Raw genomic sequence first — 144,179 nt, 5'->3', positions numbered from 1 at the left:
AGAAACAACTGAGCTTCTTTGATGGAAGAGGGGGACGGCCAATCCAGGATAGCTTGAATCTTATCTGAATCCATGGCAACACCTATTTGGTTAATGCAATATCCCAGGTATTTTACCTCTGTTCGGTCAAATTCACATTTTTCTGGCTTGCAGAATAAATGATGTTGTCTGAGTCTATCTAGGACTTGGAGTACATGTTTAGTGTGTTGTTCTGGGTGGATAGAGAATATTAAAATGTCGTCCAGATAAACAACCACTGTTTGATGTAGAAGATCGGAAAAAATAGAGTCCATGAAACTTTGAAAAATGGAGGGGGCATTGGTTAGTCCAAAAGGCATTACTCGGTATTCATAATGACCGAAAGGTGTTCTGAAGGCGGTTTTCCATTCATCACCTTCCTTTATCCTTAAAAGATGGTAGGCTCCTCTGAGATCCAACTTGGTGAATCTTTTTGCCCCTCTGACAGCTTCTAAGATGTCCTTAATAAGAGGTAACGGGTATCGATCCTTAGTAGTGATCTTGTTTAATCCTCTAAAATCAATACAGGGACACAAATCTTTCGTCTTCTTTGGTACAAAGAAGAGAGGAGCCCCTGCAGGTGAGGAGGAAGGGGCAATCAACCCACTCTGTATGTTCTCCTCTAGGTATTCCTTGAGGATCTGCTTCTCAGGTTCTGTTAGAGAGTACATTCGCCCAAAAGGAACCACAGCATCTGGTTCCAAAGGAATGGCACAATCGTATTCTCTATGGGGTGGCAGTTCAGGTCTGTCTGGTTTCTGGAATACATCGGCATATTCTAAATAATGTCTGGGTACTCCTTGTAGAACGTTAATAGAACATCCCACCTTAGAGGGTGCCATTAAGAGACTCTTTGGGGACCAACAGTCTCCTGCTAAGTAACAATGGTGTTGGCAGAAGTGAGAGGATAAAGAAATGGTTCTTGTTTCCCAGTTAATGTAAGGGTTATGCTGAGTTAGCCATGGAATTCCCAGGATCATAACATGATGTGGTGAAGAAATCAAATCAAAAGAAATGTTTTCTTGATGTTTCCCGAATTGGAGACCTAGGGTAGGGGTGGTATACTGTACTGGTCCCGAGGCCAAGAGTGATCCATCCACCGTGTGGAATTGTTCTGATACTTCCTTAGGTATTTGCAAAATCTGTCTTTCCCTGGCCCAGGTTTCATCTAGGTAGATACCACTGGCTCCACAGTCCAGCAAGGCCAGTGCCCTTTCTTCACGGCCGTCTGTTAAGTGGAGGATAACAGGTAAAAGGAAAAGAGCAGTTCATTCCTCCCTTGAGGAACAAATGGAAGGTATTTTGAAATATCCCGTCCTCACCCTTCTCACTGAGGACGGGAATTGGCGTTTCCCAAAGGCTTGGCTGGACGAACGGGACATGTACGAATTAGATGATCAGCAGCACCACAATACAGGCAAAGTCCTTTCCTTCGTCGGTTTTCCCGCTCACTAGGTGATAATGGCCCTCGTGCCATATCGATTTGCATAGGCTCTTCATCTGTAGCACTCTTTGTTTCAGAACGAGCCTCCTCGGAATGATGAGGAAGGGTGCGGGACGTCACCGAGTGTGATGGTAATCGACTCTTCTTTCTCTCCATCCTTCGCTCATTTAACCTATATTCTATTGTCAGGGTCTGATCCATTAATCCCTTAAGATTCTCTATTCTGGCAGAGTGCACCAGTTCGTCCTTAATGTCCTCTCTGAGACCCCTGCGAAACAGGGTCACCAAAGTACGCTCCACCCAGGAAGTCTCAGCTGCCAATTGTCTGAAACGAGTGATGTACTGTAAGACGTCCTGATTTCCTTGTTGAATATCGCAGAGAGCTTCTTCTGCTGAAGACTCAAGTCCAGGAAGCTCAAACATCTGCTTAAAGGCAGTGACAAAGCTGGAATAATTAGACAGGCTAGGGTCGTTGCTTGTCACCAAAGGGGTTGCCCATGCCAAGGCTGGGCCAGATAGGGCGCTAATCAAATACCCCACCTTGGTCTTATCTTGCATAAACTGTGAAGGACGGAATGCGAAATAGACCGTCAAGGCATCCAGGAACTCTCGTAATTTGTTAGGATCCCCGGAGAAGCGAGGAGTATTGGCGGAGACCGTAGGAACATCAGTGGTTCTAGAGGCGAAGGCTTGTCGGAAGACTGTGTTTTCGGTACGTAGCTGTTGGAGTTCTTGGGCCTGTTGTTGTATCGTCAGGAGCAGGGTTTGGCTTGTTGGTTCTGTACTCATCACGGGATTCTCCATGGTTCCGGACAGCAACTGGAGTTTTGGGCATTGCAATCTGTCACGATTCACCCTGAGCTTACCGTCGGTGTTGGAGAGAGGTGATGAGCGGCCCCGGTTCCTGCAAGTCCTGCTGTGGCCGAGGTAGGGGCGACCCCTTCCGGTAGCCACGGTGCTGTTTGACAACAGTAAGCCACTACAGTCCGTGCCCTCTAGAAGGAGTCCCAGAGGAAAAACCCCAAAAGGGTAAAAAAAAAAAACTCCAACAGGAACTCCCTGAAACAGATGGAGGACACAAGGAATTACGATTTGAGATTCTGGAATTCTGGAATTCTGGAGACTGAAGACAGGTCAAGAACGACTGGCGCCACAAGAGGAAACCAGCCGGAGCGTGACTACCACAGCAGGAGTGTTGCAACGCAATGAGAAGGAAGATAGATTCCCCTTATATACCCCTAGACAGGAAGTGGAAAACAGGAAGTAGTAATACCACCATCTTGGTTTGGGAAAAGGTCATAACTTAAAATAGAAAACATGCTCCTGAGAAAAGCGAAACAATGCATGCAGGTAAGAGAGGAAGTGAACAGCATGCTGGATAGGGGAAAAGCATGCATAAAAACTAGTCATGTGCAGGCATACGGCATTTGACTGTGTGACAGGTAAGTGGTGGAAAGGAGGGGGTCCCGGGAATCCAAGGAGCGCTATTTATATCTTTCGCGCTGAGCACGGCAAGGACCGTGACCCGATTCGGGGTCTCCGGTCCTGCCGCGCTTGCCATGGAACGTGCGGCTGGAGAAAAGGGCCGCGGCGGGTGCCGCGACCCTTGAACCGAGCCGCGGCTTCCCCCGCGGCCTGCCCGCTGGCTGCCGCGGTCTCCATGAGTTGCGCTGCAGCGGCCCGTGCTCGCGGCCGCGGCGCAACAGGAGGGCCTCCCCTTTATGGATGGAAAAGTTTAACCTACTTAATAGTGGGATGCTTCATCATCGTCTAGCCCAAACCTCTGGGTTGAGATAGTACTAACCGGCAGCCTTAACCATAGTCACAGGGGAAAATTGGCTCCTCCTGAGGCAGGGAGATCCCTATAAAGTGCCTGCTGGTCAGTAGGGTACCACTGTGCTAAAAAGATAAAACTACCTCAACATCTATCCAAAGAATTTCCTTTATTAGGAATGATGCTATATAGGGTTAAAACAAATGTAGCCCCTTCTATCCTGAGGGTGATCAATGTGTCTAACGGATCTATGATGGACCCCTACACCTTGTTTATTTTCTCAACATGTGTCAGCCTTCTGGGAGGTACCTGCCAGGAAATCTATTTCTCAAGGTGTTTGTCCTCCGGCCTTCTTCAGCACAAACCAACTTCAAAACCCTACTGTCTATAGCATGTCTGTTATATCTAGCATGCAATTGTGTGGCACGGTCATATATTTGATGTGCAAGGGGGACCTTAATCTGGATAGCTCGAAGATCCCCTTTCAATCTACTAAGGCCATTAAAGATGCAGAGGGGCAATATATTTATTTGGAAGGGACACTAGGTCCCAGATTCTCAAAGGTTTAGCAATTGGTTAATGTTACTTTGCTCACGCTAAACAAATGCTAAACTTTTTTGGGGAGTCACAAACTAATGCAAATTGGTATTTGTGTTGGTTTGTGTGGCAAAGTTACGAAATGAAAGTGAAATGCTGCTTTGCATTACTTTGCATTAAGGGGGCATTACATTGGTGGTACATGGGCATACCCATGCTAACACCCATGCTTTTTGATGCTAAACTCAATTCTCAACATCAGTGGAAAGGGTTTAGTGCTGAAAATTAATGCAGCTGAAAAGCAGATGATAAACGGAAGAATGTTTTAATTTCTCTGCATTTTTCTGACTTTGCATGTGTGCTGAACTGTACAGTACAAATACAAAGTAGGGAAATCATTTCTACTTGACTAGGTACATAATTTTGTACGAGAAACTTACCTTTCCTGTACAAAACCTATGCTAGACTCATGCACGCACCCTAGCACTATGGCACTAAGGTGTGTGCGTGGTGCACGACAGCTGAAACCAGTGCCAGAGCTAGGGAGAGGGGAGGAGAGTGCCATTTCTATGTGAACATGGCACTCTCTTGCTTCCTCCCTGTCACGCAACACAGCACAGCAACTTTGAATGCTGCGCTACATTGCCTGTGACCTCTCAGAATCTGGGCCCCAATGTCAATGCCCTCTGGCATGTCAATGTTTATGCACCCAACACAGATGATGGGGACATTCTAGGATCAGTACTCCGGGCCACACAGCTTTCACCAACCACTGAGATTATCCTGGCAGGCAAATTTGTGCATTAAATGGGGACATGGATAGAACTCCCCCTTCGGTTCGGAATTGAGTCCTGCACAACAGCAGCGTTACAACAGACACAGTACAACCTTGGGTTGATTGACATATGGCACCAGCTTAACCCTCACACATGCACATATTCCTGCTATACTCTGGCCACGGCAACCCACAGTCCACTAGATTATTTTTTCAAACAGACAATGGCAGCTTCTCGAGTCCATGATATATGTTGGAAATGGCACGTTCTGGTTGTCTGAAGTGAGGCACTAGACGGGCAGAACGTACCACTCCTGTCAGGGGTGGGTGATTCCACTCACTGCATAACCTGCTCTCACACTTGTGTAGCTTGGCACAGATAAATCAGGCTTATCACATGGACAACGTGCAAACCATTGGCATAGCACTACCACACAACAACTACACTGTACTTCATAAAAGAGACTTTACACGAGATGTATGTAAATAAAGTTTGTATTCAACACACACTTTAATTAACGCAACATTAACAGCATGTAAATCTGGGCATAGTCAAAATATGGAAATATAACTAGTTGAACTAGGTACAACTGTATTATTACAACATTAGCAGTACGTACACCTGAGGAAAATGATACTTTCCTCCCAGAATCCTCATGAGGTGTAACGACATTGGCAGCACAAGACCCACCCTAGCGATCACCCCAGTTCAATATCAATCAGTAAAGGATGCATTCCAGTTTCCAGTATAGCAGAAATGTGTACATGCAGAGAATCTCAGCACTTCTAAAATAGCTCTGCGGTCTAGGCCACACAGGTAAACTTTTAACCGTAATAGTAAACAACGTGCATGGCACCCTTGTTGTGCCATGTAGTCAATCCCAGGCAATTACTCCCACACACTTGCTCCGCACTGCTAAGTGGTGCCGCGGATATCAGGTAGACTGGTATCTACACACACACTCGCTTCAAGCACCCAATGTGGTGCTCTCACATTCGGCAGGTAAGTTGTCAATGAGTTCGTAGATCCCTCTTGGACCCAAACATTCCTCCACCCTCCAATCAATTCCCACCCCCAAGAGCTAGAGATGTACTAACCTTTCCTCAGGAACTAGGCTGCTTGTGGCTAATGGTAACACTTATTCAGAATCCCAAGGCAAAGAAGGGGAGAAGAAATAGAGAATGGTTAATCAGGCAACAGTCCGCAAGTGGAGGTTTGGCCATAACTCAGGAAGTTCACTCAGAGATCTCCACACCAGCCTTGCGAAGTGGGCCCTGGTCTGAAAAGAACGGGGGAGGGTCGCCTTGAGATACATGCTGTTCACAGTAGTGCCCAGCCAAGCCAGACACTCCAATCGACAAATAGTTATCAATGCCGGGCCTCCGGGGAAGTTAGGAACCAGGTCTGGGAGCAATGACTTAGGCCGCTCCAGGGGTCCCAGTTGAACATGAAGACTTATCATATCCACACCTTCCTGAAAAGAAGCACAACATCAGGTGTGCGATGACTTGAGATGCACCAGACAATTCCAATCACTCACGAAGAGATACCAATTATTGTGCCCTCCTGGTATGGGCACAACGTCTGGTGCGCAATGATTTGAGTTGCACCAGACAATTCTGATAACACACACAAAGTAACCAATAGGGTTCCTCTTTGGAATGAGGCACTATGACCCTCATTACAACATTGGCAGTATTGCCTACCGCCACGGTGACGGCGGGCAACATACCACCCCCATGGCTACCAGCCGTCTACTCGTATCATGACCGCCAACGGTATTCCGGCAGGATGCTGGCGGAACACCGCCGACAGTCATGGCGGCTGACGGTGGTAAGGCGGCGCAGCTGACAGCAGCACCGCCACACTAGCAAAACACCACTGACCGTATCATGAGCAATGATACGGCCTGGTGGTGTTTTGCTGATGGACGCTGCTGCTGACAGCAGCGCCACGGACCGTCTCCAGCCGGAGGACCCCCTGCAAGCAGGTAAATTGAGTTCTCCGACTGGAGGGGGGGTGTTGTGTGTATGTGGGGGAGGGGGTGTGTGTTTTGGTATGTGTGCATGCGGGTGTGTGTCGCGTAGGATGCATGTGTGAATGAGTGATTGTCCTGTCTGCCATGGGGCAGATGATGCAGATATTAATCTTTAGTGGGGCCAGGATCTGGCTCCAAGAGGCTAAGGGCAGATGATTAGTATAGGGAAAGGTGCAGAAGACATTGTGACGCGAAAGGTTAATTAGCTTGAGCAGTGTAGATGAGTGTGATGCCTGCTGAAACCCCCCGAACAACGTGGAAAAGTTTATGATATTATTTTCTAGCTTGTTTGTGTAGAAGACTCCATCTCAACCTTGAGAGCGAGAGTACAGGGAGAAGATGGAATGAAAACAAAGGCTGGGGAAGGGCAGAGCAGCCAAGTGCTGATATCATAGCTAGAAAATGCCAGAAAGAGATAGAATCCAAGCTTCGAGTTATTTAATCACTGAAGTGCGGGTGAGGGATTTGAAGCTCGCAGATGGGGTTGTGAAAGCTGCCATGGCCCAGCGTTGCCTCCCTGTTTTGCTGTTCCGAGACCGTGACGCTTGAGGGGGAGAGAGGTCCAAACAGGCGGTAGAGGGCTTCCCAGCATTTCGTGGACTAAGTTAAGTTCCACACAGGGATGAAAGGCCTTTGTTTCTCTGCTCTATTATTATGATTGATTAGTATGCTTGCACTGTGTTTATAATCTGAAGTATTCAGCTTGTTTATATTTTGTTTTCTGAACATTGTAGTGTGAGCCTGCTGCAATAATTGAAACATGCATTTTGGTGTGTAGTAAATCGAAGCTTATCTGCAGTATTCAACTTGTTTATATTTTGCTTCCTGAACATCGTAGTGTAATGCATTTTGGTATACAGTTAATCAAAGCTTATATCTGTCAATGAACTCTTTTGCTTATATATATGCATAGATGCTCTTTGTAGTGTACTCATATATAAATAGATGCTTTTCATTGCTATTCTTATTCTACTATTGTTGATGTGCTACATACATATATTCACCTGAAATTCTAGTAAAGCTAAATTGTATTCATAATTGGCGTGTGGTCCTTCATTGAGCGTCCTTATACCGAATAGGTGTCAACCAGTCACCTGGATAAAACATTTTGGTACCAGGAGTGGGGTATAAGTCAATAATGCCTCTTTGGGACATAAGAAAAATGGGGCAGAGAGCGGAAGGCGGCATGGGGCAGAAGCCAGATCCATTCCCGGGTGGTTAGCAACTGACCCGTTCTCTGGTTTGGCAGGACTCCTTAACCGGTGGGCAGCGCCGGTTTTATGGGAAGCATTAGATGAGAAAGTGACTCCTCTCTTAGTGGAAGATGCGGTGGAGAGTGTGAAACTAAGAGGGGCGAAGCTGGAGCTGAAAGCGGCAGGGCAAGTGGGATGGCTTTTCCTGTCTGCGCTCCGTATGGTATACAGGAAGACAAAACTGCGGGATGAGGTTGCAGCCTTGCAGGAAAGGCAGTTACTTATGAAAGAGACCATAGAAAGTGCAGTGAATCGGGGTGATCAAATGGAGGCAAGGTGCACCTCATTAGCAGTACGAGTAGCAAAACAGAAGAGTAGGCTAAAATGCCCTCAACTGTGCAATTGAGGGCACTGGTACACAAACAGAAGAGTAGGCAGAAGCCTAAAATGCCCTTAGCTGTGCAAGTGAGGGCACTGGTACGCAAACAGAAGAGTAGGCAGAAACCTAAAATACCCTCAACTGTACAAGTGAGGGCATTGGTACGCAAAGAAAATTGGGATCCATATACTTGGGATGGGACAGTCTCAGATAATGATGACTGGAATTGGGAGCATGAGGTGGAAGTATGTGTAACAGAACTAGGTGGAGTTGAAAGTGGAGAAGGACGTGCAGGTGAAATTGAAGGTGAAAGGGGAAGTGTAATGGAGGTTCGCCCACTCGTGCAAAATAAATCAAAGGGAGTGAATGGTGGGCTAATACAGAATTCTCGTTTGGTAAGAGATTATACACAGAGTGAGTTGTTGGAGATAACTCGTATGTTTAGGCAGATGCCTGCAGAGCCTTTGTTTAAATGGTTGGTGAGATTGTGGGACACTGGAGCAAAAGGTGCATTACAGAATCCTTTTATGTTAGGTCCCATCACAGAAGGAGACCCGTTTGAGCTGGAAATGAAAGTAAAGGATGATGTAGATGATGTAGTGATGTGGAGCCTATGGAAGAGGCAGGGAAAAAAGAAGGTGCCACAAGATTGGGCCTTAGTGGAAACAGAACGCATAACTGATGATCGGCTGGTCACCTTAAAAACATGGGTCCCTTTACTAGGTTGGACAAGAGAAGGAGGGGTTGGCAATAAAGTAGGCAGAGCGCAGGAGTTTGCCATCGTGAAGTGGAAATGGTATCTGCAGCAGAGGGCAAAACCGGGACCAGCAGGAGAGTCGAAGTTACAAGAAGATAAGCTAGGGGCAGTGGACTTGCAGGCAATGGTCCCTGCGCCAGAACCCTCTGAAATGGAATCCTTACCTTTTAAGACAGCCCCTCCTTTTGAACGACTCACTGAAGAAGAACAGCAAAATGCATGGTTCACGGATGGTACCGCCCGGTACTATCAAGGAAAAAGACAATGGCAAACAGTTGCATTCCAGCTTGCCACAGAAATGATGTTGCTGCGAGGAGGGGATAATGGATTAAGCCAGCTTGCAGAACTGCAGGGGGTAGCAGCAGTGATCGAATAAGCCCCAATCGGAGAGAAGACATGTGTGTAGACTGACAGTTGGGCCACTTACCAAGGACTAGGAAGCTTGGCCCCGACTTGGCGCAAGGATGGATGGAAAATTAAAGGCACCCCCATTTCGGGAGGCGAGCAGCTATGGGAAGAGATGTGGGAGAAAGGGCAAAAATGTCAAATCTATGTGGGACATGTGGATGCCCATTGCTCATCGGATACCTCACTTCATCTCTATTCAACAACACCGCAGATCAAATGGCCACAACATGAACGGTGGTCATCAAGGAGGAAGCTGAAGCTGCTTTAGCAAACAGGGCCCATGCAACATCCGGACATCTAGGAGAGAATAGCACCTATGCATGGGCACAGCAATGACAAATTCCAGTTACTAAAGAACAAGTGCAACAAGCAGTAAAAGAGTGCCCCACATACAACCTGCAAAAGAAGCCTAGCGGCCATGTCAGAAGTGGAACTGCAGCTGCTACGGTGTGACAATTGGACTATATCGGGCCGCTAGCAAAAGAAGGTGGAAAAAACTACGTATTGACCATGGTGGACACCTACTCTGGCCTTATGTTGGGTATGCCCTGTAAGTCTGCAGATCAAAAGTCCACTTAGCGAGGGCTAAACTACCTGATAAAACATTATGGGGCACCTGATGAGATCCAAACAGATAGGGGCACACACTTTTCAGGGAAAACAGTGCAGGGCTGGGTGCAGGAACAGGGAATTTGGTGGATTTTGCACCTTAGTTATTATCCACACGCTGCAGGCATGATTACGAGATATAACGGATTGGTGAAAGAACAGCTAAAAAAGTTTTCAGCACATGACAGACTTGCACAATTGATTTGTGAACATGTGTACACCCCCCACATTGAAGAAAGATCTGCCCCCCGATAACACCCAGAGAGGTGAGGGAGGATTTGGAAGCACAGGAAGAAAAGTATGGGTGAACCATCCAGGGAAAAAGCCAGAGGCAGGAGAGATATAGAGTCAAGGGGTGGGGAGTACGTATATTGTATTTTTTTAAAGAACTCTATTGTACCTGTATTTGTACCTGCAGTGAGACTTACCCCACGGTCATAAACGATGACATCTGCGTTGATGGTAGCAGAGAATGTCGTTACAGACCTTCATGTCACTTGTGCACCTCAAGCCGCTAAAGTAACTGATGACCAGGGAAATGTTTCACTTTGCAAACTGAAGGTACCTGGAGGCAAGTGGATGGCTGCCAAAGCTGTGACCTGGAAGGTAACTGGAAAGCAAATCCGACATGCCACCGGACTGAACGAGTTGCAGGGGACGCCAGCAACAGTACAGGCTTTGAGTTATATGCTAAACATGATATGTAAATATTGTGATACCAGGACATATGGTGGTTGTTACAATGAACAATGGAACCGAAGGAGTTCGATACTCCAAACCACCAGCCTTCATGTTTTATGTAACCGAAAGACGCATGGTTAGCAACTTAACCAATGTTTCTATAGTTCGATATAGAATAGGATGTAAGCGAGCTCTGCATGCAAGCATAATTAATCGTATTGTGTTACAGATAAATAGTGCCAAGGGGAATGTCTCAAAGTATGATCCATTATGTGCACCATGGACACCACAGTTATGGCCCTTGCCAAAGTTACGCATTAGAAGAGATCTAGGGTCCTTGATAGCTGGGGCCACCGGAATCGGGATAGGGGCCCTGAATTCTTTTGATGTTGAAGCCATTAGGAATAAGCTATCTTCTACAGGATATAGCACAGGAGAGGCCATAAAAATAACTTCTCAATAGGGGTCCACACACTCACAAGAAGTATGGAAAGTCCTGCTTGGGTTGTATCGCGATTGGCAATGGTAATATGTCACTTATGAATAATTCGGAAAAAAGCTTTTAAAACACACAAACAGTGACTAAGGGCATCCAGTGCATACTATGGCAAAGCATTGTTAATCAACAGTATGCAGACTTTAAAGCAGAATGGGGACAGCTTCAGGGTGAATATTGGAGACAACAATTGCATTTGCCTGAAGAAATATAAGTAAAGCCCATACAGTTTCACTGTGAGGAAGAAATGTGTTATGTTCTTTTTGATATAGCAAGAAGTGATCTTCCTCCTGACATATGGTGCCCCTTTATATTGCTCCCCGTAGTGATAGGTAAAGAATGGTGGATACATCACACTGACAAAAAGTGGATTGATTAAACAAATCACACTGTAGATCCCACTAGATGTGCAGATTGGTCTAAGGGGTGGGTATCTACCCACACTGGACGGGTGCTAGATCCATGTCTTCACACAATACTGGGAGAATGTGAATGGTTAACTTATCCTATTAAATGGCACAGACTTATATCAGATAGGGACAGAGAGCATATGTTATGTCACTAATCATCCCTTACTTATTAACAAATTTATACAAACCACCGGAGAGCAAGTAATGTGTATGTGCAATATTACCAGCATTATTGACATAAGCACTCACATCTTGTACCGACGACTAAGTTCACCATAACCACATTACAGACGCAAATGCATGCGCAGTTAGAGTGGAACATCTCGCTTGTTGTTAAGCTACCCAGATTAGAGGCAATCAGGCACTACACGCAGGTTACGTTTGCTAAATTTGATATGGCACCTAAATACACCAAGGATACAGCCATACTGATGACCATAAATGCTAAACAGCTTATGCACACTGCTTCATGCATCCAGCAAATAACTGAGCATCATTTGTATAACATCTTCTTAGGCTGGGCACTAGGAGCTATGAAGACGCTAAATATAGTATTACAACAGCTAATTTGGATATTGATTGTTTGTGTTACGCTTATGACTATACTATGTAGACTATATGTATGCACAAAACAGCTTTATACTAAGATGCAGGCGCTTAGAATAACGCTGACAAGTATTAGTAGCAACCTAGCGAGCGGAATGTCAAAGTAAATGATATCTGTTTCGCATGCATCGCGCTCCCCTAAGGGGTGGAGTGATCAGTATAGGGAAAGGTGCGGAAGACATTGTTACGCGAAGGGTTAATTAGCTTGAGCAGTGTAGATGAGCGTGATGCCAGCTGAAACCCCCGAACAACGTGGAAAAGTTCATGATATTATTTTCTAGCTTGTTTGTGTAGAAGACTCCGTCTCAACCTTGAGAGCGAGAGTGCAGGGAGAAGATGGAATGAAAACAAAGGCTGGGGAAGGGCAGAGCAGCCAAGTGCTGATAACATAGCTAGAAAATGCCAGAAAGAGTTGGAATCCAAGCTTCGAGTTATTTAAGCACTGAAGTGCGGGTGAGGGATTTGAAGCTCGGAGATGGGGTTGTGAAAGCTGCCATGGCCCAGCGCTGCCTCCCTGTTTTGCTGTTCAGAGACCGTGACGCTTGAGGGGGAGAGAGGTCCAACCAGGCGGTAGAGGGCTTCCCAGCATTTCGTGGACTAAGTTAAGTTCCACACAGGGATGAAAGGCCTTTGTTTCTCTGCTCTATTATTATGATTGATTAGTATGCTTGCACTGTGTTTATAATCTGAAGTATTCAACTTGTTTATATTTTGTTTTCTGAACATTGTAGTGTGAGCCTGCTGCAATAATTGAAACATGCATTTTGGTGTGTAGTAAATCAAAGCTTATCTGCAGTATTCAACTCGTTTATATTTTGCTTCCTGAACATCGTAGTGTGATGCATTTTGGTATACAGTAATCAAAGCTTATATCTGTCAATGAACTCTTTTGCTTATATATATGCATAGATGCTCTTTGTAGTGTACTCATATATAAATAGATGCTTTCAATTGCTATTCTTATTCTACTATTGTTGATGTGCTACATACATATATTCATGTGAAATTCTAGTAAAGCTAAATTGTATTCATAATTGGCGTGTGGTCCTTTATTGAGCGTCCTTATTGACTTATGCCAAATAGGTGTCAACCAGTCACCTGGATAAGACAGCAGATTTATGAAAAGTGTCATTGCATATAGTGCAGCACCACTTTTCTTGTGCCCCTTAGTGCCCCATTAACGCCACTGTTAGAAATGGGGTCTTTGGTTGGCAGTCAGGTAACCCCCTGTCCAAGCAAGGACCCTCACTCTAGTCAAGGTAAAGGAGAATCACCCTCAGGTAACCCCCGCTCACCCCTTGGGAGCTTGGCATGAGCAGACAGGCTTAACTTCAGAAGCAATCGGTCAAGCATTTGTACAAACATACACAGTAACCCAGTGAACCCACTACAAATTGACACAACACAGGTTTAGAACAATAGGTGATATTTATCTAAACAAAACAAGACAAAAATAATAAAAATCCAACATACAGAAGTCAAGTTATGAATTTTAAAAATAATTTGGGGCATATTTATACTCTGTTAGTGCCAGATTTGCGTCATTTTTTTTATGCAAATCTGGCGCATACTTAACTCCAAATTTATATTTTGGCGCTAGAAATGTCTAACACCAAAATATTGGAGTTAAAGTCATTTTTTGCCAGTGGAAAACTACCTTGCGTCAATGAGATGCACAGTAGGTGTTCCTGGGCAAAAAATGACTCTAGGGCCACACGCCTTATTTATCATCCTGTTCAAAAATCACACAAGGGAGGAAGGCAGGCCTTAAGGGACCTGTGGGCCTATTTCCATGGTGAAACACCATGGAAGAAGCCCAGAGGTGCCCTCCCCTGGCCCCAGGGACACCCCCACCCACACCAAAGGGAGAGCGGAATATCGGGGGCCCCATCCCAGGTAAGTATAGGTAAGCATAGGTAAGTATTTTGGTTCTTTTTTTAAAAAGTGCCAGAGAGGGGCCTAACTTGGGCCCTCCTCCATTACACTGTGCCCAGTGGCCATGCCCAGGGGGCTTAGGTCCCCTGGGCAGGGGCATTGGCCTGGGGACATGACTCCTGTCTTTACTTAGACAGGAGTCATGTCTATGGGGGTTGTGTGTCTAACAGTGGCGCTAGTCAGGTTAGAGTAATTATTTTGACTCTAACCTGACTAGTGGCATTCTTTCACGCACAACCTCCAGTTTTCCCTACGCCTCTCCTACCCGGTTAGCGTCATGTATCTTGACGCTAACCGGGCCTTAACGCCGTCTTGCACCATTCCTTAAATATGGTGCCTGGCTGGCGTCCTGGAATAGCACTAGCCGGCGCTATACTTTATGATGCAACCCTGCGCTAACACAGGTTTGCATCAAAAAGTATAATTCCGGCCCTAAGAGTCTTAGGGCCTGATTCTAACTTTGGAGGACGGTGTTAAACCGTCCCAAAAGTGGCGGATATACCACCTACCGTATTACGAGTTCCATAGGATATAATGGACTCGTAATACGGTAGGTGGTATATCCGCCACTTTTGGGACGGTTTAACACCGTCCTCCAAAGTTAGAATCAGGCCCTTAATCCTTAGAAAACCGTAAGAATATTGTTATTCCGCAAAAGAACCTGGGTAGCATCAAAATAAAGCTGCACGGGCGAGTGTGCATCTAAAAAGGCCAGCAATGGGATAATTTCTCACTTTCAAGCAAGACCATTTGGGTCAGCATGTGTCGTTTATTTCTCCTGCAAGAGAGCAATGCATTTATCCCGGACGGGCACCTCGGGTCCGGGCAGGCGTTGCATTGATTTTCAGCACCCAGCAATATTGTGTTGAAATCTGGTCGCACAGTGTCAAGAAACTACTCTGCGTGGGGGCTTGCGTCGGTAACAGCTGCCTCTGCGATTGTTGCTGTTTCTCCAGCTACGTTGCACCGATCTCCCAGCCCGATGAAGTTGGAGCATCTATTTTAGCCGCGAGGCCGGTGGCGTGCCATTTATCAGCCACGGAGCGGATGGTGCATTGAACGTTTTCCCGCACGCTGGTATTTGGATTTTGCTCCTTTTTCACCAGCTGCACCTTTCAAGGGCCCAGAGACAGGTTAGGGCACCACTTGGCAGGCAGGACTCTCAGCAGAAAGCCCAAGTGCTGGCAGAGAGAAGTTTTTGTTGTCCCTGAGACTTTAACAACAGGAGGTAAGCTCAGTTTAAGCCCTTGGAGATTCTTCACCAGTGTGAAGTCACACAAAAGTCAGTCTTTGTCCTCTCTCAGGCAGAAGCAGCTACTGCAGGCCAACCCAGCAAAGCACAGTCAGAGGCAAAGGGGCAATAATCCTCTTCCAGCACTCCAGCTCTCCAGCTCTTCTCCTTGGCAGAGGTTCCTCTTGGTTCCAGATGTAATCATGTTTCAGGGTTAGAGGGGGGCTCTTCTTATACCCCCTTTGAGCCTTTGAAGTAGGCCTACTTCAAAGAGAAGTCTCTGTTGTTTTCAAGATCCTCCCTTGCCCAGGCCAGGCCCCAGACACACACCAGGGGTTTGGAGACTGTATTGTGTGAGGGCAGGCACAGCTCTTTCAGGTGTAAGTGACCACTCCTCCCCTCCACTCAGCCCAGATGGCTCATCAGGATATGCAGGATACTCCCCAATTCCCTTTGTGTCACTGTATAGATGAGAGGTGTAAACAGCCCAACTGTCACACTGACCCAGACAGGGAATCCACAAACAGGCAGAGTCACAGAATGGTTTAAGCAAGAAAAAGCCTACTTGTAAAAGTGGCATTTTCAAACACACAATCTAGAAACCAACTTCACTAAAAGATGTATTTTTAAATTGTGAGTTCAGAGACCCTAAACTCCACATTTCTATCTGCTCCCAAAGTGAATATGCGCTTTAATGACTTTTAAAGGCAGTCCCCCATGTTAACCTATGAGAGAGATAGGCCTTGGAACAGTGAAACCCGAATTTGGCAGTATTTCACTGTTAGGACATGTAAAAAACATCAGTACATGTCTCACCTTTAACATACACTGCACCCTGCCCATGGGGCTACCTAGGGCCTACCGTAGGGGTGCCTTAAATGTATAAAAAGGGAAGGCCTTAGGCCTGGCAAAGTACACTTGCCAAGTCGAATTGGCAGTTAAAAACTGCACGCACAGACACTGCAGTGGCAGGTCTAAGCCATGTTTACAGGGCTACTAATGTTGGTGGCACAACCAGTGCTGCAGGCCCACTAGTAGCAGTTGAGTTACAGGCCCTGGGCAGTTCTAGTGCACTTTACTAGGGGCTTACTAGTAAATCAAATTTGCCAATCATGGATAAGCCAATATACACATATAATTTATACAGGGAACACTTACACTTTAGCACTGGTCAGCAGTGGTAAAATGTCCAGAGTAAACGAAAGAGCAAAAACAGAGTCCAGCACACAGAAGCAACCTGTGAAAGTAGAGGCAAATGTTAAGGGAGACCATGCCAATGATGGCAAGTCTACCAGCCACATGTGTGTGCCGTATTTAAAATATGGCGCACCATGATGATAGTTAGGGAACTAGCGTCATCATTTTTCATGCTAGTTCGGCGCTTGACAGAACTAGCGTCAAAAATGTTGACTCTAATCCTGCAAAGTACCTAGACTCCCATTAAAACCAATATGAGCCTCCTTTTAATGCCTCCTCTGAGCAAAGGTTAACAATTCTGGAAAAAATGACACAAAGAAATCTTTTAGACTTCTTTGCGACATTCTCCCCCCCAACGGGGGAACACCTCCTTGCCTACATTATGCCTGGTGCAGGTATAATTTGGCGCATGGGGTTACAAAGTGGCACAATACATGCATTGCACCACTTTGTAAATATGGTGCAGCATTTTGGGTCTTCCAACGCCACATTAGTGTAAAAAAATGATGCTAATGTGTCATTGGAATGGCACTAGGCTCTCTTAAATCTGGGTCCAAGTGTCAAAACCTCTCCCTCCAATCTATCCAGCCAGACCCTCAAATGGCAGAGCTCTGTCGTTCCAGTTGCCCAGGCTTTATAGCTGTCATTGGGAAATGCACGAATGTGTTTTCCCCCAGCCTCCAGAGGAATGAAGCTGAATTAAAAAAGGCACACAAAAGTAGTTTCAGAACATAGAAATGCCCACTTTTTAGACGTGACATTTCCAATGCAGTACTGACAAAGCCACCTTTACCATTGAAAAGGGTTTATCATTGTGAATCCAATGATAGTAAGCATTATGAGGCTGTTCCACTGCAGTGAACTATTGCAGCATGAATAAATTGTGAACTTTCCCCCATATTAACCTATGGGCAAAGCAGCTCTCAATGGTAGTGAAAATACAAATGGGTATTCTTCACTCCCTGGGCACATGCGCTCTGGCGTGCACACAAGCCTGCAAAGGGCAGGCTCGGCACAAGGTTTAAGAACACCACAAATTTGCAAGTGTACCCATACAGGCCTGCTGTGACAGACTCAGTATATATATGAAAACCTTACTGTGCAAGCCTGCACATACTCTTAAGCTATGCCAGGCTCAGTATATACATGAAAACGCCAAGGTGCAAGTGTGCACATCCTGGAAAGCTGGGCCAGACTTAGTATATTTATGAGAACACCTGTGTGAAAATGCACACATACTGGTAGGTGCCACTTGCTAAAATATGTAGGAAGGGCACGTACACTTTCCACTGTACTTACAGTGGGAAAGCATCCAGGGCCTTAAGGCCACCCCAAAAGGATCAGCAAAATCTTAGGGAAGAGCTTACTTCCTAGGCGGGGAAACACATGTGGGGGTTCTCCCCTACCAGCGCATGGGACACCCTTGTGTACCTGCCCCGCCTTCTGCCTACAACCTTTTTCACCCTCCATGGGGTGCTTTTTGATTAGATTGTAGTTGACTACATAGTCCATCCTGTCTATTAGGGATCGAAGAGGCCGTGAGGTTCATACGCAACAAGCCGTTAATGCAGTATTTGCTGACTATCTGCGTGAAGTCTATACGGAGCCACAGCTGCTGAGGGGGGATGAGGAGTTGTCAGATTATTTGGGCCAGCTCCCATTGATGTCCCTCTCCCAGGAAGACCGGAAGATACTAGGAGCCTAGATCAGTAAGCAGGAACTTATGTAGGCATTGAAAGCCATGGGAATGGCAAAGGTGCCAGCAGGCCTACCATCAGAATTTTCCAACTATCTTGTTAGATAAATTGGCTAAGATGTACGCTGAGGCCTATGCATGACAGGGACTTCCTCTGTCAATTAGTGAAGTCCTAGTCTCACTGATACCAAAGCCAAGCAAGGACCATCTAGAGGCAGAGTCATACCACCCCATATCGGTGTTGAACATGGACCTTAAACTCTTCAGTCATGTACTGGCATCCCTCTTTCTTCCGTATATCTTCTGCACCTGATCCATGAATATCAGTTGGGGTTCATTCCACATATGAACACCCTGCGTAACCTGTAGCAACTACCCCACGTTATGCATGCACCGAATGTGGAGGGGGGATGTTTTGCCCAAACCTTCTCAGATATTGAACAGGCTTTTGACCCCCTTAGTTGGGAGTACGTGTGGAGAGTACTTGAATGAGCAGGACTTGGTCCCCCCATAAACTGCGTCAAGGTGCTTTACACACACCCATGGGTGAGAGTCCGAATATGGCACTACGTCTCAGAGAAGATTGTTTTACAATGTGGCACCATGAAGTACTGGGTTTTTCAGAACCCAGTGGTGCCAGGGAACACACCCTAAGACTTCGAGTCCTTCCTGTTTCAGACTACAGAAACACAGAGTCTTCTTGGTGAAGTCAAAGATCTTGTTTATTGGCTGCAGCCAGTAACAGGTATCCTAGAAGTACAACACAGTGTATATTCTCAGGAGACTGCTCTCATTGCAAAGCTAACCTTCTCTTTTATACAGAATATTATTCTTTAGGCAAACATTCCTTATTTTACAGTTGACCATTCACATATTTTCACTACAAAGAAATAGCAGGGTTATGATGACAAGCCCATATTTCAGTTTGTCCAGCCCTCAATCAATTACCCGGCAAGGCTCAGTACTTTCATCAGATATCAACGGACCCCCAATATAAACAGGCACCTCCTCCTTGTAAAGCAAGTCATAAAGAAAGAAACAGGGACAGGTGTGTGTAAGATTAGGCATGGTTTGTGTGTGATGAAAGGTTTTATGATGTGTTGACCCTTGATACTAATCTCATTCGGCCACTGGGAAAGAAACTGGCCGAACAGGTTTGGCTTCAGGCAGTGGAGTCAGCTTGCCCAGGTCACAGAGGAGTCAGCAAAGATGTACGTGTCCTTCAGACTCGTTTTCAGCATTAGACATTGGCCTATGTGAGGGCAATCACAAAATGGCTGTCGTTTAAATGGAACACGAGGGTTCAGGACGGAAACTCTGATATTCGGGTGATTTCGTTACCCGAATATGAATACAATGCTTGTGCATACTATTCTAATCATTCTCGGTCTGCTAATACCAAAATCGTTGTGATACGATGATGTTTATAACACGGGTCCAGAATTTTCAGTACCACAGACCCTCCTTTTGCCCTTACATAGGCAATAACCTATACTCACGCTAATCTGAGTCCAGGTCTATATTCATAAAGTCGTTGAGATGTTGCTGTAGCATCATTCTATTACTTAGCTCGTCCCTTGATACAGGTTTCCTTACACACGATGTAGCACAGAGGCCACATATTGCAGGAGCACACTGTACACACAGACAGGACAGGAAAAGAATGGCTAAGATCATCCCAATGACTACCAGAGTCTTCCATCACCAGGCGGATATCAGCTCACAGAACCACCTCATCAATGACCAATCTCCTTTATCCACGTGAATAGACTCAGAGATCTTATGCAGTTTGGAAATGGCCTGGTAGACTGTCGGAGCGTTATCTGGGATGAAAACACAGCAACTTGATTGGATCACTTTATATACCCCACCTCGGTCTGCAAGTATGACGTCTAATGCGACCCTGTTCTGAAGAGTCATAAGGCGATCCGACTGGAGCTCAGCAGTCAAATTACTAAGGGCACCGGCGGTTTCAACTACTGTGGATTCAACCACCCTTGTCAATTGCCTTATGTTCCTGTTGTTAACCATAGGACCCCAAAACTGCAGAATACCCTTTACGAAATCTCCAAATTCTTGTCCTGTAGTGTCTTCTTTACTTATGACACCTCTAACTATCCTTGTTTTATGGTAATCTGCTGCGGCCGTGTAGGTGGGAGGTAACAGGAACGAAACAAAACATGCGCCTGAGAAGTCAGGGGGCAACCATGTATAGGCTCTATTATGGCAGATGAAATAGGTACCCTTAGCTGCTAAGAACGAAGGAGAAGTCTGAGATGCAAAAACATATGTTTCAGTGCAGATACTTTTCCCTAACTGAGCTCTGGGATTCTTGCCATTACCTTGCAGACATAGGTGACCCTGATGGGGTACAATCTAAATCGGGGAGGATCTCTTTGCTCGCTGGTTCCCACTCAGAGTAACTCCATATCCTGTTATGTTCCATCCAATATATGCTAGTGTCTCATCTCTAGGGATAGTCTCATAGGAAATATCTTCCCTAATCATATCTACTATACCCTTAGCTAGAGCACTATTCTTAGGATTATCTTTCACAGAACGTAGGGGGTTGGCTTCATACGCGTATATGAACACCGTTCTATATGCCCATACAGAACCATTATGGCTGAAAGGCAGGACCAGATAAGGGATACCTTTATCAGTTGTATGAGGCATAAGACCACACACCCAACAGTTAGTTGTGTTCAGTACTAATTGGTGTAGGTGTAGAAGCTGAATGAATGAATTGTTGACAAATTCTAATCTTCTGGCAGACTCGTGTTCAGGCAGGTGGTGAAAAGAATGCGAGGAAACAGTAGAAGGAGGTACGGGCTGTGTAATGGGTGCAAATGTCACTTGAAAAGAGAATAAAACATATCATATTAAAACCTCATTACACTAAGCAACATGAAAATGCATAATATCAAAAATCGTTTCTTTGTCATTATTATACACATTCTGGCTTTAAAGTCCATCTGTCTGGCAGTTCTCTCATTCTTGAAAAACTCCATCCTCTCTAATTGCTGCTCGTGGTGGTAGGGTGTTCTATGCTAGGGAATGCTTCTGTCAGTCCAGGGCAACTCCCTTAGACCGACCAGAACTGTTGACCTAACGTCTTCAGCTGCACTCCAAAGTCTTGGGCAACCACGACCCTACAGCTGAACCCGGATGGCGGTTCAAAAAGAAAAAAAAATAAAAATAAGAACGTTTCTCAGATGAGAGAGCCGCACTTTAAAAAAAAATAGCAAAGGAACGGGAAAAAAATTATTTGTCCTTAGTTCTTGGTCTCAAATTATAACGGCTTTTTCCAGGTACTGTGTGGTTCTGGAACAAGAGTTCAGGCTCTGTAGTGTTCAATCGAATTGACGGTGGCACAGCTTCTTGCAAATTATTGTCACTTTCTCGTTCAGAAATTGTTCCTTTTACACGTGCATCGCTAAAGGCAAAAAACGAGGCACAGTCTCAGTCTCAGAGTCAGCAATCCCCTCCTGGACCCACCGGTCGTACGGTAGAGGAAAAGGGACCCTCTTGCAGTGTACGCCGTGGATCCAGTTCTTTTTCCCTTCCACTCGAACAGCTGATCTTGTTGAGAGAAGGACGAGGTGGGGGCCGGTCCAACGGGGCTGGTCATTCTTTGTCCGCTGGAAGTTCTTGACCAGCACCCATGATCCAGGATCGATAAGATGTCCTGGAGCTTCAGAGACCTGAGGCAGAGTATTGTGAACCTGTTGGTGTAGAACACGCAATTTAGCCGTCAATTCATACAAATAATCAAGCAGTACAGGGTGTTCGATCTCACTGAATTTTGTTGGTCTTGGCACTCCCCATATGTTGGCCGGGCGGCCGAACACAATTTCATAGGGACTAAGTCCCACTCGCGAATGCACAGTCATTCTTGTTGATAGGAGTGCTAGAGGCAGAGCGTCAGGCCATTTAAGACCAGAGCTCGCTTGTATCTTTGCCAACTTCAGTTTTAGCGTGCCATTATAGCACTCTACTAGTCCAGCTGATTGGGGGTGATTTGCAGCGTGGAATTTTTGCTGGATACCTAGCCCCTCACATACTTTTTTCATCACTCGACCCACAAATTCACTCCCATTATCACTCCAGACCATTCTCGGCATTCCAAACCTAGGGAAGAATTCTTTGGCAAGGGCTTTAGCTGTGGATAAGGCAGTGTTGTCTTTTAAGGGATATGCTTCTACCCATCTTGAAAAAGCACAAACAACAACGAGTACGTATTTCAGATTGTTGCACCTTTCCATGTGGATGAAATCTAGCTGCAAAACCTCGAACGGATACGTTGGAGGTGCAAAATGACCAGCTGGAGTTGGGGTTCCCCTACCAGGATTGTATTTCAGACACACCATGCAATTCTTGACCACATTCTCTGCACATTTAGGAATTCCAGCATTTTGCCATACTGGAGCCAACAACTTACAAATCCCTTTCACACTGATATGAGCCATTCCATGAGCCATTGTCACCACTGCAAGCACATATGCATCGGGTAACAACCATCGCTGATGTTCTGACAAGTCAACCCAACAACCATTTTCATCCAATTTACCCGTACTTTCTTTCCACACACTCAACTCTTTCTCTGAAGCTTCAGCTTGAAGAGACTTCACACCCTCTATCGTATCTTCACATATTCCAATGTCACCAACCCATCTTGCGGGGCCTGCAACATACATTCGATTCATCACATCTTTTGCTGTTTCTTTTGCGATTTCGTCAGCAAATGCATTGCCACGACCGCCATCATCAGTAACCTTCTTGTGTGCACTGCATTTCACAATCGCAACCTGTAATGGCAAGGTCAGTGACTCAAGAAGCTCATTCACCAACTGACCATGCTGAATTTTAGCTCCATGCGAAGTCAGGAACCCACGTTCTTTCCACAATCGTCCAAAACTATGGGCCACACCAAACGCATACTGGCTGTTGGTATATATGGTCACTTTCATTCCTTTCGATAACACACACGCTCTCGTAAGTGCAATCAGCTCTGCTGCTTGAGCTGAATTATGTGGTATACATGCAGCTTCAACAATCGTATGCAAAGTTGTGACAGCATATGCTGCAGTCGTATCACCATTCGGAAGCTTGAAGCATGAACCATCCACCCATAAGGTACCATCACACTTTACAAGAGGAGTATCTTTAAGATCTACTCTCCCTTTCGTTTCTTCTTCTGTCCTAAGAAAACAATCATGTTGTTCAACATCATCTGTCTCTACTGAAATCGGCAATAACGTGGCTGGATTCAACGTATTGCACCTCTTTATGTGCACATGACTCGCTAACAGTGTCAACTCGTAACCTGGAAATCGAGCACTAGTTAAATTCTGTGTCTTGGTCCTGTTTAACAACGTGTCCACTGCATGTGGAACCATCACAATCAACATATTATTCATCACTAACCCAGCAGACTGTCGAATAGAAACAGCTGCGGCCGCTGTGGCTCTCAAGCAACTCGGCAATGCTTTAGCTACCGGATCCAAAGTTGACGAAAAATATGCGCTTGGGCGCTGCTTGTCTCCAAAAGACTGTGTCAGCACTGACAATGCACAACCCTCTTTCTCATGGACATACAGTGTAAAGGGCTTACTGTAGTCGGGGGTACCCAACACAGGAGCCAAACACAATGCATTACGCAATTCGGAAAAACTTTTCTGACAATCTTCAGACCACGGAATGGGGTTCAGTGTATCTTTATAGGTCAATGATACCAAAGGTTTGGCCAGCAAAGAAAAATTCGGTATCCATTGTCTGCAGTATGATGTAATGCCCAAGAAAGCACGTACTTCTCTCTGTGTCCTTGGCACACTCAATTTTGCAATTGCCTGAATTCTTTCTGAGGTCAGTTTCCTTCCCTCCTTCGATAAGAGATGACCTAAGTAGGTCACTTCTTGTCGACAATATTGCAGTTTTGAAAGGGACACTTTGTGATGTAAATCAGATAAATGACGCAACAACGACAAGGTGGCTTCTTTATAAATCTCTTCAGTATCTGTAGCGACTAGCAAATCATCGACGTACTGAATAAGGGTAGAGCCGTCAGGTAAAACAATTGCATCAAGCTGTGTTTTTAAAGCCTGACTATATATTGATGGACTTTCACAGTAGCCTTGTGGAGCGCGTTTGAAGCGGAAACTTCGGCCTCCTAAACTGAAGCCAAAAATATCCCTGCTATCCTCTGCAATCGGGATGCTGAAGAAAGCATTCTTTAAGTCAATCACCGAGAACCAGGTGGCGGAAGCTGGAATCATAGTCAATAGGGCAGTGATATTAGGAACAACTGGAAACTGTTGCACAACTATTTTATTTACTTCTCTAAGATCAATCACGAGCCTGTAAACAGGTGGCTTAGAGGGGTCAGTACGTTTCAAAACAGGCAAAACAGGACTATTACAAACGTTGCCTCTTGTCTCTTCAATTACATCTTTTTCAATTAAATCATAAATGATCGCTAGCAACGCTTTTTCCCCTTCACTAGAGATCTTGTATTGCTGAATGCGTGGTAATTTAACATTGGCTTTCAATGTCACAACATAAGGTGGTATTTCCAAAAGACCCACATCATTAGGACCAGTAGCCCAAATGATATCAGGAAGAAACGACAATTCGGTCGGATGTTTATCCTTCGACAAATACATTGGAGAGACCATTTTCCTACCCAGTGAAAGTTGTACTCCCGAAGGAGAACAATATAATGTTGCATACAATCTTTTCAACAAATCCAATCCTAACAAGTTTTCACCACAACCTGTCGTCAGAATAAGGGGTGCTTCCAATTCAGAAGGTCCAACAGGAAGGGACATAGGACTAGAAATCGGGTTCCTAACCGGGGCGCCAGAAAAACCTACTGAAACATTCATCTCGCCAGACAAAGGTGCGCCAGGGAGTTTTGAGTGCATAATAGAACTCTTTGTAGCACCAGTATCCAACAGAAAAGGCTCCGACACACCTGATGTAATCACCTTAACATAAGGTCCATTCTGATCCACTGGAACTAAAAAAAACTCCCTCTCTTCATCTATGGCTGTCCTAGCAATTATTACCTTCCAAGTTCTCATCTTCTGCATAGTAGTCGTCAGCATAGTACTGAGCCGTCCTAACAGACGCCTTATGTTGCTGGTCAAAACTATTCATTGAGTTTTGAGACGGAAAGGAAGGCGTGTTCTGGGGAAAACGTCCACGTCCTCTACCTCTAGGAGCTTGTTGAACACCTCGACCTCTTGCGCCAGAAGCACCATTCGTACGCTGTAACAAAATAGGACAACTATACTTGAAATGACCCTCTTCTTTACAATATGAACACTGATTGGGACCTACAGGAACACGTGGTTGAGAAAACTCGAACCTTTGCGAGTTTCTCTGGAACTGTTGAGGTTGCTGATAGTTACTCTGACCACCACGTGGCGGATACGCCAGTTGTAAAAGAACCTTCGTCTTTAATTCTTTAGTTTTCTTGTCTGCTCTATCCTTCTCATCTTTATCCCTATTTTCGTAGTACTGTGCAGTAGCCAATATTTGCGCTGAAGAGGAAACGGCCCAAGAACTCTCTGAATCCTTCAATTTCTTACACAGCTCGGCAAGCAAATTGTGCACAAACTTGTCGACGAACAACCGTTGACCACCTTCTGTACTCATATCTTGACCACTGTGGTCGATAAACGTTTCCTCAAACCTGGTGAAGAAATCAGACACTGTTTCATCTTTGTTCTGCTTACACGCAGACAATTTATCCCAATTCACACGCATCGCAGGCATTAAAGTCTTCATGTAAGCAATGATCCTAGCAGGCAGTTCTGCTACCAAAGGCTCAGGCTTGGCACCACCAACTTGTCTATCATTTGCACCACTAATATTAGCCCATGAGTCACCTAACTCTTGCGCATGATCTGTATGGCGAATCAATCCCCACAAAGGCTGTGGAACATTATTCCCAAATAACATGTCTATGTCGGCTAAATTCATAATGCATGAGTCTTCAGTCTGTGATAATTCCTTATAATACCCTGCAGGGTTTTTACGGGGATCAGGCAAAGTCTGCTTAAGGGCTAAAACTTCAGCTCGCTTCCACGGAACATGTACCCAAACACGCTGAAAATGAGCTGGGACAGCTTCAATTTGATTAGCAACATCAGCCGCACAGCGTCCTTCCATACCGGAGGGACTTCTCTCATTGGGTACTGTCGCACCTTTTTTTTAACAGAGGAGTCATGTTGGAACAATGACTGAGAAGGATCCTTATTACTAAAGGACAACAACGTCGCAACTGCTTTCTCAACATCGGGACCCACAATCGTGCCTTTTTCAAACTCAAACCGTACACGGCACAAATCAGGCGGATTTGTTTCCAAATCATTATCCTCCAATTCCTCACAAAGGAAAGCACACATTTTCTCAAAAACGTATCTTTGTTTCGGTGCTCCCCATTGACGGAAGACATCCATAACAGACTCTACATCGTATCTTAAAGGGTAAACAACCCATTTACGCGCCATACGGTCAAACATTTCTCTCTCTTGAGAATTAGGCAGTTGACTACGCGACTGTTTACGCTCCGAATCTGGGGTCACACCAGACGACCCAAAGAGAGGAAATATAAGGCTGGCAACAGTATCTGTCATTCTCTGTCGGACAGAAGGAGAAGTTGATGAAAGAACAGGAGGAAAAACAGAGGGAGGCAAGGCAGACGCAGAAGCAGACGCAGAGGCAGTATCAGGAAGAACACCAGAAGAGGCAGTCAATGTAGTACATAAAGTCGCAGGAGGTACAGATGAAGCAGGTAGCGAAGTCGGCGGCCCTTGAAGGGGCTGCGCCATAGTAGTAGGAGCCAACTGAAGAGGAGCTGGCGGTTGTGGAAGAACCTGAGGCACAATAACCGGAGGTTGCACAGCTAAAGGTTGCGGAGGTGCTGTAGCATTCTGCGCATAAGGGGGTGGCGAACTCAACAAGTGTGACATTAAAGGATCTTTCTCAAGTTCTTTTGCTGCATCTTACTGAAGAAGCGGAAAAACTGGATAACATTTATCGGTCACCATTTTACGTTGCCTGTGCAACTGCTCATTCATCTGTTCTTCTTCATCATCTTTAAACTGCATGGCAGCTTGCATTATCGAGATACCCTCTTCCCTCTTATTTCTCTTTGCTAATTTAATTTCCTTCTGTTTGGCTTCCTTACGCCATAGGCGGAAAGAGTCAAACATCGCCGGCCGGGCTTTCTTCTTGAAAAGTTTAACCTCCAGATTATTCAGAATCTCTGTGTCAAAACTACCATATTGGGGCCATTTCAACACTCCATCTTTCCTGGTGTATCGGATCCACACTTCATTATATGTGAGGGGGCCTATGCCATGTTTCACATATAGTTCATAGGTTGGAGTTCCAATCGGAGGAACCGGACACGAGTCCTCCAATCGGGAATCCCTATTATAACCAAGACAAAACAAATTTCCATGTCTGCTAAAACCAGGCATCTTCGCTCTCTAGTCTAGCGTCAAACTTCAAAGGATTATCGAATACGATAGCTTCGTGAATACACGAATCCCTCGGCTTTGGTACTTGCAAGTTCCAAATCAAAGATCCCAAGGGGATACCAAACTAAGAACCAAACTAAGGACTGGGAGACGCTCCACTTATACTTAACTGAGGTATCGATGATGTCACCAGAAGACTCGTTTATCGTTTCGCTCTACCAAATCATCAAGGGTCCAAAACAGGGCGATAGTCAGGGCAGCAGTCCTTCGTAGCCGTCGGGAAGCGGGGAACCTCGCAGCAAAGACTTTCGGACCACGTCGACATACAGGGGTCGATGAAGTGGCGGCCTCCCTCCAGAATTTTCACACGAAGCTCCTCACGAACCGGTGGCTTGGACTGGTACCGCTGAAATCGCCCCACGTTGGGCGCCAACTGAAGTACTGGGTTTTTCAGAACCCAGTGGTGCCAGGGAACACACCCTAAGACTTCGAGTCCTTCCTGTTTCAGACTACAGAAACACAGAGTCTTCTTGGTGAAGTCAAAGATCTTGTTTATTGGCTGCAGCCAGTAACAGGTATCCTAGAAGTACAACACAGTGTATATTCTCAGGAGACTGCTCTCATTGCAAAGCTAACCTTCTCTTTTATACAGAATATTATGCTTTCGGCAAACATTCCTTATTTTACAGTTGACCATTCACATATTTTCACTACAAAGAAATAGCAGGGTTATGATGACAAGCCCATATTTCAGTTTGTCCAGCCCTCAATCAATTACCCGGCAAGGCTCAGTACTTTCATCAGATATCAACGGACCCCCAATAAAACAGGCACCTCCTCCTTGTAAAGCAAGTCATAAAGAAAGAAACAGGGACAGGTGTGTGTAAGATTAGGCATGGTTTGTGTGTGATGAAAGGTTTTATGATGTGTTGACCCTTGATACTAATCTCATTCGGCCACTGGGAAAGAAACTGGCCGAACAGGTTTGGCTTCAGGCAGTGGAGTCAGCTTGCCCAGGTCACAGAGGAGTCAGCAAAGATGTACGTGTCCATCAGACTCGTTTTCAGCATTAGACATTGGCCTATGTGAGGGCAATCACAAAATGGCTGTCGTTTAAATGGAACACGAGGGTTCAGGACGGAAACTCTGATATTCGGGTGATTTTGTTACCCGAATATGAATACAATGCTTGTGCATACTATTCTAATCATTCTCGGTCTGCTGATACCAAAATCGTTGTGATACGACGATGTTTATAACACGGGTCCAGAATTTTCAGTACCACAACCAGACAGGGATGTCCTCCATCCCCCTTAATTTTTGCCATAGTGATGGAGCCGCTGGCATGTAGACTCTGACAGACCCTCAGGGGATGAGGATACCAGTAGGCGCTATGGAGCATATAGTTTCATCCAATTCGGATGACACTATGGGATACCTATAACAACCAAATACATCGGCCCGATTCTCCTGAACATAATGCAGGAATAATGGGAGTTCTCGGGACTCTGGGTTAACATGTCAAAGTCAGTTCTGTTTCCATTAGACTGCCTGGCGAATGGGCCATCGGAGAAAATGCTGGTGGCAGGCCTGCCCTGAAAGGTAGATAACGTCAGGCACGTGGGCATTTACATCACCCATCCAGCGAAGCAATTGTACAACCTTAACATAGAGAGGGTGATGGTGGGACTAAACCCCTCTATCCAGTTCAGGAGTACCCTACATTTATCACTAATGGAAAAGATTTTGCTTTTAAAAATGATGGAGCTGCCACACTGTTTAAAAGTTATACTGGGTGCCTTCTTTAAGATTCCCAGAGAAGTCTTCAGGGAGCTAGACAAACTGATACTGGAGCTCCTACAGCAGTGCAAAAGAAGTAAAGTAAGCCTACCCACACTCAGATGTGTGTTGGGAAAAGGGAGAGATTAGAAGTCCTGGACTTAGAATTGTACTATATAGCCACACAGTTGCATCATGCAGTACAGTGATTAGATAGTGAGCTAAATTGGGAAAGAACACTGATGGAGGGATCCCATGAGGGACACCAACTGGGAGAACTGCTGATGAGAGTTGCTCAAATAACCTACATTTAATCCAGCTTATGGGCAGTGTTAGAAATGAGGTCTTTGGTTGTCAGTCAGGTTACCCCCTGTCCAAGCAAGGACCCTCATTCTAGTAAGGGTAAGCCACACACAATTCAAATTATCCTGTGCCCACCCTCTGGTAGCTTGGCACTGAGCAGTCAGACTTAATTTAGAAGGCAATGGGTAAAGTATTTGTGCAATAAATCATGCAATAACACAGTAGAACACCCCAAAAATACACCACACAGTGTTTTGAAAAATATATAATATTTATCTGATAAGATGCAGGTCAAAACGATTAAAATGCAATTAGTATATTTTGGAATATCACTGTAAAAATTATATAAAGTGTCTTTAGTCTCTTAAAAGCAACAGATGTCTCTTGCAAGCACAAAGTACCTGGTTTGCGTTCAAATTCTCCTCAAGGAACCGCAGAGGTGGGGATGCGTGGAAAACAGGGAGGTGTACGTCGATTTCTCGGGCCGCACACGGCGATGCATCATTTGTTTTTCACACAGGAAAGGCTTTGCGTCAATTTCCTGCACTTGGTTTTGGACCTTCTTCTGGTTGAGGAGTTTCGGACTCCCCAGGGACGATCCATTGAAATCCGGCGTTTGCAGGAGGAAGTCACAGGGGCTGCGTTGATCCGGTGGGCGTTGCGTGGAAATTTCTACCGCACGGCAGGTGCTGTGTCGATTCCTCTCAAGAAGTCGGGCTGTGTCGTTCCAGCTCGACTGTGCATCATTCCAGTTCGGCGTGCAGTGAATTTTTCACTGCCATGCAGGCTGTGTGTCGTTTTCTGGCGGCTGTGCGTCGAGTTCTCTTCTCCAGGAAGTGTCTGAGTCGGTAGGGGCAGAGGCCCTGTTTAAATACCCAAATGTGACTTTGAAGTGGGGGAGACTTCACAGAGTGGCTTAGAAGTGCACAAGGTCTCCTTTCAGTTCAATCCTGTGTGCCAGGGTCCCAGTAGGGGGTGTGGCAGTCCTTTGTGTGAGGGCAGGCTACTGTCCTTTGACATGTAAGTGTCAGGCCCTCCACCCTCCCAGCCCAGAAAATCCCCATTCTAAATGCAGATGTATGCAAGTGAGGCTGAGCATCCTCTGTTTGGGGTTTGTTTGAGTGAATGCACAAGGGAGCTGTCAACTGAGCCTAGCCAGATGTGGATTGTAAGGCACAGAAGGATTTAAGTGCAGAGAAATGCTCACTTTCTAAAAGGGGCATTTCGAAAATAGTAATATTAAATCCAACTTCATCAGTCAGCAGGATTTTGTATTACCATTCTGGCCATACTAAATATGACCTTGTTACTCCTTTCAGATCAGCAGCTAGCACTCAAACAGTATATGAGGATAGCCCTAATGTTAGCCTATGAAAGGAGCAGGCCCCACAGCAGTGCAAAAACGAATTTAGGAGTTTTCACTACCAGGACATGTAAACTACATGGGTACATGTCCTGCCTTTTGTCTACAAAGCACCCTGTCCTATGGGTTACCTAGGGCCTACCTTCGGGGTGTCTTGTATGTAGAAAAAGGGGTGTTTTAGGCGTGGCAAGTACTTTTAAATTCCAAGTCGAATTGGCAGTGAGACTGCACACACAGGCCTTGCAATGGCAGGCCTGAGACATGGTTAAGGGTCTACTTAAGTGGGTGGCAAAATCAGTGCTGCAGGTCCAGTAGTAGCATTTATTCTACAGTCCCTGGGCACATAGAGTGCACTTCACCAGAGACTTATAAGTAAATTAAATAATCCAATTGGGTATGATCCAATGTCATCATGTTAAAAGGGAGAGATCATATGCACTTTAGCACTGGTTAGCAGTGGTAAAGTGCACAGAGTTCTAAAACCAGGAAAAACAGTATCCAAAAAGTGGAGGGAGGTAGGCAAAAAGTTAGAGGTGACCACCCTAAGGCTCTCAGGTCTAACAGGCAGAATATGGGAGAGCGCTGTCAGCCAGGTACTTAAGAGGGCACGCTATGCCCCTGACATAGATATTTACCTACTATCACCCTTCACACAAATTCCCCATTTTATAGCAGGTAGAGAGTAGACAGGTGTCTGGAAGGAGGCTGCATAATGTTATCCTTCTTGTACCCACAGGGTAGATTTGTTACTCTGCAAGAGGTCAAAGAGTTGTTTAACCTGGGCACAGGTCAATTTCAACAATTTCCAAAGCTGGCAGGAACAGCTAGACAATTATGGCCTACATTTCCAAGGCTCCAGAACCTACTCAAACACTTGTCACAATGCTGGTGATGGTGGGAAGACGCAGACCTATAACACATTTATACCGAGCACTGCGCTCTGGCATAAAATCACAACCACTACCCATAGAAAGCATGTGACATCACCACAGTTAGGACCTACTTTTCCCATGGGATTGGCTCAAGATACATGCATGTGTGAAGGTGGTGGCGGTGAGCACTCAGTTTAAGCAGACAGAATACATTTTCATACATAGGACTTACCTCTCCCCTAAACGCCAACACACCAAATACCCCAAGAGGACCAGAGGTGCCATGTGGAGGTGGCAGATTTTATTCACATGGTCTGGCACTGTCCATTGGTGATGGACTATCAGACAGAGGTCCTGGTTCAACTAGGATGGGCCATGGATAGGGAGGTCCTGTAAATGATGAGAAATTTCCAGTTAGGACACCTTCAGGAGAACCCAAAAAAGAAGCTCAGCAGACGTTACACCTTTTTAGGCCTAACTGCAGCAAAAAGATGCATTGCAATCCACTGGATAAGCCCCCGCGCCCCAAGAAGGGAAGCTTGGGAGACAGACAAGATAGAGTGGGCTGGGGTGGAGAAAGTGCATATGAGAAGGACAAGAAAAGATGAAAAAGCACAGGTGGTCCTGTTAGCCTGGGCAGAAAGGACTCAGGCACTGCTTGAATATACACATACACAACAGGAAGGTACACCATTATAGCAGGGGGAGAGTGGATGAAACTCAAAGGTGTTAAAGGAGGTTTTTCTTTGTTATCTGGCATTTAGATATTATGGACTACTATGACCTGAAAGAGTCTGTTATCATGGACAATGAGGATTAAGACACAATGTAGCTACATCGAAGCTTCGGGGGGAGGTGAGGTAGGGGGAGGAGGGGACATTGGTAAATATTGGTTTATCTGGATAGGTTGTTGGTAGATTGATCGGGGCACATGTCGGTCTAATTACTTCAGTTGTTTATGTTGGAAAAAAAGAATGCAAATACATATCGGACGTATATATATTGCTCTATCAACTAATGAAAATATATATATTTTTTTTTAAAGAAATAGAAAAGGAGATTAATATTTATTTTGGAATTCGGATGTCGCATATTGATCTGGAAAGCGTTTCTAAAAGTGATGTGGGCAATGCTTTCTACCACAGCTAGATGTTCTATGTGCATTTAATCCCTTCACAGCCCCCGAACAGAGTGCAGGATCTGTGAGGGAATGTTCAAAAGTTGACACTCACTAATGTCTTACATTTCTGAAATTTGAAATACACACATATATATATATATATATATATATATATATATATATATATATATATATATATATATATATATATGTCATTGTTCATTAAAAAAACAAAGTTTGAAGTGAAGATTTGAAGTGAAATTATGGATAATTTTGGCTATAACACATTAAAATATATTTAAACAAAACTAGAAATTCTACTGTAGGACTACTACAGTTCATAAGTGAGAACTGAAGACTGTTACTGAAGTGTTACCATGCACTGCATTCACCATCATGCATCTGAGCTAACTAACAGCTGGGGTGTGAGGCAATGTTCTCCCTTCCTCCTCTTTTTTATACATTTCTTTCTCTTCATGGAGTGTTTTTCAAGCAGAGTATTTTCATCTACCACAACTCTTTTTATAGGTCGAGAACAGCAGCGTGCATTTTCGTTGGTAAATGATTTATGTTTGTCCCTCCTTGGGGTGGTTTAGTTACTGCCTTGGATATTGCCCGTGTTACATGAATAATTGCACTTTTGCCAATACGTTTGACTGCGAGAAAACTTATTTTCCCTTTTGTGTGCTGTTTCATGCAGATGCCGTGGCGCTTTGAATCAGCTTGCTTATGAGAAACTCTATTACTTTTCATTTTCAAGTAATGAGGCAAGAAAAGTCTGGTTAAGAGTTTACAACTCTAATAGCTCTAACTCGAGCAAATGCGAGAATCATCGCATTGCAAATGATTGTTTTCTCTCTTCCTCCTTTGTTTGATAACAATCCCTGGAGTGGTCAAGCTCTGGCTGATGTACCTGCGCTCAGTCATACAGAGACTTGAGAGGACTATGGACAGCATTTTTAGCACCTCTAAAACTGAAACAGTTTGTTACTCTCTCTACTACAGGACAATAATCGTGAAATACATGTCTAGAGATTCACAGTACTGGCTGCATCAACAATGCTGAAAGCAAAAGACTTTCACTGACGTAAGTGTTACCATGTACTGAATTTACCATAATGCATCTGAGCAATCTGAGTGCTGGTGTGTGAGGCAGTGTGCTACCTTCTACACTTTGTATACCTTTCTTTCTTTTCATGGAGCTGGTTTTTCCAAGTAAAATATTTCCATTCACCACACCTCTTGTGAAAATAGGGCAAATGATTATGCATTCCCATACTAAATGTACTACTTTAGGGCTAATAATCTACAGAAATTCTAAAGAAAACATATTTTACCTTTTTCTTTTGAATGATAAGAGCTTTTACAAGAAAATGTCTTACTTTTTGCATGCCTATATTGAAAATAGTGATTATTAGTTTTATTTAGAATTGTCATCCACACTCCCTAGAAAGTCCCCTCGAACAGTTCTTAGGCCTGTTATGGATTACATAGACAACAAATCTTGCTCGGTAATACACTGGGCCCATCAAATGCATTATGTCTCAATAGGAGATTCCAGGAGTCAAACAAATCCCAAAGACAAATATTTTCCTCCACTTTAAAAAGATCTCCCGCTGTTTATGCCCTTTGACTCCCGGTCTTGTTAGTAAGGTGACTTAACCTCACAAGGCTAGGGCAAAAGTTAAATAACTCCAGCGCAATTTGAGGAGTTTCATGCTATGCTTTTCATTCAATTGTCTCTGATGTATGCCATTATACCCGACTGTTTAATCATGCGCCATTTGTGGTCAAAGTTTACGTTGAATGCATAGAAATAACATAATGCGAACAGCAGTTGTGCAAAGTAATTTCATACTTTCATTGTTTGCACTATTTTTTTGAGAAAAATGCATCCTATCATCAAAACTTGACCTATGGATGGATTTGTCTGAAATCGCTTGTAATCGCACAAAATAAATTTATGCGGATTTCACAAACCCCTAAACTTAACTAGGTCATGTGTATATGGTGGCCAAAACGAAAGCACCAACCACAGCAGTTTCCTGGTATGTGGACAGCATTTCCTATGGGAATGATTGCTTATCAACTAAGATGTTTTATTTGTATGTTTAGGGATGAGTGTAACACACCACGTGTTTATTTGCTGAAGACACAGAACCAATCATTCTTTCATCTATGCCTTTGTCTACCAATCTATTGACCCTCACTTCTGGTCCTAAGCCTATTCCCATTACAATTAAGTCGGTGAATCCCTTTATCACTATTAAATCTTCCAAGAACATCTAAAATAACTACTATGCCCAATCCAACAGCAATAGACACTAGTGGTTAACTGTACTGTTGCTCAACTTTATTACAATTCCTACTAATGTCGTCACCCAAGCAAATCTGTTTTCCCAAAATATATACCTTAGCAGCTGTGGCCTCCCCCTTTAAACTAATTTCCATCTCCACCACCCCATCCCCCTAATTACCTTGGGCAATAGATTATAACACATCAATCTAATAACTAACTACACTGATACTGAGAATAAACCACCATAGCCAGATACCTAAAACATAATTATTACCAAAATACTAAACAATATATTAGCATGAAAATATAATGCATAAATGCTTGATAAAACGAAACGAAATAAATACGTACAATCGTTATAGATACTGGCCATCTTTGGCTAGAAAAACTTAAACATTTGCACAAAATGCATGTTACATTCCGACACAGAAAATATAGCTTAGATGAAAGAACTTTTAAACTATGAGTTTGAAAGAAAAGTAATCAATTCCAGGAAATATCAGAGAAAATAACCAAACTCGGCCGTGTAAATGTTAAAAATGGAATCACCCCCTGAAATGTATTTTTACTATTAAAATTGGCAGAAACCTCTGACCAACCAGTTGAAAAACACAAGAACATATATTTTGCCAAAAACCTATAAATGCATGCAAAGAATTTAAAAAACGCATTCTCTCTGGACCACTGACAGAAATGAAATGGAATTTAAGAAAATACAATCGAAGTAGAATATCTTTTTAAGAAATGTTACTTTCAGGATTTAACTCTGCATTTTTAAATACATGTTTATAAATCACTCTTTTTCAATAAAATCAGTCTCAAAAAACAATTTCGAGGCGGTACTTTTCAATATCAAAAGTTTTTTTTCAGCATGTCAGTTTTGGAATTTTACGTTTAGGCAATTACGTTGTAACTTTTATGACTGGATACTAGTAAAACCACTTTGCCTACAATGTGCGATTTGGTGTCTGTTATGCAAATGATTATTATCATTGGTATTAATAATATGATTAGTAGTAGTAGTGGTATTATATTTTCATGACACTGATTTTGGAAGCAGGTGACCCTAACTGTATGTGAAAATGTTTTTATTTATTTGTCACAGCACTACTAACTTCCACGAAGAACTAACCATGGAGCCCCATTGCTTTCGATTAGCATTTTCTCTGAACAATGAACGACCTACTGGCTGACAGAGAGACCTGAAGGGCTTGATGTTTGATCCTAGGCGTGGATTTTCTTCTTGTACTTCAAGAATGCCATTCTCTCTGTTGTATCTTGCAACAGATGAGCCTCCTTCATCTCTGCACCCCCCTCCAAACAAAGGCATTTGACAAAACCTATTCACCGGAAGTGCATCGTACTGTCCCAGGGATTCAACGCAGCTGGGAAGCATTCTGGTGGGCACCGGCGCATTATGCGCATGTTAAATGAGGGAAAAGTAAAACAAAAATTACACAGCGCTAAATAGAAATTGTGAACGATGCAAATTCAAATTGTTTTGTAATTGTATAGCAGTATTATGTTGGTACATGTCTTTAAAGTGTAATTATAAAAATGGGAGTGACGATTGAGATTTATGTGCAATGAAGAACAAAGATAGCGCAGGCTGTGCGTAGTTGAGGATGGTAAAATCTGGCCTGAAAGCGTGTGATTGCTTGCAATTGGAGAGCTATAGAAACTCATTCACTGTGTACATTTTACTTATTTACTCCCAGATTGAGTGCTCCATGCGTGGGGGCCTGCAACTGCTGAAGAAACTTAGTATGTTAAAGAAAAACCTAGAAAGCAAAAGTAAAGTTGCTTGGTGGTGAAATCATATATCTATAAAACATGTTCGTTGTGCTGAAGCTTAGCTTAATGCTAGAGCGTGTAATTCATCATTTGGGGCAAGTTATAGTGGGGTTGTCTGGGGTTTGCCAGAAAGTCAAACAAGCATTGGTATAGCCAATAGGTCTCGCCTTTGGGACCTTATGTTTGTCTATGGAGCACTTTTTTTTAATGCTGTTTTATGTAGCGTGAACTCGACCCAAAGGCATTCGAGAACTTTACATGAGCACCAGTCACATTGCCCAATAAAACATTAATGGTTTTTTTTGGCATGCAAGGGTAAATTAAGCGATTTGCCCAGAGTCACAGGGTGTTGAGCCAATGCTGACACTCCAACTGGGTTCCTTAGTGACAAGGTCGGCAGCTCTGACCCTTATGCGATATCCTCTCAAGTTAGTCTGGAATGCTTACTGTTAGTGATTGTTAGATACGCATAGCTGCCTAAAGTGAACCGTACTTTTTCTTTACACTGGATGGCCACTTTAAACTAAATATATCTTGATATATTATACTGAAAACTGAAAATAGTCTTCATAGAGAAAATGATAGATATTGGTGTATCTCCCTATGTTCTATAGCATACATGTCAAATCAGCAAGTACACTGCTTTGTTTTAAAGGTCACGTAAGCACCTGCTAACTGTTAAGTTCAAACGAAAAGACAGCGTTGAACGACAGAGAAACGACCATGCCTTACCATGCCTAAACCTAATCTGAAAAACACATCATTTTTGTGCATGTACAAATTAGTGTTGCAAGGACCTGGGGTAGGGTATAATCTACCATTAGCATGACCTCGAAATGACATGGGGTCCGACTTTCTAAACTTGTATATAATTGAAAATGTGGCCACAAATACTTTTGTTAGCCTCAGGTTGATGAATAGTCTGAACACGATTTGCTATTAGAAACATAATTGACACTTTGGCCAGGACAAGCAATCATTAGGCATGCATGCCCAACAGCTCAAAATAGCCGCTGCTGTGGTGGTATTTAAGGCTGCCCCCACAGGAGGCCATGTGCTGCTGAGGGCACCTGTAGGAGGCTGGACTGGCTTGTAGTGAGTACCAAGGGGTACTTACACCTTGCACCAGGCCCAGGTATCCCTTATTAGTGTATAGGGTGTCTAGCAGCTTAGGCTGATAGATAATGGTAGCTTAGCAGAGCAGCTTAGGCTGAACTAGGAGACGAGTGAAGCTCCTACAGTACCACTAGTGTCATATGCACAATATCATAAGAAAACACAATACACAGATATACTAAAAATAAAGGTACTTTATTTTTATGACAATATGCCAAAAGTATCTCAGTGAGTACCCTCAGTATGAGGATAGCAAATATACACAAAATATATGTACACAATACCAAAAATATGCAGTATAGTATTAGAAAACAGTGCAAACAATGTATAGTTACAGTAGGATGCAATGGGGACACATAGGGATAGGGGCAACACAAACCATATACTCCAAAAGTGGAATGCGAACCACGAATGGACCCCAAACCTATGTGACCTTGTAGAGGGTCGCTGGGACTGTAAGAAAACAGTGAGGGTTAGAAAAATAGCCCACCCCAAGACCCTGAAAAGTGAGTGCAAAGTGCACTAAAGTTCCCCAAAGAGCACAGAAGTCGTGATAGGGGAATTCTGCAGGAAAGACACAAATCAGCAATGCAACAACGATGGATTTCAAAATGAGGGTACCTGTGGAACAAGGGGACCAAGTCCAAAAGTCACAAGCAAGTCAGAGATGGGCAGCTGCCCAGGAAATGCCAGCTGTGGGTGCAAAGAAGCTGCTACTGCACAGTAGAAGCTGAAGATTCTGTGGGAACAACAATGGCTAGAGACTTCCCCTTTGGAGGATGGATGCCCCACGCTGTGGAGAGTTGTGCAGAAGTGTTTTCCTGAAGAAAGACCGCAAACAAGCCTTGCTAGCTGCAAGTCGTGCAGTTAGGGTTTTTGGATGCTGCTGTGGCCCAGGAGGGACCAGGATGTCGCCAATTGCATCAGGGGACAGAGAGGGCGCCCAGCAGAACGAGGAGCCCTCTCAGAAGCAAGCAGCACCCGCAGAAGTGTCAGAACAGGCACTACGAAGAGGAGTGAAACAGTGCTCACCCGAAGTTACACAAAGGAGTCCCACGTCGCCGGAGGACAACTCAGGAGGTCGTGCAATGCAGGTTAGAGTGCCGTGGACCCAGGCTTGGCTGTGCACAAAGGATTTCCGCCGGAAGTGCACAAAGGCCGGAGTAGCTGCAAAAGTCGTGGTTCCCAGCAATGCAGTCTGGCGTGGGGAGGCAAGGACTTACCTCCACCAAACTTGGACTAAAGAGTCACTGGACTGTGGGAGTCACTTGGACAGAGTTGCTGGATTCAAGGGACCTCGCTCGTTGTGCTGAGAGAAGACCCAGGTTACCGGTGATGCAGTTCTTTGGTGCCTGCGGTTGCAGGGGGAAGATTCCGTCGACCCACGGGAGATTTCTTCGGAGCTTCAAGTGCAGAGAGGAGGCAGACTACCCCCACAGCATGCACCACCAGGAAAACAGTCGAGAAGGCGGCAGGATCAGCGTTACAGAGTTGCAGTAGTTGTCTTTGCTACTTTGTTGCAGTTTTGCAGGCTTCCAGCGCGGTCAGCAGTCGATTCCTTGGCAGAAGGTGAAGAGAGAGATGCAGAGGAACTCGGATGAGCTCTTGCATTCATTATCTAAGGAATCCCAAGAGACAGAGACCCTAAATAGCCAGAAAAGAGGGTTTGGCTACCTAGGAGAGAGGATAGGCTAGCAACACCTGAAGGAGCCTATCAGGAGGAGTCTCTGACGTCACCTGATGGCCCTGGCCACTCAGAGCAGTCCACTGTGCCAGCAGCATCTCTGTTTCCAAGAGGGCAGAGGTCTGGAGCACACTGGAGGAGCTCTGGGCACCTCCCAGGGGAGGTGCAGGTCAGGGGAGTGGTCACTCCCCTTTCCTTTGTCCAGTTTCGCGCCAGAGCAGGGCTGAGGGGTCCCTGAACCGGTGTAGACTGGCTTATGCAGAAATGGGCACCATGTGTGCCCATGAAAGCATTTCCAGAGGCTGGGGGAGGCTACTCCTCCCCTGCCTTCACACCATTTTCCAAAGGGAGAGGGTGTAACACCCTCTCTCTGAGGAAGTCCTTTGTTCTGCCTTCCTGGGCCAAGCCTGGCTGGACTCCAGGAGGGCAGAAACCTGTCTGAGGGGTTGGCAGCAGCAGCAGCTGCAGTGAAACCCCTGAAAAGGCAGTTTGGCAGTACCCGGGTCTGTGCTACAGACCCGTGGGATCATGGGATTGTACCAACAATGCCAGGATGGCATAGAGGGGGCAATTCCATGATCTTAGACATGTTACATGGCCATATTCGGAGTTACCATTGTGAAGCTACACATAGGTAGTGACCTATATGTAGTGCATGCGTGTAATGGTGTCCCCGCACTCACAAAGTCCGGGGAATTGGCCCTGAACAATGTGGGAGCACCTTGGCTAGTGCCAGGGTGCCCACACACTAAGTAACTTAGCACCCAACCTTTAGCAGGTAAAGGTTAGACATATAGGTGACTTATAAGTTACTTAAGTGCAGTGTAAAATGGCTGTGAAATAACGTGGACGTTATTTCACTCAGGCTGCAGTGGCAGGCCTGTGTAAGAATTGTCAGAGCTCCCTATGGGTGTCAAAAGAAATGCTGCAGCCCATAGGGATCTCCTGGAACCCCAATACCCTGGGTACCTCAGTACCATATACTAGGGAATTATAAGGGTGTTCCAGTATGCCAATGTAAATTGGTAAAATTGGTCACTAGCCTGTTAGTGACAATTTGAAAGAAATGAGAGAGCATAACCACTGAGGTTCTGATTAGCAGAGCCTCAGTGAGACAGTTAGTCCTAACACAGGTAACACATACAGGGCACACGTATGAGCACTGGGGCCCTGGCTGGCAGGGTCCCAGTGACACATACAACTAAAACAACATATATACATTGAAATATGGGGGTAACATGCCAGGCAAGATGGTACTTTCCTACAGCACCGCTTTAAATCAGCGATGTTCCCAACTTGGTAAACTCGTAGCTCCACGTCTCTGGTGAAAGAGTGTGTGGGTGGGAAGCAGTTCTTAATTTGTGCTTGTTGTTTCTGGTGCTGAGCACCGGAACTTATTGTTGAGGGCCGGCGCTTATTCTTCGCCCTCAAGCATTTGCTGCGGGCAAAAGGCACATATGGGAAAGACGGAGGACGAGAAAAACGAAAAAGCGTGACAATCGGAGAAAGCAGAAAGCTGCTAGAGTGAGCTGAAGTGGCAGGGAGCGGCTTTAAATGCAATGAAATGGCCGAGATGGCTTCAGGATTATGCTACCTCAGTATTCCGTGTTCCCACATTTAATTGCAGCAGCCGCGTTTTTAAGAGGAGAGCTTTCAGCACCAGCACCTTGTTATTTACAAATTAAGCGCTGGTGGGAAGGTCGTACTTCTGAATTCCTGACACATGGCCTCAGCCTACTCTGTTGTGGTAAATCTCTGACCTCATCATCTGACAGCCACAGGGCTGTCAGGGCATGTTGATGGTTGCCACGTCCTCTTTATTAGAGCTGTGTGACCAACAGAAGATTTACCAGCCTACGATCGCCATGCAAAGCATGGCTGTTCCAGGCAGGGAAATAGATCAATAACCGCCACTCAAGAGAAAAGCTGCCGAAAAATGCCTGAGTGTGGGTGTATGAATTTTTGTTTTTCAAGAATAAACTCAGACTTTAGGAGTTTATTTTTGAAAAATTAAAAAATTGCAACGCGACCACATCAAACATGGCTATAGCTGCGGCTCCACTGAAAGCAGTGCGATACCCCTATACTTTCTGGGGATCTATAAATATGGTGGGTGCTCCTTCTCCAGCGGAGCTAAGCCCCCCCTCCACTCACCTGGTTGCCCAGCGGTCCCTCGCCCATACACTAAGTCAGTCCTATGTTTTATCATGTACACAATGTTTGAAATGAGGAAACAGGAAAACCTGTGCGTAAGAAATTCCTATGTGCTAACTTACTCAGAAAAGTTTCCCTAAGACTAATAAATGGTGATTTCTAGGACTTTAGAAATCATGCAATAAAAAGGAAACTTAAGCATAAAGGATGCCTAAACCCATTGATGCTAATTGTTTTTGTAAAGTTTGAGCCAGTCATTGAGGGCTTGATTTACAATAAAAGTCTTCATTTTCTTTAGCAATATCACAAAATAGCCGGTCCAAGGATAGTTGTTTCTGGTCCAGGGAGGACCTGGCCTGGCAGGGAAATGTAGGGTCTTTTGTACTACAAAGATTTCTCTTTGAAGTTTGCCTACTTCAAAAACAGAAATGGGTACACGTACTGGACCTCTGACAACACATACTAAAAATCCTTCTGAACTGAGGAAACTCTGCCAGGAAGAAAAGCTGCATGCTTTAGGAGGGACTGCCACTCTGCCTGTTGCTTTGTTGTACTGGCCTGCTGCTTGCTGCTTCTGGCCTGGGAGTGAAAGGACTGGATGTGGCTCCTGCATCCTGCTTCCAAAGGCTCACTAAGGGCTTGGACTGAGCTTGCTTCCTGTGAAGATGTCTCAGGAACATCAAAGACTTCATCTGCCAGTGCCTTGGCTCTTCTGCAGAGAGTTTTGACATGCCAAGTGGTGCCCTTGAAAGTGCAAGGCGGTGATCTGAAGGAGAAAATCCATGCATCTAATATTCTCACGGCTGAAGAATCAATTCAGTGCCAGTCCCGTGGCTGGAGAATCGACTCAGTGATTGCCCCGTGGCTGAAGAATCGATGCAGTGCCTGTTGCACAGCTGGTGAATTGCTGAAGCACCTGTTTCACTGTGGTCCCATCAACACATTGCGTCTGGATTTTCCACTCATCATCCCTGGAAGCCAATTTCTCATCGACCACGCACCACAATAAGGAACCAAAGCAGCACGTCTGGAAATCGATGCATCACCTTTCCTGCAAGGAAATAATTTCACCTCCCCTGCAAGTAAGGAACCGATGCATCATCTCACCTGTGAGGAAAGAATAAACACAGCTCCTCCCCTGCACTATAAGGAACCAACGCATCACTTTGCTTTTTACAGTGCTTGACCTCCAGCTGCGATTTCTCTTCTAGGTCTAAGGGGGTGAGCTCCTCTGAAATTCCTGCACAATAACATTAAAAAATATTAACTCTGGGCTGTCTGTCCCAGGCTGCCTGCCCTGCCTCTCTTTGAAGTAGGAGAAGGAGACCAGGCTGTAAATCAACTTTTCTGAACTGTGATGCATGACACAGGGCTTAGCTTTCTAAAGCCCTTCATTTCCATTGTGGTCTATGGTGGTATCCACTATAGGCCAGTGATGCTTTTGGGGGCATATTTATACTCTGTTTGCACTAAATTCATGTAATTTATTTTACGCTAATTCAACGCATACTTAAGTCCATATTTATATTTTAGCGCTAGGCATGTCTAGTGCCAACATATTGGAGATGAAGTAATTTTTGGCCTGCGGAAAACAGCCTTGTGTCAATGAGATGCAAGTTAGGCGTTCCTAGGCAAAAAAATGACGATATGGCCTTAGCACCATATTTATCCCCCCATGCTAAAATCAAGTACAGGGGAGATGGGAGCCTTAAATAATGGCGCTAAGCTTGCTTAGTGACATTATTTAATCCCTGGGTCAGAGCAGGAGATAGCGGACCTGTGTGCCCTTTTTCCATGGTCAGAGACCATGGAAAAGAGCCCAGAGGTGCCCTTCCCTTGCCCCTGGGACAACCCCACCCACACCAGAGGGACAGCGGAGGATGAGGGACCCCATCCCAGGTAAGTATAGGTAAGTGGAGGTAAGTATTATTTTTTTGTTTTTTGTAGTGCCATGGGGGGCTTACTTGGGCTCCCCTACATGGCCCTGGGCCCCATGGCCATGCCAAGGGGACATATTTCCATACGGTTTCAACATCAGAAAATGATGCTAGTCTGGTTAGAGGCATTTTTATGCCTCTTCCTGTACTAACGTCATCCTTTGACGCTAAACCCCCTGTCCACCCTATGCTTCCCCCACCCGGCTAGCGTCCTTTTTTATGATGCTAGCTGGGCCTTACCGCCGGCTACCATCATACCATAAATTTGATATCCGGCTGACGTCTTGGGATGGCGCTAGCCGGCGGTATACTTTTTAATGCTTAAGCGCAGTTTAGCATCAAAAAGTATAAATCAGCGCCTCAGTGTCATGGTTTCGGGAATTGGAGTCTTCATCCCTGTGTGAGGGCAGGCATCTGTCATTCACAGGCATCAATTCCATCCTTTCCTATTGTCATGCAGTAGAAGTGAATGTAAAAATTTCTGGTTTAGTGCCTTGTCCTCAGTAATGGTAAGTGTAACAGTGCTAATCTTGGGTTATTTATATTGTGCTGAGACCCCTTGTCACCTTAACCTCCCCCACTTTGACACCCCAGGCCCTGGCTGCAGATCACTGGTCCCTTTAGATGTGGAGCTGCTGTATTTGTTCCTCCTCTAAATTGTTCCAAAAGACAAGCACGGTTCTGATTTCTCCTTGAAAAGTTTATCCACACATCCAAATGAAGCTCAAAGAGCGAAATATTTGCTTACAGGAAAGGCAGCTATCTTTGGTATGGGTTAAAACTGGCCCTTTCTTCATGCCCTTAACATTAATGCCAAAAACATGGATTGATTTGTAAACAATGAATGTTAAAAACGTGAAGGTAATGTGGGTCAGTGATTTTGGTCCATCTCTTTTTTCACATTTTACTTAATTTTGCATTAATCGAGAGAGTTAGCATTTTCATTATGCTCTGTTTCTACATTTCTTTTCATGCATTTTATTACTCTTGCATAGTGCATACTTTGACTTGTGCCTGGTGTTTATGAGGGGCTTTGATTGAGAATGCTTATGCTGAGGCTGAAGGCAAAGCAAACTGCCTGTCAGTGTGTTGGCCCCTGTGCAGCGTACACTGAACAATGGTCATGTAGTCCAGCTACAATTAAAATTCAGTGCAAATGTGTGTGATTGTTGTGCAAAGAGGTCAAAATATTTAGAAGGCAAAAGCAAAAGGAAATAAAGTGATCAAATGTGTATGAGTGCAGTGTGTGTTTAAGATGGTAAAATGAAGGAGATGTGAGGAAGTGCATTTAAGTGACAATGCAAAAAGGGTGCACAAGAGGAAAGACAGGAGATTGAAAACATGCAGATGGATGAGATGTGCAGAAAAAAAGGCATACATATCTAACGTAAAGCACATATAATTGAAGGTCATACTCCGTCCACTGGCCTCAATAATATTTAATTCATAGTCTGACAATTTCAGAATTGAAACATTTCCAAGGTTAATTGTTTATAAGAAATCTTTGTTGTTACTCATTTATCTTAAACAGATAACAACCTTTAACAAAGCCAATATTACTGACAAATTTTAGGTGTATGTCAGTTGTTGTATTATATTTTTGAATGCAATAACAGAGAGAAACCAAAATACAGGTCGGATGGCGCACTAAGGGAATCACAGAAACTTATTTTAGATGTCCCTTTGAGCCCTCGCATTTTCATCCCACTTAAAGACCTGTGCACATATATCTATATGATTGATTGCAGCCAGCAGTTGTGGGTGTTTCCCTATGCCTGGTTAGAACATTTTCTTCCAAAGCTGATGTAGCATGCAGTAGCAGACACTGCACAAGCACACACTTTAAAGGGCCTGAAGTTGTCACCCTATACACTTTGCGCATTAAGATAACTGTTGAACCTACTGCAGTAAGATATGGGGCAGTTTTTAATGTGTTTAATATTTCAAGGCCATTCACACTTCTTTATAAAGCTTGCTTTCTAACTAAATTCATCTCCTTTCAAATGCACCATTTGTCCAATTTTTTCAATCTTTTCTTGGGCTAAGGACCCACCCTGGACCCCACGTTTGTCAATTAGGCTTGCTCGCTTCACTCGCTATATAAAAGTCATAACCAACTTTTACACATTGCCTCTGAGATAAGCTGGGCTGATTCCGCCAAGCTACCAATAGAGTGAGCAGGGGTTATCTTAGCTGTATGACTTCCTTATCGTGACTCGAGTGAGGGTCCCTACTTGGACAGGGTGCAAACAACTGGCAACTAGAGACCCTATTTCTAACAGAACATATGTGGCTGACTGGAGCCAAAGCATAACAGGGTGGGGCTATAAATATTCAATGCTTTGTGAAGCATGGGTGGCTGGTCAGAAACGGTGAGTTCACTTGTGCACACTGATGTGGATTGTAACCATGAGTCATATATTTGCTAAGGATATTTTGCCCACAATTCACCAACAATTTCATGTGTCGGTCTTTTAATCTCTTACATACTCACCAGTCTACTTTTTCACGCTTCTTCCGGGATTAGGAATCTGTGCATGCTTTTCATGATATTCTTACTTGAAAAATATCTAAAGACTGTACATTCCCCAGTAAGCATATCAGGTCTTATACAAGTGGATTAATTCTCCAGGGCATGGAGGAACTGTTCTGCTTTATGATATTAAAATACCAAGAAGGCTGCCAGATTATCTCAAGGACATCCAGACACACCTAAAATATTCTAGGAAATATTCCTTTCCTTTTCATGCCACATTACACTATTGGATAAGTGATAGAATTGTTGCTAAATGATTCAGCTACATACTTTCTTCATCATCCTCATTTCAATGTTTCTTCCGAACATTTGATCATCAGCAGCCAGAAAGAAAATTTACAGGACAGGTTCTTACTAAATACGGAAGAAGTGTATTGATCTTTTTAGAAGTGGGCAGTGAAGGTACATTTCAACAGATGGCAGATATCTTGCTGGTGGTGATCCCCCCAGATCTGCTGTTGGCTCCATCTTTGTGCAAAGCTACCTCCAAGGAAATGTTGGTGATGAATAGTGACAGATCTGCCATCAAGTTTGGTGGAGTTACCTCTTTGAAAGAATCCTAAAGGTATATTAGTAGACAGTCAAAGAAAATGAAATATTATAATTGTTAGAACTGGCATCATTGGAGTGGTCTCCCCTAACTTTTTACCTGTGTTTCCCAGGTTGTTAATGTATGCTGGACTCTGTTTTTGCTGTTTTTGATACACTGGGCACTTTACCACTGCTTTCCAGTGCTAAAGTGCAAGTGCTCCTATGTAAAATGTATGTGTAATTGACTTTCCATGATTGGCATATTTGATTTACTAATAAGTCCCCAGTACAGTGCACCAGAGGTGCCCAGGGCCTGTAAAGCAAATGCTACTAGTGGGCCTGCAGCACTGGTTGTGCCACCCACATTAGTAGCCCTGTAAACATGGCTAACCCCTGCCACTGCAGTGTCTGTGTGTGCAGTTTTACACTGCCAATATGACTTGGCAAGTGTACTCACTTGCCAGGCCCAAACATTCCCTTTTTAAACATGTAAGACACCCCCAAGGTAGGCCTTAGGCATCCCAATGGGCAGGGTGCAGTGTATGTTAAAGGTGGGACATGTACTTATGTGTTTTACATGTCCTGACAATGAAATACTCCCAAATTCTGTTTTCACTGCTGCAAGGCCTTTCTCTCTCATAGGTTTACATGGGTGCTGCCTTTAAATATTATTAAAGCGCAGATTCCCTTTGGGAGCAGATAGACATGTGGAGTGAACTCACAATTAAAAAATACATCTTTTAGTGAAGTTGGTTTTTAGATTGTGTGTTTGAAAATGCCACTTTTAGAAAGTATGCATTTTCTTGCTTAAACCATTTTGTGACTGCCTCTTTGTGGATTTCCTGTCTGGGTCAGTTTGACAATTGGTCTGTTTGCACCACTCTCTAGACAGTGACACAAAAGGAGCTGAGGTGGAGCCAGCATATCCTGATGAGCCCTTTGTGCTAGGAGGGAAAGGAGGAGTGGTCACTCACGCCTGAAAGGGCTGTGCCTGCCCTCACACATTGCAGTCTCCAACCCTCTGCTGTGTGTCTGGGGCCTGGCCTGGGCAAGGCAGGATCTTGAAACAACAGAGACTTCTCTTTGAAGTAAGCTTACTTAAAAGGGTGAAAGGAGTATAAGAACAGCCCCCAAAAACCCTGAAAATTAGATCACTTCTGGAATCAAGAGGAATCCTTGCCAAGGAGAAGAGCTATAGATCTGAGGAGAAGTGCTGCGCCTGCCTGTGACTGTACTTTGTTGGGCTATCCTGCAGTAGCTGCTTCTGCCTGGGAATGGGGACAAAAACAGGACTTTGTTGTGCATTCCTGCTTGAGAAGAATCTCCAAGGGCTTGAACTGAGCTCGCCTCCTGTTGTTGAAGTCTCGGGGCCATCAAAGACTTCCCCTGCCAGTACCTGGACTCTCTGCTGAGACTCCTGCCCTGCCAAGTGGTGCCCTGTCCAGTCCTGGGGCCCTTGAGAGGTGAATCTAGCAGCTAAGAACGGAAAATCCATGCAAAGACTGCCGTGTGGGGAAACTTTTGACACACCACCCGCCTTACAGCTAATAAACAACGCGCCGCCAGCCTTGTGGCTAAAATCGGCGCTCCATCTGCATCGCGGCTGGGAGATCGATTCAACGGGGCTTTGAGAAATGACGCACAACACCCGAAGCGGCTGCTGTTAACGATGCAAGCCCTCACGCAGCGCGGTTTATTGACACCGTGCGACCGGATTTCAACGCAACATCGCTGAGTGAGAAAAATCGGCGCAAAGTCTACCCGTACTCCACTTTGAGCATGTAGTCCAGTGTAGACACAAAATAGTGGCAATCTGCCAGAAGGACAAGCATTGATGGAACTTCTGCTAAAGATGTCCTCTGTAATAGGTACCTTTGGTGATAAACAGAAGATATTGAGAAGAAACCACTCTCATTCTGGCACAGAACTGATGCCATAATGTGGCAGATTTTCCTCCACCATGTTGGCGATGGAATGTAGATCTGTTCAAAGGGAAGACTGAATTCCACAGTCAAAACTCCGGCTGTCAGAAAAATGCCCTTTCTGAACAGTCAACCCAAATGTTTTGCCTTCCTATTCCTTTTTTCTGATCTAGTTTTTTTTGGGTATCGGACTCTTAGCACTTTACCACTGCTAACCAGTGCTAAAGTGCATGTGCTCTCTCCCTAAAACATGGTAATTTTGGCTCATAACCAATTGGCATATTTGATTTGCTTATAAGTCCCAAATAAACTGCACTACATGTGCCCAGGGCCTTGAAAGTAAATACTACTAGTGGGCCTGCATCACTGTTTGTGCCACCCACATTAGTAGTCCCTTAACCATACCTAAGGTCTGTCATTGCAGGACCTTTGTGTGCAGTTTATTGCCACCCGAACTAGGCATTTAAACATTCTTGACAACACTTAAACTCCCCTTTTATGACATATATATATCATCCCTAAGGAGGGCCCTATGTGACCCGCAGGGCAGGGTGCATTGTATTTAAAAGGCAGGACATGTACTTTTAAGTCTTATATGTCATGGTAGTAAAAAACTCCCAAAGCCATTTTCCACTACTGTGAGGCCTACTGCTCACATAGGCCAGCATTGGTAATTCCCAAATAGATTTTTGAGCTGTAATTCCTGATCATAAAGGAGTAGCTGCATCATGTTTCATATCATTGAAATGGCAATGATAAATCCTCTTTCCTGGTAAAGTCGATTTAATAGTACTATTTTAGAAATGCCACTTTTAGAAAGTGGACATTTCTCTGCTCTTACTGCTCTGTGTGCCTTACAGCCTGTCTCCAATACACGTCTAGGCAGGGTGGTAGCTACAATTTGTGCATTCTCTCCAGACAGCCCCAAACAAAGGAAGGTTAGGTATGTCTGAGCACTCATCTGCATACATCCACATTTTGATGGCTATTCCTGGGCAGGAAGGGTGGAGGAGATCTGACACATACTTCAATGAGGAGTGGCATGGCCCCACTCAAAGGACAGCTTACCCCCCACAGATGGCAGACAGGACTGGGTTGAAAGGGGTACTTGTGCACTTCAAAGCCACTCTTTGAAGTCCCCCCCCCACTTCAAAGGCACATTTGGGCATAAGTAAAAAAGGGGCTAATTTAACATCCCCCAGTGCCTCCTTGCGCCACATTAGCCTAATTTTCTTGTACGCTTATGTAGCCTACAGAGGCCAAAATCGCCACACCAGATTTACAAAGTGGCTCAATGCATGCATTGCACCACTTTATAACCCTTTGTGCTACATGCACCACTTTATAACCCTTTGTGCTACATTATGCCAGCACCAGGCATAATGTATGCAAATGGGGTGTTTCCAAGTTAGGAGGGCTGAAAAAATGGCGCAAAGTAATCTAAGAGATTTCTTAGCGTCATTTATTTTGTCACTTGTAACACCTGCTCAGAGCAGGTGCTAAAAGGAGGCACACCATTGTTTAAAATGGGCCTCAATAGGCTTTGCAGGATTAGCGTCAATGTTTTTGATGCAAATCTTGCAAAGCTCTGAACTAGCGTCAACAAATTTTGACGCTAGTTTCCTTAACTACTGCCATGGTGTGCCCTATCTTGGTGGTGTTATGGGGCGCTAAGAGGGGGCCTTGGTCTCTGAACCCACCAAATCAGGCATTTCTGGGCCTACAACTGGACTCTGTCAAAATAACTGCTGTGCTACAAAAGGACTGTCACTCTGCTGGAGTGCTGATTTGGAAGGACTGCTTTTCTGCTGTGTTGCCCTGCTGTCTGCTGCTCCGTGACCCTGCTGAGGGAAAGGTGGACTCTGCCTTTTTCACCACAAGTGATCTTCAAGGGCTTGTCGGCTTGCCTCTTGTTGCTTGGCACTCAAGGACATCAAAGTCTGTATCCCTGCTACTGTGCCTGGTTCCATGGAAGTGGGCCCAGAGGTTTGCAGCATGGAATTCAACGCATTGACCTAGTTGCCTTAGTAAAATCAGCACATCACTCTCAGAACCACTGCTCTGCTTTGTGAGACCATAACCTCAGATTCCCCCTTCACCGCTGCAGCAGTCTACAAAGATCAATGCATCCCTCGACTGCATGGGTAATCCCAGCGCATCACACTTCAAATTCAATGCATCTCTGCTCCAACCCCTGCCTTTGCGACGGATGCATCACCCTCACTGCATGGGATGGATCAACGCATCTACCTGCTGCAACCAGGAAAGGTACTTTGTTCTCTGGGGCTTGTGTTGTTCCTATAGCTAGCCTGCGCTTTATCGCAGTTTGGCACAGACTTTGACTTTGCCCTTATCCAACATGATCTAAAGTAATCCCTAGCAGTGTTATTAAATTCTAAGCGTCATTTTGCATTTATTCTTTAAACATTTATAACACAACTTCTACGCATTGGATTTTTGGTGTTCTGATCTTAATTTTTTGATAAAATCATGTATTTTTCTAAGCTGGTGTGGAGTCTTTTTGAGGTATTTGTGCTGTGTTACTTTGAGTTATTGGACAAATATCTTACATATTGCCTTCTAAGTTGAGACTGCCTGGTCTGTGCCAAGCCAAGTCAGGGTGAGCACAGGATAATTTAGGCTGTGTTGTGACTTAAACTGATTAGGATTGTGATCCCTACTTGCTTGGACAGGGTGCATACCTCTGCCAACTAGAGACCCCATTTCTAACAATGGTAATACGTGTTTTTCCTGGGTATTATTCAATGGAGCAGAAACCAATTGTTTTGCAACAAAACAATGTCCATCTCAGTGTTGTTGTATTAAAGTTCAAGCATTCTATTAAGAGGTAGCAATCCTTAGCTAACTATTTGAAACATCTTGCTTTTTAAGAAACATAGGTGGTCATTATGACTTTGGCAGTCTCCTTTGAAAAGTGCCAAAGCCGCAGGCGTCAGAAGACCGCACTTTGGGTGGAAATCCAGCAGTAGTCATGCTGGTGGGCAGAGGCTCATGGGCAGTTTCACCACCGGCCCCATCCCGCCAGAAGGACACTACAACCATATTATGTGCAATAATATGGCGTTGGGGGCCCTCTGATTGCGCAGAGCTGCCAGAGGTGAAAGCGCCCCTTACCGTGCCCTGCCGGACGACCTCCTCCTCGGACCAGGTAAGTTGATCATCCAACAGGGGATGGCTACGGTGTTCTGTGTGCGTGTGTGACTGGGTGTTTGCGTGTGTGTGTGCATGTTTGTATGGGTGTGTATATGCATGTTTGGATGAATGTGTGCATGTGTGTTTGGATGGGTGTGTGCATGTGTGTTTGGATGGGTGTGTGTATGTGTGTTTGGATGGGTGTGTACATGTATGTTTGGATGGGTGTGTGTATGCATGTTTGGATGGGAGTGTGAATGCGTGTTTGGATGGATGTGTGCATGCGTGTGTGTATGCATGTTTGGATGGGTGTGTACATGCATGTTTAGATGGGCGTGTGTACGCGTGTTTGGATGGGTGTGTGTATGCTTGTTTGGATGGGTGTGTGCATGTGTGTTTGGATGGGTGTGTGTATGTGTATTTGGATGGGTCTGTGCATGCGTGGTTGAATGCGTGTATGAGTGATGATGTGAATTCGAGTACGGATTCGTGTGAGTGAATGTGTGTCGGTGAATGAGTGTATGCGTGTGGGTGCCTGTGTGTGTGTGCATGTATGAGGGGAGGGAGGTGCTGTATCTGGAGGGGGGAGGGGTGTAGGGGGTTTTGTGCTTGCTGGGGGGGGGGAGTTGTCTACCGGTGACAGGGAAGAATTTCCCGGTCACTGGTAGCCTTTCTGCCAGGGTTTTCGTGGTGGTGCTACCGCCGCGGAAACCCTGGCGAAAGGCAGCTCCTAATACTGCCGGTGGTCTTCTGTGGACCGCTGGGAAGAGATGCTCATCTCCGGCCCAGCAGGTCCGACCACCATGGCGGTATGAGTGGAGATATGACGGGTTGGCAGAGGCCAACCCGCCACACTCATAATGTGGCGGTCTTCACCGCCATCTTTGCCCTGGTGGTCAGGAGACCCCCAGGGTCATAATGACCACCAGATTCTTAGAAAGTGCTTTCAGTGTTCAAAATGTCAACTCTGATTTTCATCACTGTGAAGAGGCCAGAAATGGCAGCTTTCTTTCGCTGCCTATGGCCCTAGTCTGAATTCAGGCCAGGGCCAAAGGCAGCAAAAGCTGCCAGGCCTCTTCTGCACCAGCCTGCCCCATGTGCACTGCACACAGGATAGGCCGGTGAACAAGAAGCCTGAAATGGCAGCTTTCACTACCTACAGCCCTAGCCTGCATTTAAACCAGGGTCGTAGGTAGTGAAAGCTGCCGTTTCAGTTCTTGTTTGTTCAACAGTGAGCACAAACAAGGAAAAAGAAGAGATGAGGACTTACCTGGGTCTTCCAGGGGGTCCTCCTCTCCTCATCCTCCTCCTCCACAGCGGCCTGGCTCTCTGCCTCCCTCTGCCCCCCTGCTCTCTGGCTCTGGTGTGCACTGTAACCCATAACTGTGCTGTAAGTGCCACACCAGTGGAACTCCTCTCCGCTGGCAGGGCTAGCTGAGTTTTTGGATGAACTCTGCGCTCTAAGTGGAGTGCATAGTTCCAAAAACTCTGTGAGCTCCGCCGCTAAAGTGGAGCTCCCCGCACACCCCTAGTCATCAGCGCACAGTCTGTGAATCTGCTGTTATCGGGTAGCTGCTGCATTGCCATCAATGAGTGATGCACCGATGTTTCTTCAGCACTTGTGGTGATGTGTTGCTTTTTTCAGGTTTCAGCTACAAAACTGACTTCTGAAACCCAGTACTTGAGGGGGTACCTCAGGCAACAGTAGGATGACAGATTCCAGCAGCACCAGGAGATTTGCAAGCAGTCTTTGATGTCCCAGAGACTACAGGAGAACAGGAGGCAATCCAACAAGCCCTTGGAGATGTTTGGGTTCAAGGACTTGGAGAGCAAGTGCAGTCCTTCTCACTGCAGGCAAGAAGCAGCAGGAAGCAGGCCAACATAACACAGCAAGTAGCAAAGTGACAGTCCCCCTAAAGCACAGAAATGCAGGTGCAGAATGACAGTTCCTCCATGCCGCACATCAGTCCTTCTTCCTGGCAGAGTGGCCTTGGTTCCAGTAGAGATCTGTTTTGGTGGGATTTGGTGGTCCAGTATGTTATACTTTGGTGCCCAGGTTCTGGAAGGTGGGAATAACTTCCAGAAATTCCTTTGAAATCCACAATGTCCCTGCCCTTCATTCCCTGTCTCCAGTCAGCTCCTCCCTCCCATTTAGCCCAGGAAGACCCATCAGCCTGGTAATGGACCATTAGAATGCAAATATCACACTCAAGCTCCCTTTGTGTGTGGCTGTCAAGAGGGAATGCACAAAGCCAAGCTGTCATCTACCCCAGACATGTATTCAGAGATAGGCAGAGGCACATAACAGGTAAAGTAAGAAAATGCCAACTTTCTAATTGTGTCGTTTTCAGACTTACAATTACAAATCTAACTTCACCATAATTTGTGAATTTAAATTGTGAGTCCAGAAACAATAACTCCACTCCTTATTGCTATCTTTTCCCAATTGGAATTCACATTTAAAAGATGTTTTAAAGTAAACCTAATGTTATCCTATGGGAGAGATAGGCCTTGAAATGGTGAAAAATAAATTTAAGAGGTTTTCACTACGTGGACATGCCCAGGTTTTTAAATACACTGCGCTCTGCCCTTGGGCTAACTAGGACCTTCCTTAGGGGTAACTTAGATGTAATAAAAATGATGTTTTTAGTCTGGCAAGTGGGTACCCTGGCCAAGTTGAAGTGACAGTTTGAAACTGCACATGCAGGCTCTGCAATGATAAGCATGAGCCATGTTTGAAAGGCTACTGTAGTGGGTGGCACAATCAGTGCTGTAGGCCCACTAGTAGTATTTAATTTACAGGTCCTGGACACATATAGTGCACTTTACTAGGGACTCACAAGTAAATTAAATATTCCAATTGCGGAGAAGCCAATGTCACCATGTTTAGAGTACAAAGCCCCTGCAGTGGTAAAGTGCACAGAATCCTAAAAGTCTTCAAAAATGAGTAAGAAAAAAACAGGAGTTCAGAGGGCAAAAAGTTGAGGGAAACCACACCAGGGATGCCAGGTCTAACATATCTATAAAGCCACACAAAGCACAAGTTGCTGCGTTGCCTTACCCTGCACCAGAGAGGAGCTCCATGGGCATTGAAGTGGATTTTCCCACATAACACCCACAAATTTTGGTGCTGCCCCAGATTTACAAAATCACATAAACCAGGGGCAGCACCAAAACCTTATGCCTCCAAAGAGAAGGTGTAACAGGGAAAGATATTTTAATTTCTCCTCCTTTTTTCTCTTTCCATGCGTGCTGCAGAGTGAGGAAAATGCCTCTTGGGATTGTGTTTGTGCTGGAATATGTCTCTTCTTGCACGAAAACAATCCTGCATGCAGTGCAGACGCCCTTGCACCATGGTGCAAGGGTGCCTGCATGGGCGCTAGGCAGCCAATTGTGCTGTAGCGCAGGGGGAAAGGACAGGAATGCACTGCATTTTAGAAGGGTAAAGGGGATTCTATATGTGCATTCCACCACTTTGTAAATATGGTGTAGCATTTTTGCTAACCTAATGCCACATTAGCGTCAAGAACATTATGCTAATGTGGTGCAAGGTGGCACTAAGGCCTTCTTAACTCTGGCCTACAGTGTATTATCTAGGAGATTGGTTCTCAATTCTTAAAAAAGCACACCACTTTTTTCACACTGGGCGGAAGAAAAGAGATTTTCACTGTTTGGTACTTCTCAGTCCTTTGTGTAGTTGTGAGTTTTTCTTTTAAACTGGCTTTGTTGTGATAGAGAATCATGACTCCTCTGTGTCTTATTTTTTCTTCATTTAATGTCAGATGCCTGCAAAGATCATTGTTTGTGTGATGACCACCTAATGATATACAGCCACAATTCCTGAAGCACTGACTTTTTCATTTGGAAAAATGAACAATTTGCCACTTAAGAGACACTCATATATTAAAAAACAAAGACAGAGCGTGGCAAGCCATCAGGGCCCTGTGGACTTAATCCACTCGAGCTTCGCTGCCTTCACGAGGAGAATGGAGGCTGTAGGTGTTTATTTACACTGGAGTCGCCAGTAGTGGGTGTTGGAACATCTAAAGCAGCCCAGGGACCCGAAAGGCAATTTTTGCAGGGTCTCCACACCGGTTTGGAGGTTGAGACTTTGAGGGGCCTCTGCAGTGGGGGTCACCGCCACCATTGCTGGCTGCTCCAGAGAAGGGGGGTGAGTGGTTATGTGGCGGTTCGGCCGGACCTGAGTGACCCTCTTACCATTTAGAAACAAAAAGAGATGCTCATCTACATGAAGGGGGATCAGACCAGGGTAGCAGACCCCATTCGGCAGCCTTGTGGCACCAGGCTGAACATGCCTTACCTAAATATGGTGACCGGAGGGAAGTTGGGGTAGCAATGATTATAGACATGAGCTGCATACAAGCGAATTGAAGCCCCCTGGGGACCCCATCAGCAGCCTGACAATGTCCTTTTTTCCTAGCCCGGGTTAAATGCACCATTAGAGCTGGGATACAGAGGGAGATTCTTTGGGATCCTGGATGACTGTAAGGAACCCAGCACACAGAGGATATTTGCATTCCCGCTGTGGGTCACAACTTAATCACTGTTAGTTACCATACAGATACACCTATGATTAATTTATATTATTATCGGTTAGGAAGGCGAAGGTGGGTATCGACCAGAACGTCTATCATGTTACATTGTTATGTCATGGATAGATTACTTATGGAATTTCAGTTCCCTTTGGGGGTACTTAAAACAAAGTCATCATCAGACCTCCCAAGCGGCAATGGAGAGGGACGGGGAGACTTGGGGAGTGGGGAGGGGAGGAAGCGAGACAAGACCAACTGTGTTGGATTGATAAAGTGTTAGTCACACTGACTTGGAACATGAGGGATCTCAGCTTCCCTGCCAAGAGACAGAAAATATGGAAATACATCTTGAATGCAAGATACAATATAGTGGCCTTACAGGAAACCCATCTTAAATGCAGCGAAGACCACAGGCTCCGACATAATGGGTATCCCACGGTGTATAAGTCTTCCCACATTACTAAGCACAATGGGGTGGCCATACTTTTTCACTCCTCTCTTGCCTTTCAACTCTCTGCTTCCAAATCTGACACAGAGGGTAGATTCCTAATAATGAAGGGTAAATTGCTAGCCCCCCATGCATGATTGCCACAATATATGCCCCTAATACGGCCCAAGCAACCTTTGTTCAATCTTGCCGTAAGCAGCTGGAGGAATATGCCGAGGGAGGGATTATTCTCTTGGGAGAGTTCAACCTCACCTGAGATCTGATTATAGATAGCTCCCATCCAACACGTACACCCACTGCGAGCTTCAATAAAATTTTGAAAAAGACACTGCAGGACATAAGGGCTAATTCATACTTGGAGATTCATATATCTAGATACCAAAGACTATTCCTTTTCTCTCACTCTCATCGTACCTACTCCAGCCTTGATGAAATATTCATAAACCAATCCCTCACTCCCACTATTTTGTCATTTGAATTTCATCCCATAATCATCTCTGATCCTGCTTCTGTAGTGCTGACTCTAGACTGGACTCTGGGTACCCCTAAACACCACAGATGTTTTTTCCGTGCTACCCTCACATGAGCCAGGCTATTCTGGGATGATTTACATAAAAACATTAGGGAGTTCTTTGCCGTCAAAGACCCCTAGGACACCAATCTCTCTAATAACTGGGATGCCTATAAGGTGGGTATTAGGAAGAAATGAATATCTCTTATGCCCATCCTTTCCAAGCAGAAAACCCGGGAATGCTTAATATTAGGGAATGAGTTAAAATTGGTGGACAGGCACACAAGGAATCCCCTTCTTTATGAGCCCAAGAAACGTTTTGACACTTAAACGGAACGCAATCTATACCAATAGAGCGGAACTCACCATGCTTGGCCTGAAACATGAGGGATACATGCAGGGTAATAAGACTGGAACATGGCTAGCACGGCAATTGAGAGTGAAACAAGAAAAAGACTTCATTGAACACATTCATTTAGAAAATAGAGTAATGACGAAGATGGAAAACGATAAAGTGAATGCCTTTAGGGAAGTTTATAAATGTCTTTACACAGCAGATACACAGCGGAAGACTGACCAATTACAATACCTTGGGGAGATCTCCCTCTCACAGGTCACCCAAGAACAAAATGAGGCTTTAAGCGACTCAATTGAGGAAGATGAACTATGAAGTGCAATAGCTTTCCTCAAACCTCATAAGAATACAGCCCAATTCCATAAAACTTTCAGCTTGGAACTCATTCCACATTTAACTAAGTTGTTTAATCACATACCTACAGAACCAGGAGTTACATGATCCATAAGCGAAGCCCTAATATCAGTCATCCCCAAACCCCGGAAAGACCTGCAATATTGGTTTGCATATAGATCCACAGCCTTATTAAATTTAGACGCCAAATGATATACAAAAATCCTTGCCACCTAACTATACGGAATGTTACCAGACCAGATCCATCCTGACCATTTCTACACGAGAGACAAACTCATGACAATTTATGGTGGGTAATCTCTTTAGTTGAAAAAGCCACTAAAAAACATATCCCGGCAGGACTGTCCACATTAGATGCCAAAAAAGTATTTGACTGTGTAGATTGAGCTTTCCTATTTCAAACTATGAGACACTTCAGCATTAGTGAGAGATTCATTGCAATGGTGCAAGAAAACTATACTGCCCCAATCACCAGTGTTCTGGTGAACAAAATTATTTCTGGGACCTTCTGCTTGGAGAGGGGCACACACCAGGGTTGCCCGCTCTCCCCTCCCGTGTTTGGGCTTAGTATAGAACCTATGGCTGCGAAAGTGCGGTGGGTGGAGGAGATTATGGGTATGCCCTTTGGCTCCACGATGCATAATATTTCTCTCTTTGCAGACGATGTTTTACTATCCTTAACATCCCCAACAACCTGACTCCTAACTCTACAATGAGAGATTCGAGGAAGTAGCTGGACATCGGGTTAACCTGTCCAAGTCATAGCTCCTCAATTTAATGCTTTCATCTGCTGAGATGGAACTATTGGGCTTAGCACCCCATTTCAGTGGGCAAAGAAAGAACTTACCTACTTGCGCATTAAACTCACCCCACAAATTTCTGACCTCTATAAAGCCAACTACACCCCATTACTACAGCAACGTAAGATAGATCTTAATTAATGGGTGCCACTCTATTTGACTTGGATAGGGCGTATTCACAATATCAAGATGATGGTTCTGCCTTGATTCTTATACATCTTTCAGGGCATCTCCATCTTGATACATGGAAGTTTATTTTCCACACTACAAACTCTCCTGATTAAATTCATCTGGCAAAGAAGAAGAACCTGACTAACATACAGAGGGCTCCAATTACCCTGATCAGCAGGGTGAATGGCCCTCCCACAATTACACAATTACAAGAGATCATAGAGTGGTCCTTTCATGAATCAGATAAACACTGGGTTCATATGGACCACTCTGTTACTCTAGGATCTGTTGTGGAAACCCCAAACCGAAAGACCTATTAATGTCTAATTGAGCACTCAAACAAAAACAACTCTTGACACCTGGGACAGCGTAAATAAATCAGGAGCCTGGGCCCAATTCCCTTCTCCATTTACGCCTTTACATTTCAACCCAGCTGTTCCTCCAGGATTTTCCCAGGAGTCATTTGAGAGATGGAGAATTGTAGGGTATCTTATGATATCCGATTTGTTTCATGGGGGATATGCTCGCATTTTAGAATTGTCAAAGAGGCTTTGGGTTGCCACCATCGGAGAGATACCATTACACACAGTTACGCCATTGGGTTCTCGAACCCGAGATTAGGGATGCAGCTACGAGGGATCTTTCCTCTATTGAAAAGTTTTTGAGAAACAAGACAGACTCAAAAGGGACAATCTTCTATCTTTATAGACTCTTACTGGAAGCAGTACTCCACACTCCTCCATGCTATATAGATATTTAGTCTCACCAACTGGGAGAGACTATCACGGATGGCCGATGGAGTCAATTATGGCAGGATATTCCACAGTATAACCACTCCATGATGTTGAGAGAAGCCCACTAAAAAATCTTATATGATTCGTATCTATACCCCTCAAAACTCAAGAAAATCTTCCCTAACACCATCAAGACTTGTTGGAGTGGATGTTGACTACTGGGTGACTTCCACTATATTTGGTGGGACTGTCCCGTGATCCTCCCATGTAGGTCCGATATATTAGCCGAAATCAAGGAGATACTGGGATACCCCATACCGGCCTCCCCAGCATTTACCCTCTTGGGATTACGAGACAAATCCCTCAAGCACCAAACCTTGAGTGACAAAGCGATCCTTTGGTTGTGTCTGGTAGCTGCTAAAATGACATTGACGGCAGCCAGGAAGAACTCAACACCGCCCTCCAATGATTCAATCGTACGCCAGACTTTTGCAGGTTCTACTAATTGAACGCATTGACGATTTCCTCAGAGATAACTATAAAAAACCTTGAGTACAAATCGGGCCCCCTAGTGTCCTTCCTATCTAAGGGTTTCCCACTGATAGCCTGCCCTACTTGGACCCAAGCACTCCACCCTTTCCAGATATAGCTTTTCACATACGATAGGGCTTTGAGCTTCGAGGGAGAGAGAGCAGATAAATCAACGTTATCTCTCTCATCTGCTAATTTCAAAGGTACTGATTGTTAAGCACTTATGGTATAAGTTGTCTTTTTCTGTTTTCCTTTTTCTCTTTAGCTCTTATTGCACTGTGCATGTCTTCAAGACCGCCGGAGAGGTTGTGATGGGGCAGGGGAGTTTTTAAGTAGAGCTAAAGGATATTTTGTTCTAATATTGTGTGTACTGTTCACTTGATTACTGACACAGATTGTATTGGAAAATGTGAGATCCATTAGCAAAAAATCCCATTACTGCTGCCATACATGAAAAGTGTGTTATATGTCACTGATGTATCATGAAAATTCAAAAAAGAAAGTGTGACAAAAAAACAAAGACACTTTGGCCCTCATTATGACATTGGCGGTCATGTGACCCTCACTCCGGCGATGGCGGCTGTTCCATTGCCAGGCTGCCGGTGAAGACCGCCATATTATGACCAGGTTATTGATCCCTCCCATATACAGCCAATGTACCACCTGAACCGCCAATGCGGTCTGGCCACCGACCATGGCGGTTGCCACCTTCAGGCTGGCGGAACACCATTTCCCACCCACCATATTATGACATAGCACACCACCAGGATTTCTGGGGCGGGACCAGCGCCACGAAAAGCCTGGCGGAAACTAATCATATAAAAGGACACACTCACCTCCAGGTACACAGAGGAATCCGTGGCCGCCATGCAACCCAAACTGGAAGCCCTGCCAATGCTGTACCACACAACGGCAGTTCAGAAGCAGCAACGCTGATGACAATGGTGAGTACAACAGCCTAGCACACCAGGTTGGGAGGGGAGTGTGACACACCCACATGCACAACACACACCATATACACATACCACAAACCAAGAACAATCTACTGAGAAACCCAACAGTAACATAAGCCAGAACTAAAGAAAGCCAGGGCACATACCTTAAGTCCAACCACTGTATTTTGGTGGGAATATCGCCCACAACAAAACAGGCAACCATATACAAAGGGCAATTGGCAAGTCCAATGTCACATATAACCCACTGGGCAAAAAACAAAGCCCAACTTGACTCCTGACAGCACAAGTCACTCCACTGGGCAGGGACATCATTATGCAAGGCAGGCACCTCAGGGGGTGGGGGGATTTCTTCTTGGGAGGGGGTCCTTGGATTTGGGAGGGGGTGGGCCCTTTCTCTTTTGTTTCGGGGGTGGAGGAGTGGGCTTGGAGTGGGGGGTCAGAATGGCAGTCTTGTGCCCCATAGTGGGAGGTTTATCTGCAGGGGAGGGACATGAGAGAACTGGGAACTGGGGGTACTGGGCTGGGGGAGCGGGACCTTCCTTTTCCAGACAGGACGGGGTGGAGGAGGAGGAGAGAAGAGGTCAAGGCAGGCATGGAACAGTTTATTTGGTACAATGGGGTGGGCTGTAGGAGAAGGTTTGGGAGTGCAGGTACAGGAAGTGGTTGTAGGAGGAGTAGGTGTGCTGGACTGTTTTGCAGGTGCATGTACAGTGTGGGTGTGTTAGGTGGATGACTGTTGAGTGTTTGAGCGGGAGCGTTTGTGTGTTTTGGGAGGGGGCAGACAGGGTGGGAGAGGACAAACAGGTCACTGGCATGTATGTTGTGGTGGGATTTGCAAGTGAGGTGGGTGTGCTGCGTGTGGTTGTGATGGTGGTGGAGGTGACTTTGCATGTGGTGAATGGGGTGTTAGTCTGCTTGTCTGGTGTTGTGGTGACTGGGCAAGGCTGTGCAGGTGGCAGCACTGAAGATGCAGTCCTTGCAGGTGTGAGTGCTGATGTGACTGTGAGGGAGGAGGAGGAGGGGGAGACAGTGGAGACACTGGCTGTTGTGTGTGCTTCTGTGTGTTTGATATGTGTATGCTTGTGTGCGATCTGTGGTGCCTGTGCTTGTCTGTGTGAATCCTGTCTGTTGTTTTCGGTGCCTGCTGGTCTGATTGTCTGCTTGGGATGGGTGGGGGGGAGAGGGCTCTGGGACTGGGAACAGGTAGTTGGAGGGGGGACGGAAGAACCAGGGACACTGGCTGCCGTCAAAGAGGAGGCCAGAGCCTGAAACGATCTCTATAGGGCAGCCAAGCCTCCGTAAATGTCCTCCAGGTAGGCATTGCATTTCTGCATCTAGGATGCCAGCCCCTGGATGGCATTCACAATAGTTGACCTCCCAACAGAGATGTATCTCAGGAGGTCAATAGCCTCCTCAGTGAGGTCAGCAGGGCTGACTGGGGCAGGTCCTGAGGTACCTTAGCGAAGGAGACGCTCACCCTACTGGGTATGCGGGCAAGGGCAACTCTGTGGGGAGCTACTGGGAGGGCGGTGCTGGTACGGGGTGGTGGAAAATGACATAGCTGGGGTGGTCCCAGAGGGGTCCACCACGACCAGGGAGCTTCCATCAGAGGAGGAATCAGAGTCAGTAGTTTCAGCTCCTGTCTCCCCCGTGGCGCTCCCCTTGCCCTCCAACCCACTAGTCACCTCGGTATCAGTGAACTCTGCTCCTGGGTCCCGTGTGCTGCATTTCCCCCACTCACCTGTGCCCCTGCTCCTTCACTAGATGATGCTGATGCACACAAGGACAGGATGAGAAAAGGAGATAGGGTGGGGGAGAAAGAAAGGGAGCACAGGGTCAATTACAGCAACAACAACACATATTGTATACACATCACAATTACTCAATGGGACTAAGACTGTGCAGTATGAACCAAAATACCACAACATTGCCTGGGAACAATAGCAGAAATGAACTCAAACACTACTAACTGCACACCTAGTAGGATTCACTAAGCCATGTCTGCCATGGTATGCCAGATCCTTGCCAAAACCAAATGTACATACCACTCTACATTGTTAAGCAGGACTCTACATGATAATCCAAACTGGCATATTGGTACATGCACTGACTAGAACCTTGCACCCATACAACATGGCAGGCATCAAGAAAGAATTCCACACAGTGTGTACCCACCCCTTTGTGGCTGCTGTGCTGCCCTCAAGTGGCCATCCAACTCCGGATTGGCCATCGGCAGTATGTGGGCCATTAGGAGGCTCAGGGTCCGAAGAGCACCCCTCCCTCGTTGGGAGGACGTCCCCACCTGGGCCTCCGCAGTCTTCTGGGCCTAGTGTCTCAGGTCCTCCCACAGCTTTCTGCAGTGGGTGCTCCCCCGGATGTGTACCCCCAGGGTCTGCACTTCCTTGGTGATGGCACACCATAACCCTATTTTTTTATGGGCGCTCACCTACATAGGGAACACAGACGAAAGGACACTATGAACTCAACACTACATTCTGCTACAGCAATGGCTTACATACTGCATAGATCCCACATTAACCTCACACATTACTCGTACCTCTGCGCACACATTGCATGTAGCAAAAAGTAACTCCCCAAATACCACACTGCCAGCACACACATACATCTACATACAGCCATGTCACATCCTAAGTACCCAAAAGGGGCTCACCTGTTGATCTGGAGGCCCATACAACTGTCCATACAGGGGTAGCACCCCATACACAAGCTTCTCCAGTTCCTCAGATGTGAAAGCTGGGGCCCTATCCCCTGTAGAACGGGTGATCACGGGTTCCAGACACAGCACACAGAGGCACACGCAGTGGAGGTGTTGATGTGCTGAGAGTCAGGAATCAAGTAAAGTGGGATAGAGAAAATGGCGGTCACGTCCGCATCGGTGAACACTATCACCGCCGGCAGTGATCATCATTGGTTTCTGTGCACCATAGACGTGCATGTTAAACAATGAGGAGTTGCTCGGCGGTGCAGACCACGTTCCGCAATGACACCAAACGCCGGCTGAGTGAGGCCACTTCCACCTGTCGCTGCTTACAGGACAGGCATTAGTCAATTCATAATGCTGGTACTCATGGCGGTCAATATAATATGTGTCATAGGTGCGGATGGTAGACAGAAAGGCAATTCCATTCCGCTACATACTTTGATCTGCTTGTAGACTCTGGCACACAAATTAGTTCTCATACCAGTACACTGATTGCAAATGAGTAATTGACAGAACATTTAAAATGGGATGCTAATAATCATGAAAAATGACTTCAGCTACATCTGTTAGACACAATGGCTAATGAAAAGTATTGGTAATTTTTGATGAAGTCCGTTTGCATATGGGACACCACTGCAAATTTCAATCATTGTTTGAGTAAATTGGATGTTACTGCTCTGTGTACTGTGATATTGTGTGTCCATTCTTCCTGTAGTCACACACTTCTCATGTTTGGTTTACTTAGTAACCAACCACTGCAGAGGAGGAGGAGGAGGCAAGCACCCATGTACAGACCCCTAGGCGACTTGGCTACACTGGAGGAACGCTACATTATAATGAACTATTGTCTGGATAGGGCCACAATTACTGAACTGTGTCAACAATTGGAGCCAGATATGATTCCTGCTATTTGCAGCACTGCAGCAATACCCCCTGCAGTACAGGTACTGTCAGTGCTCCACTTCCTGGCCAGTGGTTCTTTCCAGGTGACTGTGGGCTTGGCTACAGGAATGTCACAGTCAATGTTTTCAAATGTGCTGAAAAGAGTTTGGGCTGCCTTGATGACACACATGAGCAGCTATGTCTCATTTCCCCAGAGTGAAGATTTGCCCAGTGTGAATGCTGTATTCTACACCATTGACACATACCACATGTGATTGGGGCCATTGACGGGACCCATATTGCCTTGATCCCTCCCAGGACAAATGAGCAAGTCTACAGAAATAGGAAGAGTTTCCATTCAATAAATATCCAGATGGTGTGCTTTGCAGATCAATACATCTCCCACATTACTGCCAAGTTCCCTGGATCTGTGCATGATGCCTATGTATTGAGGAATAGCAGCATCACACAGGTGATGGCATGACTAGAGAGAGAGAGAGAGTGGCTCATAGGTGAACTAGAGATTTCACCCAATGTATGTCACTGTATGCCACCTAAAGTTGTACTCTGTGCTATTGTACATGAGTAATGTGTGTGTCTCACTACTTCCAGGTGACTCCGACTACCCAAACCTGGCTATTGACACCAGTGAGGAATCCAAGGACAGGGACAGAACATCGGTACAATGAAGCACATGGTCATACCAGAAGGGTAATCAAACTGACTTTTGGGCTACTGAAAGCCAGGTTCCGGTGCCTCCATGTATCTGGTGGATCCCTACTCTTCACCCCTGGGAAGGTCTGCCAGGTAGTGGTGGCTTGCTGCATGCTACACAATTTGGCCCTCAGACACCATGTGCCATTCCTGCAGGAGGAAGAGGGAGACAATGCACCTGTGGAAGCAGAGGACACTAAAGACAGTGATGAGGATGGGGAGAAGGAGGATCTGGGCAACAGGACACATCTGATACAGCAGTACTTCCAATGACACTCAGGTAAGACTACTAATGTCTGCATTAGGTGAGCTGACACTGTTCCATCTGTGGTCAGTCGTGCCAGTGTTATGGTGATGTTGTACAAGCTTATTCACCATATACAATGTGTCAGTAGTTTAGCTTTCTCAAATATATGTCCACTGCAAACTGTGCCCTCATCCCATACAGTGCTTAACATATGTTGCTAGGAATGTTATGTGACTTACAAGGTCCTTACACAACTGATCAGTGACTTTGATTTCCCTGACAGTGTGGAGCAGACTAGGTGGTCCAGAGGAGGGATTGGCATGCTGACAACATGGCATAGCTAATACTGTGGTATCTTGTGTGAGGGCCTTTAATGGGTTGTTTCTACTCACTTATGGTGCTATGAGTCAATTGCTGTGCAAATTACTGAGCAGAAGTGACCAGCTGAATGTAGGCTGTTATGTTACAGGGGCTCATGTTGCTCTACTTCCTTTACTTTTGAAATGACTGTCACTAATGCTTTCCCTTTTTGCATATGTTGGTGTGGTCACAACTGTGAACTAATGTGATGACTACAGACTGCTTTCACGCAGTTTGGTGGATGGTGACTTGTGGCATGCTCTCACACTGGTTATGCGTACCCCAAACTGACTGTCTATTGTATGGATTCACAAATTACATGACATTTGCACAGGATAATACAGGTCAAAACATTGCATCTTGTTGTAATTAAAGCACAAAACCTTCAGTTGTGTTCAAGTGTGTTTATTGAAGAAGGATAGTGCAATAGAGTGGGGTGATGATGGACAAAATCTTCAGTGTGGTGGCCCAGTTGGTTTGTAGCACAGGTCCAGTATCCATGGGGCCATAGGAAAAGGAAAATGGCAGTCCAAAGTGAACAAAGTGTCTCAGTGGCATCCAAGGGTGACATTCAGGAGGAGCGCATTTCCTGGCAGTGGTCTGGGTCTTGGCTACAGTCGCTGGTGTCTGTCTGGGTCGCAGGGAACATTTGCGGGTTGGTTCTTCTGCTGCAGAGGGAGGGGTGCTGGTGGCCTGTGAGTCTTGTGGCAGGTCCTCCTGTCCACTAGCTGTAGCAGATGTAGAAGGCTGGTGAGTATGCTGGCTAGTGGAAGGGGCCAGGTGGTGTGTTGTGTACTCACTCATGATGTCCGCCATGCCATCCAGCACCCCTACAATGGAGGACATGTTTGAATTTATATTCTGCAACTGCTGCATGACCTCCTGGTTGTGTTCCCCCTGCAGCTGCTGGTTCTCCTGCAAGATGGTAAGTACCTGGCCCATCCAGTCCTGGGATTTCTGTTAGGCTCCCACGACATGTGTGAGTGCCTCCTGGCAGTTGGTTCCCTGCGTTGGCCCTCCCGTTGTCGCACAGCTAACCTTCCACTGGCCCTTGTCCCCTGTGCCTGTGTCCCCTGAACTGTGTGCCCACTCCCACTACACCAGGACCTTCATTGTCTTGCCTGTGTGGTGCCGACTCGGGTCCCTGTACAGATGGGCACACTGTTGATTGTAGTGTCCTGGGGACAGAGGTTTGGAGATGTTGGGTGGCCATGGTGTTGGAGTCTGATGGGGGGGCCCTGTGGTGGACTGGGTGTTGGCTGTGGTGCCCGACTGACCAGTGGTCCCAGATGGGCCAGGGAGATCATCCAGATCGAGACATCCAGAGTTGTTGTCATCACTGAGGGCTTCTTCTGGTGGAGGACTGGGTTGCCATGGCACATGCTGGCAGCTGACATTGGCTGGGGTAACTGTGGACATGCATGAGATTTTTTACAGTCATTGTCAGTTACATATTCATCATTTCAGGCTTTCCCTATGGGATGGGTGTTGTCCTTCCACCTTTGGTTTGTGTATGGTGATGGATTGTGGGATTGGTAGTGCTACATGCTGCCTGTGCATTACTGTTGTGTGTGCATGCAAAGCTGGGAGGGGTGTGCTTGCAGTGGGTAGGGCACGCAGGGGTACACAGTTGAGGATGGTTATGGAGGTGGTTCTCTCTATGGGATAGAGTGGGATGAAAGGAATCAGGGTGAGGGGGTGACATGCCATGCAGTTATCGGTGGTGTTGAGGTGGTAATGGTGACTTACCAGTGTCCAGCCCTGCAGTGATTCCAGTGAGGCTCTCTGGATGCATGTTAGCCAAGACTTTCTCCTTCCATGCTGTCAACTGTGTGGGAGGAGGTGGGGGTCCACCACTGGTCTTCATGACGGCAACGTGGTGCCTGAAGGCCACTGCACGCACTTACCCCCGTAGGTCGTTCCACCTCTTTCGAATGTCATCCCTTGTTTGTGGATAGGTTCCCACGGAGTTCACCTTGTCCACTATCCTCCGCCATAGCTCCATCTTCCTGGCAATGGATATCTGCTAGACCTGTGCACCGAACAGCTGTGGCTCTACCCTGATGATTTCTTCCACCATCACCCGCAATTCATCATCAGTGAAACGGGGGTTCTTTTGTGGGGACATGCCTATTAAGTATTGTGTGTGTTGTGCAGAGGGTGTTGGGTGGTGAGGTATGGTGTGTGGAATGTGATGCGTGACGGGTGTATTGGTGGTTGTGGTGTGTGTGTGTGCAGTTCTGTCAATGTACGTGCTGGCAACATGTAGAAGATTTGTTGAGTTTGCAAAGAAATGTGGGTTGTGTGGGGTTGTATTTTATAGTGCTGTTGGTGGGTGTGTATTGTGTGTGTATATGTGCCAGGTTTGGGTTTTTGCAGTATGGCTAATGTTGGCTTCTCTTGGTGTGGAGTGGCCAAATCGACCACAGCGGTCTCCACCACCAATGGATGACCGCTGTTAAGTGTCTGCTGTGATGATTCATGCTTCATAATTTGGAGGGCGGTGTGCCGCTGGTGTAGCGGGGAGGGTGGTGGGTTTGACGGTTTTTCACCTCCGTTGGGTCTGGCAGAATTATTGTTGTGGATGCTTTCTGTCGGTTTTGTGTTTGTGTGCCATAAACTAGTAGGTGGATTGCCACCTCTGCGGCGATCCACTGCAAGCCATCACCACAGTGGTCTTTGGAATTGACCGCCAATGTCATAATGAGGGCCTTTGTACAGAACGATCACCTCGCTATTCTGGGTATGTGTATATTGTGGTTGTGGCAGATGTAGTTGTAATATACTTCTTTTTTAAGATATCTTTTTGTTGAGTTTTAATACAAAGAAAAGACTAGGGTACAGTTATAGTAGCTAACAGTTGTACAGTCAAAATAGGCCTCTGGGTATCCACAAGTCTGATGAAACTAGTCGTATGTGATTCACACAGATCTATTACCACTATGATTTCATGCACACCCTAGGCCGTGTCTTTAAATACAACTACATTACATCCATCATTAAAGACAGATTGTTTCATTATAACATCATTAAGTAGACATTTAGGCCCTCATTATGACCCCGTTGGTCAATGGAATAGTGGAGGTATTACCACCAACAGGCTGGCAGTATCTACCTCCACTATTATGACATTGGCGGTTTGGCCAAAGCCAAATCACCAATGTAACACACCGACCACCACGGCTGTAACAACCACCGGGCTGGAGACTAAAGTCTCCAGCCAGGCGGCCATCAACAGGCCACCCATGGCATTTTGACCCCGCTCACCACCATGGTTTCCGTGGTTTCTGTACCACCACTGAAACCATGGCGGTAGGCACTATAAGTGCAAGAGAATTCCTTCCCTGCCACTGATAGGGGTCTCCCGCTCCCCAGAGTCCTCCCCTACTCTCCCCCTCCCATTCCGACCCCCCCACACAATTACACACATGCACGCACATACATACACACCCATACACACACACATACACACATTCACCTACGCATTCATATATTCATACACACTCACAGCAACACTCATGAACATACATCCAGGCACACATGCAATCTCACGACACAACATGCAGGTACACTCACACCCACTCATGCACACACACATTACACATGCATGCATGCATTCACACACAGTCACACACAACCCCACACACGCACACAACACCCCCCACCCCCCTCTCCTGTCGGAGCACCCAACTTACCTGCATGAAGGGGGTCCTCCGGCAGGAGACGGGACGCAGCGCTGCTGCCAGCAGCAGTGTCCGCCAGCAAAACACCACCAGGCCGTATCATGGAGCGGTGTTTTGCTGGCGTGGCGCTGCTGCTGGCAGGAGCGCCACCTTACCACCGTCCGCCACCATGACCATCAACGGAATTCCGCTAGCCTTCTGGCGGTATTCTGTAAACGGTCATAATGGCATGGACGGTCAGTAGCCATGGCAACAGTATGTTGGTTGCCGTCGCCATGGGGGTAGGTGGCATTTGCCGCCAGTGTCATAATGAGGGCCTTAGACTGGATATGAGCATTGCCAAACAGTACAGCAAACACAGAAAGGTCAGCTTTAGGCGGTTCAGGCTGTCATGTTCTATTGCTCCTGCCAAAAAGGAGTCAACGTTCCTACCCAAAAAGAATTTATGAATAGGATTAGGCCTCTGCAAGGCCCAAAGACTACACAGAGTATCTTTCGTAAAATACCCTTACCTAGGTGCTATATCATGAAAAAAGTACTATAACTGACAAAGTGCAAGATCCCCCCGCAGACCAAAACCCTACCCCACCCTTTTCCTCTTCTAAATAACAGCAAGCAAAGAAAAATATATCCAGCTCTTCAAAGATCACTGGTAAAGTCAACATATCACCTAATCATCACAGCACAACACAATCTCAGTGCTCCTTTTGGTTTCTATTTGTACAGTAAAAATAAAAATAAAACAGACCTTGTTCCAGGTGTCCTGCTGATCCTGTTGAGGTCAAGCGAACTGGCTCCAAATGATTAGATGTCCACCTGGTGTAAATACAAAATGGGTAGTGTGTATCAGTTCTTAGTTGTTCAGACATGCCCCCCACACAATATTGAATTTAAGCATTTGATCAGTCAGACTGTAAATGACCTACTCACATGAGGCTACCAGATACATCTCTCATGTCTAATCTTCTACTGTTGCCACTCTCGTACTTTTCCAGAGATTTAGGCCCTGATTTTAGAAAAGTGGTTCTGCACTCATTGGAGCACCACTTTTCGTGAGCCCCTTAGCGCCCCTCTAATGCCACCATGTGTGTGCCATATCTAAGATACGGCGCACCATTGTGGTAGTTTGGGGAACTAGCATCAAAATGTTTTATACTAGTTTGGAACTTTGCCAGGATCAGCATCAAAACTTTTGACACTAATCCTGAGAAGCCCATTGAGCCCCATTGAAAACAGTGGCATGGGACCTTTTAATGCCTGCTCTGAGTAAGAGTTAAAAGTGATGAAATAAATGATGCAAAGAAATCTTTTATATGTCATTGTAACATTCTTTCGACATCCCCCTCACGGGGGAACGCTCCCTTTGCATCCATTATGCTTGATGTAGGCATGACGTATTGCAAAGGTTTACAAAGTGGTGCAAAGCATGCATTGTGCCCCTTTGCAAATTGGGCACAGCGATTTTGTCCTCATTGGGCCACATTGGCATAAAAAATTACTATAATGTGCACAAGGAGGCACTAGGGTCTCCTAAATCAGCTCCTTATAGTCATCCTTTTGGCAACGGCAAATGTGGTAGCAAACCTCCTTCCCAACTGCGGGGAATCTTTGAATATTATAAGGAATCATGTAAAAGTACTGCCTGCCTCCTGAGATCTCCCTGTATGCCCGAAAATGCAGACAATTTCTGCCAGACTTCAACCAATACAGTTAGTTCTATTGTATTAGGGCCCATATTTGTACTTGAATTGTGCCAAATTTGTGTCATTTTTTATGCAAATTCGGCACAAAACGAACTCCATATTTATATTTTGATGTTAAGCATGTCTAGCTTCAAAATATAGGAGTTTGCACCATTTTTTGGATGTGTGAACCTACCTGGCATCAATGAGATGCAAAGTAGACGTTCCCACCTAAACAATGGTGCTATCCCTATAACCCCTTATTTATCCTCCTGTGCTAAAATGACGCACGGGTGGGAAGATGGGCTAAATAATGTTGCAAAGCTTGCTTTGCACCATTATTTAACTACCTCGGTCAGACCAGGCATTAGGGGACCTGTGGGCCCATTCCCATGGTTAAACATTATGGAATGGGTCCACACGTGCCCTCCGCAAGCCCCAGGAACACCCCCACCCACACCAGATGGACACCAGAGGATGGGGGACCCCATCCCAGGTGAGTAGGGTAAGTATAGGTGAGTATGTTTTTAAGTCTTTATTTAAGTGCCATCGGGGGCCCTAACTTGGGTTCCGTTGCATGCACAGGGTGCAATGGCCATGCCCAGGGGACACTTGTCCCCTGTGCTGCCCATTGTGGTGGTGGGCATGACTTCTGTCTTTCCTAAAACATGAGTCATGTTTTTGGTGGTTGTGTGCCAGGAAATGGCACTAGTCTGGTAGAGGCATTTATTTTTGCCTCTAACCAAGCTAACGTCATTTTTTGATGCACAACCCCTTCTTTCTCTACCACCATCCCCGCCAGGCTAGCATCTTTTTTTAAGACGCTAGCCCAAGTTTAGCGCAGGCTTGCACCATTTCTTTAATATGGCACCCGGCTGTTGCTGTGGAATGGTGCAAGCTGGTGCTATACTTTTCTCGCAAAACTGTGTTTGCGCAGTTTCGCGGCAAAAAGTATAAATCTGGGCCTACATTCCCACACTATGTGCACTATGTTTCCCTTTGTATGTCAACACTCCAGCATGAGGCATCTGGTGAATGTCTGCACTCGCTAGACCCATCATGCTAGGGTCCTGTGCCATCTGTGGAGAAGTACATATAAGCTTAGATTCAGCCTGGCCTCCCTCATCTGTTCGCCATGATATTGAAGCAGTTCTGACCATTCCTTGTCCTCATAGTCTGCCTGTAGCCTTTGTGACCACCAGTCTTTTAAACTGTAGTGCAACTGCTTGGGCATGAGAGTTTGATAAATCCGGGAAACACACTTTTACACATGTCCCATACTTTCAGATACTGAAGTATGGAAGTTTTTGGGAGGCCCATTGGTTGGGGACAAGCAACCCTGACGGCTTTCAGTACTGGATGAGTTTATAGTAAATGGTGTTTTTCCCCTATATATAGGACGGTAGGCCCTCATGTGTGTCTCATTAGCTTGTCTTCTAATCGCATCCACGCTGGTATTTCTAGTGTTCTGTGTGAACAGTAGCAGAGCTGTACTAGGGAGAATGAGATTAATTACACTTCCAAGTGTAGTACGTGGAGTCCCCCATGCTCCACCCTGCATAAAACTTGTCTATCTTCAGGCAATATTTCCTCCACCTCAACACAGAAACAATATCAGTTGACTGGTGATGTCTGTAAGTATGGAGTTAGGGATCAGCAGGGACAACATGGCAAAGATGTAGTTTATTCGGGGTGCAACATTCATTTTCATGATATGTGCCCTAACCCATAAAGAAAAGTTTAACAAGGACCATAGAGCAAAATTGTCTGTCAGCTTTTGCATCAGAGACAATAGGTTGTACGCTACCATTAAGGAAGATACCTAGGCATTTAAGGTTCAACTGTTTCCAAGGAAACTGGTGAGTACCGAAGGAAGTTGCTGTAGTTATCCTCATCAGAGGAAGAGACTCACAGTTTTCAGTTTTTATTCTTTACCCAGAGTACCTAGAAAATGTGGAAATAAGAATCATGAGGTATGTGATGGAGGGCTCAGGCCTTGACAGAGTTAAAAGGATGTCAGCTTCATATTATAATATATTAATTTTTCCGGCCAGAGTCGTGATCCCCTCGATGTTCTCATTGTGCTGAATAGAGATAGTAATGGCTCTAGTGCAAGGCTGAAGAGCAGGGGGATAATGGCCATCCCTGCTGTATGCCTCTCGAAATGGTAACAGTTGTGACATGTAACAGTTGCAACCTACTGCTGCTGGATTGCTATGTAAGCAACATATTTTCAAAATGTCGGTTTTCCCCAGTCCCATTCTATCTAAAAGTTGAAATAATTCCCCCCACTCCAACCAATCAAAAGCTTTTTCTGTGTCTAATGGCACCACCAGCTTTTCATCCATACTGTCCCTTACTAAAAAAAGGATGAATATTTAATATAATAGGTGAGCCGTTGAGGAGTGATTCAGAACAAATTCGACCTGTTCATCATGACCTGAGATGAGATCACTATCTTCAGTCTGTTGGCCAAGACCTTTGCGAGTATATTAAAGTCAGCATTGTTCAAAGAAATGTGTCTGTAGTTTGCACAGTGTTAGTAATTGGGTTTCTGGTTTACAAAGGCATGCACCCTTTCCTAGCAGAAACCACAATCCTAGTCAGGGTAAGTCACAAACATGCCCTAGGTTAACCTGTGCTCACTCTCTGGTAGCTTGGCACATAACAGTCAGTCTTAACCTAAGAGGCAATGTGTTAAGTATTTGTGCAACCCTTCAAACAATAAAACAGTGAAAACACCACACAAAAAAGATACCACATCTGGTTAGAAAGATGGATTTTAATTTAATGAGCAAAACAAGACAAAAAAACAGAAATCTATTGAGTAGGAGACGAGATATGAATTTTAAAAGAATAAAATTAGTTGTAGTGCTTAAAAGCATATTGGAGCAACCAAAGCTATCTGGTAGCGCTAGACGCGGTCAAATCTGAAAGTTCAGGCTGACTGTGATAGTTGGATACAGGTACTAGTCTTGGCCCTTTGAAAGAGTACCTCAGTTTGGAGTTGCTTTGACGTGGAGAACAAGATGCAAGCAGCAAAGGAGGCGATGCGTTGGTGTCACTCCTGAAGATCTAGGCATGCATCAGTTCTGAGCTCAGCCAAGTCGGGATGTGCCGAGAATTGAGGGGATGTGTCATGCAGTCAGTAATACAGTGTTCCCAATGCTTGCAGCTGCCCCGATGCACCTGCATCGCTGGCGATGCAATGTCTTCAATCCTCACAGCAATGGTGATGATTCAACATCAATGGAGAAGCGCCGGTTCTAAGTGGTGCAACAACATCGATGCATTGATTTTGTACTGGTGCTGCACTTTATACCCACTTCCAAAGGCCCAGGACTGGATTGGCACCACTTGGCAGGGCAAGACTCAGATGGTAGAGGCCAGATGATGTAGGTAATGAGTTGTCAGTCTTTTGTGTCCCTGAGTCTTTGGAAGAACTGGAAGCAAGCAAGCGAGCCCTTAGAATCACTCTGGTTTTGTGTTCAAGTGTTGTGTGCCCAGTTTTTCTCACCCAGTTAAGGAGGGCAGCAAGAAGCAGTTTTCCGAGAGCAGCAGTCCAGCAGAGTAATAGTCCTTGTAGCAGCACAGCAGTCCTTTATCCTGGCAAGCCATCCACATGTCCAGAAGTGTACTGAGTTGGTGGTGTCTGAAGTTCAGTACTTATACCCAGTTGTGTCTTTGAAGAGGGGGAGACTTCAAAGAGGGGCCTTTGAAGTGCTGAGTCCCTGCCCTTCGTGCCTTGGCTCCAGACTCACTACAGGGGGATATGCAGCTCTTTGTGTGGGCACATAACACTGCCTATTCGTATGTAAGTGGGAGCCCCTCCGTCCATTCCTGCTCAGGATGGCCTATCAGTCACAGCTCTGTCTGTGGCTGTCTAGAGGGAATGCACAATGTAGGAGGCTGGCCTGGTTTGTAGTGGGCACCTTGGGTACTTACACCTTACACCAGGTCCAGTTATCCCTTATTACTGAAATGTAGTACTGTTCTAGCAGCTTAGGCTGAGAGCGGTAGATATAGCAGAGCAGCTTAAGCTGAACTAGGAGACATGCAAAGCTCCTGCAATACCATTTATAGTTACACAGTACTTATACACAAGTAAAGACAATACTCAGTGTTACCAAAAATAAAGGTAGTTTATTTGGGTGAAGCAAGGCCAAAAATATCTTAGAGGCAATAATCCCTCTGGAGGTAAGTATTATACAAAATATATACACTAGACACAAAAATAAGGTAAGTAATTAGACATAGGATAGTACAAACAGTAGGACATGCTATAGAATGCAATGGGAAAAAATAGGTCTTGGGGCAACACAAACCATATACTAAGAAAGTGGAATACGAATCACAAATTCCCCTCTAGACAAGTGTAGTGTGTGCAGAATCACTGGGAGAGTAAGAATACAGTAAAGGTAAGTAAATTACCCCACCCCAGAGGCCAGAAAAGCAGGAGTAAAGTACAGCAAGTTTCCTTAGGACAAACTACAAGTCGTGATTAGAGTTATTGCAAGAATCACGCAAGACTGCAAACAACAAATAGTGGATTCATGGACCTGAAGACCTGCAAACGAAGGAGATCAAGTTCAGAAGTAGAAAGAAGTTCCAGGAAGGAGCCCCAGCCAACCCAGAAGAGGGTGCAAAAGAAGAGTCCCTGGTTGGAAAAAGACTGCAGAAATGCACCCAAGGACGATGTCAGCGGGTTCCTGTATGATGCAATGGATGTCCCACGGAGTGAAGTTGGATGCAGGCGAGTTTTGGCACTGGATTCCTCCAACAAGCCTTGGTTCTGGCAAAGTCACATTTTGTGTCAAGTTGGCACTATCTGGACTCAAGAGGGACCTGAGGGACTCAACCCTGTGTGAGGAGGAAGAAGGGGCTCTCAGCACACCAGATAGCACCCACGGGAGTCCCACGCCACCGGGGACCAACTCAATGAGTTGAGCGTCGCAGGATAGAGTGCTGAGGACCTGGGCCAGGCTGTGCATGAAGGAATTTTGCAAATAGTGCACAGAGGCCTCAGGAGGTGAAGAAGACGTGGTGCACACGGGTACTGTCGTTCTCAGGGAAGGGAAGGCCTTACCTCCTTTAAATTGGGAAAGCAGGACCTCAGGACAGTCTGTGTCGACGGGGTCCACCCTTTGTGTTCTAAGGAGCACGCTTGTCATCAGGAGAGGACTCCAGGAGAACCAGTCATTGACTGAGAATGTGCCTGCGTGAGCAGGGAAGTGACACCGTCACTTCACAGGAGATTTCTTCAGTCCTTCTAATGCAGAGTGAAGACAGGGAGTTCTTCGGTCCTTCTGGTGCAGTGTGATGACGGGGAGTCCTCAGAGCATGCACACCATGGAAACTGTTGCAGTTGGCCTCCAGAGTGTCCCCACACCTTGCAAAGCAAGATGGCTGAAGTCTGGGACACACTGGAGGAGCTCTGGGCACCACCCCTAGGGTGGTGACGGACAGGGTAGTGGCCACTCCCCTTTCCTTTGTCCAGTTTCACGCCAGAGCAGGGACAAGGGGTCCCTGAACCAGTGTAGACTGGTTTATGCAAGGAGGGCACCATCTGTGCCCTTTTAAGCATTTTCAGAGACTGGGGGTGGCTACCCCTCCCCAGCCTGTTACACCTATTTCCAAAGGGAGAGGGTGTAGCACCCTCCTCCCAAAGGAAATGCTTTGTTCTGCCTTCCTGGGACTGAGCTTCTCAGACCCCAGGAGGGCAGAACCCTGTCTGTGAGGTCGCAGCATTAGTAGCTGCATTGCAAGCCTCAGAGAGCTGCTTTGGCTGTGCTGGGGGTCAATAGCGGAGCCCCCAGGATGCATGGAATTGGCTCCCTAATACCAGATTTGGAATGGAGGGACAACTCCATGATCTTAGACACCTTACATGGCCATATTCAGAGTTACCATTGTGAAGCTACATATAGGTATTGACCTATATGTAGTGCACATGTGTAATGGCGTCCTCACAATCACAAAGTCCCAGGAAGTGGCCCTGAACTATGTGAGGGCACCTTTGTTAGTGCAAGGGTGCCCTCACACTTAGTAACTTTGCACCTAGCCTTCATTAAATGAAGGTTAGACATAAAGGTGACTTATAAGTTACTTAAGTGCAGTGAAAATGGCTGTGAACTGGTGTGTGCACTATTTCACGCAGGCTGCAGTGGCAGTCCTGTGAAAGGGTTTGTCTGAGTTCCTTATGGTTGGCAAAATAAATGCTGCAGCCCATAAACACCTCCTGGAACCCCAATGCCCTGGGTACCTAGGTACCATACAATAGGGACTTATAAGGGGGGTCCAGTGTGCCAAATGAAATTGGTAAATGAAGTCACTAGACTACAGTGACAAATTTAAAAGCAGAGAGAGCATAAGCACTGAGGTTCTAATTTACAGAGCCTCAGTGACACAGTTAAGCACTAATGACAATACACACATTAGGCCATAAACTATAAGCACTGGGGTTCTGGCTAGCAGGGTCTCAGTGAGACAGGCAAAACACACTGACATACAGGTTTTTATCTATGAGTACTTGGGTCCTGGCTAGCAGGATCCTAGTGACAAAGTAAAAACACTCTGACACACCCCCACAAACAGGCCAAAAGTAGTCGTAACCATGCTAGAAAGAGGCTACTTTCTCACACACAAGTCCTGCTGTCACCCCACCCCAGACAAGTGTTGGAGACAGGCAGTAGGCACCACATGGCTATAGTAGGAATTTTTCAACTTTCTAAAATTGACATTTAGAATCACAATTTAAAATCCAACTTCACCATAAATTGTGATCTTAAATTGTAATTCCAGAGACACCAAACTTGAGGGTCCCATCTCTTCCCAAAAGGGAATTGCACCTATAAAATGTAATAAGGCAATCCCAAGGTTATCCTACCTAACTCTCCACTTACACTGACTTTATCAGCCTCCCAAACGACATGGGTCATGACTACGGAGGGCTGAATTTCTCCTATGTATCTACTAACCACAACTTGAAGCTTCTTCTTGACATCCAGTAATTTGTATCTAAAAGTGGGGAATTGCCATTGACCCATAGGTGGCTTGGGTAGGCCTCAATCCGAACTTAATTGAATTGTGTCATGGCCCATCTTACTATTAGGACACACATCAGCTGTCATTACATGATGCTGGAAGGAAGTGGATACAAGGTAAAAGTAAATTCTCATGTAAGTGTCATGGATTCAGGAAGTAAAAGTATAATGACAGTCGGAAGGGTGTGTCAGTTGCCAGGGATCTATAAATTGATGCTCCAACATCATATTTTCTAACAGATGTTAATCTCAGGGTGTGGGTCATGTATGGTGGTCTGATGTGTTTAGAAATGGATACAGAACTAGATTTGAATCTCCTCCCAACATTACTTTCATTTTTGACAATAGTATTATGATCCTATCTAACTCAATGAAAAGGAAAGTCTTGTCTCCGGTCGGAGCGTATATGGAACCCAGGATTAATGTTTGTTCATGTATTTGAACTATGATGAGTATATACACCTTGTCCTTATTTGTTCATGTCTTTAGTACTCAGAGTGGCAAATTCTTAGAAATTAAAATAGCCACCCCATCTCTATGATATCAGTGTGTTGAGGTAACACTGTTTGAGGGTGTGATCTTCACCATGTGTGGTTATTCTCAACACGTGGTTATTCTCTGCACACCAATCTCTCCTAAGTTTCTTACTCTCCTCCTGTGAGAGATGAATTTCTTGAACCAGGACTATGTCTGGGTGGGAACGATTGAGGAAAGTCAAAATCTTCTTGATCTTTACGTAATGAGTTAAGTCACTCACATTTAATGATAGAATTGTAAGGTCTTGGTGGGTGCTTAAGCAGATAGAAGCAAGGAAGAGTTTAGTTGCACACCAGGGGGAACACTCTAAAGTATAAAGAAGATATCAACTATGAAAGTATCAGTGCGGTGTGTAGTATGTGTAAAAGAGAGATTCTCAAACAATGATGTATGGAAGAAGACATGCTACTCAATGTGGAGCAAGAGACCTCTGAGTCAAAACAGTCATGCAGAACAGGGGCATGAAAACCATTGTGTTCAGTAAGAAATTAATCATCTTGGATGAGAGGAGATACTAGTGATGTTGTGCAAACGTCTTTTAACAGATGCGGACACACCCCAACAAGATGAACAGCCCTTCACTTTGTCTACTAATGTCTCAGTGATGAATGCCCTGGGTGGCGGGTTGGTAGTGTATCTTAGTCTTACCAAGATAGGTGAATACATGGTCAGAGGCCCAAGTGGTACCTGTCAGTCAATTCCCCCAGAGAAGCATTGGTAGTTATCGAGAGATGACCACTCAGATTCAAAAACAGGCAGTCATTCCAGTCACAATACCATCAGTACAGTAATCACATATATTTGTCTTTGGGTTCCCTGAGTCAGAAGACACACACTTACTCTCATAAAGTGAAGTCTATGCATGTCACAATTAAGACAAGTGCGTTGTTCGTCCATGCACTGAGGCTGCCAAACGCCCATGCCATCATAGGCCCTAGTTCAAATATCAGGGGTGACCTGGATTTGTTGTGTGGCGTGGGTTTCCAGTTTGTTATCTGCTTCAAAACCACTGTACAATTTCTTGTTACTTCCTCCATCCTCTCTTGTTCCTGCAGTACTGAGTGGATCAGCCGGTCCAATGGTGGATGATTGGATGGTGCTGCCTGTGTCTGTGAAAAGATTGTGCCCATGCTAAGTGTGTAAGGCCATCCAGAATGTGCTACAGTTGCCCCGGAACATCACATTTTTTTCTTCTGCCCTCTTTAGTGAAAATCACAGTTGCAGGATCTAACAGCCCATAATGAATATCTAATTGTTTCAAGCAGGGCCATAGAGGCAAGAACCTCTTACGTTCAGGCATTTTTTTTCTAGAAACACCCTGGCTCACATGAATCTTATGACCCTGGAAGGAGAAGGGCCCACGTTGTTTGGCCTTCTTTATGACTTCCTTTGCTTGTTGATGGCGTATAATACATTCTATCGTTAGCTTTAGTTAGTCTGTGTTGCTCACTGGACCTGGCTCTATGGGCTCTTTGCAATTCCAAGGGTGGAGTGAAGTTCAGTTGGGTAATACCTTGTATGAATCTCAACATGAATGCCACATCATTGTCTCCCTCTTCCTTCTCAGGGGTACCAGTGAAGTGTAAGTTGTCTCTCCTATTCTGGTCCTCCAATTCTGTCAGTTTGGTCTGCATGAACAAATGGTCTTGCTTGCAGTCCATTGACTGGTCAAAGTTCTGTTCAGTGCTGGTCAGTGGGTTCTCCATCAGATTATGGTGTGTATCAAACTTTTAATGGTATGCCCTGATGGAAGTGACTGTAGGTGTAGTTTTGGAGGTGTTTTCTTCAATTGTAGAGTTAGAGATCTTTAGCCCGCCATCTCCTTAAGGATGGTGTTAAATGCCACATTGTTAGCCATCTTGTCGTGGTGTTTTGAGACCTTGTGCAATTTGTCAGTTATAGCCATTGTAAACAGGAGCTGCCAAACCATTTTTGACATCGGTGTGAAGACCAAGTGGTTTGGCGAAGGGACTCCACACGTTTGCACAACTCTAGTGTACTAGGGTAACCAAACAGTTCAAGGTGACATATGCAGAAAGGAAGAATTGTGAAATCCTCAGCTTCAGTAAACACCTCTGTGTCACAATCTTATCAGTGCTGTGTTAACAATGGGTATTTGGGTAATAGGTCTACCCCTATTCTTGTGACAAGAAGTCAAGGTCTTCTGGTAGGTCGGGCTTGTGGCATGAACTATGAGGTACTTTACAGCCAAGGTCAAAAGACTGTAACTGTAACAAGGCTGGTGTATTTGTTCAGTGTATGTTTGTGTCGATAGGGATGGTGACTAAGTCACAGCACAGCAGATGGCACTTAGAGGGCCTTAGAGTGGGTAACTCCACCCACTTTCTGAGTACTACAGGCCCATGCTGGCCATTCTCCCCCTCCAATATGATTGACTGGAGATCTCTGAAGTACGAGGTTCCTTAATGCCAGTTGATGTTTTCCAACCGTGAGTATGTATGTGGTGTCTGGGGCTTTCCTTAAACATTTGGCTCTAGTCCTCTTTCTGTGGCTATCAGAAGCTGCTGATTGGCCAGGGCTCCAGCAAGTTAGCACCCACCTCTGATCCCAGTAGCATACTTCCCCTAAACTGCCACCATCTCACAGTGCCACTGCATTCCAATCCTTCTCAGACCCAATTCTTCTCATACTGCCGACCTCTATTCCCATACCATAGAGCGACAGGGACGATCCATCCAAGGCCTGCTGGGATCCTCCGACGAGGTGAGGCATCACCAGGTAAAAGAGAAGGGGGCCATCATAGTGGAGTTTCAGAAGGGCACCCCACTTTCCTCGGAGGCTGATTCTACACCCATTACATCCTTCTTAAGTACAAGCACTCAAGCACTACTCCACAATTCACTGTCAATATTGTGATGAAAATCTGTGCGGAGAAAAAAGTACAATGACACCCCAATTTTATTCTATCATCTTTATTTTGGGTAATTCAAGACGGGAAGCAGCCTGAAGAATGACGGGGGAACAGCGAGGGTCGTTGTCCACGAACGGGGAACAATGCTTTCCTGAACAATGACCCTGTTTTCCTCTGCCTTAACCACGCATGTCTGAGCAACGAACATGCGTGGTTAAGGCAGAGGAAAACAGACTTGGGATTGGAAAGGACGTGGTCAGGTAAGTGGGGCTGGGGTACGGTTGAGGGGTAATTTTAGGGGCAGAGGTGGGGCTAATTTTAGTTTTTAGGGGCACGTGTGGGTTTGGGGGTAGGGTTAATTTTAGGTTTTAAGGGTAGGGGTGGGGGGGTCGCAGGAGTTTTATGAGCGGGGTGAGGGGTCGCAGTAGCTTTAGGCACAGGGGTGGAGGTTCAGGTAGTTTAGGTTTTAGGGGCAGGGGTCTGGGTCATTTTAGGTTTTTATGGGTGGGTTTGGAGGGTCGGGGTACTTTTAGGTTTTAGGGGTGGGGTAGGAGGTCGCAGTAGTTTTAGGGGTGGGGTGGGGTAGTTTTAGGTTTTAGGGGCAGGGTGGGGTCACAGTAGTTTTAGGGGCTCAGTGGGAGGTTGGGGTAGTTTATGTTTTAGAGGCGGGGATGGGGGGTCGGGGTAGCTTTAGGTTTTAGGGGCGGGATGGGGGGCCGCAGTAGTTTTAGGGATGGGGTAGTTTTAGGTTTTAGGGGCGGGGTGGGGGGGTTGTGGTAGTTTTAGGGGCAGGGTGGGGGGTTGGGGTAGTTTATGTTTAAGGGGCAGGTGGGGGGTTGGGGAAGTTTTAGGTTTTAGGGGCGGGGATGGGGGGTCACAGTAGTTTTAGGGGCAGGGATGGGGGGGTGGCATGCTGGAACCATACATGCAATTCCATGCATGCCTTTACTAGGAATGCCTTTACAATGTAAAATCGTTGTTAAGGCATTTGTGGTAAAGGCATTAGTGGTAACAACGCTGTTGCTGTTCCGACCGTGTTGTTCAGGCATGGGTGGATCCAGCATGCATTGTTTAGACATATATTCAATCAAGAGAAATGATTAATTTGAATGGTTGCTTATAGTATTGATTCTTTCCATATATGCGTAACTTTGTGATTTTTTTAAATGTGTATTTTCGACATGAAAATTGGATTACAATGACTCTAACTGTGTTGAATAAATGCAGTCAAAGTTATGGTCTTTTGGAAGTTTCAAATAGTCTTTTCGAAGATGTTCATGTATCTGGATGCCCAAGGGTTTTGTGTACATATTCAATAGATTATGCTGATAATACATTAGACTACTGCTCGCAATACAAGTGGCCTCCTAATTCTGGTGTTAATAGTTTTCAGTCTCATCAGAATTATCCTGGGTGTTACTGCTAATTTATTTATTTTCACACTGAGATTTCGACTGCTGAACGGAGACAAAATCTTTGCCTGAAAACCTGGAAAAGAATGTGAAGTTACTGGGATATTGGACCCGGAGTTACTCATTTCTAAGGGGACTCTCAGGGCCTCACTTGTAGTGGTCGAAGGCTGGCCTGGTTTGTAGTGGGTACCTTGGGTACTTACACCTTATACCAGGTCCAGTTATCCCTTATTAGTGAATTAGTAGTGTTCTAGCAGCTTAGGCTGATAGAGGTAGCTATAGCAGAGAAGCTTAGGCTGAACCAGGAGACATGCAAAGCTCATGCAATACCACTTATAGTTGCACAATACTTATACCCAACTAAAGACAATACTCAGTGTTACCAAAAATAAAGGTATTTATTTGGGTGACACAGTACCAAGAATATCTTAGAGACAATACTCCTTCTGGAGGTAAGTATTATACACAATACATACACTAGACACCAAGATCAGACAAGTAAATAGTCATAGAACAATGCAAACAACAGGAAATGCTATAGAATGCAATGGGAGAAAATAGGTCTAGGGGCAACACAAACCATATACTAAGAAAGAGGAATGCGAATCACGAATTCCCCCCTAGACAAGTGTAGTGTGTGCAGAATCGTTGGGACCGTAGGAATACAGTAAAGGTAAGTAAATTATCCCACCCCAGAGCCCAGAAAAGCAGGATTAAAGTACTGCAAGTTTCCTTAGGACACACTATACCTCATGATTGGGATTTTGCAGTAACCAACCAAGTCTGCAAACATTAACTGCTGGATTCCTGGACCTGAAGACCTGCAAAGGAGGGGACCAAGTCCAGAAGTTGACAGAAGTTCCAGGAAGGGCAGGAGCCCCTGCCAACCCAGAAGAGGGTGCAAAAGAAGAGTCCCTGGAAGACTGCAGGCATACACCCTAGGGAGATGCCAGTAGGTTCCTGCATGATGCAAAGGATGTCCCACGATGTGAAAATGGATGCAGATGTGATTTCGTGTTGGAAGTCACCAACAAGCCTTGGTTACGACAAAAGTGGATTTTGCGTCAAAATGGAGCTGGCTGGACCCAGGAGTGACCTGGGTGCCTCAACTCTGTGTGAGGAGGAAGACGGGGCTCTCAGCACTTTAAAGAGACCTCAGGATGCCAGACAGCACCCACGGGAGTCCCAGGATACGGGGACAAAGGAGGTGCAAAACACGTTTGGTGCAGCACAACAAAGGAAGGTCCCACGCCGCCGGAGAACAACTCAGCGAGTTGAGCATCGCAGGATGGAGTACTGGGGACCTGGGCCAGGCTGTGCATGAAGGAATTTTGCAGAGATTGCACAGAGGCCTCAGGAGGTGAAGAAGACGCAGTACACAGGGGTACTGTCGCTCTCAGGGAAGGCAAGGTCTTACCTCCTCCAAATTGTGTCAGCAGGAACTCAAGACAGTCTATGTCGATGGAGTCCAACCTCTGTGTCCTTAGAAGCATGCTCGTCGCTGTGAGAGGAGCCCAAGGGTACTGGTTGTCATCTTAGAAGGTGCCTTCTGGAGCAGGGGAGTGACTCCGTCACCCCACAGATTTATTTGGTCCTTCTGGTGCAGGATGAAGAGAGGGAGTCCCCAAAGCATGCATACCATGGAAACTGTTGCAGTTGCTGGCTGGAGCTGAAGTTGCAGAGGAAAAGTATCCCTTGTGGCATCCCTTTGTTGCTGTTACAGTAGTTCCTGGAGCAGGCTGCGGTTGATCCGAGGTCAGAGGATGAAGTAATAGTTGCAGAGTGAAAATGGCTGTGAAATAGTGTGTGCACTATTTCACGCAGGCTGCAATGGCAGGCCTGTGGAAGGGTTTGTCTGAGCTCCTTATGGGTGACAAAATACTGATCCGTACTGCAGCCCGTAAGGGTCTCCTGGAACCCCAATGCCTTGGGTACCTAGGTACCATATACTAGGGACTTATAAGAGGGGTCCAGTGTGCCAATTGAAATTTGTAAATGAAGTTGCTAGCCTACAGTGACAAATTTAAAAGCAGAGAGAGCATAAGCACTACGATTCTGATTAACAGAGCCTCAGTGACACAGTCAAGCACTACTGACAACACACACATTAGACCACAAACTATGAGCACTAGGGTTCTGGCTGGCAAGATCTCAGTGAGACAGGCAAAACACTCTGACATATTGGTTTTAATCTATGAGCACTGAGGTCCTGGTTAGCAGGATCCCAGTGACACAGTACACAGTAAAAACACACTGAAACACACTCACAAACAGGCCAAAAGTGGGGGTAAAGTGGGGGTAACCATGCTAGAAAGAGCCTACTTTCTCACAGTAGGGATTACCCCAACTCTGGAAATACTGATGACCTTCTTAATACCTATAAATTTCTATAATTGTTTTGGCTCAAATTGAGTGACCCTAGTGGAGGCATTGCATTTGAGGAGTCAGGAGCTAAACAAAACGTCAACTGCCATTTCAGGTGTGCTTCTAAATTGAGTTCCAGGCCTATTTGAGACATGCTTACAATAAGTAACAGCAGAAGCGTTTCCACTCCTGGCTCCAGAATTTGGAGCTATACCAACTGCCAGGACTTGCAAAAGGCAGAGAATGTAGTAGCTAGAAGACTGCTTGATGTCCCCCAAGTGACCTCAGTGTTAGTCTGAAACAGAGGACACAACTACTATTCTAACTGAAGCAGAATTGAAATGCGAAATGAATAAGCAAACAGTCACAACCTACGTATTAAGGCCCGTATTTGATACTTTTTGATGCAAACACAGTTTTGCATCAAAAAGTTTGCCGCCGGCTTGTGCCGTTCCTAAGTGCAAGCTGGGTTCTATATTTATGGAATAGCGCAAGCCGGCGGTAAGGATCAGCGAGCGTCAAAAGAGAAGACGCTAGCTGGATGGCAGTGGTGGTAGGGGGAACTGGCGTTAGGGCACCAGAAATGACGCTAAGCTGATGAACACCAATAAATGTGGCGTTAACCAGTCTAGCGTAATTTCTTGACGCAATAGCACCTAAAAATGACTCCTGTCTTAGTAAAGATAGGCGCCATGCCCACCACCACAATGGCAATGCCCAGGGGACTAGTGTCCCCTGGGCATGACCATTGGACCTAGTGTCATGCAGGGGACCCCATGTAAGGGCCCCCAATGTCACTTTAAATAAAAAAATACTTACCATATTCACCTGGGATGGGGTGCCTGTCCTCTGGTGCCCCTCTAGTGTGGGTGGGGGTTTTCCTGGGTCTTGGAGTGGGCACCTGTGGGCCCATTCCATGGTGTTTGGCCATGGAAATGGGTCCACAGGTCCCCTAATGCCTGGTCTGACCCAGGCGTTAAATATTGGCGCTAAGCAGGCTTAGTGCCATTATTTAGGCCCGCCTCCCACCCATGCGACATTTATGCCTGGGGGGATATATATGGCGCTACGGGCTTAGAGTCATTTTTTTGGACGGGAACGCCTACCTTGCATCTCATTGATGCAAGGTGGGTTCAGGCATCCAAAAAATGACGTTAACTCCAATATTTTGATGATAGACAGGTCTAGGGTCAATATATAAATATGGAGTTAAGTTTGCGCCATTTTTGCGTTAAAAAAAAATGAAGCACACAGTTTTATCGTTTCCATGTATTAAATTGTCACCCTTGCTACATTTTGACATAACACTACTTAAATACTTTAGATTTTACGGTGACATTTCCCAGTAATGGTCAATGATTTAGAGAGCAAAAAGTATCAATGCCCCTGCGATGGATTCTCCATAGTAAGCACATTGCACTTTGGGCCAGATTTACAAACCTTAGGGCCTCATAGCGCCACATTACGGCCATTTTTTTACACTAATATAGCGTTAAAGAGGCCATTATCCTTCACCATATATACAAAGTGGTGAAATACTCACATTTCACCATATTGCGCCCCCTTTGCGCCTCATTATGCCTGCGCCAGGCATAATATATGCAAGGGGGGGCGTTCCCTCGTAGGGAGGCCTGTGAAAATGGCGCAGTGAAATTTACAACATTTTAATGCTCAGAGCAGGTATTAAAATGATGTGCCCATTACTTTCAATGGGCCTCCCTTCACTTTTCAGGATTAGCGCCACAATTTATGGTGCTAATCCTGCAAAGTACCACAATAGCATCATAAATTCTGATGCTATTGTCCTAACGTGCGCCATGGTGCTCCATATTGTAAATACAGCGCACATATGCTGTTGTTAGTGGGGCACAAGAAAAGTGGTGCATCACAGCTGATGCACCACTTTTTTGTAAATCTGGCCCTTTGTTTTCTTTTAGACATTTTACAGATTCCTAAAACTTGTTTTGTGAAACAACGGCCAAAGTTCACATAGGTTTTGCATGACGTTTGGATTACTTTTTAATGCAAACCCGAGGCAAAAACGTTTTGGACATTTTACAAAATGACACAAATTGGTGTTTTTGTTGGTTTGTGTGGAAAAGTAACACAAACCTGCGCGAAGCACTGCTTTGCACTACTTTGTGCCAAGGGGGCGTAACATGGGTGGTATAAAGGCATTCCCAACCAACCACCTATGCTTTTTGACACAAAACCCTATCTATTAACATTAATAGGCAGGGTTTTGGGCCAAAAATTAACGCTGCTGGAAAGCAGGTGTTAAAAGGAGAAGTGTTTTATTTCTCCTTGCTTTCCCAGCTTTCCATGTGTGCTGCATTGTACAACACACATACAAAGTCGGAAAATGTTTTAAACTTGTCTAGGCATATTATTCTGTTCGGGAAGGGTACCCTTGCAGTACAAAACCTATGCTAGACTCACACACACACCCTAGCACCATGTTGCAAAAGTGTGTGTGTGGTGCTCGCCAGGGCAAATCTGCGCCAGCGAGGGGAGGAGGATGAGGGGAGGAGTGTGTCATATCTCTGTAGACATGGCGATCTCCTGCTATCTCCCTATCATGCAACACAGTGGAGCATCTTTGGTTGCTGCTCTGCGTTGCTTGATACCTTTGTGAATCTGTCCTAATGTTTCAATTTTTACACAGTGCAGATTGGCTCTTATGTTTTTTTACAGGCCCTGCCAATCTTATCTATTTGTAATGCAATAACATGTTTTGTGAAGAGTGCCCTGAGAATCAAGGAAGCTCTTCCCAACATTATTGCCGATATTCAACTAAGCTAAGTTGTCTTTTATCAATGTTTACATTTCAGATGGTATATAGCATGAGTCATTGCAGTTTATTTAGGGGCAAATGTATACTTTTTTGGTGCAAAACTGCACTAATGCAGTTTTGCACCAAAACGTTTAGCACCGAATTGCACCATTCCTGAGGACCAGCCGCCATATTTATGGAATGGCGCAAGCCGGTGCAAACGGTGGGCTAGCGTAAAAAATAAATAACATTAGCCGGGTGAGGCTGGCAGTATGGGAGAAGGGGGTTTTGCATCAAAAAATGCCATTAGGCTGGTTAGAGTAAAAAAGATGACTCTAACCAGCCTAGCGTCATTTTGTGATGCAAAATTATCAATATCACATGACTCATGTCTTAGAAAAGACAGGAGTCATGCCCACCACCCCAATGGCCAGCACAGGAGATCAGTGTCCCCTGGGCATGGCGATTGCACCCTGTGCCATTCAGGGGGCCCCAAGTTAGGCCCCCGATGGCACCTTAATTTTTTTTAAATTACTTACCTATACTTACCCTACTTACCTGGGATGGGGTCCTCCATCTTCCGATGTCCCTCTGGTGTGGGTGGGGGTGTTCCTGTGGCTTGAGGAGCGCACCTGTGGACCCATTCTATGTTGTTTAACCATGGAAATGGGTCCACAGGTCCCTTAACACCTGGTCTGACCCAGGCATTAAATAATGGTGCAAAGCAGGCTTTGCACCATTATTTAGCCCCTCCTCCTACCCGTGCATCATTTTAGCATGGGGGGTTAAATATGGGGCTATGGGATTAGCACAATTTTTTATATGGGAACACCTGCCTTGCATCTCTTTGACGCAATGACACAAATTCAATTATATCTTGTAAGTTTGCCAAATGTGGCCTTAGTTTCAGAGTACCCATGCCGGGGTTTACGTGGGTTGAGCTTAAGTCTTACATATTACTGACTGTACTGAAACAGACAGAACAAAAACTACAGAACACTTCTAGAATCTATTACAGTTGTAATTTCTGTCAGCAACTACACGCCACATATTGCAGTTCTCCACTGTTACCCTTCACTTGTCATAAAGGTACTGGTTGCAGTTGCTGTGCATGTGTTTCATTTGATGAATGAACCTGTGCAGCACATACATACCTGAGGAGTGGAAAGTGGCCCTACTTGATAGATGCATGCATGGGGTAAACATGGAAAGCAATGGAGTTGTGTCACTGCCTGAAGCTGCAATGTAGTTTCAATGCGTTCCTTTTTGAGGTGGGCAATGTTTCATTGGGAAGATCCCCCTTCTGGGTCAACTGCTTCAGTCTTTCTTCTGGAAATTTCCAAATGTTGTCCAAAACTGCAAATAATTCTATCATTGGCTTATTTCATTGATTTTCTGTGAGTGACATGTACAGCATTTCTATATACTGAGACAGATTTTTTTCTTTTTTGTTGTCTGAAACACTGTTAATGAATCTTTCCCAAATAGTTTGCTATTCGACAAAAGTATTCAGCTCGTCGCCACTGACTCTATGTTTATGCATCCTAGCTTTTTCCTTCTCTCTGGTCACTGGTCAGTGATTCTTCCGGTAATTTGAGGAGCTCCTCTTCGCCTCTCTGCTAATCAACTGCTGGTGTATTTCTTGCTAGTGATATAATAGGCCACAGCTGCTGCAACAGTCATAATGTGTGAACTGGTCCAAATCTTGTACTGCGATTCGTTATTTTGCAATTGCTCAACCATAAGAGTTGTAAATAGGTTATGTCTTGTAAACGTAAATACTTATTTCTGATTCAGAAATAGTGATTAGATATATTCCGTTACTTGAAAATATAATTTTTTTTCATTTAACTATCTTTATTTAAATTTTACTTTTGTACCAATAAACGACAGTAACAAGATGCGTGGAAAGTACCAAATCCATCCTGGATTGCAATCACATTGCAGTATCAGAGTCCATTAAATAACTGAGTCTCAGGGGAGCTGAAAGAAGCACAAACTTGTGGATGTATCTAGCTATATTTTACCCGCTCAGCTGGTTGTTTTGGGGGCAGAGGGTTAAGAACCTGAACTCACACCTAATGTATCTTTCCTGGCCAGGTAATATTCCACCAATCTGCTCGAGATCATTTTATGATTTTGGGACAATCACGAGCTTTGTATATTGGGAGTTCAAGGATTCAGCATCTGTCTATGCCCCGTTTCCTAACCAGGGCATTTAGAGACACTTGGGGGGATATTTATGAAAAGTGGTGCATCATGTCATGATGCACCACTTTTTATGCCCCCCATTGCGCCCCCCCCCCCAACTCCATCATGTGTGTGCAGTATTTATGTTACAGTGCACCTTAGGGAACTAACTTCAAAAATGTTAATGCTAGTTTGGCGCTTTGCAGGATTAGTGGCAAATATTTTGATGTTAATCCTGCAAAGTGAAAGGAGTCCTATTGAAAAGAAAGGGAGCATCATTTTAATGGCTGCCATAGGCAGGCGTTAAAAATTACGCTAAGAATGGCTCAGTGGAATCTCATAGATTCCACTGTGCCATTTTTCTGGGCCTCCTAGGGCTGGAATGCCCCCTTCCATACATTATGCCTGGCACAGGCATAATGTGGCGCAACGGTTTACAAAGTGGCAAAATACATCCATTACACCAATTTGTAAATATGGCCCGGTGTTTTGCCAACCTAAAGCCACATTATCGTGAAACAAAATTACGCTAATGTGGCGCAAACTACTCATAGATATGCCCCTTGGCTTCTCCGGTTCCCATCAATATCTCTTTTCCCTACAGTTAAACATATTCTTAAAACGATCTCATTGGTGTAAGCCTCGTCCTCCTAAACTTTAAGCAAGCCACATTTGGGGGTTTCAGTCCACCAGCCTACCCAGACTGAAACATGTGAAAGACCTCCGGCCAAAAGGGCCCCAGAACAGGGCTCGAACAAACAGTGTGTATGAATCCTCCTGGTGCTGTCCAACAGCGTGACCGTTCCAATCCCGTCTGAAAGTGCCTCCGATTCTCAGGAATGAGATACACAGGGGATTTAATTACGCGTGATTTGTAAATGTGAGATACCTTCACTTTTGGAGGCTGAGAGTCACCACCAAATTTGCCTCCAGGGGGCTATATTCCAGGGTCTTGTCCCTGTCGTTTATGTAGGATGACAATGCATGCCTAATTTGAAGGAACCTATAGAACTGAGTCTGCACCAGCCTGTATTCTTCCCTCAGTCCTGCAAATGTCTTCATGTGACCATGCCTGGTGCCATCCCCCAGGATGGAGACCTCTATGGTGTCCCAGCCGGGAAGCCCTCTGAGACCGTCTTCTCTGGGAGATAGATGCCCACCCAAAGTGGGGTTTGTTCCATGAACCGACGCACCCACCCAGTACGACTACTTTCCAAGTTTCATAACCACACGTGGCCGGTGATATGTTTGGGGCATAACCATCCTGTGACCAGGATCTGAATCTGATAGTAGCTGGGTAGTAAAAAGGGATAGTTTTGCAGGATATACAAACTTTTGAGTAGGATGATCATTTTTGAAAGAGCAGTTCTCTCCATCTTTGAAAATGGTAGCATCATCCAAGTTCTCTGTGTCTTTACATGTACCCTCTAACAGCAGGATTGTGTTTTGAGTACTCAGTATTTATTCCCCCCTTCATGTGAAATGGACCTCAAGATATTTAATGCATTGAGTGTTGATCCAAATCCCTCTTTCTTGAACCCATTCTGCAGGGCCAGGTACATGTATTGTATATGGCTGTTTTGCTCCAATTAGCCCTAAGCCCTAAATATTGACTAAAGTTGTCCAACAGTATCTCTGCTGGTCTTGAAGTTTCTGAGTGACCCAAATCTATGAACAGTTTGTTGGTGTAGAGTGATATCTTATCTTCCAGATGGTCTGACCATCTAAAGCTCATTACCTGATTCTGCTGCCTAATTCAAAGGGTCAAGGCTTCTATTGACAGGGCAAACATTAAGGGGCAGCATTGTCTAGCCCCATTCTCCAGGTCCATTGAATTGGGGCGTGAGTTCCTCACCGTAACCCAGGCCCTAATTCAGGATATAAGGAACAAGCGTAAGCAAGGAAACGGGGGCCAAGCCCCACATACGTCCTCAATTCAAAGAGGTATTCCCAGGATACCGTATTGAACAGCTTTTCTAAAACTATAAATAGTGAGTCAATGGGCTCCTGCAACCAAATACTCATCGTCAAGGCATTAATTGCCTGGCGTACGTTATACCTAGTGGCTCTGTGTAGAATAAAGCGTCTCTGATGAGGGTGATCTGCTGGGTGTTTCCATAGACAATCTTTGTGCCAATATTTTGGTGAGGATTTTGAGTCCAATGTTAAATACTGATTTCAAGGGATAGGAGCTGGGTTCATCACTTGGGGGTATTGACTATATGTCCTGCTCAGAGCTCATTCCGGAATCTCCCCTGTTTTCTAACCTGTTCAAACACAAACTAAGGGCTGGAACTGCGGCATGGCGAGGCATTTAAAGAATTCCACTGGTAAACGACTTTGTCCTTTGGATTTGCCAGGGGCCAATTGTCTGATAATCTCTTTGACTTTATGCACATCAATAGGCATGTCAAGTTGTATCTTTGCCTGAGAGTCTCAGTATGAATTTGGACATCAGGTAACCATGTAAATAGGCTGGTGGGTGTAGTGCACTCTGCCTATAGAGTGCCTGATAATGCCAGGTGAAAATGTTAGCCATTTCACCAGGGTCAAACAAGTGTCTCCCCAACCCATCTCAGAATGTATATGCTGCTCGCCTAGTTCCCTACAGGTAAGGCAGTGTATCAGTCTGCTGTTTTTATCACCTTGGTCATAAAGTCTACTCTAGGTCACTATCCACGTCTTGAGGGCCATTTTCTGTCTAGGTTGTCTGTGGTTGAGTTTTGCACTCTTGATCTTGTCGTGATTATGGTCTGTGGAATTGGATCTACATTCCCATTCGGCCGCAAGTTTATTCAGTGAATGTGATTTATTTTTCTTATGGTGGAAAATGTTAAGTTAATGGCCTTACTACTTATCACCGCCATGTAGGCTTCCAATAGCGTGGCAAGCACTTGTATATGAGAAGCCGTAAACAGGACCTTCACAAGGTTATATTTCATTTTTAAACCACCTTTTTGTGTGGGCTTAATGTCACTCGAAAATATTCCCCTTATTCAGGGACATCTCTGCACTCCTTCTTGCCTCACTAAGAACCATGCAAAATCATAGCTCTCACTCTAAGATGATGGGTGCTAAATTCCATACTGGCTTTGGGGCATCTACTTAATACAATAATGCTAACTAACCTTTCTGCTACCCTGTGGGGCTCTACCACATGGAAGGATTAATGACTCAAGTTGGCATTCCTTATAGCCTCTCCTATTGTGTTTCTTTGCAGGACTTGTCATTGGGGGTAGATGTCTATAGGGAGGTATGAATGTTGTTCTAGGTGGCTCGGGGGCATCCAGGCATCTGGAATTTCTCAGCAAGATGGTAAGACATCTCAGTTTACCATTATTAGTCCAAGATACTCTTGGAGGTTTCTCAAATGATTGTGGTGATTGGGGTTTGTATTCAGGAGTTCTTTATAACCCATCATGGGCGCCACATGTCCTACTCTTTCATGACAGGTGGTTCATACATGTTGCTGTGCAGCAGAGTAATTAATCGTAAATATTATGTAGATGATCTCCCTTAAGCAATTAGTGTGAAGCCAATCAGCTGTCTATATGTGGGTAATAGAAAAAAGTCCACCGGAATCACAGGTTAAGATGAAAAATATATCTCTAGGCATTGCAGCAGGGAGCCTCATGCCTAAATGAGGCATACACCCCCTCCCCGAGGCACAAAAGGGTCCCGAGACCACATCCCCCGGGTCCAAACCTAGTTCTTAGGGGAGGGAAGTTAGGGGTTTCTCTCCTTGAGTCATCCTATGGCGACAGGGACCAGATCCACCAAGGCACTGGTTCCCAGGGACCCCAGGACACTGTTGTTCCTTCCCCATAAGAGCTTGCAATGGGTACCTTTCAATTCCCTGCCTGCTCTTGCAAGGGCAGGGAAGATAGGTTGCTTCTGCTTGCTGGGAGGAGCAAAGCTGGCTCCTGCTGGTTACTGAGATGAGAGTTGGCAGGGTAACTGGTGGTCCAGCTGGTGGGGTATAAAAGGCTGTTTTCTCTTCATCTTGGGGATTCAAGAAGATCTGCCAGTATCCTTTTGTGTGATCCAGGGTGGACATGTATTGTGCTTTCCCTAATTGTTCGAGTAGTTCATCCACTCTAGGTATTGGATATGTGTCAAACTGGGAAATATTATTTAATTGTCAGAAGTTAATACAAAAATGCACAGATCCATTTGGTTTTGGAACTAACACAACTGGGGAATACCATGGGTTTATGGAGGGCTCTATGATACCCATGTTTAGCATACTTGGGACTTCTTGTTCTACCACCACCTTACCTGCTTCGGGTATTCTATATGGTCAAAGATGGATAATCTTCCCCTCTTGAGTCTATATATCATGTGGTACTTAAGGAGTTTTCCCAGGAATTAAAGAAAACAACTTCTGATGTTTGTATGTACCCCCCTTAATTGGGTTTGTTGTTCTCCTGAAAGGATTGGATTAACCGAAGGAAAACAATCACTCAATTCTTCAGATTGTGGACATAGATTGATTTCTAGAGGATTTGCCTTATTTACCAAGAACCCAATATTTACCGTAGAAGGGTACTGTCTGCCTCTTACTATTTGTTTAGTCGGTTAATGTGATAAATATGTGTCTTCTTGGGTGTTTTGGCTATGAATTGTCTGTAAGTAACGGGGCTCACCTTCTCTATTATTTTATAGGGTCCCTGCCAGTTGGCCAATAACTTGTTTTCTGAACTCAGTAACAATACTAATACGCTATCTCCCATTTGCAATTGTCTTAGGGTAGTGTCTCTATTATAAAATTTTCTTTGTCTTTCTTGGGCCCCCTCGAAGTGGACTCTTATATCCTCATATACTGAATGGACTTGGTCTTTTTAACTGTTGTGTATATTCAAGAATGTCCTTATCTTCAGTTTCTTTTGCTTCCCATCTTTCTGCAGCCACATCTAGCAGGGTCCTAGGTTGACGATCAAACACAAATTCGAATGGGCAATGACCAGTTGAGGCTTGTACATGGGTCCGGATGGCATATAAGACCAGGGGTAACTTTTTGTCCCAGTCTCTACCAGAGTCTGATATGGTCTTTTTTAATAAGGTCTTAAGGGTGCGATTATATCTTTCCACCAAGCCGTCTGTTTGGGTGATAGACTGAGGTGTAAATTTGTTTCATTCCCAGTATCCGGCATATTTGAGCCATTAGTTGGGACATAAATGAGGTTCCCTGATCAGTGAATAATTCCCAGGGAAATCCTACATGGGAAAAGAACCCTATCATGGCATATGCCATGCTTTTAGTGGTCATACTAGTGCGAGGGATAGCCTTAGTGTAGTGGGTCACGTAATCCACCAAAACATATATACATATAACCTCTACAGGAGGGAGCCAAGAGTCCTACTAAATACATACCGAAAAGGGAATGTCAATAACAAGTAAAGGAAAGAGGGGAGCTTTTTTTTTACTGCTCCTGGGTTGATAAGTTGACATTTCGGGCATTGAGAACAAAACCTACGAATATCCGAAAATACCCCGGGCCAATAAAACTGCTGTAATAGGCATTCTTCTGTATTTTTCTCTTCCAAAATGTCCACCCCTACTTGGCTGTGAGCTAAATGTAGTGCCCAGGTGCGGTATGGATGTGGTATCACTAGTTGAGTTTTTTCTTGGTTGTTATGTTGGGTCACCCTATATAATAAACCCTTCTGAATGAGGAAATGTGGGCTCACCTGCCCTGTTTTTTCTGTAACTGCGGATTTCCAAGCATGTTATAATGTAGAGTCTTCTCTTTGGCTAATCCGGAAAGGTGGTAAGGTCGCCAGAACAGGTTTGTCTGTCAAGGTAATAAGGTTTAAATCAGATGGGTTAGTCATGCGGAAGGATCTCTTTAATTCTCTACTTAGTTTTATTTTATTCTTACCCGGGATGATAGGGTTATGGGCAAAAGGAGCTTCATTTAACCAGGAGTCTATTTTCTGACTGTCGCGTATACTGTCTAAAAGGTCAGGAAAGGTTTTATAGTCAGTGCCTATAATAACTTCTTCAACCAAGTGCTGTATCAATCCCACCATAAGCGGTTCTTTTTGTCCTCTCCACTCAATGAAAATTTCTGCCATTGGACATTGTCTCATATCCCCATGGATACAACAGATGGAGACACATTCATTATTAGTTCCTTTGTTACAAGGCTTGCCGAATTACTGACTGACTACATCCTGAATTGACCAATCCCGAGTGGTTTTCCCATTTACTAACATGTCCTTGACATAGTGAGAGACTTCCTTGCCAGTGTAAAATACTCTACCCCGGGTGACTCCAATTTCCATTGGTTCAGGTTTGGTTACTTTATGGGGACAGTTGCGTGCTATATGACCCCATTTGGCACAGTTATAACACTGGGGCATTTGATTTGGGTCTTTGTCAGGTATTCTAGGCATTGGGACTTCCTCAGCATTTTTCACCGGTCGCATCCGGGAAGAAAGGTTAGACAACCGTCCTCCTAAACTCTGTCCTTTTTGGTTTCCTAGTTGAAATTTGGGGGCTCGATTAAATGCACATGCTAATTCTATAGCTGTGGTGGTATCCCCATTAGGATGTTGTTTGATCCAATTACGTGTTTGTGGAGGTAGAGCATCTAAAAATTGCTCTATTAATTTTATTCGTATTACTTCGTCTTTGTCCGTACCTATGGGACTTAACCACTTCAATCCCAAGTCCTGCTTCTATAATATAGAGCTCGAGGATTTTCCATAGGAGTCCATTTTGTCTTCCTAAATTTTATACGGTGATATTTCGTATCTAATCCGACCCGTTCGAAAAACGCTTTTTTTATCTCTGGATATGGTGTCGTACTTCCAGGATTTACAGCCTGGTAGGCGGCCTGTAAGTTTCAGGTGAGCAAAGGAGCTATATATTGTCCCCACCTATCCTCGGGTCAATTGGCCAAGGCGGCTACTCCTTCAAAGTTGGTAAAGAAGGCATCAGGATCCTCTCCTTCTTGGAACTTCTGTAGTACCGAATTTGGAATGGACTCTACTGATAGAGATAGTGTCTTTAGCTTCTGTAGCGCTGTTTCATGTCCCAATTGATTATTGGCTATTATAGTGGCTTGGCTCTTTAAGGCATTTTGTAATGTCTCACGGTTATTCCGGGCTTCTCGCTGTTGTTCCTCCCAATCCAATTGTAAATGTTGTTGTCCTTCAGCCAGTTGTTGGATCATGTCATCTAAAGAGGGCTTTCATTCCATCCTTCCAGTTATGGACTTCTAAAATCCCACTTCTGACACCAAATTAGTGGGTTCTTCTTAACTGTTATATCTAAGTGAAGAAATGACTGGACCCAATCACTCTTTATGGTATACGGCTGATATTATTTATTTTATTTTTATACATGGAGATCTATTTTAATTACTACGTTTCTTCTTTTGTTGTTCTTCTTTGCTTCTTCCTGTTGTCCTTTGCTCCTTTTGTTCTTGCTTATGGTTTCCTTTATTTTGTTTTCTCTCTTTTCTCCTTTTAGGTGTCGTCTCTTGGATCTCAGAAGGTAGTTTCCACCACGGGCCGGATTCCTAGGAGCAGAGAACAGAAGTGAAAGAAAAAGGTAAGTGGACTGTTTTCTCCTGTTTATTTTTATGTTGTTTTTCAGAGGGGTGGCGAGAAAGAGGAAAAAGAAAGACCGGAAAAAGAAAAGTTTAAAAGGGAGAGAAAAGCCAGTGCAGGAAAAGATCCTTTTCATATGGTGAAGGATAGTGCTCAACTCTGGTAGTACTGTATCTTCCTTAAGTGGGTATAGACTTTTGCAGGTTAAATGTGGAGCCCGATATTGATGGTGCCCAAGGCTTACAAGAACCCTTTCTTAATATGAAGCTTCTCCCTCTTCCTCCCTTAGTCTATCCTCCCCTCCTCCCCACCTCCACAAATACTTGGTAGGATTAAGTATGCAGGCATGTACCTGCATGAGCCACGTCCCTCCAGGGTCGTGGCACGATCTCTCATCTCTTGCAGCTGGTCTCTCCTGCTGGTATGTTTGCCTCGCTTGTTCTTCCTTTGTTGCACGCATCTCCTTCTTCGGTACTCAATCTCTGTGGCGTTCTCCTCCTTGTGTCTTCTCCTTCCTGTATTTCTCTCTCCGTTTCTTCTTTTCTCATGTTTTTTTCTCCTCCTCGTCTTCCGCTCTGCCTCCTGATGCTCTCTCTTCTTCCCGGATATCCGGGTTGGCATGGACGATCCTGGTTCTTTGTCCCTCGAGAGTGCCCCGGGGTACTTAGTTGCCGGCCCTGTACTCGAACTATCCTGTGGGCACCGAGCAACTCTGTTACAGTGACTGTTTGACAAAGTCAATAGGTCTGCTTTACACATATTGATCCTGATAAAGCTATTTAGGTCTGTCAACATTATTTTGATTTTTTGAGTCTTTGACAATGGTGGTCGGTCTGTTTTACTCAAAATGCCACGTTTTGTATTGTATTGCAGGCTCCGTTCCACTGAAATAATAATGCCTCTCCACCCTAGGCCCCGGTGAGTAGTATTTTAAGAAAAATGGGAGACAACCATTTTATTTCATAGGATCTATGGAGCTGATAAATTAAATTGCCTTTTCTAGCCCCAGTGCTAAGGTGTCTCTCAGGGACCCTCTCCTCTCCTAGAGGAACAGGGTATCCCTACCGTGCCCTCTCATCTCTATTTTTACATTCTCTAAGGTCAGTGGGACCAGCATAAAAAAACCTGTTACATAAGGACTATTGGACCCGGCTTTTTGACAGGGTCATCCCCAAACTTTTTGCCTCCTTCCTCCTATTTTTTCTGACCTGTTGTTGTTATCTTTTGAACTCTGGGCACTTTACCACTGCTAACCAGCGCTAAAGTGCATATTATCTCTGTGTAAATTGTACTGTTGATTGGCTTATCCATGATTGGCTATTTAATTTACTTGTAAGACCCTAGTAGAATGCACTATATGTGCCTAGGGCCTGTAGATTAAATGCTACTAGTGGGCCTGCAGCACTGGTTGTGCCACCCACTTCAGTAGCCTCTTAACCTTGTCTCAGGCATGCCATTGCAAGGCCTGTGTGTGCAGTTTCACTGGCACTTTGACTTGGCATTTAAAAGTACTTGCCAAGCCTAAAACTCCCCCTTTTCTACATATAAGTCACCCCTAATGTGTGCCCTAGGTAACCCCTAGAGCAGGGTGCTGTGTGGGTAAAAGGCAGGACATGTACCTGTGTAGTTTATATGTCCTGGTAGTGTAAAGCTCCTAAATTTGTTTTTACACTACTGTGAGGCCTGCTCCCTCCATAGGCTAACATTGGGGCTGCCCTCATACATTGTTGAAGTGGCAGCTGCTGATCTGAAAGGAGCAGGAAGGTCATATTTAGTATGGCCAGAATGGTAATACAAAATCCTGCTGACTGGTGAAGTCTGATTTAATATTACTATTCTAGAAATGCCACTTTTAGAAAGTGAGCATTTCTTTACACTTAAATCTTTCTGTGCCTTACAATCCACGTCTGGCTAGGTTTAGTTGACAGCTCCTTGTGCATTCACTCAGACACACCCCAAACACAGGGTACTCAGCCTCACTTGCATACATCTGCATTTTGAATGGGTCTTTCTGGGCTGGGAGGACGGAGGGCCTGCCCTCACACAAAGGACTGCCACACCCCATCCTGGGACCCTGGCAGACAGGATTGAACTGAAAGGGGACCTGGTGCATTTCTTAGCCACTCTTTGAAGTCACCCCCAATTCAAAGGCACAATTTAGTATAAAACAGGGCCTCTGTCCTACCTCATCAGACACTTGCTGGAGAAGAAACCTGAACCAGAACCTGCATCTTGCCAAGAAGAACTACCTGGCTGCTCAAAGGACTCACCTGTCTGCTTTCTACAAAGGACTGCTGCCTTGCTGTTGGCCTGCTGCCTTGCTGAACTCTTGTCTGGCTGCCAAAGTGCTCTCCATATTGTATGATTTATTGCACAAATACTTTACACATTGCCTTCTAAGTTAAGCCTGACTGCTCGTGCCAAGCTACCAGAGGGTGGGCACAGGATAATTTGGATTGTGTGAAACTTACCCTGACTAGAGTGAGGGTTCTTGCTTGGACAGAGGGCAACCTGACTGCCAACCAAAAACGGGATGCTGTTAGGAGGGTAGGTCAAATGCCCTTGGACGCGCTGACAAAATCCGTCAGTTCCAGTTCCTGACATGTGATTCTCAAGGAGCTTACTCTTGAATCTGGGGATGGGCGACCTTCTTCTTTTTTTGACATAGCCAGTTGTACATAAAGTAAGTGACAGCTCTGTGATTTTTCAACTCCTACACATGGGTGCTTTCTACTTTAAGTCTTGGAGAAGTTGTTTTCTTATGGTCCTGATGAAGCGTCAATGGATCCGGCTGGGCCACTAGACGCGAAACATGTAGACCCACGATAAGAGGCACCCTAATTGGTTCAGTCCTCTCATGTTTGTAGTGTCGAGAGTTAGTGAGCATAATTACTCAACTTTTACTCTCACCTTGCTTTTAATCTTGGTCTCCATCTAATTGATACTGATTAAATTGATGTGTATACCAGATGGATAAACAATTTTACTTTTCCCTTCTCCCCATATTGCTCAGGTACCTAAAACAAGGTATCTCATCTTTTTGACTTGATTCCTAGTCTACTTAAGAGCAACACGGTCAAGAGCCCCCTTTGGGGAGCCTGACAGGCATTGCAGCACCGGCCTGTCGAGGAGCTTTCCCGATGATGAAGCCAGTCATCTACTGAGATGCATGAGGGTTCTTGCTCCTGAAGGATTAGGTCCCCTTGAATCCCTCTTATTACTTCCCCCTTTGGAATAGTGTACCTTTATATGACTATGCCAACCAAAATCCCCATTTCTAACAAGGATCAAACAAAGAAGTACCAGAACTAAGACCAGGACAACATGGACCAAGAGAACCAGGAGCAGAATGACAGAAAAACCGTGGGAATAGGTAAACTAGGGGAGAAGGACCAAGAGGACTGATGGATGAGAATTAGGGTGAGAGGGTCAAAAGGTTCAGGACCAGTAGTCTGTGAAAGAGGAGAACCTGGATATAAAGGACTAGGCAGGAGTGCTCCGACGTGATGGCCAGATAGACCATGAGTACTGGGTCAGTAAGTTCTAAGGTTAGCATGCAAAACTATGAGGGCAAGGAGCAGGAGGATTAGGGCCAGGAGGGTCAGGACCATATTGAAGAGAACTACAAAGATCAAGACCTGGAGGGCAGAGGCCAGCAGTAGCAGAAAACCAGGATAAGCTGGAGAGGAACTAGGAAGGAAAACTAAGGTGGTCATTACAACCCTGGCGGTCGTTGTTAAAGCGGCGGTAAAACCGCCAACAAGCCGGTGGAAAAAAATTTGGAATCACGACGTGGCGGAAACCGCCAATATAGACAGCCACCTTAACACTCCGACCGCCAAGGTGGTACAAACAAACACCGCAGCAGTAACCGCCAACAGACAGGCAGAGGACAATGTACCGCCCACAGAATTACAACAGTCTAATCCGCCACCTTTTCCGGGGCGGATTCACCGCAAACAAAAACAAGGCGGAAACAGGACTTGGAAGGAAAATGCTCACCTCTACACACCCCACGAGGAACCAGGACGCCATGGAACCGGAACATCAGATTCTACCTGTCTTTGTCTTCCTGCTCCTCTACCAGGAGCACGAATGCCGTCAGGGAAGACCACGGTGAGTACTGCACCTACGACACAGGGGAGGGGGGAGGGAAAAGAGAGTGACACTCACACGCAACACGCAACACCCCCACCCCCACCCTCACCCACTACAACACACACACTAATACATCATGATACATTACAGTTACACCCCTCAACCCCCTTGGAAGAATTCAAGGACAAAAGGAAATTAGTCAAATGATTGTAATATATTCAAAGACATGAATAAAAAATATATACATATATAAAGATATTCACATTATAAACAAATATATACACCAAGAATACAAGTCCAAGGGATTCCACCATCATAGTCCGTGGACCACTGGGCACAAAATGCATGGGCGAGGCCCACACAAGATACACGAACAAGACCAAGAGAACACTGCTGGGGCATCAGATAGAAATAAAACAGGCACCTCAGGGGAAAGGGAAGGGGTGCACCTCAGCCGGATGAGTGCACAACGCTAAGATCCACGAGGGGGCACCATGCCGATTGATGTATCATGGGGAGTGCAAAGCCACAGTCTCTCAAGTCTCTACAGTGGGTGGTTTTGCCCACTGCTGCATCCTGGGGAGTTGAAAGCCACAGTCTCTCAAGTGTCTACAGTGGGTGGTTTGCCCACTGCTACACCCTGGGGAGTACAAAGCCACAGTCTCTCAAGTCTTTACAGTGGGTGGTTTGCCCACTGCTGCATCCTGGGGAGTGCAAAGCCACAGTCTCTCAAGTCTCTACAGTGGGTGGGTTGCCCACTGCTTTTTCCTGGGAAGTGAAAAGCCACAGTCTCTCAAGTGGATGTGAATCTCCAATGGTTCTGGAGGGGGCTTTGTGCCCAGAGTGCTTCATCCTGCCAAGGACTGAGGTAGTGGATGTCATTCTCCACTGGTTCTGGAGGGGGCTTTGTGCCCAGAGTGCTTTATCCTGCCAAGGACAGAGGTAGTGGATGTATCTCTCCACTGGTTCTGGAGGGGGCTTTGTGCCCAGAGTGCTTCATCCTGCTTGTGGCGGCCGCAGTAGCATCAGAATCTTTGGCGCTCAGTGGCCTGCGGTGCTGGTGGCGGTGGAGTCCTGTTCAGCAGTGCTGGTGGCGGCGGTGTCCTTGGCAGCTGTGCTGGTGGCGGCAGTGTCCTTGGCAGCGGTGCTGGTGGCGGGGGTGTCCTGTTCAGCGGTGCTGGTGGCGGCGGTGTCCTGTTCAGCAGTGCTGGTGGCGGCGGTGTCCTGTTCAGCAGTGCTGGTAGCGGCGGTGTCCTTGGCAGCGGTGCTGGTGGCGGTGGTGTCCTTGGCAGCGGTGCTGGTGGCGGCAGTGTCCTTGGCAGTGGTGCTGGTGGCGGCAGTGTCTTTGGCAGTGGTGCTTGTGGCGGACTTGTCCGCCGTGCAGGTTTTCCCAGACTTGGCAGTTTTAGTGTGCCCCTTCCCCACCTTCGATGGTGGCGCAGCTGGATCCACTTTTGGTGTTTTTGAGGTGGGGGACTGTTCGTGCTCTGGCTCCTTGGCACACTGGCTGCCCTGCTAGCTGGCGCACTCCAGAAGCCGGTCACTATGGGCACCACTGCTCCCACTGATGTTGTGGCTGAGGCACTGAGTTGGGACCTGGAGAGGTGGGCCCTAGGAGACTGAAACGATTGGGGAGATGAGGGGAAGAGGTCAAGATTGGACAGGTAAAGTTTTTTGGACACACTGGGACAGGTAGATGGAGGGGGTTTGGGAGTGGAGGAAGAGGTAGGAGTTGTAGGAGGTGTACGTTTGGTGACATTGGGTGAAGGTGCATGGGCTGGAGGCTGTCGTGAGGTGGATGGCTGTTGGGTTGGTGTGTGGCTGCGTTTGTGTACCTTGGGAGGTTGGCTCACAGACACACTGGGAGAGGACACTGGGGATGTGTGAATGGTAGTGGGGGTGGTGACTGCACATGCGCGGGGTGTGGTGGTGGGTGTGCTGGTGATGGAGGTAGTGGCTGATGATGTAGTGCATGCAGGTGTGAGTGGAGACGAGACTGGGAGGGAGGAGGGAGACGAGAAGGAGGGGGACACAGTGGAGGCAGCGGCTGTTGGTATGTCTGCATGTGTTTGATGCTTGCGTGAGTGCCTGTGGGATGTGTGGTGCTTATGTTTGCCTGAGCTTCCCTTGTGTGTGTGTTGAGGTGTGTGCATGCAGCAGGGGTGACAGGGGCAGGGGCTGAGGTGCCTGGGGCGAAGGAGATGCCCACCCTCCTGGGTGAGCGGCCACGGGGCAAACGCTGAGGGGCTGCTGGGAGGGCGGTGCTGGTAGGGGGGTGGCGGCTGTACCTGTTGAAGTGGGGGGCACAGAGGGGCTGCACACATGGATGTCACAGGAGCCTGACTAGGTGTAGTTGGCTCTGTACACAGGTGGGGTGGGGTGCCACAGGACCTGCCTTAAGAAGGGACCCTGCCTACTAAACTTGCCCTGGCCTAGGGGAACCCACAGCCCACCTCCCCCACCCAGACACCTCCACTGCGCGCTGAATCAGCTGAATGAGAGTGTACTCACCCCCTTGTGGCTGCTGTGATGCCCTCAAGCGCCCATCTAACTCGGGGTACGCCACCGCCAGGGTCCGGAACATCAGGGGGGTCATGCTGCGATGGGCACCCCTCCCACATTGGGAGGCAATCCCCAGCTTCCGCCGTCTTCTTGATCCAGCGGGGAAGGTCCTCCTATCTTTTCCGGCAGTGGGTGCTCCGTCTGTGGTAGACCCCCAGGGTCCGGACTTCCTTGGCGATGGCACACCAAATATCCTTCTTCTGGTGGGCGCTGACCTACAGGAATAGTACAGGGGAAAAGGAGAAGATATAAGCGCCCGCACCGTCACAGTCAGTGGCCCTGATCCCTACCCTTGCCATGTCGCACATGCACTCACCGTCGTTTCAAGCATGCCTCATTCCCCCCCACATTTTTCATCCACACCACTCCAAACAGCCATTGCCCATACAGCATTCTCAGAGTGTACTCACCTGTTTGCCTGGAGGACTGTAGAGTACCGTGTACTGGGGGAGGACTCCATTCACTAGTTTCTCCAACTCCTCTGTGCTGAAGGCAGGAGCCCTTTCCCCAGACACACGTTCCATTGTCTCTTCCAGACTGAGGTCACAGCAGCACTTGCAGTGTAGGTCCTCTCCTGTCGAAGATCAGGTATCAAGTGATTGAACAGAGAGAAAATGGCGGTCATGTCCGTGGCGGTGCGTACCGTCACCGCTGGCGTACATCGTCATTGGCTCCTGGGACCCATAGGGTCCAATGTTAACCAATGCAGGTTTGCGCTGCGGTCTTCGAGCGCCTACAGCAACTGTGTACAACGCCAGCGCAATTACCTCATATCCCCTTGTCCCACCTTACAGGTCAGACAGCCGCCATTTCAGGTGGCCACATGGCATTAATTTTAAATGCGTCACACATATGTAGGCCTTGATTATACACTAAGACAGCCATATCTTGATTTTGAAAATGTTTTATATGAAGTTGTGCTTACATACCTCAGTGTTGGTTCACTCTCTGCTCGCTATTCTCCTCCATAGAGCACGTCCGCTGGGGCAGGTGAGGAGAGGGCGGCATCCTCCGGTGTACAGACCGTTGGTGGACCTGTCGACAATGGAGGAGCGACATGTGATCCTCACCTACAGACTTGATCGTGCCACAATCCAGGAACTGTGTGCCAAATTGGAGCCATATCTGATGTCAGCTATCTGCCATCCCAGAGGAATCCCCCCTCTAGTGCAGGTGCTGTCAGTACTCCATTTCCTGGCAAGTGGGTCTTTTCAAACAACAGTGGCCATAGCATCAGGGATGTCCCAGCCAATGTTTTCCAACGTGTTGTCCAGAGTGTTGTCTGACCTGCTGAAACACATGCAGAGCTACATCGTTTTCCCTCAGGTGGAGGATTTGCCTACAGTGAAAGGTTACTTCTATGCCCTGGGACATATCCCCAACATCATAGGTGCCATTGATGGAACCCATGTGGCCTTGGTCCCCCCACGCAGGAGTGAACAGGTGTACAGAAACCAGAAGAGTTACCATTCAATGAATGTACAGATGGTGTGTTTGGCAGACCAGTACATCTCCCATGTGAATGCCAAATTTCCTGGCTCAGTGCATGACGCTTACATTCTGAGGAATAGTAGCATCCCTTATGTGATGGGGCAACTCCAGAGGCACCGTGTGTGGCTATTAGGTGAGGACATGGACCCAATACAGTGTGACTAGGTGTCTGGGGATGTCCCAAAGAGTTAGTGTGTGTCTAACAGTTGTCCCTCGATATTTGCAGGTGACTCTGGTTACCCCAACCTGTCATGGCTACTGACCCCAGTGAGGAATCCCAGGACAAGAGCAGAGGAATGCTACAATGAGGCACATGGTCGAACTAGGAGGATTATAGAGAGAACCTTCGGCCTCCTGAAGGCCAGGTTCAGGTGCCTTCATATGATAGGTGGTTCCCTATTCTACTCACCAAAGAAGGTGTGCCAGATCATCGTGGCCTGCTGTATGCTTCACAACTTGGCTTTGCGACAACAGGTGCCTTTTCTGCAGGAGGATGGTCCAGATGGAGTTGTTTTGGCAGCTGTGGAGCCTGTGGACAGTGAAGACGAGGAAGCAGAAAAAGAAGACATAGACAACAGGAACACGGTGATCCAACAATACTTCCAGTGAGACCCAGGTAAGAAGACAACACTGCCTTCTACATCTGTTTGATCCTTCTACCTCTCATCTGTCTGTCATTTTAGCACAGTGTATGGACCCCGAGTTGTCACTTTCCCTTTCGATTTCACAGATGTGGGTCCCACTGTGTGACGTCTGCTTTGTTTCCTCATGGACTAGAGCTGTGTGACATAGGTATGTTGACAATACAATTGATATATAGCATTTTTCCACAGTTATTGCAAATACACATTTTCGAAAGCACAGACTGACTCCAGATAGTTTTGTGATTTAAGGGTGTTTATTTAAGTGCTAAATAGTGGAGGGGTTGTAAAATGGTCAGGGGTGATGGTGGAGGAATGTCCATGGCAGAGTCCAGTCTATTAGTCTCACAGGTGCATTGTCCAAAGGGGCATAAGAAGTGGAGCTGGGGCAGTTTAAGGATGGACAGGGTGACAAAGTGGGACAGAAGGATGACAATCAGAGTGGTCTCATTTCTTGGCGGGGGTCTTGGCATTGTTCTCTGTCTTTGTCCTGGATCTCAGGGACCGCTTGCGGGGTGGTTCTCCATCTGCAGGGGATGGGGTGCTGGTGTGGTGGTCCTGTGGTGGTGCCTCCTGTCCACTAGCGCCGGCGAAGGTGGTGGTCAGTTCATCGTCCAGGCTAGTGTCAGGGGACCCTTGTTGTGCCACAGTGTCCCTCCTGGTGGTTACCCCAACCTGTCCTGGCTACTGATCCCAGTGAGGAACCCATGGGTGAACTAGGAGGGTGATCGATCGCACCTTTGGCCTCCTGAAGGCCAGATTCCGGTGCCTCCATCTGACAGGTGGTTCCCTCTACTACTCACCGAAGAAGGTGTGCCAGATAATCGTGGCCTGCTGTATGCTGCACAACCTGGCTTTGCGACGCCAGGTGCCTTTTCTGCAGGAGGATGGGCCAGATGGTGGTCTTCTGGCAGCTGTGGAGCCTGTGGGCAGTGAAGAAAAGGAGGGAGAAGAAGAGGATGTTGACAACCGAAACAACATCATCAGGCAATACTTCCAGTGAGACACAGGTAAGAAGATGCCACTGCTTCCCACATCTCATTCTATTGTTGGAACTTGCATAAGTGTGTCATTTTCATTTAGTGTATGGACCCTGACTTGTCACTTTGACTTTCCATTTCACAGATTTGGGTCCCACTTTGTGCCCTCTGCTATGTTTACTGCTGGCCTACAGCTGTGTTACATTGGTATGTGAACAAGTAAATTGACAGTGCTATTTTCCATAGTTATTGCAATTACACATTTGTGAAAGCACAGACTGACTCCAGATTGTTTTGTGATTGAAGTGTGTTTATTCCTGTGCAAATAAGTGGAGGGGGTTGTAAAATGGTCAGGGGTGATGGTGGAGGAATGTCCATGGCAGAGTCCAGTCTATTTGTTTCACAGGTGCGTTGTCCAAAGGGGCATAGGAAGTGGAGCAATGGCAGTTTAAGGATGGACAGGGTGACATAGTGGGACAGAAGGGTGACATTCAGGCAGGTCTCATTTCCTGGTGGGGGTCTTCGCAATGTTCTCTGTCTTGTTCCTGGATCTCAGGGACCGTTTGCGGGGTGGTTGTCCATCTGCAAGGGGTGGGGTGCTGGCGTCCTGTTGTTTCTGTGGTGGTGTCTCCTGTCCACTAGCGCCGGCGGAGGTGGAGAGCTGTTCATCGTCCAGGCTAGTGTCAGGGGCCCTTTGTTGTGGTACTGTGTCCCTCCTGGTGTTGGCAAGGTCTGCCAGCACCCCTGCAATGGTGACCAGGGTGGTGTTAATGGACTTCAAGTCCTCCCTGATCCCAAGGTAGTGTTCCTCCTGCAGCCGCTGGGTCTCCTGAAACGTGGCCAGTACCGTTGCCATCATCTCCTGGGAATGATGGTAAGCTCCCATGACGTTGGAGAGGGCCTCGTGGAGAGTGGGTTCTCTGGGCCTGTCCTCCCCCTGTCGCACAGCAGCCCTCCCAGTTCCCCTGTTTCCCTGTGCCTCTGTCCCCTGAACCGTTTGCCCACTGCCACTGCCCCCAGGTCCCTGGTGTTGGGGTGGTGGGTTAGCCTGGGTTCCCTGTAGTGGTAGACACACTGCTGATTGACGTGTCCTGGGGACTGAGGTATGGGCCCGCTGGGTGGGTGCTGTGTTGGTGTTTCCAGAGTGGGGAGGCTCTGTGGTGGCCTTTGCCAGTGTGAGGGGAACAGACTGTCCTGAGGTCCCAGATGGGCCGGGCTGGTCATCTAGATCCAGTTGGACAGAGCTGCTGTCATCACTGTGGGCCTCTTCTGTGGGTGGAGTGGACATGTCTGGACCCTCCTGTCCGGTGACGTTGGGTAGGGGTCCTGCAGGGGTGTAAAGGCATAATTATTGCATCGGTGTGTGCCATGGTGTGCAATGGGTGGGTGACCCTGTAGCCCAGTGCTTGCATTCCTGTGTAGGACCTTGTGTGATAATGGTTTAGGGGGGTGTATGGGTATGTGCAGTGGCCATGCTTTGGTGATGGGTGTCCATGCTTTGGTGTTACATGCAGGGCTTGGGTTTGGGATGTGTGGTTTGTGATATTGGCACAGACGTGAGGAGTTGGAGTGATGGGGGTGAGGGCAATGGTGGGGGTATGCGATAGCATGCAGGTGGGTGGGTGGTGAAATAATGAAAGATTTGACTTACCAGAGTCCATTCCTCCAGCTACTCCTGCGAGGCCCTCAGCATGCAGTATAGCCAAGACCTGCTCCTCCCATGTTGTTAGTTGTGGGGGAGCAGGTGGGGTCTGCCGCCAGTCCTCTGTACCGCTATGTGGTGTCTTGAGACCACGGAATGCAGCTTCCCCTGTAGGTCGTCCCACCTCTTCCTGATGTCATCACGTGTCTTGGATGCTGTCCCACTACGTTAACCCTGTCGACAATTCTGCACCATAGCTCCATCTTCCTAGCTATGGTGGCGTGCTGCACCTGTGATCCGAATAGCTGTGGCTCTACCCGGATGATTTCCTCCACCATGACCATGAGCTCCTCCTCAGAGAACCTGGGGTATCTTTGCGGGGCCATGGGGTGGTGTGGGTGATGTCTGGGATGGGTTGTGTTGTGATGTGTGGGATGATATTTAGAGGTGTGTTGTGTGAGGTGCGTGGATGTTGTATGAGTGATGGTGTAGGGTGCCTGTGGATGCTATTGTTCTTTCAGGTGGTGTCTCTCTCTGGCCTTCTGTCGCACTTGTGGTCGTAAGGGTTTGTGGGTGATGTGGGTGTGTGTTTTATATTGTATTGGGTGTGTGTGAGTGGTGTGTGTATGTGTATCAGGTGTGTGTATTTGTAATTGTCCAATGTGGTTGTGTTTTGTAAGTGTGTGTGTATTTTGAGCGCGGCACTGTGTACCGCCAATGGAATACCGCAGTTGAAAGACCGCCACGTGGATTCGTGGGTCGTGATAGTGTGGGTGTATTCCTGTTGGCGTGACGGTGGAGGTTTTGTTATCGCCAGTTTATCACTGACCTTTGGTGTGGCGGACTTGTGTGGGTGTCTGGATTTGGGCAGATTCCGAGCTGTGGGTCATAATGACCATGGCGGGATTCCGCAGCGGTGTGTTGGCAGTCTTCTGCACGGAGGTAAGCGGCTTTTACCACCAATGTTGTAATGACCTCCTAAGTGAACCAAAAAGATCATGACCATGTCAGGGCTAAGAGGGTCTTCAAGATTAGGATCTATGAGGTAAGGGCTCAGATTACCAAATAAGAAAGAACAATGGGACTGGAGCATGGCAGCCAGGAGGACCATTTCCTAAAATTTCCAGGATCAGGCAGACCCGAGCAAGGAGAACCTGGACTAAGAGGGTGAAAATCAATGGCCGCAGATCCAGTAGGATCGCAAAGGCAAAGAAAAGGTCCGAGAGGACCAGTACATCTCAAAATAGAAGAGCAAAGGCTGAGAGGACCAGGACACAACACATCAGATGGACAAGGAACTGCAGCACCAGGGAAAGGAGGTTCTGGGTAAGAAGAACCAAGACATGGTGATGAGGGCCAAGAGGTCAGAAAGGAACCAAATGGGCCAAGACTGGAGAAACCAGGAACAGCCTCAATGGCCAAAAGGTGAGGTTTATGATAGCAAGGAAAAGAGGACAAGAAGGACTAGGATGACCAGTACCAAGGAGCCCAAGGCTAGGATCATTGGTGAGCCAGTTCCATGAGAACTAAGCCCAGAAGAAACCAAAATGTAAGGATCAGGACCAAGAGGATCAAGACCAACGGCCACATAATCTTGACAAGGACAAGGACTATGGAAAACAAGAGTAGCATAACCATGGCCAGGAGTGCCAGGGTGGCTAGACCAGGGGCACAGGCAACCAGAGGCAGAAGAAAAAGGTCTAGGAAGCACAGGAAACAAAGGACTAGGGTGGCTATGAAGATCAGGGCAAAGAGAATCAGGACCTTGAATACCAGGAGGAGGAGGGTGAGGAGGAAAAGGAGGTTCAGGACCAGTGAGATCATGACCATGATGCCTTTTCCCTGGAGGTCCACAGCACAGGGCTAGGAACAAGATGCTCAGAAAGATGAGGAACAAAATGGCCATTACTAAGATGACCCAGCATGGAGGACCTTGATCAGCTCGTGTAGACACATGAGGACAAAGAACAGGAGGATCAAGACCCAATCATGGAAGACTAGGACGATTAGGAGCATGAGGATTATGGCCAGTAGGACAAGGGACCAGAACAAGCAAGGACAATGAGGGGCTAGCACTAAGCATATCAGTAGGACCGAAGCTGGATAACTAGGAACTGAGCAAGGAGGGTTAGAAGGATAACCACAAAATGATCAGGAACAGGCCTATGAGTGCTAGGGAGCCCATGAAATAGGACCAGGGTCCAAAGTACCACATGGAGCAGAAAGACAATAGCTTAGGATTAGCAGGACCAGGGTGAGGAAGCTCAAGATGACCAGAACAGCCAGAGCCGGTTAAGACTATGGACTCCACCAGGATGTCCAGGAGGACCAGGACCAAAATGATGAAGTCAGAGGTCCCAGGAAAAGAACAGCTGAGGGCATTAGGTGCAGTGCCAGAAGAGCCATGCAAGGCACAGGCTCAGGAGGACAAGGATGAACCAAACCAGGAAGACAAGAGCTAATAGTGGAAGGCCTAAGAGGGCCAGGACACAAGAGGGCAGGTAGACCGAGGGAACCATGAGGGCAAGGGACTGATGTACTAGGAATCAGATGAGCAGGATCAGTAGAACCAGGTCAAATGTACAAGGGTCAGGAGAGTGAAGAAAGAAAAGGAAGAACTAGGATAAGGGGGGCTGCAAGAACCAGGATAGCCAGGAGGACAAGAACTGAGAGGATTAGTCATACAAAGACCCAAACAAGGAGGTCCAGAAACAAAAGGATCACGCTTATTGGGCACAAAAACAGGAAGAGAGCACCGACTGGGAGGACCAGAAATAGGGAAATCAGTGTTAGACAAACCAAACTGAGAGTAAGGAAGACTAGGAGAACAGGACATTGAGAATCATGAGGAGATGGTTAAGATGCCAGCGCGAGCATGATGAGAACTAAGAGGACCATGGCAAGGAGGACCAGTGGGACCTCAATCAAGGGGAAAATAAAGCAAGCTCAAGCCACAGAGCTTCAGGAGTATTGGGACTGGCATACTAGGACAAGTAGGACCTGGATGAGGAAGAAAAGGAGGACCAAGAGAAGGAAGGCCAGGATGAAAGGTGCCTTGAGGACCAAGCTGGGTGGCTAAGAACAGGATGACCTAAGCAAGAAGTATCAGGACAAAGTGGACAAGTCAGTATAGGATGCCAATGACCAGGAGGACCAGGGCCAAGAGTATCATGATATGCTACAGAAGGACTCAGCGCTGATGGGCTGATGGGCTATGGCCATTAACACCAGCTTTCAGATGTGAAGGGTTAGGTGGACTAGAAGGATTAGAATACGTAGGACCAGACCTATGAGGATCAGAGAAGTCAGAACCAATAGGACCAGGACCTGTAAGAGGAGCAGGAGGACTAGAAACTGGGGTATTAGGACCAGGCTGGTGAGTATCAGGGGAACCAGGACAAACAGAGCCCTGGGGACCAATGAGATCAGACTAGGGCCAGAATGACTAGTCCCAGCCCAAAAGCACCATGACCAGTGGGCACAGTACCATATGGACCAAAAAGACAAGAACCAGAACAAGGAGAATCAGGATAACCCAAACAAAGAAGGCTAGGAGTACCAGCCCTTGAAGAATCAGGACAACAGGGCTACTTGTATAGAAACCACACAGGCCAGCAAGATTAGAGTTAGGATCAGAAGTATGAGGATCAGGAGGCCCAGGAAGGGCTTTTATAATGATATAGGAAATTGGGGTACAGGTTGAGAAGGGTGAAACCCTCCTCAAGCAGCAACCACAATTCCTGTCAGGATGATATACAAGCAAACTCCAAATTGAACTGTTATGAACCCTTTGGTAGCTTGGCTTAACTTTGAGGCAATTTGTAAAGTATTTATGCAACATGCAAACAGTAATAAAGTGAAAACACAGTACAAGGAAAATCCCACACCAACTCAGAAATAAAGAGTAAAATTGAATAAGTTATTTGACGCAAAAATGACAAAAAATCCTATCAGTAGAACCTGAGAAATGCAGTTTCAGAGAGTTTAGGTGAAAATAATACTCAAAAGTACAAAGTACCAACTCCGGTTATCTGTCGCACTGGACAACGATAAAATCACAAGTTCAGACCAACCATGATGCAGCACAGGCCGGATACAGGTACTAAGTTAGTCCCACTGAGAAATCCTAAGCCCTAAATCCTTGTTATGAAGCTTTGTGCCATGCAGCGGTGATCCCAAGGAGTAATGCAAGGTCCGCGTCATGGATTTGTCATGCAGCTGTGGTTCTGATGGAATGTGAGGGTTGCAATGCTGACTTGCATCAAGGCTACATTAGTTCTGGGAATGAGCTGTGAGGTCCACTTTGAGGATGCGTTGCACAGTGGCGGCACCCATGAGCTGTGAGGGCTACTAGGTGGACCTATGTTGTGGCTGCGATGTGCTGCATCAGTTCCAATGACGTACGGCAATGAGCGGCCTCATGGTTGGGTCGCAATACATCTGTACCATTAGCCCCAATTCCAAGGGTTCAAGACTAAAAAGGGACCATTTCGGGGGTGGGGGGTAGGAGGCTCAGCAGGTAGAGTCTATATCCAGGGGCCAGGATGGTTTGAGCCTTTTCTATCCCTGATGTCCTGATTGGAGGCCAGCAAACTAGCTCTTGGAGTGACTCTGGTTACCCTGGATTCAAGATGCAGGACCAGTCCTTCTTACTCAGGCAGAAAGGCAGCAAGCAGTAGAGCAGCAGAGTAGCAAGGAAGCAGAGCAGTCCTTCTTGCTGCAGAGCAGCACAACAGTCTTCCACAGGTCCAGAAGTGTAGTGAAGTGCTGGTCCTGAGGGACCAATATTTAAGTCTGGTGCTTTCTTTGAAGACAGAGAAGTTTCTGGAGTTTCCCTATACAGAGGTATCAGAAATGTCCTGCTTTCTGGCCCTGGCCCCTGTCTGTTTGGGGGCACAATAGGCTTGTGTGAAGTACTTTGTGTGCAAGTTGAATCAATGCCTTTGTGGTGTAAGAGTGGTAGGTGATAGCTCCCCATCATGAAGTTAGAGATGACCCAGCCTGCCAATATCTATCCCCTCCTTTCTGATTCTGTCTAGGAAAAATACACAAAGGTCAACTGCCAACTTTACCAAGTCATGTGACCCGAACAGGCTGCCAGCACTAAATAGTTAGGGCAGGAAAATGGCAACTTTCCAAAGTGGTATTTTCAAACTTGTGACTTCATATCTCACTTTAGCACCAAAGAGGATTTAAATGTATAATTCCTCAGATATGAAACATGACTTTCCCACCTTTTCCAAATCAAAAGTTAGCATTTATTAGCTGTAATAAAGTAACCCAATGTTATTCTATGTGCGACAGGCAGACCTTGCAGTAGTGAAAAATATATTTAAGAGATTTTCACCACCAGGACATGTGAAAGTTAAAAGGAATTGTAAATTTTTTTAACTTCACTGTACCCTGCATATGGGCCGTTTAAGACCAACACAGGTGGCTCTACTTGGGATGCCACACCTACTACATTGCCTGCTTTGAGAAATGGATTTATCAAGGACCTCCCTTCTCTTGGTCTTGTAATTTTTAGTACTTTGATACCCCCTACATAGGAGAGATAGAACTCGAGTGATGTTACTGTCTACTTTACGACTGTTATTAATTGGAATAAACTAAGCCTTTCACAAGGTCTTTCTTGAATGATTACAGTTTTGCATGATGATTCTAGGTTGATCTATCCATAAACTTCAGCATTGGCACTATATTATTATCACAGTTTATGGGTTTGCAGCTCTAATACAACCTTTGGGAGTGTTTACTTTGGATCCATAGTTTTAGCCCTGGAAAAGTCACATATGTGACAAAACACAGGTTAGCTGTTGATGTAATAATATATGCTCTGTGAAGAAAGGATGCCTCTACGTATCAATAAAGAACTGGATTTTGACGCACTTCTTATGTACCCTCATTTCTAAGGATTTGTAACAATTTCAGACTCATTGTTTGTGTGCCTTGGTATCTTGCTATTTTACAAGGGGTGACCTATAGATATTAAAAATAAAGTTTTTTAGGCCTGGCAAAAAGTTTACTTTACCAGGACAAAATAGCAGTGTAAGATAGCATACACAGCCAGGCCTGAGATATGTTTAAAGACTCTACTTAAGTGGGATGGCACAATTAGGGCTGTAGGCCCACTAGTAGCCTTTGGGTTACAGGCCCTGGGTGCATGCAGTACTACTTTACTAGGGACATATAGGTAAATTAAGTAGGCCAATTGGGAGGAAGCCAATTTTACCATGTTTAAATGAGAGAACACAAGCACTTTTCCACTGGTTAGCAGTGGTAAAGTGTACAGAGTCCTAAAAGCCAACAAACATGGGTTCAGAATCAGGATGGATGAAGGCAAAAAGTATAGGGGTGACCCAGTACGGAGGATCAGTTCCAACAAACATTGAGCTAGGACCAGGGTCAGGAAGACTAGGGTCAGGAAGGACTACCACTAGGAGCACCATATTCTGGAAACAAGTAACATTGTGATCAAAGCTACTTAGAGTGGGCCAGAACTGAAGTGAGGGAGAAAGGAGAAATATATTCTGTGAGGTCCTTTTTAGGAAATGGCAACTGATTAGTCCTTCCTGAGTGATGACATATGGTAGATGGTAGGAGTAAGGGTAGGTCAAAGGTTTCTCTTGTTAAAGGTGTCAATGTTTCTAATGTTTAGTCTATGCCTGAGCACTACCCAGGAAAGTTGATGATGCCAGGTGCTGAGATCTTATGCGTCATTGTCTCCTTAAATGGATACTTCATCTTGAAGCCAGCACTATTGCTTCTGCTGGAAAAGCCATTACCTAGCTCAAAGGCTGTCTCAGAGCTCCAGCCAGAGAATGATGTTTGAAAGAAAATCATCCCATGTCAGTTCTGAAACCTCCATAGTGGATCCACATGTCCTGTCTAGAAAATGAGCAATAAAGTGGAACTGTGAAATGGTTGATTCATAGGTCACTTGAACGTAAGTAAAAACAAAACTCTGTTTATTCTGTATTATATTTGTAAAAAAGGAAATGAATAAAAAGCTCTGTGTTTCTTTTCTTTTCTGTCTTTGATGCCTATATGTGTTTCTCTGATTTATAGGGGAAATTCTTTCATATTCCAATGCCATTCAGTTCAATTCATTATAGTCCCATTCCTTTGCTTGTAGTTCCTCAACGAAATACTTCCACCAATGGCTTGGCAGTGTATAGACTGTTGAAGTAAGGGCTTTATACCATCTACCATATTTAGAGTAAAATCTAGCTGTAAGGTACAGACAATTAACTAATGACTGTCAGCCTGGGAGAAAGGATTAGTGCTTTGTTTTTCAACATTTGACCCTCACTTTAGGAGTTTGCTTTAAAAAACAAAAAAAAGTTTTGAAAAATGTTTACTGGCTGGTCATCATATCTGACAGTACTGTCCTTCAAACATTTTGGGCCATATTTTCAGAAAGTGACCCATCATCTTTGATGTACCACTCTTCTCGTACTACATTGTGCCCTCCCTAACAACACCATGTGTGCACCGTATTTACACTACGACACACCATGGTGCACATTAGGACAATAGCGTCAAAGATTTTTTACGCTATTGTGGTACTTTGCAGGATTAACACCACAAATTGTGACACTAATTCTGCAAAGTAAAGGGAGGCCAATTGAAAGTAATGGGTGCGTCATTTTAATGCCTGCCCTAGGCAGGCATTAATAATATCGCTAAAAATGGTGCAGTGAAATGTTGTAACTTTCACTGTAACTACAAAATAAAGTACACTGTTCTAATAATATTGACTCCACTCAATAGGTGTGGCAACACAGGTCAATACAGATCAGTTTATTTAGAACAATTACCCTCACTCACTCATAGGTGACATGCTTCATCATTGGGCATTGCTCCTCGAAAGGCTAGCACTGCAATACGTGATTTGCCCCACAAAGGGGCTATTTTCAAGAGATATTTTGATCGTTATTGCCAGAAGGGGGGAAGTGAAAAAGGAGGACTGGTTGGTGTGAGATTAAAAATGACTATACGTACCAAAAGAGAGAATCTTTAAATGTTGTATTGGTAGGAACCTATGTCAAGATTAAAAACAAAAGGGAGGACATATCAGGTTTGATGGCCTACTTCCCTGCAAATGCAAAAGTATCACCTCCTTTCCATACAAAGATGGTAGGAAAAATAATAGTGTTGGGTGTGACTGCTTGTCTACACTCCAAATATTGTGGTTAAGGAGAATGGCCTTCTTAACACCACAATAGCATTAAAAAATGGCGTTAGTGTGCTGCTTAAAGGCACCAGGGCCTTGTAAATCTGACCCTTCGTGTATAGATAGAAATTGCCATGACAGCAAGGCCTGTGGACAACTCTAAATTTGGCGGGCAGAGGTCCCTCAAGATTGTGGATGTATTGTCCTCCACCATTCTGACAAAGTTAACAAAGTTAACTCCATCCTTGCAACCCTAAATCATGCCCATAGTTCATCTTCCTTCTGTCACGAGATTGAAATAAAGTCTCTCAATTATGCTGCTGCTTGATCTGTAGGGACAGCTAGGGCGAGAAACATAACAAGGGACTCTATGAAATTGTTTAGAGTTTTATAAAATCACCCTAAATAATTGATCGTTCTATCTCAATAGGATACATTTCCAGTTCTAGTTTGTGTTTCTTCAAATCATCGTTTTAGTCTAATTTGTTTAACTGAACTGATCGAGAATTAATAATTCCATAATGCACTAATTTGCTGCAGAAAAAGAGGTACTCTAAAAATATGGACCTTTAGGCAAGCCTAAATCTGGCCCTGGTACATTCCAATGGTTTTGGGAGAAAACAGCTTTAACTAGTCTTGCAAAGGTTCCAATCATAATTATTATTAGACACCTCTGCAGGTAACTGTAAAGGAGTAAGAGCATTTGTGGAGCAAGAGACAGCTCCATGTAGGGAGTCCTAAGGTGCTGTCTTGACCCATGTGGTAATGGAGTGACCTTCTGTGTCATGTCTGACCAAATAACTGGGAAACAGTGAAACAATTCTGATATTTAGACCTATATATTAATGCCAGCTTCTAAGTCATTTTAGCCATAAGGGCCTCATGTCACAAAATCACAGGTTTTGTGTACAAAATCCTTTTTATGAGTTGGAAAAGTATCTTAACTAAAAAAAAGGACTTTTGTGATTGCTTCAGAATTGCAAATAGGAGGGCTTATGACAGGAGTTTCCTTCTTCTCCTTTCCAATTCAGAGAGGAATTTATTGATAGTTTAATAAATATTATCAGGCAAGTCGTTCTGCAACCCCCTGCAATGTCAGTACTTTGTGAACCAAAAGTACAGTACAAGTTATAGTTAACTTAGGGCACAAGTTATAGGTACTTCAGCTAACCGAATATATATAAATATATATATATGTATATATATATATATATGTATATATATATATATATATATATATACATACATATATATATTACCTAGTGGTGGTCCGATTGACATTAGATAGCTATAATTAGGACCATGTTTCCATAGAAAAAGCATTTTTTGACTTGCCTGTAGCTTTGGCACAGGTTGATGAATCTTCACAAAACTTTCCAAAAAAAAGTACCCCTGTGGTTCATGTTTTGTATGGAAAGTTTCGGGGTGATCCGTCAAGCAAAGGCACAGAAAAGGGGGGGGGGGTAAAAAAAAGTTGCATTTCCCATGCTAATTCCCATAGAACCTTTAGACACGACTACAACCCGAACCACTGGACGGAAATACAACAAATTTGCTTTTGGTACTCAGATTACGCTTTTGTTTATTTGGTGTAAATCTGTTCAGTTGTTTTTGAGAAATTAAAGGAAATTCATATTTGTATATCTGTGATCGCAAAGACTTTGTGAACAATCACAAGCTTGTGCTGAAAAATTCAGAGCTCTGATTGGCTGCAAGCACTTCAAACCAGGAAGCTTTGTCAGCCATTTTGGAACTCACCTTAAGCCAAGTCCAACAGAAAAAGTGTAAGAAAAGACAAGAGGCCAGGGTAGAGCCACCCTGACCCCTTAGCTCTTGTGCTAGAATCCAAGAGGAAACGCCCTAGGGGAAAAAAAAAATTGTTGTATTTTACCACAAAATTGCGACATTGTTGCAAATTCACAGGAAAAAAAAAACAAGCGTGGGCTGTTGTGCTTGCTTTTTAATAAGCCCCCTGGTGGGCCAGGTACCATGGGCATTTTTTTTTATTTGGAGGGTCCTCCTGGCCCCCCCCCCACAGCCCCAGCGACCACCACCTCCCCGGGGCATTTGCTAAATTTGGTGCGGGGAGCTGCACGCTCCCAGCACGCTGGGACCCTTCTGTCGGGGAGGCCCAATGGCCTCTCCCACAGCCACAGGAACCACCACCTACCCGGGGCTTTTTATCTAATATGATACGGGGGTGCACGGACACCCCGCAGCACTGAGGACCATCACATCCACAGGGCTTTTATCTAATAGGGTCAGTGGGGGCCCACACCCCTCCTGCATCCCTGGGGACCACTACCTCCCCGGGGCATTTAACTAATAAGGTGCCGGATGCTGCACAGCCCCCCCCCCACAGCCCCAGGGACCACCATCTCACCAAGCCATTGTAGAATTTGGTGTGGAGGGCTAAGCAGGCCCCCCCGCCATCCCTGAGAACACCACCTCAATAAGGCAAACAGTAAAAAATGCAAAGGGGGTCCTTTTTGGACCTCCAAGCCTTCGGGACAACCACCACCACTTCCCTGGGGCTATCTCCACACTGGACGGGGCCACATGGCCCCCCTTGAGGAACTTTAATGGCCATGTGGACCGCCACCCCTCAAGGCTGGCTCCTGCTATGTCCCAGGGTGTCCACCCCCGGGGCATAGCTGTTTGCTTTTGCTTGGTGAGGACTGATGGTAACTCTGGTTTCTGACAGCAGGACCTGTCAAACAGTTCCCGCTGTCAGAAAGCAGAGTTTTCATCTGTCTTTCCTGCACGCAGATATGCATGCAAGGAAGATAGATGAAAACATTGCACCAGCAAGCAGGGAGCTGCTATTATAAGCAGGAGGTCGGAGCTGGCTGGGACCTCGCGGGAGGACTGAGACTCCCCCCCACAGTTCCAGAAAGCCCATAAAGGCCCAAAAAGATGGTTATAAAAAAATAGCCTAATGTTGAAAGCCCTAGACCTTCACCATAGTCATTTCCCTCCTTTAATTTCTTTTCAACTGCAAATGTTTATGGCTCATACTGAAAGGTGCCCTTACTCTTTTTAATTCACAAATACATTTTTCTTTTCAATTTGTGCAGATATTTCTCATTCTAAGTATATCATCTATTAAAGCCTACATCGCTCATTATCTCTCTCCTTCTCACTCTCTTTCTCTCTTGATTTTTCAGTCTCTTTCTCCCACTCACACATTCACTCAGACCCTTATGCACCCACTCAAAGACCCACTTAGAAACTCATACATCCACTCACAGGCCCACTCAGATACTCGTGAACACACCTACAGCGCCAGTCAGACCCTCACGTACCCACTCACAGACTCACTCAGACTCTCACACATCCACTCAGACCCTTATGCACCCACTCAAAGCCCCACTTAGAAACTCACGCGTCCACTCACAGGCCCACTCAGATCCTTGTGAACACACCTACAGCCCCTGTCAGGCCCTCACACACCCACTCACAGACACACTGACACCCTCATGAAGCCACTTTCAGACCTGTGCAGACACTGACACACCCACCAAGACACTGATGCACACACTCTCACACTCAGACAGAGACTCTCAGAGCCACTCTCACCCACAGATACATCCTCTTTCACCTATCCCCACACCCTAAAAGATAGGCTGTGTCCAGCTCTTGATGTGCACAGCCAAAGGACCGTATCAAGAGTTTGCCACAGGGACTGGCTGCAGTCTGGACTGGACTGTGGCCAACCACTGCCATGCGTGGCCAAAGGTTGTGCTCAAAGGTGTTTGGATTGACTTATAGTAATGAAAATTACTTCACATAAAAAAAAAAGAAATTCACGTAAAACCCCAAAGGTTACAGGGGCGATGTAGTTAGGAAATAAAATGTAAAAAAACCCATTAAAATTCACTTAAAAAAACAAAGGTTACAGAGACGCTATAGTTAGGCTCACATTTTAAACAAAACTATATAAATTCACCTGTTATAGTTATATTTGCCTCAAGTAACCATAACTTGTGCTCTAAGGTAACTATAACCCGCACTCTCGCCATGCACTGCTAATTATCCCACAAAATACAGCACTCATGACATCTTTGATAACATCATTGATAATATCTATGAAATATTTGCAGTAATATTTTTGATTAAAAAACTGTGCATGTGGGGTGCGAGTTATAGTTACCTTAGGACAAGGGTTATAGTTATTTAAGATAACTCAAACTCTAACAGGTAAATTTCTATGGTTTTGTACTTTTCAAAGTGAGCCTAACTATATCGTCCCTGTAGCCTTTGGTTTTGTAAGTGAATATATATATATATATATGTGGCGGTCGAATAAGGACCATGTTTCCATAGAAAAAGCATTTTTTTGACTTGCCTATATCTTTGGCATCGCTTGATGAATCTTCATGGGATTTTACAAATAAAGTATTGCAGTGGTTCTTGTTGCACATGCAAAGTTATGCGGTGATCCATCATGTAGGAGCAGAGAAAAAGGGGAGGGATGAAAAAACTTGTGTTTCCATTGTTGAGTCCCGTAGGACTTTTAGACACGCCTGCAGCCCTAACCACTGGACGGAATTAGTCCAAATTTGGAAGAATGCTAGGTTTTGATATGCAGATCATGCTTTCTCTTATTTGATGTAAATCTGTTCAGTAGTTTTTGAGATATTAAAGGGAATTAAAGGGAAAAAACATTTATATATCTCTGACCACGATGACTTCAGAAATAGTTTGCGAATAATTTGCGAATATTCTTGAATTTTCACAAAGAAGCATGTGAAAAGAAGTGCTGCAATTGGCTGACCACAGCCTGACTAGAAAGTTGCGGCTGCCATTTTATTTCATGGGACACGGTCCCCGGGGATGAAAATCCAAATTGAAAGTGGCATAAGGGGTCAGGGTGAAGCTACTCTGACCCCAGGGGTGTGACATAGGTGTTTCAGGTTGAAAATAATTTTTCATCACCATGGGCGGTAGTCACGAAACTTCGCAAATTTTCACGAATGTTCCAGAATGTGAAAAAATTTGAAAGAAAAAACACACTCATTCATACATTAATTCAATCACTCATATATGCATTCAGAGACTCAGATGACCACTCACACACCCACTCAGACACTCATGCACCCACTCATAGACTCACACACCCACTTTCAGACCAGCTCAGACACTCACGCACCCACTCACAGATCCACTGACAGAGACAGGCCCTGTGGCCAATCTGCACTGACCATGGCGAAAGGCCTTGCCTGACACAGGGTTTGGGGGCTATAAGGGCTTGGCTGCAAGGCCTAGCTGCAGGACAGGCATTGTGACTATCCCCCGCTGGGCATGGCCTTTGGCACGCCGGACGATAGAATAACGTATAGTAATTAAAATTACTTTTTGTTAAAAAAACATAGAAATTCACTGAAAAAACAAAGGTCACGGGGACGTTATAGCTATGTTTTGAATTTACTTTCCCCATGTACATCTAATTACCCCACATATTTGACATTGATGAGATCTTGTATGGCATCTTTTATTTCATCACTGCAACATTTGAAATAAAATTATTGATGAGAAAACTGTGCATGGCAGGGGCACAAGTTAGTGTTACCATTGCTTTTTCAGTGACTGTATATATACACCTGTGAACAAGGTCTGGTGAGACCGAAACGCGTCAGGGGATTCCTGTTTGTTTGTTTATGATCTCACTAATGTATTAAAAGTTAAGGTATTTTTGGCACAAAGACAGAGTGCGGTTTTCTCTTGCTAAAACAGAAAGAGAATCTTGTTTTTTGAACATATATATATATATATATATATTTAGAGAGAGAGAGAGAGATAACAGATTATCAGCAGCCAGGTAATGTACTTAAATACTTTTTTTTTTTTTTAAAGTTAACATGTAAAAGTATTCAAATTACACTGTACTGCACTATATTTCACGAATATAGTGTATTTCAGTGTTTTTACTATTTTTCACATATTTAGTTCTTTATACAAGGAAGTCCACAGCATACTGCAGTGATACCATCAAATTATAGTGCTACTTAAAATATTTACAAATATATTTACATTTGATAAAAATGTATAAATACACTATACTACAATATATTTCACTAATATAGTGGAGTAGAGAGAATTTTTAATTTTTACTATATTTTTTTTATTTTTTTCACCAAGCTTCCACAGTACATTGTAGACACTAGTGCAGTTCTCAGTAAACTGGTTTAAAAATATATACTAAAATATAAATACATTTCACTGCCTCTTATTACTTTGAAAATGTGGCAATGGTGGTAAAAATAGTAAATTTACTGCTTGCCTATATCTGAAGCCCCAAACCTGCTGAAGTATGCTAAAAACTACATGACTGCCTTTTATTTCTTCTAAATTCAGCCATTAGTCCAATTACACACTGCCTTGTCATCGGCATGCACTGTGGCATACTGCAAAGTTACCATGGTATACTGCGGCACAACATATAACTAAACACTTTTTACCCACTGAACTTTTATAGTAATTAAACTATTTGCACCTACTACCAAATATTGACATTTATACACCATAATCTATGTTCCTGCCATACTACATTTACATCCATTCACACATTTTCACACTATGTCACTACTTTATACCACTCCACTCGATGGCACTCCACTGCATGTCACTACACTGTATGCTGTTCAACTCTGTGCCACACCACTCTATGGCCCATATTTATACTTTTTGACGCAAATCTGCGTTAGCGCAGATTTGCGTCAAAAAAGTATAACGCCGGCTACCGCCATTCCTATGCGTCATATTTATGAAATGGCGGTAGCCGGCGCTGCGGCCTGGTTAGCGTCAAAATAAATGACTCTATCCGGGCAGTGGAAGCGTAGGGAAGACTGGGGGTTGGGCATCAAAGAATGGTGCAAGTCAGGTTAGAGTCCGAAATATTGACTCTAACCTGACTAGCGTCATTTTTTGACACAGAACTCCCATGGAAATTACTTCTGTCTTAGGAAAGACAGGAGTCATGCCTCCCTACCCAATGGCCATGCCCAGGGGACTTTTGTGCCCTGGGCATGGCCGTTAGGCACAGTGGCATGTAAGGAGGCCCAAGTTCGGCCCCCTTATGCCACTTCTACGTAAAATAAAATACTTAACTCTACTTACCTCTACTTATTGTAGATGGGTCCCCCCATCCATGAGTGTCCTCCAGGGGTGGGTGAGGGTGCCAGGGGGTGTCCTTGGGGGCAGGGAAGGGCACCTGTAGACTGCTTCCATGGTCAGAGACCATTGAAATGAGCCCACAGGTCCCTTAATGCCTGCCCTGACCCAGGCATAAAACAATGGCGCTAAACCGGTTTAGAGTCATTTTTTAAGGCCCTCCCCCTCCTGTGCATCATTTTTGCACAGGAGTATAAATAAGGATCAAATGCCTATGAGTCATTTTTTGCCTGAGAACGCCTACCTTGCATGTCATTAATGCAAGGTAGGTTTTTACTGTAAAAAAATTACTCTCACTCCATAAATTTGGTGCTAGATGGGTCTAGCGCCAAAGTATAAATATGGAGTTAAGTTTGCGCCGAATTTGCGTAAAAAAAATGATGCAAATCTGGTGTGAACAGAGTATAAATATGCCCCTATGTCTCTACACCTATACCACTCCACTCTACGCTAATGAACTAGATACCACTCCGCCACTCCCCATTCTTCTCTACCCCACTCTATTCTACATCACTGCATCGTATACTCTATTACACTCAGTCACTCCATTCTATGACTCTCCACTCTACGTTACTTCATTGTATGCCCCTCTACTGTATGCCACTCCATTCTATGCTACTAGTACGCAAGTCCACTCTTCCCGACTACACTCTATGTTAGTCCACTCAATGCCACTCCACTCTACACCACCTCTGTCTACCACACTCCACTTTACACTATTCCACTGTACACCACTACACTCTACTCTACTCCACTATATACCACTCCATTGTATGCTATTATTTTCTACACCACTCCACTTTAAGCCACTCCACTCTATACCACTCCACTATATGGTATTCTATTGAATGCTGCTCTACTGTATGCCACTCCACTGAACCCTACTCCACTGTATGCCTTTCCACTCTATGCTATTCCACTCTAGGCCACTCCACTCTACCACACTCCACTCTATGCCACTCCACTGTAAGCTATTCCACTCTATGTCATTCCACTATGTGCCCCTCCAGTCTATGCCAATCAAATGTACCTCACTCTACTCTATGTCACTAAATGGTATTCCACTGTATGCAACTACACTCTATGTCACAGTGCTCTATGCTATTCCCCTCTATGCTACTTCACTCTACTCAACTCCACTCTATACCACTCCATTGTATGCCATTCCACTACATACAATACTCTACACCACTCCCCTCTACTCTATTCCACTGTATGACACTCCTTTCTATGTCAGTCCACTGCAGACCACTCCACTGCATGCTATTTCTCCCTACTCCACTGTATTGTATGCCACTACAGTCCACACCACTCCACTCCAGTCCACACCACTCCCACATACCTCACACCACTCTACGCTATTCAACTGTATGCAAGTAGACTGTACACCATTTAAATGCATGCTATTCCACTCTATGCCACTCTACTCTACACCACTTCACTGTATACCACTCCACTATATGCCATTCCATTGTACACCACTCCACTGTACACCACTTGACTTTACATTTCTCCACTGTACATCACTCCACCGTACGCCACTCCATTGTACACTATTCCACTTGATGGCACTCTACTCTACGCCACCCACTCTGCGCTATTCCACGGTACTCCACAACACTACCTAACTCCACTCTACAGCACTCTATTTTATGCCACTCCACCATATACTATTAAACTGTATGCCACTCCACACCTCTCCATTGTACAATGCTGCCCTCTCTATGTCACTGTACACCACTCAAATTGATGCTGCTCCACAGTATGCTACTTCACTCTACAGCACTCCACTCTATGCTACTAAACTCTACTCTGTTCTACTCTAGCCACGCCACTCCATGCAACTCCTTTTTACACATTACACTGTATGTTACTGCACTCTACCCCACTCTACTCTACAACATTCCACTCTGCACTATTCTACTCTATGTCACTGAATTGTGTGCCACTCGGCTCTTTCACACTCCAGCCTTTCCAACTCCATTCTGTGCCATTCTATTCCACTCTACGCTATTCCACTGTATGCCAGTCTACTGTATGCCACTCCACTGTATGCTAATACACTGTACACCACCCCACCCTATGCCACTCCACTCTATGGCTCTACACTTAATGCTACACCACTCACCACCACTCCACTATATGCCACTCCACTCTACGGCACTCCACTCTGAGCCACTGAACTCCATGCTATAAAACTCTAAAACATTCCTCTCTATATACTCCATTCCACACTATTACATTGTGAACTACTCAACTCTTCTCCACTCCACTATACCCAACTCAACTCTACAATACTCCACTGTATGCTATGCTACTCCACACTACTGCTCTCTACACCACTCCAGTCTTCACCACTTGAGTCTAAGACACTCCACTGTGCGCCACTCCACTCTACACTACTTCGCTCTATGCCATTCCACTGTATGCAACTCTACAGTATGACACTGAACTCTAAGGTATTCCACTGTATGCCACTACAATCTATGCCACTCCACTATATGCCACTCCGCTGCAAGCTATTCCACTCTGTGCCACTCCACTATTTGCTACTCTACTCTATGCCACTTCATTCTACAACACTCCAGTCTACCACTACACTCTACATTATTCTGCCGTGTAACACTCTATTGAATGCCACTCCAGCTCACCTCACTCCAGTGTACACCACTATACTCTATGCAGCTCCATTGTATGCTGTTCCATTGTACGCAACTCCAGTCTAGACCTTTCCACTCAACGCTGTTCTACTCTATGCCATTCCATTCTATACTACACCATTATGCTGTTTCACTCTATGCCACTCCACTGTACGTCACTGCACTCTATGCCACTCCACTCTACGATATTCCACTCTATGCTATTTGACTGCACACCACTCTACTGTACCACATTCCACTCTGCGCCAGTCCACCACTCTGCAGTATACTATTCCAATTTACACACTTCACTGTACTACCCTCCACTTGTTGGGTAATTTACAACTTTGGCGTAACTCTACAATGTGTGTTTCTTCACCCACAGGTGACATGGTTGAACTTGGTTCAGTGCACCAGCAGTGAATGTGAAAGACGGGTTATTGTAGCCCTGCAGAATACTAGTTACTGTGTAATTGAAATATAAGTATTGCTTTTTGGTTACTAAAAATCTCATAATGGGATCAGGGCACCTTGGTAACAATAAAAATCCTATCCCAGTTTTCACAGTATCACACGCACACTGTACTAAAGAATGATCGCTTTTAGGTTAACTTATTTATTACTAAAGGAACAATTTGGTTCTCAGTACATCTAAAACAACTACACAGAATAGTATGAAAACAGCAAGATGGCATGTTATAAATAACAAATATAAAATGAAAATTTCTAGAATTTTTTTCAAATGTCATTTAAAACTTAATAACGTAATGCCATTTTCTATTCGCTACGCTAAGAGAGCATCGCAGGCAGACCATCTTGTAGTTTAGAGTTACTTAGAGAGAAGAAATGCACTGCATACCTTGTTGACAGCAAAGGCTGCCTTTATCAGCAGAGGCGTGAAGACAGTGTTCGCTGCCAAGGGCAGGGCACACGCTGTAGTAGTAGTTGGTCGGTCTTTCTCTGGGGATTGACTTTACCAGTTTCTGGAGAGATGTAGAATCTACGATGTGCGAAGTGTGCAGACAGTAAGTGAGACCGTCTCTAGCAGGATCTCAGGTGATAATCTGGTTAAGGACCTCTCCTGGGCATTGGTTCAGAGGTAGTGCTTATGTACTAAGGGGCATATTTATACTCTGTTTGCGCCGAATGTGCGTCAAAAAGTTTGACAAACAATCGGCGCAAACCCTGCCACATATTTATACTTTGACGTCCGACCCCGCGGGCGTCCAAATTCCACCATGTGCATCATTTTTGGGAAGGGGGAACCAGCCTTGCGTTAATTATATGCAAGGTAGGCGTTCCCTTCCAAAAAATGACTTTAAGGCTTGTGCCCCATATTTATACTCTGACGTCATTTTGACGCACAGGAGGGGGTGGGCCTTAAAAAACGACGCACAGCCTGATGGGTGCTGTTTTTTAATGCCTGTGTCAGGGCAGACGTTAAGGGACTTGTGGGCTCGGAAGGAGCCCAGAGGTGCCCTCCCCTGCCCCAGGGCACCCCCTGCCACCCTTGCCCACCCCAGGAGGACACCCAAGGATGGAGGGACCCATCCCAGGGAAGTAAAGGTAAGTTCGGGTAAGTATTTTTTTCAGATTTTTTTTGTGGCATAGGGGGGCCTGATTTGGGCCCCCCTACATGCCACTATGCCCAATGACCATGCCCAGGGGACATAAGTCCCCTGGGCATGGTCATTGGGCAAGGGGGCATGACTCCTGTTTTCGCTAAGACAGGAGTCATGTCAATGGAGGTTGGGCGTAAAAAAAAATGGCGCACATCCGGTTTGAGGCCTGAATTTTGCCTCAGACCTGACTTGCCCCATTTTTTGACGCACAACCCCCATTTTCCCATACGCCGGCGCTGCCTGGTGTGAGTAATTTTTTTGGACGCACACCAGTCCGCAGCGCCGGCTAACATCATCCCATAAATAAGGCGCCCGCATGGCGCGTTGGAATGGCGTTAGCCGGCGGTAAAAGTTTTGACGCACAACTGCGTTGGTGCAGTTGTGCGTCAAAAAGTATAAATATGGGCCTAAATCTTATCAAAAACTGAAACTTCTGACGAAAATTTAGGAATGTCTGATATAAATTATGTGCATGAGGGTGTGTGTCACATTAAGGGCCTCATTACAACCTTGTCGGTCGGTGTTAAAGCGGCGGTAATACCGCAAACAGGCTGGCGGAAAAAAAAATGGGATTACAACATAGACAGCCACTTTAACACTCCGACCGGCACGGCGGTAGAAACAAACAGCGCAGCGGTCACCGCCAACAGACAGGCGGGAGACAAAGTACTGCCCACCCTATTACAAAAGGCCTATCCGCCACCTTTTCCGGGGCGGAACCAACGCTACCAAAAGCACAGCGGAAACAGTACACAGAAGGGAAAACACTCACCTCACGACACCCAATGAGGAACCAGAATGCCATGGAGCCCGAACTTCATGTGTTGCCCATGTTAGTTTATCTCCTCTTCTATGAGGAGTACGAACGGCAGTGGCGGTGACCACGGTGAGTACTGTGCCTACAACACCGGGGAGGGGGGAGGAAACAGAGTGACACACACACGTAACACCCCCACCCTCACCACCACACACAACAACAGACACACAAATACATGCAGCAACATTACATATACACCCCCCACCCCCTGGAAGAATGCAAGGATAAAAGGAAATGACTGTAACCACTGTAATCAAGAAAAATCCAGTATTCAAAAGTCAAAATTCAGTTTATACAAATATGTACACCAACTACACAAGTCCGGATAGTGTACTAATCATTGTCCGTGGACCACTGGGCCCAAAATGCATGGGCGAGGCCCACACATGATACCTGACTCGAATAGGAGAGAACACTGCTGGGTCATCAGATCGAAATATACAGGCACCTCAGGGGGAGGGACGGGGGGGCACCTCAGCCTGATGAACGCATGACGCCACTGCTGCATGAGGGGGCTCCATGCCCATTGATGTATCCTGGGGAGTGCAAAACCACAGTCTCACAAGTCTTTCCAGTGGGTGGTTTGCCCACTGCTTTATCCTGGGGAGTGCAAAGCCACAGTCTCTCCAATCTCTCCAGTGGGTGGGTTGCCCACTGCTTTATCCTGGGAGTGCAAAGCCACAGTCTCTAAAGTGGATGTCATTCTCCACTGGTTCTGGAGGGGGCCTGGTGCCCAGAGTGCTTCATCCTGCCAAAGATAGAGGTAGTGGATGTATCTCTCCACTGGTTCTGGAGGGGGCCTGGTGCCCAGAGTGCTTCTTCCTGCCAAGGACAGAGGTTGTGGATGTCATTCTCCACTGGTTCTGGAGGGGGCCTGGTGCCCAGAGTGCTTCATCCTGCCAAGGACAGAGGTAGTGGATGTATCTCTCCACTGGTTCTGGAGGGGGCCTGTTGCCCAGAGTGCTCCACGTGCAGTGTGGCCTGTACAATTCCCTCACCTGGTTGTGCGTGCCACGAGATTGGCGAGGTTCAGGTAGCATGATACGCCATGGAGGCAGCGACATACCCCAAACTGCTGCAGCCGCGCCTTCCACCTGCAGGTTTAAACAGTGATGGAAGAAATGCCTCATGGAAGCTGCCAGGGTCCAGGAACTCTCCTCCAGCCTCAGTCGACTGACCACTGGGGATGGTAGCAATGTCAGCGGTGGTGCCTGTGTCCGAGGACACCGCGGGGCAGGTTGCAGTGCTTGCGGCGACGTCTGTCGCGGGCGGGGCTTGCGGCGGTGTCAGTTGCGGCGGTGCTTGCGGCGGTATCTGTTGCGGTGGTGCTTGCGGCGGTGCTGGTGGCGGTGCTGGCAGCGGTGCATGGGTCAGCACCTGCAGAGGGACACAGCAGGACGTTTCCTGCAGCCTCGGACGGCTGCCCACTGGGGAAGATGCTGGGGACTGTCGCTGAGGCTGTAGACATGCCGGGGGCGGTGCAGGTGCGGGTGCAGGTAGCAGTTGCGGTGGCAGTTGTGGTGGGGGGGCAGCTAGCAGTGTTCGCCGCCGTACAGGTTGGCGTGGTCATGGACAGAAAGTGTGACAATGGTTCCTCAGTGAGTGCCACCATGCCCTCTCCTGACCTGCTCTTCAGCTTTTGGCCCTTCCCCAGCTTTGATGGTGCGGCAGTTGTCTTGCCTCTATCCCCTTTGGATTTTGCTGAGCCCTTGGTGGCTGGTACTTTCAGCTTCTCCCTCTGGGATGTGGGCACCTTTTTCACCTTGGCAGGTGGAGGAGTGTCCTTGCACTCACTACGTGGCACACTGGCAGCCCTGATGGGTGGCATACTCCATGACCCCGCAGTTGCTGGCACCACTGTGCCTGGGGATTTGGTGGCTGAGGTGCTGGGCTGGGACCTTGAAAGCCTTGCCCTAGGTGAAGGACAGGGGGGAGGTGTAGGGAAGAGGTCAATGTTAACCAGGAAGAGTTTCTTAGACACACTGGGACGGGAAGATGGAGGGGGTTTGGGATTGGAGGTAGAGGTAGTGGTTGTAGGAGGTGTACGTCTGCTGAATTTGGGTGAAATTGCATGGGCCGGAGGCTGTTGTGAGGTGGATGGCTGTTGGGTGGGTGTGTGCCTGCTTTTGTGTACTTTGGGAGGAGGGCTCACTGACATACTGGGAGAGGACACTGGGGATGGTAGTGGGGGTGGTGAGTGCACGTGAGCGGTGTGTGATGATGGGCATGCTGGTGATGGAGGCAGTGGCTGAGGATGTAGTGCATGCAGGTGTGAGTGGAGATGAGACTGGGAGGGAGGAGGATGATGTGGAGGAGGGGGATACAGTGGAGGCTGTGGATGTTGCTGTGTCTGCATGGGGCTGGTGCTTGTGTGTGTGCCTGTGGGATGGGTGGTGCTTATGTTTGCTTGAGCCACTCTTGTGTGTTGATGAGTGTGCATGCTGGTCTGATGGTGTGCTTGGGATAGGCTGAGGTACAGGGGATTGGGTGGTCTGGGTGGAGGAAGTTGGAGGGGGGAGGCTGGACACAGGGACAATGGCTGCCATCAGTGCTGAGGCCAGAGCCTAAAATGCTCTCTGTTGGGCTGCCTGCCCAGAATAAATGCCTCCAGCTATGCATTTGTTTGTTGCAAATGCCTCTCGACACCCTGGATGGCATTCAAAATGGCAGATTGCCCAACAGTGAGGGATCTCAGGAGGTCAATAGCCTCCTCACTGATGGCAGCAGGGCTGACTGGGGCAGGGCCTGAGGTGCCTGGGGCGAAGGAGATGCCCAACCTCCTGGATGAGCGGGCACGGGACACACGCTGAGGGCTGCTGGGAGGGCGGTGCTGGTAGGGGGGGTTGCGGCTGTACTTGTTGATGCGGTGGGCACAGAGGTGCCCACCACCACAAGGGAGCTCCCATCAGAGGAGGAGTCGCTGTCACTGGTGTCTGGTCCTGTCCCCGCCGTGGAGCTCCCCTCGCCCTCCGTCCCACTGGTGGCTTCATACTCCGTTGTTTCGCCCTCTAGGGCCAAGTAGGTTGCAGCTCCCTCCTGCTCGGGTGCCAATGTTCCTCCGCCTGATGATGCTATTGCACACAAGAATAGGGAGACCACAAAAAGGGGGGGAAGACAGAAGAAAGACATGTTCAGTGCATGCAACACCACTTCCGTTGGCGGACACAACACACATGGAGCAGCCCTCTGCACTACGCCATGCACTAACAGTTCCTAGACATTTCAGCTGACCATGGGGTACGAGGCCTAAGACCAATTGCTGCACACCTGGAAGTCGCAGGAGCCTGACTAGATGTAGATGGCTCTTACCACTGGTGGGGTGCCACATAGCCTGCCTCACAAGGGACCTTGCTACAAACTTCGCCGTGGCCTAGGGGAACCCACTGCCCACCTCCCCCACCCAGACACCTTGTAATGCGCACTAAGTCAGCTGAATGAGAGTGTACTCACCTCCTTGTGGCTGCTGTGATGCCCTCAAGCGCCCATCCAACTCCGGATATGCCACCGCCAGGATCCGGTACATCAGGGGAGTCATGGTGCAACGGGCACCCCTCCCACGTTGGGAGGCCATCCCCAGGTGGTCCTCCGCCGCCTTCTTGCTCCAGCGGCACAGATCCTCTCATCTTTTACGGCAGTGGGTGCTCTGTCTGTGGTAGACCCCCAGGGTCCGGACATCCTTGGCGATGGCACGCCAAATACCCTTCTTCTGGTGGGCACTGACCTAGAGGAATGGTGAAAAGGAAAAGGGGGAAAAGGGGGAAAAGGAAATTACTTACCCGTCCGGACCATCATACTCATTGCCCCCCAGTTCCCACCTTTGCCCTGACGCACATACACTCCCCATCCGCACATGCAGGCCTCAGCCCCCCCATGTAACTTCCATCCATACCACTCAAAACAGGCATTGCCCATGCAGCATGCTCACAGTGTACTCACCTGTTTGTCTGGAGGACCGTACAGTTGCGTGTACTGGGGTAGGACAGCATCCACTAGTTTCTCCAACTCCTCCGAAGTGAAGGCAGGGGCCCTTTCCCCAGACACATGAGCCATTGTCGCTTCCAGACTGAGGTCACAGCAGCACTTGCAGTGTAAGTCCTCTCCTGTTGAAGGTCAGGTATCAAGTCAGTGAACAGACAGAAAATGGCGGTCACATCCGCGGCTGTGCATACCGTCACAGCCGACGTACATCGTTATTAGCTCCTGGGACCCATAGGGCCCAATGTTAACGAATGCTGAATTGCGCCACGGTCTTCGACTGCCCACCGCAACGGTGTACAACGCCAGCGCAGTTACCTCATATCCCCTTGTCCCACCTTACAGGTCAGGCAGCCGCCATTTCAGATGAGCACATGGAATGGATGTTAACTGTGTCACACATATCTAGGCCGGGAATATAGACAGATATTGGCACATTGCGGATTAATTATGTTTCTGAAAATAAAACATTGTGATACCTCAGTGCTGGATGACTCTCTGCTCGCTGTTCTCCTCCATAGGGCACGTCCGCTGGGGCAGGTGATGAGATGGCGGCATCCTCTGGTGTACAGACCCCTGGTGGACCTGTCGACCATGGAAGAGAGACACATCCTGGTCTCATACAGACTTTATCGTGCAACAATCTAGGAACTGTGTGCCCAGCTGGAGCCGGACCTCATGTCAGCTATCCGCCATCCCACAGGAATTCCCCCTCTAGTGCAGGTCCTGTCTGTACTCCATTTCCAGGCCAGTGGGTCTTTTCAAACAACAGTGGCCATGGCATCAGGGATGTCCCAGACAATGTTCTTTAACGTATTGTCCAAAGTGTTATCTGCCCTGCTGTAACACATGCACAGCTACAGCGTTTTCCCTCAAGTGGAGGATTTGCCCACAGTGAAAGGTGACTTTTATGCCGTGGGACATATCCCCAACATCATTGGCGCCATTGATGGGACACATGTGGCATTTGTCCCCCCCCTCAGAAATGAACAGGTGTACAGAAACTGGAAGAGCTACCATTCGATGAATGTGCAGATTGTGTGTTTGGCAGACCAGTACATCTTCCATGTCAATGTCAAGTATCCTGATTCTGCGCATGACGCTTACATTTTGAGGAATAACAGCATCCCTTATGTGATGGGCCAACTCCAGAGGCACCTTTTGTGGCTAATAGGTGAGGTTAAGGTCCCAATACAGTTGACATAGGTGTCTGGGAATGGGGTTGTCCCTAAGGGTTAGTGTCTGTTTAACAGTTGTCCCTCGACATTTGCAGGTGACTCTGGTTACCCCAACCTGTCCTGGCTACTGATCCCAGTGAGGAACCCATGGGTGAACTAGGAGGGTGATCGAACGCACCTTTGGCCTCCTGAAGGCCAGATTCCGGTGCCTCCATCTGACAGGTGGTTCCCTCTACTACTCACCGAAGAAGGTGTGCCAGATAATCGTGGCCTGCTGTATGCTGCACAACCTGGCTTTGCGACGCCAGGTGCCTTTTCTGCAGGAGGATGGGCCAGATGGTGGTCTTCTGGCAGCTGTGGAGCCTGTGGGCAGTGAAGAAAAGGAGGGAGAAGAAGAGGATGTTGACAACCGAAACAACATCATCAGGCAATACTTCCAGTGAGACACAGGTAAGAAGATGCCACTGCTTCCCACATCTCATTCTATTGTTGGAACTTGCATAAGTGTGTCATTTTCATTTAGTGTATGGACCCTGACTTGTCACTTTGACTTTCCATTTCACAGATTTGGGTCCCACTTTGTGCCCTCTGCTATGTTTACTGCTGGCCTACAGCTGTGTTACATTGGTATGTGAACAAGTAAATTGACAGTGCTATTTTCCATAGTTATTGCAATTACACATTTGTGAAAGCACAGACTGACTCCAGATTGTTTTGTGATTGAAGTGTGTTTATTCCTGTGCAAATAAGTGGAGGGGGTTGTAAAATGGGCAGGGGTGATGGTGGAGGAATGTCCATGGCAGAGTCCAGTCTATTTGTTTCACAGGTGCGTTGTCCAAAGGGGCATAGGAAGTGGAGCAATGGCAGTTTAAGGATGGACAGGGTGACATAGTGGGACAGAAGGGTGACATTCAGGCAGGTCTCATTTCCTGGTGGGGGTCTTCGCAATGTTCTCTGTCTTGTTCCTGGATCTCAGGGACCGTTTGCGGGGTGGTTGTCCATCTGCAAGGGGTGGGGTGCTGGCGTCCTGTTGTTTCTGTGGTGGTGTCTCCTGTCCACTAGCGCCGGCGGAGGTGGAGAGCTGTTCATCGTCCAGGCTAGTGTCAGGGGCCCTTTGTTGTGGTACTGTGTCCCTCCTGGTGTTGGCAAGGTCTGCCAGCACCCCTGCAATGGTGACCAGGGTGGTGTTAATGGACTTCAAGTCCTCCCTGATCCCAAGGTAGTGTTCCTCCTGCAGCCGCTGGGTCTCCTGAAACGTGGCCAGTACCGTTGCCATCATCTCCTGGGAATTATGGTAAGCTCCCATGATGTTGGAGAGTGCCTCGTGGAGAGTGGGTTTCCTGGGCCTGTCCTCCCCTGTCACACAGTAGTCCTTCCAGTTTCCCTGTTATCCTGTGCCTCTGTCCCCTGAACCGTCTGCCCACTGCCACTGCCCCCAGGTCCCTGATTTTCTTGGATTGGTGGGTTTGCCTGGGTTCCCTGTATTGGTGGACACACTGCTGATTGACGTGTCCTGGGGACGGAGGGAAGGGCCCGCTGGGTGGGTGCTGTGCTGGTGTTTCCTGAGGTCCCCCTCTGTGGTGGCTTGTGACAGTGTCAGGGGAACCGACTGTCCCGAGGTCCCAGATGGGCCAGGCCAGTCATCTTGATCCAGTTGTGCAGAGCTGCTGTCATCACTGTGGGCCTCTTCTGTGGGGGGACTGGATATGTCTGGCACCTCCTGTCTGGTGACATTGGGTAGGGGTCCTGTTGGGGTGGAAATGCATAATTATTGTATGTGTGTGTGTGCCATCGTGTGCAATGGGTGGTAGACCCTGTACTCCAGTGCTTGCATTATTGGCTTGGTCCTTGTGTGATTGTTGATTTTGGGGCATGAGTGAGTCTCTGTAGTGGACATGCTTGGGTGATGGGTGTCCATGCATAGGTGTCACATGTAGGGCTTGGTTTTGGGATGTTTGGGTTGTGTTGGTGGGGTATCTGTGGGTTGTTGGGGTGATGAGTGTGAGGGTAAGGGTGGGAGTATGTGATGGCATGCAGGTAGGGTGGGGGGATATAGTAGTAAAGATTTGCCTTACCAGATTCCAGTCCTCCTGCTACTCCTGGGTGGCCCTCAGAATGCAGTTTAGCCAAGACTTGCTCCTCCCATGTTGTTAGTTGTGGGGGAGGAGGTGGGGGTCCACCGCCGGTCCTCTGTACAGCAATCTGGTGTCTGGAGACCACGGAATGCACCTTCCCCCATGGGTCATTCCACCTCTTTCTGATGTCATCCCTAGTTCATGGATGCTGTCCCACTGCGTTGACCCTGTCGACGATTCTGCGCCATAGCTCCATCTTCCTTGCAATGGAGGTCTGCTGCACCTGTGATCTGAATAGCTGTGGCTCTACCCGGACGATTTCCTCCACCATGACATTGAGCTCCTCCTCAGAGAACCTGGGGTGTCGTTGAGGTGACATGATGTGGTGTGGGTGATGTGTGAGGTGGTGTCTGTTGTGATGTGTGAGGGGGTGTGTTGGTGTGTGTTGTTTGAAGTGCGTGGATGTTGTGTAAGTGATGGTGTTGTGTGTCTGTGGATGCTGGTGTTGTTTTTGGTAGTGTATCTCTCTGGCGTGGTTTCAAAATTCTGGTAGTAAGGGTTTGTGGGTGATGTGGGTGTGTGCTTTATATTGGATTGGGTGTGTGGGTGTGGTGTGTGTATGTGTATCATGTGTGTGTATTTCGAATTGTCCAATGTGGTTGTGTTTTGTATATGTGTGTGTATTTTGAGCGCGGCGGTGTGTACCGCCAATGGATTATCGCAATTGAAAGACCGCTGTGTTGATTCATGGGTCGTGATACTGTGGGCATATTCCTGTTGGTGGGACGTGTCGGTTTTGTTATCGCCCGTTTATCACTGACCTTTGGTGTGACGGACTTGTGTGGGTGTCTGTATTGTGGCGGATTCCGGGCTGTGGGTCGTAATACCTGTAGCAGAATTCTGCAGCCGCAGCGGTATGCTGGTGGTCTTCTGCACGGCGGTAAGCGGGATTTACCGCCAGAGTTGTAATGAGGGCCTAAGTGTTTTACTCATGTCATCAATTGAATGGCTTGATGCTTTGAAAATTCTGAGAAAGATAAGGTCAGATGACATCTGGCAGCCATGAAAATTATTCTACATAAATCGGAAAAGAGGGCGACTTCCATTGTTTAAGAGTGAGAAGATGGTGACCTCCTTTAGGCAAGATGGAGTCGAGGCCTACATAAAATAAAGTCAGACCTTCGGGGCTCTGCCTCACACTCTACTTCATTCCAGTTTACTCCATTTTACAATACAATGCTGTTAGAAATGGGGTCTTTGCTTGGCAGTCAGGTTACCCTCTGTCCAAGCAAGGACCCTCACTCTAGTCAGGGTAAGTCACACACAATCCAAATTATCCTGTGCCCACCCTCTGGTAGCTTGGCACTGAGCAGTCAGGCTTAACTTAGAAGGCAATGAGTAAAGTATTTGTGCAATAAATCACACAATAAAACAATATAGCACCACAAAAACACACCACACAGTGTTTAGAAAAATATATAGGGGGTGATTTTAAGGTACCGCCGTGAAATCACCGCACCGGCCATTTAAACATTTCCGCTGGGCCGGCGGGCGCTCTCCGAAAGAGCGCCCGCCAGCCCAGCAGAAATGCCCCTGCAACGAGGACGCCGGCTCAGAATTGAGCCGGCGTAGTTGCAGGGGTGCGACGGGTGCAGTTGCACCCGTCGCGTATTTCAGTGTCAAAGCAGACACTGAAATACTTTGCGGGGCCCTCTTACGGGGGCCCCTGCAGTGCCCATGCGATTGGCATGGGCACTGCAGGGGCCCCCAGGGGCCCCACGGCACCCCCTACCGCCATCCTGTTTATGGCGGGTTTCCCGCCATGAACAGGATGGCGGTAGGGGGTGTCTGAATCCCCATGGCGGCGGAGCGCACTCCGCCGCCATGGAGGATTCAATGGGGCAGCGGTAAACCGGCGGGAGACCGCCGGTTTACCCTTTCTGAACCGCCGCGGTCAGAATGCCCTCGGGAGCACCGCCAGCCTGTTGCCGGTGCTCCCGTGGTCGGTGACCCTGGCGGTCACCGGCCGCCAGGGTCAGAATGACCCCCATAATATTTATCTGGATATTTGCAGGTCAAAACGATCAAAGATGCAATAAGAAAATGTAAAGGTATCACTGAAAAGTGATATAAAGGGGGTTATTCTAACTTTGGAGGAGGTGTTAATCCGTCCCAAAAGTGACGGAAAAGTGACGGATTTACCACCAGCCGTATTACGAGTCCATTATATCCTATGGAACTCGTAATACGGCTGGTGGTATATCCGTCACTTTATCGTCACTTTTGGGACGGATTAACACTCCTCCAAAGTTAGAATAACCCCCAAAGTGTCTTAAGTCTTTTAAAAGAAAACAAAGGGGGTCATTCTGACCTCGGCGGTAAAAGGCCCTTACCGCCGGTCAGAAGTCCGCCATTCTACCGCCGCGGCTGCGGGAAACCGCCACGGTCATTCTGACCACCAACTGCGAAACCGCCAACAATCCGACATCCAAGGAAGGCCGCCTCATCAGCGGGCCGCGGAAAACTGGAGATGACCAAACCTCCACCGTCACGCCAACACAAACACGCCCATGCCATTCTGACCCACGAATCCACGCGGCGGTCTTTCAACCGCGGTATTCCATTGGCGGTACACACCGCCGCGCTCAAAATACACACACAGCTCCAAAACACAGCCACATTGGACAATTTGAAATACACACACCTGAGACACATACAAACAACACTCCCACACATCCAATCAACTATAAAACACACACCCACATCACCCACAAACCCCCACTAGTTGGAAATCGGAGAGAAGGCGAGAGAGATAGAGATAGAGAGAGCGAGCACAGCAATAGAAAACCCCAACACACACAGGAACCCAACTTCATCACCCACACCACATCTACGCACACATCACCACATATCACCACGCACATCACCACAAACACCACCCCACACCTCATCCACACCACCCCATGGCACCCCAAAGACACCCCAGGTTCTCGGACTGAGAACTCAGGGTCATGGTGGAGGAAATTATAAGGGTTGAGCCCCAGCTCTTCGGCACACAGGTGCAGCACACCACTATAGCAAGGAAGGCTGAGCTATGGCAAAGGATCGTAGAAAGGGTCAACGCTGTGGGACAGCATCCCAGAAATCGGGAAGATATCAGAAAGCGATGGAACGACCTACGGGGGAAGGTGCGCTCGATGGTGTCGCGACACAACATCGCTGTGCAGAAGACTGGCGGCGGACCCCCACCCACTCCACCCCAATTCACAGCATGGGAGCAAGAGGTGGTAAACATCCTGCATCCTGATGGCCTCGCTGGAGTACACGGAGGAATGGACTCTGGTAAGTCGAATCTCAACTACTTCAACCTCCCCAACCACTAGCATGCCAACCCCCCCCCCTCACCCCCAATCTCAACCCCCCAGCACACAACCTCCCTGCCAATGTCTCACCAGCACAACCCACCCTAAACAACACCAACCCCTGAATGCCAACACAAACCATAGACAGCCACCACCAAAGCATGATTATTGCACATACCCATACACCCCCCCCCACCACCCTCACAACACCTCCCACAAGGGAATGCCAGCACTGGGGGCCAAGGGCACTCAAAATGCACGCCATGGCACACACCGAAACAATAAACATACTCCTTTACCCCTGCAGGGCCCGAACGCCAACACACTGCCACGGAGGGTCCAGATTTGTCCATCCCACCCCCAGAACAGGCCCCCAGCGAGGACAGCAGCTCTGTCGACCTAGAACCTGATGACCAGCCCGGACCATCGGGGACCTCTGGACAGTCGGTTCCCCACACACAGACACAGGCCACAGCAGACCCAACCCCCTCTGGGAACACAAGCACAGCTCCCACCCAGCGGGCCCATGCCTCTGTCTCGCGGACGCATCAATCAGCGGTGTGTCCGCCACTACAGGGCACCCAGGCTGACCCAACACCCCAACAACAACAGGGACCTGGGGGCAGTGGTAGTGGGCACACCGTCCAGGGGACAGAGGCCCGGGGAAACAGGGCAACTGGGAGGTCTGCTGTGCGACGGGGGGGGAGGACAGGCCCAGGGAACCGACTCTCCAAGAGGCCCTCACCACCATCATGGGAGCATACCATCACTCCCAGGAGACGATGGCGACGGTACTGGCCAGGTTCACCGAGATCCAGGCACAGCAGGAGGAACGGTACATGGGGTTCAGCAATGAACTCAGGAACATCGCTACCGCTATGGGGACCATAGTCCAGGCCCTCAACCGGATAGAAACCACATTGTGGGACCATGTGGCACCACAAAGGGCCCCTGTCACTAGCCAGGAACAGCCTACCACCTCCGCCGGCGCTAGTGGTCAGGACGCCCCCACAGAACGACGGCCCACCAGAACCCCACCTCCTGCTGAAGAACAACCACCCCGCAAGAGGAACCTGAGATCTCAAAGGAAGACAGAGTAGGATGCCAAGACCCCCGCCAGCCTAATATCCCCCCGGATGTCATTCCACTGTCCCACAGTGTCACCCTGTCCAACCTTGAACTGCCCCTGCTCCATCCTTCCACAGGCATATGGACAATGCACCTGTGCGATCGAGAACTGGACTCTGCCATGGACATAACTCCACCCTCACCCATCACCGTTTTAATATCATGTACCAATATCTAGCACTAAAAATAAATCACTCATTGCACTGAAATCATTCTGGAGTCAGCCTGTATTATTTACAAATGTATAACACATTACTGATCAATAATGTTCTGTTATTTATGTGATGACAACATACCGATGTCAATAAGCATTAGTCCATGGGCTAACCAAGCAGAAGTCACACAGTGGGTCATACAGCACTGAAAAGGGAAGGGAAAATCAAACATCAGTTTAAAAGAACTGGGGGGAAATACACAAAGTAAAGATGCAGGGGGCTTTCAGTAAATGTTAAATGGCGTGGGTGATTCCTACCTGTGTGCTACTGAAAATACTGTTGGATAACTCTGTCCCTGTTGTCTGGGTCGTCCTCTTCGTCTTCCTCCTCTTCACTCTCCGCAGGCTCCACAGCTGCTTCAACACCACCATCTGGACCATCCTCCTGCAGGAAAGGCATCTGATGTCGCAATGCCAGATTGTGAAGCATACAGCAGGCCACAATGATCTGGCACACCTTCTTTGGTGAGTACATCAGGGATCCCCCTGTCATATGCAGGCACCTAAACCTGGCCTTCAGGAGGCCAAAGGTTCTTTCAATGATCCTCCTAGTTCGCCCATGGGCCTCATTGTACCGTTCCTCTGCCCTGGTCCGGGGATTCCTCACTGGGGTCAATAGCCAAGGCAGGTTGGGGTAACCAGAGTCACCAATTAGCCACACACGTTGTCTCTGTAGCTGTTCCATCACATAAGGGATGCTGCTATTTCGCATCACATACGCGTCATGCACTGACCCAGGGAACTTGGCATTCACATGGGAGATGTACTGGTCAGCCAAACAGACAACCTGGACGTTCATAGAATGGTAACTTTTCCTGTTTCTGTACACCTGCTCATCGTCTTTTGGGGGTACTAAAGCCACATGGGTCCCATCAGTGGCACCAATTATGCTGGGGATATGTCCAAGGGCATAAAAATCACCCTTCACAGTGGCCAAATCAACCTCCTCAGGGAATACAATGTAGCGCCGCATGTGTTTCGTCAGGGCAGACAACACTCTAGACAAGATTTTTGAAAACATAGCCTGAGACATTCCAGATGACATGGCCACTGTTGTCTGGAATGAGCCACTTGCCAAAAAATGGAGGACTGACAGAACCTGCACTAGAGGGGGAATTCCTGTGGGTTGGCGGATGGGGGACATCAGGGCTGGCTCCAGCTGGGCACACAGTTCATGTATAGTGGCTCGGTCAAGTCGGTATCGTAGTATGATATGGCGTTCTTCCATTGTCGACAGGTCCACCAGCGGTCGGTACACACGAGGATTCATCCTTCTCCTCGTAAGTCCCAGCGGACGGTGCCTAGGAAGGACAACATGGAGCACAGAGTCAAGCAAATCACAGGTACGTTCACCACTGCATGCATAGCACACGATTATCTATGTATTGAAAGGCGTGTATGTGTGGCAATACAAGGCCTAGGCCTGTGTGACGCAGTACAAATTATGCCATGTGGGCCCTTGAAATGGCGGCTGCCTGACCTGTGAAGTGGGACAATGGGATGTGAGGTCAATGAGCTGGCGTGGCACACCGTGGCGGTAGGCGGTCGAAGACCGCTATACGAAGCCGCATTGGCTAACATTGAAGCCTATGGGTTTCAGGAGCCAATGACGAGGTGCGCCGGCGGTCGTGGTACGCACTGCCGCGGTACGCACCGCCGCGGGCGTGACCGCCATTTTCTATCTGCTTAATCACTCGAGAACTGATCATCCAC

The sequence above is a fragment of the Pleurodeles waltl genome, chromosome 5, assembly GCF_031143425.1.
Source record: "Pleurodeles waltl isolate 20211129_DDA chromosome 5, aPleWal1.hap1.20221129, whole genome shotgun sequence".
In the NCBI taxonomy this organism is placed as follows: domain Eukaryota; kingdom Metazoa; phylum Chordata; class Amphibia; order Caudata; family Salamandridae; genus Pleurodeles; species Pleurodeles waltl.
This window is presented reverse-complemented; position numbering follows the sequence as displayed.